Source organism: Salmo salar, chromosome ssa09 (genome assembly GCF_905237065.1).
Source record: "Salmo salar chromosome ssa09, Ssal_v3.1, whole genome shotgun sequence".
NCBI lineage: Eukaryota > Metazoa > Chordata > Actinopteri > Salmoniformes > Salmonidae > Salmo > Salmo salar.
In genome coordinates this window covers 129,492,938-129,637,116 of record NC_059450.1, presented here as the reverse complement: position 1 = coordinate 129,637,116, position 144,179 = coordinate 129,492,938, and the positions used below count along the sequence as shown (strand labels likewise).

Genomic DNA, 144,179 nt, shown 5'->3' with positions numbered 1-144,179 from the left:
ACTACTGTTTTTTATTGTAATTTGTTTTGCATTGTTAAGAGCAAGTAACATAAGTATTTCGCTGCACCAGCTATAACAGCTGCTAAACTGTTTATGCAAGCAATAAACTTTAATTCGATTTTTCAGTAGATATACCAACATAAGTCTGAGAGTACTACAACTGGAGTGTCAGTGTGAGCACTATATATTCCTGTAGTTCTGTATGGTCCAAACATTTGTCCACTGCCCTGCATGTCCCTGTGTGATGCTCACAGACACAGAGAAGAGACAGTGAAAGAGAGAGCGAAAACTGGGAAGGGCTCAGACACATGTCACTTTGGATAAGCATCTGCTAAATGGCATATATTATTATTATTTAGGCTGATGGTTAGACAGACACAGCCAAGCTGAGCGACTCTGTCTGTAACTGCTGCTCTACCTTATTCCCCTCCACTCAGACCTGGTCCAGATATTAATTGAGGAGAATCAACAATGAAACAGGTCATATCACTCACTGACCCCTCCTTCACCCACTAATGACAGTGGTCCTCACATAACATAACAGACCGCACCCAGCAAGCAGCCTAGCAGCAAGGCCAAAGATCCATTTAACACTCACTGTCTGGCATTGTTCCCAGATAGAGGCTAGCAAATATCCACATTTTTAATGCACTGCCATCAGTATCAGAAAAGCTCACTGGACTTAATGTGACAGTAAAGTTATGAATAGATTTTGACCAAGCTATTCTCCAAGGTGATTAGTCAAAGATAATCAATATGAGGAACAATAGTGAAGCATCATGCTGTATTTCCTACTTGCAGAGTCAACAACACAAAGTCAAGAGCCAGAGAGGGGTTGATACACAAAAACAGAGTTTGACACCTACAGTCCATAGTCGCTGACTTCGTTTCTGATGTCAAATGGTCAAATGTGTACAATGATGTAGAGACAAGTCAGCCCTCCTGCATATTGGGACAAAGATACTGTATACCAGAGCAGTGCCTTTCACACTAATATTAACAACAGTAAATTATGTTTATTTATATAAATTATCAAGAGACGGACAGACATTTTCAAGGTATTTATTATAATTACTATATTCACTGCCAGTAGGGTGTCCAATCATTAACGCATCTTTTGACCAATGTTAATTGTGTAGATACTACTCTAAGAAAATCTCTGTGTCACAACGTCCACAGAAGGTGGCGCCACTCCTCGGTCGGGCGGCGCTCGGCGGTCGTCGTCGCCGGCCTACTAGCTGCCACCGATCCATGTTTCATGTGTTTGTTAGTTATGTCTGTTTTGTGCCCACCTGTTTCGTGTTTGTAATTAGTGGGAGGGTATTTAGTTTGTCAGTTTCTTGTTTGGGGTTGTGCGGGATTGTTTCGTGTCTGCTGTTGTAGGTTGGGGCATTTATTCCTGTCATTTTTATATCTTAACGTTTAGGCGTTAGGGTTGCTGGGCTGCGTCCCGAATGATTTTAGAAGACTATGTTAGTCTTCCTTTATTGGCATTTCCCCTGCCTTTTTGGCTTGATATTTTGGACTGTTATTCTGCAATTACAGCGTCCAAAATATCTCAGTTGACTGCAGTTACTGCACTTCTGTCAGGACAACATTCGGGTGACTAAATTGATGGAGGCCAGAGAAAAAAGTGTGCAAAAATCTGGAAAATAGAATTGCGTCAGCTATGCTGGATGCTGTGCGAGAATTAAGGATAAACTGACAGAATCACTGTTGAACTCGTCATCTTTCTTCTCGAATCTGGAGGACATCAAACAATATAGAGGTAAGATAGATATACATTTTGAGACATGGCTTAGTTTTTTCATATTATTTCATACTAATGCAAAATTCGTGTTCTTTTTCGATTATTTCTCACAAAAACAAGCATATTTATGTGAAATGTCAACGGAGCACTGAGCGTACCGCAAGCTTTTTATTTTCAAATCGTTACATTTAATTTAGCTTGTGTCATGCTAATTTAGCTTTTTGCGACCCGCGAAAATGTTTTGCTGATGACCACCACAATATGTAAAATCCTTAAGTTATTGCAAGAAAGCGCCACCACTCATGTCAACAGAGCTCGGTGCTTATTATCAGATGTATTAGGTTACTAAATCCAACTTTTTTTATATAATGTTAAAGATATGTTAGAGAAAGACCCCACTGAACGATTGAGAATATGAAGAGTCATATGTCTTGGTAAAATCTATTTTATAACATAAGGAAGTGAAATGTCATCAACCAAATGCGTTTTCACCCACTCGGCAGACTGTAAGTGAATTAATTATAAGCTTAGCACAGCGATTGATGACCTGCTGTCTCAATGGTGTTTTGAGAGGAAGTCTGATGTATTTAGGTACAGTCAGTATTAGGCAACCTATCATTGACATCCTCTAGTGGTAGAGCCATATATACTACATGACCAAAAGTAGGTGGACAGCAGCTAGTCAAACATCTCATTCCAAAATCATGGGCATTATTATGGAGTTGGTCCCTCTTTGCTGCTATAACAGCCTCCACTCTTCTGGGAAGACTTTCCACTAGATGTTGGAACATTGATGCGGGTACTTCCTTCCATTCAGTAATAAAAGCATCAGTGAGGTCAAGCCCTGATGTTGGGCGGTTAGGCCTGGCTCGCAGTCGGCATTCCAATTTATCCCAAAGGTATTCGATGGGGTTGAGGTCAGGGCTCTGTGCAGGCCAGTCAAGTTCTTCCATAACGATCTCGACAAACCATTTCTGTATGGACCTTGCTTTGAGCACGGGGGCATTGTCATGCTGAAACATTAAAGGTCCTTCCCCAAACTGTTGCCACAAAGTTCGAAGCACAGAATCGTCTAAAATGTCATTGAAGGCTGTAGAGTTAAGATGTCCCTTTACCGAAACTAAGGGGCCTAGCCTGAACCATGAAAAACAGCCCCAGACCACCAAACTTTACAGTTGGCACTATGCATTGGGGAATGTAGCATTTTCCTGGCATCTGCCAAACCCAGATTAGTCCATCAGAATGCCAGATGGTGAAGCGTGATTCATCACTCCAGAGAATGTTTTAACACTGCTCCAGAGTCCAATGGTGGTGAGCTTTACACCACTCCAGCCGACGCTTGGCATTGCGCATGGTGATCTTAGGCCTGTGTGCAGCTGTTCGGCCATGGAAACCCATTTCATGAAACTCCCGACAAACAGTTCTTGAACTGGCGCTGCTTCCAGAGGCAGTTTGGAACTCGGTAGTGAGTGTTGCAACCAACGACAGACGATTTTTACGCGCCATGCGCTTTAGGACTTGGCGGTCCCGTTCTGTGAGCTTCTGTGCCTTCCACTTTGCGGCTGAGCCGTTGCTGCTCCTAGACGTTTCCACTTCACAATAACAGCACTTACAGTTGAACGGGACATCTCTAGCAGGGTAGAAATTTGACGAACGGACCTGTTGGAAAGGTGTCATTCTATGACGGTGCCACATTGAAAGTCACTGAGCTCTTCAGTAAGGCCATTCTACTGCCAATGTTTGTCTATGGCGATTGCATGGCTGTGTACTCGATTTTATACACCTGTCAGCAACGAGTGTGGCTGTGTAACATCTGTCGTCGGAAGAAGACCAAGGTGCAGCGGAGTTAGTGTTCATAATTTCATTCAGAAAGAACACTATATAACTACAAAACAAGAAACAACCGACAGCTAAACAGTACTGACAGCTAACACACTGAACAGAAACAGAAACAATTACACACAAAACCCCAACGGAAAAACATACACTTATGTGTGACTCCCAATCAACAGCAACGAACATCAGCTGTGCCTGATTTGGGAGCCACACACGGCCCAAAACAAAGAAATACAAACACATAGACACAGAACATAGAACGCCCACCCAATGTAACACCCTGGCCTAACCAAAATAAAGAACAAAAAACCCCTCTCTATGGCCAGGGCGTTACAGGCTGAAATAGTAGAATCCACTAATTTGAAAGGGAGTCCACATACTTTTGTATATTTAGTCTAGAAATGCCATTCTACACTGAACAAAAACATAAACACAACATGTTAAGTGTTGATCCCATGTTTCTTGAGTAAAAACATAATAATAATGAAACGCACAAAAAGCTTATTTCTCTCAAATTTTGTGCACAAATAGGTTTACATCCCTGTTAGTGAGTATTTCTCCTTTGCAAAGATAATCCAATCACCTGACAGGTGTGCCATATCAAGAAGCTGATTAAACAACATGACCTTGTGCAGGGGACAATAAAAGGTCACTCTAAAATGTGAAGTTTTGTCATGTGGGCAAGCGGTTTGCTGATGTCAACATTGTGAACAGACTGCCCCGTAGTGGCGGTGGGGTTATGGTATGGGCAGGCATACGCTACGGACAACGAACACAATTGCATTTTATCGATGGCAATTTGAATGCACAGATAGACGTGACAAGATCCTGAGGCCCAATATCGTGCCGTTCATCCACCGCCATCACGTCATGTTTCAGCATGATAATGCACAGCAAGGATCTGTACACAATTCCTGGAAGCTGAAAATGTCTCAGTTCTTTCATGGCCTGTGTACTCATCAGACATGTCACCCATTAAACACATTTGGGATGCTCTGGATCGATGTGTACGACAGCGTGTTACCAGGGGCGGAAATCCCGGGGGGGACACGACCCACCCATCCTGGGAAAAATATGATTTGTCCCCCCCAATATATCACTGAAACATAACTATGTAATTTAAATAATATTAATAATACTTAATGAAAGCAATTGTGCTGATTATAGACACTTAATAGCGCGTTTTTAAATTTCAAAAGATTGCGACCCCCCCACCCTTTGCCTCACAATGGTTTGATCCACTGCCAGTTCCTTTGTTGGCAAGGTAACAGGTCGTGTCTACTGTCTGAAAGGCACTCAATGAACGTAACTGACGTGAGGTTAATCCAGTCAATCGCGCACACACACTAGCTGAATATGCAGAGCTAGCGCGCAAATATTAACTATTAAGCTAGCCAGTACCTATTCCATTTATGTGGCCTCGTCAAAGATGGAATCTTTGCTATCGTCAATTTATTCCAAGAATCAGCATGCAGATGATGTAAATTAGTGCTTCAAAGTCCCTGTGATAAGGTTAGCGATAAACTGAAGTCCAAACTGAACAGAACTACACTCTCTTCTACCATTGTCTTAAATATATTTAATGGTCTCGTTGCAAAAGCTAAATTGTCGCAAGTGAACTTTTATTAATTTATTTTATTTCACCTTTATTTAACCCGGGTAGCAAAGATTATAGCAAACACCACTGAAACGGAATTGGTGCTCGCTAGCTTTGCAAATTCAGCTATTGTTGGAAGCCAGCCAATATGAAACAAACTATTAAAATTACAAAAGGTTGCAGCATATGTTGTGTAAATGGTGAACTCATACAGCTGTCAACTGTTGTCATTTTAATCCGTTTCACATTTGCTAGCTACCTTTTAGATCGAAGCCCAAATAGAATGATAAAAGATAAGATGATAGAAGCCCATCTCCTACTGTAAATAACCTACACACTGTGTGTGTGTGTGTAGCCAGCCAGCCAGGTAGAAAAATGGCAGAAAAATAAAAGACGGACATCAGAGTATTTTTCAGTACACCAAAATGCAAAGTAAGAACCCTCGTAGCCTAATATCTCAAAGACTAGTTGATAAAATGTTCATAAGAAAGAAATGAAATTCTAATGGAAATGTTTCACAATGATGTCATTAGGCAGAGCAGGCAACAGATGGCACACAGACAGCAGAGTTGGGGACAGATATGCAGGGACAGACTGGCAGAGACGGAGTCTCAGGTAAGTTTGTTGAGTCTTTGTTTGGCAACATTATGAAAGGTTCTCAATTTTTTTGACTTGTAAAATAGGAACATAATTGGAAAATGCCATGGATATCCCCACTCTCAACTTAAACTGGTGACTGAACCAAGATTTGGTATTGCTGTTGTGATTAGTTGTGTAGTTTTGGGTACCGGTAGTTATGAGTACGGCAAACACCTTATTTCTTTGGTTCCTCAATATACATTTACCATATTACAATGTAGGCTGTGTTACAGCACTACTTTTGGTGTCCCCCTCAGGAATTGCTCTTGAGAAAATTTCATGTAATTGTCCCCTCCAAAGTTGATATCAGATTTTCGCCCCTGCGTGTTACAGTTCCCGCCAGTATCCAGAATATTTGCACAGCCATTGAAGAGGAGTGGTACAACATTCCACAGGCCACAATCAACAGCCTGATCAACTCTATGCGAAGGAGATGTGTCGCGCTGCATGAGGAAAATCATGGTCACACCAGATACTGACTGGTTTTATGATCCACACCCCTACCGTTTTTTAAGGTCACTGTGACCAACAGATAAATATCTGTATTCCCAGTTGTGATATCCATAGATTAGTGCCTAATTTATTTATTTACATTGATGGTTTTCCTTATATGAACTGTAACTCAGTAAAATCTTTGAAATTGTTGTATGTTTATATTTTTGTTCAGTGTAATTATATAGGTAGAACCAGAGCCATATATTTGGAGAGTTAGGCAAACTTTTAGAAGTATTAATATCGTTCTAATTCTAGACATTCAGTTACAAAGCATTGTTTAAATATTCCGCATGTAATGTTAATAGGGAGCTAACATGGCTACCATAGAATGTTGTAGTGTCATGTAAATGCATCATAATGCTAATGCTCATTCTTCACATTCAGTTTTATAGTCTTTTTTTTATATTCCCGGGTAATGTTAATACTGATGGAGAGCTAACTTGTCTGCTATAGAATGTTTAAATAAATGCATCCTAATGCAGAAACCGCATTTTCTGAACTCTCTAAATAGACTGGCTCTGGGTAGAACCAGTCATACTGTAAAGAGTTGGGCCAATGGGTTCTCTCTTTGAACTCTGAACCCCCCCGAGAGCACCACTTTCTCCTGCATAGCCGTTGCTAAGTGATAATTGACGCTTCCGCATTGTGCTGTTTATATGTAATTTGTTGACACCACAACACAGTACAGACTTGGATACACATTATCCCGAATGCTAATAAATAAAAAGGTCTGTTAATTTTGCTCTGTTTTGCTTGTTTACAGTGGATAATTTCATACGGAATTGTTGGAGGCTCTCTCGTATTTTTAAAGGCAGCCGTTCTAAAACCTGGCTGAACTCTCTATATACAGTGCATTTTGTTATGTTACAGCCTTATTCTAAAATTGATTAAATCATTTTTTCCCCTCATTGCTTCTGAAGCTAAGCAGGGTTGGTCCTGGTCAGTCCCTGGATGGGAGACCAGATGCTGCTGGAAGTGGTGTTGGAGAGCCAGTAGGAGGTACTCTTTCCTCTGGTCTAAACAATATCCCAATGCCCAAGGGCACCCTACGGCACCCTACACTGCCCTGTGTAGGGTGCCGTCTTTCGGATGGGATGTTAAACGGGTGTCCTGACTCGCTGAGGTCATTAAAGATCCCATTGCACTTATCATAAGAGTAGGGGTGTTAACCCTGGTGTCCAAGCTAAATTCCCAATCTGGCCCTCATACCATCACGGCCATCTAATCATCCCCAGTTTACAATTGGCTCATTCATCCCCCTCTCCCATGAAACTATTCCCCAGGTCGTTGCTGTTAATGAGAATGTGTTCTCAGTCAACTTACCTGGTAAAATAAAAAAAACTACACACAATTCTCCACATTTACAAGTGAAACAGGTTTTTTGAAATACGTTATTTATATATAAATATTCAGACCCTTTGCTATGAGACTCAAAATTGTTTCCAGTGATCATCCTTGAGATTTCTACAACTTGACTGGAGTATAACTGTGGTAAATTCAATTGATTGGACATGATTTGGAAAGGCACACACCTGTTTATATAAGGTCCCACAGACAGTGCATGTCAGAGCAAAAACCAAGCCATGAGGTTGAAGGAATTGTTCGTAGAGCTCTGAGACATGATTGTGTCGAGGCACAGACCTGGAGAAGGGTACCAAAAAATGTCTGCAGCATTGAAGGTCCCCAGTAACACAGTGGCCTCCATCATTCTTAAATGGGAGAAATTTAGAACCACCAAGACTCTTCCTAGAGTTATTGTGTTATTACATACAGCCGGAGATAACTTTGGGATATCAGAGCGACGGTATCTCACCAGCATTACGACCGGGAATACAACTAATCTGAATTGGATCCTTTGTTCATACCTCCAGGGCAATTGAACTGATTCCAGAGGCTGATCCAAAACACCGCCGGCGGAGAAGAGGTATTCGGAGTGGACTTCTGGTTCGACTCAGGAGGCGCGTACACCATCCACCGCTTCTGAGTATATAATTCGCTAATCTTCAGTTTCTGGATAATAAGGTTGATGAGCTCAGGGCGAGAATCTCCTTCCAGAGAGACATCAGGGATTGTAACATACTCTGTTTCACGGAAACATGGCTCTCTCGTGATATACTGTCTTTGTCCATACAGCCAGCTGGGTCATCAGTATATCGCGCCGACAGGAATAAAGAACTCTCTGGGAAGAATAAAGGCGGGCGTGTATGTTTAATGATTAACCACTCATGGTGTGGTTGTGATAACATACAGAAACTCAAGTCCTATTGTTCACTCGACCTAGAATACCTCAAAATCAAATGCCGACCGTATTACCTCCCAAGAGAATTCTCTTCGGTTATAGTCACAGCCGTGTATATTCTCCCTCAAGCCAATACCACGACTGCCCTCAAAAATCTTCACTGTACTTTATGCAAACTGGAAACCACATATGCTACCGAATTTCTACCAACACATTGACTATAGCACTCGCTCTGAGAAAACATTCGACCTCTGCTACTTTTCGAACTGCCTACAAAGCCCTCCCCCGCCCTCCCTTCAGCAAATCTGATCACAACTCCATTTTGCTCCTCCCTTCCTATAGACAAAAACTCAAACAGGAAGTACCAGTGCTAAGGACTATTCAATGCTGGTCTGACAATCAGAATGCTTCAAGATTGTTTTGATCACACGGACTGGGATATGTTACGGGTAGCCTCTAAGAATAACACCGACGAATACACGGATACGGTGACTGAGTTATTCAGGAAGTGTATAGGACATGTTGTATGCACTGTGACTATTGAAACCTACCCTAAACAGAAACTGTGGATAGATGGCAGCATTCGCGCAAAACTGAACCACCACATTTAACCATGGCAAGGTGACTGGGAATATGGCTGAATACAAACAGTGTAATTATTCTCTCTGTAAGGCAATCAAACAGGCAAAAAGTCAGTTTAGAGACAAAGTGGCGTCGCAATTCAACGACTCAGACACGTGACGTATGTGGCAGGGTCAACAGACAATCACAGACTATAAAGAGAAAACCAGCCACGTCCTGGACACCGACGTCTTGCTTCCAGACAAGCTAAACACCTTATTTTTCCGCTTTGAGGATAACACAGTGTCACCGACGCTGCCCACTACCAAGGACTGTGGGCTCTCCTTCTTCGTGGCCAACGTGAGTTAGACATTTAAGCATATTAACCCTCGCAAGGCTGCCGGCCCAAACGGCATCCCTGGCCACGTCCTCAGAGCATGCACAGACCAGCTGGCTGGAGTGTTACGGACATACACTACCGTTCAAAAGTTTGGAGTCACTTAGAAATGTCCTTGTTTTTGAAAGAAAAGTATATTTTCGTCCATTAAAATAACATCAAATTGATCAGAAATACAGTGTAGACATTGTTAATGTTGTAAATGACTATTGTAGCTGGAAATGGCTGATTTCTAATGGAATATCTACATAGGTGTACAGAGGCCCATTATCAACCATCACTCCTGTGTTCCAATGGCACGTTGTGTTAGCTAATCCAAGTTTATCATTCTAAACGGCTAATTGATCATTAGAAAACCCTTTTGCAATTATTATAGCACAGCTGAAAACTGTTGATTAAAGAAGTAATAAAACTGGCCTTCTTTAGACTAGTTGAGTATCTGGAGCATCAGCATTTGTGGGTTCGATTACAGGCACAAAATGGTCAGAAACAAAGACCTTTCTTCTGAAACTCGTCATTCTATTCTTGCTCTGAGAAATGAAGGCTATTCCATGCAAGAAAATGCCAAGAAACTGAAGATCTCGTACAATGCTGTGTACTACTTATTTGTTTTAAACGAGCAAATTTAGAGGGACATTTTTTGTCACATCATGCCCGCTTTGACGAAACATATCCGCCACAAAGCAACCTCAGAAACAACGTTTTCCAACTCAAAGGACAGCTCAAAGGACAACAACAAATGATTGACAGATCTAGCACTGTTGCAGAGAAAACGACAGAGGCAATATACAAGATTGCTTGGATACTCGCGAGAAACAAGAAGGCCTTCACAGACGCGGAGATTGTCAAAGAAGGTTTTTTGGCCTCAGCCAAAATATTGTATGCTGATTTCACAAACAAGGAAGCTAAATAGCAACTGCAACTCTCAGACTCGACCATAACAAGATGCATAGAAGACATCGGTAAGCAACTGATTACTGACATATCCTTTGCGCCGTGTTTTAGTGTTGTGCTTGATGAAAGCACTGATGTAAGTGACATTGCCCAATTATGTGTTTGGGTCCGCTTCCCTCAAAACGACTCGTTCAGAAAGGAACTTTTATGTTTACTGCCCCTTCAAGGACAAACAGGAGGAGAGAATATTTTGAAAGCCCTGAATAATAATATTGACTGGTCAAATCTGGCATCTGTGTGCACTGACAGCGCCCTAAACAAGCGAGGGAAGAAGGGACTCATATGCCTTATGAGAAAGAGAGAGGATTTTCCTGAATTTGAAACGTTTAATTGTATCATTCATCAGCAAGCACTTGTGGATAAACTCAAAGACTGTGACTTACACAATGTGATGCAGCAAGTTGTGCGCGTGGTGAACATTATTATTACGAGGGCACTGAATCACCGACAATTCCGTGAATTGCTGGAGGTATACCAGACAGAATACAGCGACTTGATATTTCACAATGAGGTGAGATGACTGTCTCGTGGCAGAGTTTTGGAAACATTTCTCTCTCTCCTCCCTCAAATTTGTGAATTTGTTGCAAGCAAGGGGAGAGAGGAGCCAGAGCTGAATGATCCACAGTGGATATTAAAGCTGGCTTTTTTAACTGACGTCACCTGCCACCTGAACACAGTGAATCTCCACCTCCAAGGGAAAGCTAAAACTCCAGGCAAAATCTGTGTGTGGTCACAGCATTTCAAAATAAAATCACCACACTGTTCATACCTGACAGACAGTTTGTTCATTTCCCAAAAGTCAGAGCAGTCACCACATCCAACCCAGACATACTGCAACATTTTAGCTATGATGCATTTGTGCGTGTGATGGAAGAGTTGAAGTTGGAGTTTGAGTCAAGATTCAGATACAGTGGCTTGCGAAAGTATTCACTCCCCTTGGCATTTTTCCTATTTTGTTGCCTTACAACCTGAAATAAAAATGGATTTTTGGGGGGGTTTGTATCATTTGATTTTACACAACATGCCTACCACTTTGAAGATGCAAAATATTTTTTATTGTGAAACAAATAACAAATAAGACAAAAGAAACTGAAAACTTGAGCGTGCATGACTATTCACCCCCCCAAAGTCAATACTTTGTAGAGCCACCTTTTGCAGCAATTACAGCTGCAAGTCTCTTGGGGTATGTCTCTATAAGCTTGGCACATCTAGTCGCTGGGATTTTTGCCCATTCTTCAAGGCAAAACTGCTCCAACTTCTTCAAGTTGGATGGGTTCTGCTGGTGTACAGCAATCTAAGTCATACCACAGATTCTCAATTGGACTGAGGTCTGGGCTTTGACTAGGCCATTTCAAAACATTTAAATGTTTCCCCTTAAACCACTTGAGTGTTGCTTTAGCAGTATGCTTAGGGTCATTGTCCTGCTGGAAGGAGAACCACCGTCCCAGTCTCAAATCTCTGGAAGACTGAAACAGTTTTCCCTCAAGAATTTCCCTGCATTTAGCGCCATCCATCATTCCTTTAATTCTGACCAGTTTTCCAGTCCCTGCTGATGAAAAACATGGATGGTGTTCTCAGGGTGATGAGAGGTGTTGGGTTTGCGCCAGACATACCGTTTTCCTTGATGGCCAAAAAGCTAATCTGACCAGAGTACCTTCTTCCATATGTTTGGGGAGTCTACCACGTGCCTTTTGGCGAACACCAAACATGTTTGCTTATTTTTTTCTTTAAGCAATGGCTTTTTTCTGGCCACTCTTCCGTAAAGTCCAGCTCTGTGGCGAGTACGGCTTAAAGTGGTCCTATGGACAGATAGCGGAGATCTCCGCTGTGGAGCTTTGCAGCTCCTTTAGGGTTATCTTTGGTCTCTTTGTTGCCTCTCTGATTAATGTCCTCGTTGCCTGCTCCGCGAGTTTTGGTGGGCGGCCCTCTCTTGGCAGGTTTGTTGTGATGCCATATTCTTTCAATTCTTTAATAATGGATTTAAATGGTGCTCCGTGGGATGTTCAAAGTTTCAGATATTTTTTAATAACCCAACCCTGATCTGTACTTCTCCACAACATTGTCCCTGACCTGTTTGGAGAGCTCCTTGGTCTTCATGGTGCTTATTGCTTGGTGGTAGCCCTTGCTTAGTGGTGTTGCAGACTCTGGGGACTTTCAGAACAGCTGTGTATATATACTGAGATCATGTGATACTTAGATTGCACACAGGTGGACTTTATTTAACTAAATATGTGACTTCTGAAGGTAATTGGTTGCACCAGATCTAATTTAGGGGCTTCATAGCAAAGGGGTGAATATATATGCACACACCACACACCACAATGTAATTTTTTTAAACAAGTTATTTTTTTCATTTCACTTCACCAATTTGGACTATTTTGTGTATGTCTATTACATGAAATCCAAATAAAAATCCATTTAAATTACAGGTTGTAATGCAACAAAATAGGAAAAAAGCCAAGGGGGATGAATACTTTTGCAAGGCACTGTATCATGGAGTAAAATGAGTTTTTCAACTTCATTGAGAACCCCTTTCATGTGCCAGTGTCATCTCTGACCCCAGTCATCACAGCCCTCCGCCTGGCCGTGCTGGAATAAAGAGTAAGATAGCGGAGCTGCAGGCAAATGACACATTGCAAGGTGAACTAAGATCAGGTGTTACACATTTCTGGAGCCTTGTGTCAGACACAGAGTATCCACTTCTGAAGCAGTGTGTGCAAAAGGTGACATCATTTTTTGTCAGCACCTATTCATGTGAAGCAACATCTTCAACAATGAACATTGTGAAACAAAAACAGAGAAACAGGCTGACCAATGCACACCTGGATTGCCTCACAAGGATAGCAACAACAGACTACACATTTAGAATGAATTCAGTCAAGGAGCAGAAGGGACATTTTCGCTCATCCAACTACTGAGGTAACCCTTAATATGGGTCTTATACATGTGATGTAGCCTATTTGATGTGTATATTTGTGATGTGCTGTACATTAAATCAATTGCATGTGCTCTACTGCTCAGAATTTTCTCTCAATTTATAATTGATAATATTGAAAGAAAAAGTACAACAAATTAAAGATATGTGCGGCCCTCTGAATGATTGTGTCAACCCAAAGTGGCCCCCTTACAAAAAATTGTGAGTAACACTGCCCTAGACCCACTTAAATTTGCTTACCAACCCAATAGATCCACAGACAACGCAATTGCCATCGCACTGCACACTGCACACTGCCCTATCCCATCTGGATAAGAGGAATACCTATGTAAGAATGCTGTTCATTGACTGCTGCTCCAGTTTCAACTGTTCTGCCTGCTGCTATGGAACCATGACCTGTTCACCGGACGTGCTAACTTGTCCCGGATCTGCTGTTTTCGACTCTCTCTCTACCGCACCGCTGTCTCTAACTCTGAATGCTCGGCTATGAAAAGCCAACTGACATTTACAACCACTGTGATTATTATTACTATTTGACCCTGCTGGTCATCTATGAATGTTTGAATATCTTGGCCATGTACTGTTATAATCTCAACCCGGCACAGCCAGAAGAGCCTGGTTCCTCTCTAGGTTTCTTCCTCGGTTCCTGCCTTTCTATGGAGTTTTTCCTAGCCACTGTGCTTCTACATCTGCATTGCTTGCTGTTTGGGGTTTTAGGCTGGGTTTCTGTATAGCACTTTGTGACATCGGCTGATGTAAAAAGGGCTTTATTAAATGCATTTGATTGATTGATCGCTCAGCATTCAACACCATATTACCCTCCAAGCTCATCATTAAGCTCGGGGACCTGGGTCTGAACCCCGCCCTGTGCAACTGGGTCCTGACGGGCCGTCCCCATGTGGTGAAGGTAGGAAACAACACCTCCACTTCGCTGATCGTAAACACTGAGGCCCCACAAGAATGCGTGCTCAACGCCCTCCTGTACCCCTTGTTCACCAATGACTGCGTGGCACGCACGCCTCCAATTCAATCATCAAGTTTGCAGATGACACAACAGTAGTAGGCATGATTACCAACAATGATAAGACGGCGTTCAGAGAGGAGGTGAGGGCCCTGGGAGTGTGGTGCCAGGGAAATAACCAATCAATCAATGTCGACAAAACAAAGGAGCTGATTGTCGACTTCAGGAAACAGCAGAGGAAGCACACCCCTATCCACATCGATGGGACCACAGTGGAGCAGGTGGAAAGCTTCAAGTTCCTATGCATACACATCACTGACGATCTGAAATGGTCCACCCACACAGACAGTGAGGTGAAGAAGGAGCAACAGTGCCTCTTCAACCTCAGGAGGCGGAAGAAATTTGTCTTCACCTAAAACCCTCACAAACCTTTACAGCACAATTGAGAGCATCCTATCCGGCTGTATCACCGCCTGGTACGGCAACTGCACCGCCCACAACCGCAGGGCTCTCCAGAGGGTGGTGCGGTCTGCCCAACGCATCATCGGGGGAAAACTACCTGCCCTCTAGAACACCTACAGCACCCGATGTCACAGGAAGGCCGAAAAGATCATCAAGGACAACCAAGAGACAGAAAAACAGCTTCTATCTCAAGGCCATCAAACTGTTAAATAGCCATCACTAGGCGGCTTCCACCCGGTTAAGTAACCCTGCACCTTAGAGGCTGCTGCCAGATATACATACACTTGAAATCACTGGCCACTTTAATGATGTTGACATATTTTCGCTTTACTCATCTCATATGTATATACTGTATTCTATTCTACTGTATTTAGTCTATGCCACTCCGACATTGCTCATCCTAATATTTATATATTCCTTAATTCCATTCTTTTACTTTTAGGGTGTATGTATATTGTTGTGAATTGTTAGATATTACTGCACTGTTGGGAGCTAGAAACACAAGCATTTTGCTACACCCGAATAACATCTGCTAAACATGTGTATGTGACAAATAAAATTGAGTGAAACTGAGTGATCGGGGAAAAGGGCCTTGGTCAGGGAGGTAACCAAGAACCCAATGGTCACTGAAAGAGCTCCAGAGTTCCTCTGTGGAGATAGGAGAACCTTCCAGATGGACAACCATCTCTGCAGCACTTCAACAATCATGGCTTTATGGTAGAGTAGCCAGACGGAAGCCACTCCTCAGTAAAAGGCACATGACATCCTACTTGGAGTTTGCCAAAAGGCACCTAAAGGACTCTCAGACCATGAGAAACAACATTCTCTGGTCTGATGATACCAAGATTGAACTCTTTGGCCTGAATGCAAAGCGCCACATCTAGAAGAAACCTGGCACCATCCCTACGATGAAGCATGGTGGTGGCAGCATCATGCTGTAGGGATGTTTTTCAGCGGAGCAAAGTACAGAAAGATCCTTGATGAAAACCTGCTCCAGAGTGCTCAGGACCTCAGACTGTGGCGAAGGTTCACCTTCCAACAGGAAAATGACCTTAAGCACACAGCAAATACAAAGCAGGAGTGACTTCAGGACAGGTCTCTGAATGTCCTTGAGTGGCCCAGCCAGAGCCTGGACTGGAACCCAATCGAACATCTCTGGAGAGACCTGAAAATAGCTGTGCAGCGACGCTCCCCATCCAACCTGACAGAGCTTGAGAGGATCAGCAGGAAGAATTGGAGAAACTCTCCTGATACAGGTGTGCCAAACTTGTAGCATCATACCCAAGAAGACTCAAGGCTGTAATCCCTGCCAAAGGTGCTTCAACAAAGTATTGAGTAAAGGGTCTGAATACTTATGTGAATGTGATTTTTCAGTTATTTCTTTGTTAAAATCTGTTTTTACTGTCATTATGGGGTATTGTGTGTAGATTGAAGAGGGAAAAAACAATTTAATTCATTTTAGAATAAGTCTGTAACGTAACATAATCTTTAAAATGTCAAGGGGTCTGAATACTTTCTGAATGCACTGTATATGGCTCTGGATAGAACCAGCTAATTCCAAATTACTCAGCTTCTAAATCTAACGTGTGACATCCTGACCCAAAACATCCTGCTCACTCACAGCCAGCCAATGTACCTGAAAGTGTTTGTCTTTTTTCTCCACCCAGCTCACAAAATGGGTGATGAATTTTAATGAGTAGCAATGACTGCATTGTGTTGAGACCAATTAAAAACTCTCCTTAGCATTCTGGAACTTCTTCAGCTCAGTGTTCTATATTCCATATGTATAGTTCCCTCTGGGTCAATGTTCTGAAATTAATGTTCCGGTATTTAAGTGAATGTAGACTGTAGCATTGTGGTAAATTGCCAGATTCATTTTTTATATGTCCGTCTAGGGCCCTGAGGGAACTCAAACTTAATATGGAGCAAAACTCAAGACACATCTCTTGCCAATGAGGAAGCAAACAGTCATGAATTAAAAAGATCTCTCCTGGACTAAATACTCATATAGGTGTCATGATTATATTTAGGAGAAGTAGAGGAGTCAGGCGCAGGACACAGGGATCAATGTAAACAAACGTGTATACTTAAATAATCAATAAGTCTTCTCCGAGGACAATACATATCGCGGAGAAAACACCTCCGTTCACACACAACAGGAAACAATTACCGACAAGACAAACAGGAAATGCAAAGGTTTAAATAATGACCATAATTAGGGAAAATCAAAACAGGTGTACACAATAAAGACAAAACCAAACGAACAGTGAAACATCGATCGGTGGCAACTAGTAAGCCGGTGACGTCGACCGCCGAACGCCGCCCGAACAAGGAGAGGGGTCGACTTCGGCGGGAGTCGTGACAGTACCCCCCCTGACGCGCGGCTCCAGCAGCGCGCCGACACCGGCCTCGGGGACGACCCGGAGGACGGGGAGCAGGGCGATCCGGACGGAAGCGGTGAAAATCCTGGATTAATGATGGATCCAGGATGTCTTCCGCCGGTACCCAGCTTCGCTCCTCCGGGCCATACCCCTCCCACTCCACGAGGTACTGAAGGCCCCCCGCCCGACGTCTGGAGTCCATAATGGCTCGTACGGTATATGCCGGGGCCCCCTCGATGTCCAGAGGGGGCGGAGGAACCTCCCGTACCTCCGACTGCTGGAGCGGACCAGTCACCACCGGCCTGAGGAGAGACACATGGAACGAGGGGTTAATATGATAATCAGGGGGAAGTTGTAACCTATAACAAACCTCGTTCAATCTCCTCAGGACTTTAAATGGCCCCACAAACCGCGGACCCAGCTTCCGGCAGGGCAGGTGAAGGGGCAGGTTTCGGTCGAGAGCCAGACCCGATCCCCCGGTGCATAAACCGGGGCCTCACTGCGGTGGCTGTCGGCACTCGCCTTTTGGCGCCTGATGGCTCGTTGAAGACGTACATGGGCAGCGTTCCATGTCTCCTCCGAGTGCCGAAACCATTCATCCACCGCAGGAGCCTCGATCTGGCTCTGATGCCATGGTGCCAGGACCGGCTGATACCCTAGCACACACTGAAACGGGGTAAGGTTAGTGGAAGAGTGTCGTAGGGAATTTTGGGCCATCTCCGCCCAAGGGATAAATGATGCCCACTCTCCCGGCCGGTCCTGGCAATAGGACCGTAGAAACCTACCCACCTCTTGGTTGACTCTTTCCACCTGCCCGTTACTCTCGGGGTGGAACCCTGAGGTAAGACTGACCGAGACCCCCAGGCGTTCCATAAACGCCCTCCAGACTCTAGACGTAAATTGGGGACCCCGATCAGAGACTATATCCTCAGGCACCCCGTAGTGCCGGAATACATGGGTGAATAGGGCCTCCGCAGTCTGTAGGGCCGTAGGGAGACCGGGCAAAGGAAGGAGACGGCAGGACTTAGAAAACCGATCCACAACGACCAGGATCGTGGTGTTACCCCGTGAGGGGGGAAGATCCGTCACGAAATCCACCGATAGGTGTGACCATGGTCGTTGCGGAACGGGAAGGGGTTGTAATTTCCCTCTGGGCAGATGTCTAGGTGCCTTGCACTGTGCGCATACTGAACAGGAGGAGACATAAACCCTCACATCCTTGGCTAACGTGGGCCACCAGTACTTCCCTGTAAGGCAGCGCACCGTCCGACCTATACCAGGATGACCAGAGGAGGGTGATGTGTGGGCCCAACAGATCAAACGATCGCGAACATCAAACGGCACGTACACGCGCCCAACGGGACACTGGGAGGGAGTGGGTTCTGCACGTGACGCCCGTTCGATGTCCGCGTCCACCTTCCATACCACCGGTGCCACCAGGCATGAGGCTGGAATTATGGGAGTGGGCTCTGTGGACCGCTCCTCTGTATCATACAGCCGGGACAGTGCGTCTGCCTTGACGTTCTGGGAACCTGGTTTGTAGGAAAGAGTGAAAACAAAGCGTGTGAAAAACATAGCCCACCTAGCCTGGCGAGGGTTCAGTCTCCTCGCTGCCCGAATATACTCCAGATTTCGGTGGTCAGTCCAAATGAGGAAAGGGTGTCTAGCCCCCTCAAGCCAATGTCTCCACGCTTTCAGAGCCCCGACAACAGCTAACAACTCCCTATCCCCCACGTCATAGTTTCGCTCCGCCGGGCTGAGCTTCTTCGAAAAGAAAGCACAAGGGCGGAGTTTTGGTGGGTTACCCGAGCGCTGAGACAGCACAGCCCCTATTCCAGCCTCGGATGCATCCACCTCAACTATGAACGCTAAGGAGGGATCAGGATGCGCCAGCACTGGAGCCGTGGTAAACAGAGCCTTCAGGTTACCAAAAGCTCTGTCCGCCTCAGCCGACCACCGCAACCGCACCGGTCCCCCCTTCAGTAAGGAGGTAATGGGAGCCGCCACCTGGCCAAAGCCCCGGATAAACCTCCGGTAGTAGTTGGCAAACCCTAAAAACCGCTGCACCTCCTTTACCGTGGTTGGAGTCGGCCAATTACGCACGGCTGAAATGCGGTCAGTCTCCATCTCTACCCCTGACGCAGACAAACGGTACCCAAGGAAGGAGACTGACTGTTGAAAGAACAGACATTTCTCCGCCTTGACGTAAAGGTCATGCTCCAACAGTCGACCAAGCACTGTACGCACAAGGGACACATGCTCAGCGCGGGTGGTGGAGTATATGAGAATATCATCTATATACACCACTACACCCCGCCCGTGCAGGTCCCTGAAGATCTCATCCACAAATGATTGGAAGACGGATGGAGCATTCATTAACCCATACGGCATGACGAGGTACTCATAGTGCCCAGATGTAGTGCTAAATGCCATCTTCCACTCATCCCCTCCCCTGATACGCACCAGGTTGTACGCGCTCCTGAGGTCCAATTTTGTGAAGAAGCGCGCCCCGAGCAATGACTCTGTCATACTGGCGATCAGAGGTAGCGGGTAACTGTATTTCACAGTAATCTGGTTCAAACCTCGATAGTCAATGCACGGGCGTAAACCTCCATCCTTCTTCTTCACAAAAAAGAAGCTCGAGGAGACAGGTGAAATGGAGGGCCGAATGTATCCCTGTCCCAGAGATTCAGCGACATATGTTTCCATAGCCGCCGTCTCCTCCTGTGACAGAGGGTACACGTGACTCCTGGGAAGTGCAGCAACCTCCAGGATATTTATCGCACAATCCCCCCAGTCGATGGGGTGGTAATTGAGTCGCCTTCCTTTTACAGAAGGCGATTGCCAAATCGGCATATTCGGGAGGAATGTGCAAGGTGGAAACCTGGTTTGGACTTTCCACCGTAGTGGCACCTAAGGAAACACCTAAACACCTCCCTGAACACTGACAGGACCATCCCTTGAGAACCCTCTGTTGCCACGAAATAATAGGATCATGAGAAGCCAACCAGGGAAGCCCCAACACAACGGGAAACGCAGGAGCGTCAATCAGAAAGAGACTAATACTCTCTTCATGACTCTCCTGCGTCACCATAGCAATGGGAACTGTGACCTCCCTAATTAGCCCAGACCCCAAAGGACGACTATCTAGGGCATGTATAGGGAAGGGAACATCAACGGGAACAATAGGAATCCCTAATCTATTGGCCAAAGACCGATCTATAAAGTTCCCAGCTGCGCCTGAATCTACTAGCGCCTTATGCTGGGAATGCGGGGAAAACCCCGAAAATCTTATAGATAACCACAGGTGAGCAACAGGGGGGTCTGGGTGAGTCGTGTGCCTACTCACCTGAGATGAACCACCAGTGTTCCGCCTACCACCTTGATTACCTGGAAAACCTCCCCAGCACCGACCAGCAGTGTGTCCTCTGCGGTCACCTCTGGTGCATGGAACGGTTTCCCCTCCGGTCTCCCTAGTACCAGCCCCGCCCAACTCCATCGGTGTTGGGTCTAAGGGACTGGAGGATGGAACCAACGGACCCCGATCTGGACGTCCGCGGGAGACCAGCAGGTTATCCAGCTGGATAGATAAGTCCATCAGCTGGTCCAGGTGGACGGTGGTGTCCCTGCAGGCTAGCTCCCTACGAACGTCCTCTCGCAAACCACACCTGTAGTCATCGATCAGGGCCCGCTCATTCCATCCTGCACCAGCCGCCAGAGTTCTAAAATCCAGGGCAAACTCCCGAGCGCTCCTCATCTCCTGCTTTAAATGGAACAAGCGCTCTCCCGCCGCTTTTCCGTCTGGTGGATGATCAAATACTGCCCGAAAGCGGCGGGAGAAGTCCTCGTAGTTATTCCGAGTCGGGTCTTCCACCTCCCAGATGGCGTTGGCCCACTCTAGGGCTTTACCAGTCAAACAGGAGATGAGGGCGCTCACTCTCTCGCGTCCCGAGGGCGGCGGCTGGACAGCCGCCAGGTAGAGCTCCAGCTGGAGTAGGAACCCCTGACACCCGGCAGCTGCTCCGTCATACGCTCCCGGGAGCGAGAGCCGAATCCCACCGGATCCAGACGGCGGCTGGATAGGATCCAGAGGTGTGCCGGGCGGTGGTGTGGCTGGGTCAACGGGACATCCTCTCTTCTCCACTCTCTCCATGGTCCGTAGCACGCAATCCATGGCAGTCATAAGATCCTGGATCATACTCGCCTGCTGCTGAACGCCCTCCTCTATCTGAATAGACGAACTGGCTGCTCCTGCTGACTCCATTGTGGTCGGTAATTCTGTCATGATTATATTTAGGAGAAGTAGAGGAGTCAGGCGCAGGACACAGGGATCAATGTAAACAAACGTGTTTACTTAAATAATCAATAAGTCTTCTCCGAGGACAATACATATCGCGGAGAAAACACCTCCGTTCACACACAACAGGAAACAATTACCGACAAGACAAACAGGAAATGCAAAGATTTAAATAATGAACATAATTAGGGAAAATCAAAACAGGTGTACACAATAAAGACAAAACCAAACGAACAGTGAAACATCGATCGGTGGCAACTAGTAAGCCGGTGACGTCGACCGCCGAACGCCGCCCGAACAAGGAGAGGGGTCGACTTCGGCGGGAGTCGTGACAATAGGTCTTAATTATTGGTACAAAACAAACTCTTCTCTTTGAATGTGGATGAACATTGACAAGCAAAGGTTGTAAGAAAGAAAAAAAATATTATTCAGAACTCTGCTGTCTATTGTAATCTCTCCCATACGCTCTACATTCCTCCTCACATATCTCCCTAGATACACTGAATAGATTGATGCAGGCTCTCAATATGTCTGAACACATTGCACTCGTTTTCATGTATCTTTCTCCTCAAATCCATCACTGACACCTAGAGACGTCATACATTCAACTGAACACATTGTGTACAAAGAGAATCTCAAGTCATGGCCTTTACTGCCCTTCAGCCATCCTGAGATGCTGAAAACACACAACTTTATTTCACACAGAGTCTTGAGCAAACACATACACACACACACACACACACACACACACACACACACACACACACACACCTTTCCCCTGCAGGCAAACACAAAGACTGACAGTTGGGACAGAAGTGCTCCTTCCTGGTTATCGAGGTCAGGATGGGGTCAGAGCTGGGAGGTGACACTGAGGGAAAGTGACATCACAGAGACCAGAACAGAGCAGAAAACTGCTTGACTGCCGGCTGTCCCAAACAGAGATGACAATGACATTGCTGTCCTTTCCTTCGCTATCCAACAACATCAGTCTGGAGCAGGGGAGATATCAATCCCATGGTGCCTAAACAAGGATGCCACGAAACTTTCTGGCACTCTAAACCACTGCTGTGCTGACTTTATGTTTAGTACTGTAGTAAAGATACTTTGCAATACATACACACACATCCTTATCATTAGCGGCAAAGAACTGTTAAATGTGTTCATTCTGTATGCACTGCACAATGTGCTAAACACACCAGTATCAGTTCCTGATGGCCGAAATGCCTCAACGCCTTTATTCTATACAGCATGCAGATTTCACCTCATAATCACACAATACAAAAACACCTTCTTAAAAACATTTTGCACCACATTGTACATTATTTTGTGTACATAAATAATTATCTCTAGTCAACTTTGAGGAATCCAACCTCGCTAAATAACATTGAAAACGTTCCCATTCTGGTTCAGATGTAAAGGACATGCCAATGAAATGGGCAGGTAGGTTGAGGAGATGGATACTTGTAGCTCTTACTTTTTCTCTCCATCCCTTCTTTCTCCACCAGTGAGTGTGACTAAAATGAGATGAGGAGTAAATGTCTCCTCTCCCTCTTCTCATCCTGAGTCACTCGTCCCCAGAAGTCTGGGGAGTGGGCGTCCACAGCTCACTTTTACGCAAGTCCCCACTTCGCCTGCCCAGGCTAGTGTCTACCAAACCATGTGCCGCTCGCTCTGCTTTTCCTTCAAGGAAGCCACGTTTACTCCACAGTCACATGTTCAGCTTATGTGTTAGCTGCTAAAGCAAGGCAGGGAGGCTTCACACCACTCACTCTGGTGTCCCCATGGAGCCTGAGTTCACAGAAGCCAAATAGAGCATGTGCTTGTCGGCAAATCAGAGGATGGGAGGCCTTTGACTGCGTTGTGCTACAATACTATGTCAAAAACAGCCAGGAGAAGTTGTAAAGCAGCTTTAAAACAAATAAAACATAATGGCTTATGAAGCAATGGTATGAGGTTAGAAAATTCTATGGTTACCCTTCAGCCTCACAGGTACAGTACCATGAACTATGTTTAAACTGAAACCATGGCTATGTTCCAATCAAGTGTCCATACTAGCAAACCTCGTATAACACATGCCCATTACATTGCATAATTCTAAGTAGTATGCTAGTGTAAAACCCAGAGTGTGGTTTGTGTCTGACTGGTCTTGGCTTTCTTGATGCCATTCATGTTTCCTAGATCCTCCACATCGATGACCGAGCCTGGGTCTTTCTCCTCTGACCCAGTTGTCTCCTCACCACTACTGGACTCTACCAGCACCTCCTGCAGAGAGAGGGAGAGGGGAGAGGGAAATAGAAGGAGAAAGAGGAGGAGGGGAGGCTGCAGGTGAGAGGGAGAGGAGTAGATAGTGAAAGGTGATGGCACAAAGAGAGAGATGGACAGAATAAGAAAGGTAGGCGAGAACAGAGAGAGTAAGTGGGAGAAAAATAGGGAGAGATCACTCACTCCTTGTACACGAGAGACCTGCATCACTTACTTCAAGCATCTCCTAAAGAGGTTGAACGTCCTTCAGGTTTATGAAGGCATAAATCCACAACTAATCTTAAATACATCCATGATTAAACACATCCAGGACCCAATATGGGATACATTTGATTAAAAGTCATTATATTTTGTTGGAGCTGCTTGATTAAATAAAGATAAGCATATGCATGAAGTTCCTCGGGGTACGTGGATGATTAAAATGATGTTGCCAACCACATGTTCATCGGCGTTGGCAAGATTAAATAAAGCCTAACTGGATGCACGGTAGATAAATCATAATGATTAGCCTTCACACTAGTTTATTTCTACACTCTCACCCCTGATGCATAGATTGCTGGAGACAGCAGGAGGAGAAAGTAGCGCAGCGAACTCACATTATCATGACAATATGAGAAAGAGGGTATGTGCATGCATGTGTTTTCAGTATAGCAGTAGTGTCAAGGAATCCCCTCCAGATAAAAGTGTAATAAGAAATACCCTATTGTGGACAGAATAAACCTACATTGAGCTACGTGAACCATGAATCAGCTCTATGAGATAGCATTAGTAATGGGAGGTGTGCATGTTAAGAGTAGTTAAGTTCAGTGTTTCCTCAGAGCTGAGCTGTTCTGGATATGCCTGGTCATCCGCAGTATTCTTCTGTGGTTTCTTCCTGTTCCTGGTCTTACAGGAGCCGCCCATCTTACAGTTTCCACTACAGGTCTTCTTCTGTCCTGCAACCAGGGCCTGCAGGCTGTTCAAGAACTTGGTCTTCCAGACCAGGAAGTCAGCCTGCACGCTGCCATTATGGGTCTTCACAACTTTGCAGTTGCCATCTCCTCTGGACAGAAAACAGATGCCGCTCAGCATCCACAGCCACTTGTCCACATTCCTACTCAACAAAACGAGAGGGAAGTCTAGAGAAAGTGGATGGTTAGCTATTGGACAGGAGATAACAGTCATAGTGGTAATGATAATCAACTGAATGAGCTTAGTATTCTAGTGTGTACAAAAAGAGGAATGTAATAATGTGCAAAAATATCCATAAAAGTATCAGACAAGCAAAGAAGCGGATTGCATTTCATAAGTGTAAGTAGCAGCACCACACATAGTGGAAACATATCGATAGGAGACATTTTTTGTCAGATCTCTTACCGTATTGTAGTGGCTGGCATACACAGAGTTGCCCAGGCCAAACATTGCACATCTCAGTCCTTTCAGGTTAGTTTTTCCATATCTGAAGTCAGTGGATGCCTCCTCCAGCCACTTACAGACAATTCAGCAATCTCTGTGGGCTGTCCGTCAGTGTACGTAGCCAATAGGAACACACAGACCGACTTGTTGGAGCACTGGAGAAAAAGATGTGCCACTTTCCACATTTTTTGATGACAAGGTAAACAAATGCTGAATATGTAGCATAGACATATAGAATAAGGATAAAGGATATCTCTGGTATATACTGTATTTCCAGTGAGAGACAGAAATGACCTCCATTTCCTTATAAAGTCAATACATTTGCGCAGAGCCAAATTAAGTGCACTTCATAGGAAACAGGATGCAGCTATGGACAACCTACTGCATTGCATGCAACCAGAGTGAAAGTAGGAATCAATAAAAGATCAGCTGCATTGGGAGCACTATGATAAAGTATGAGGACAACATTTTGAATGCAGAACAAATCTCCAATGCAAAGCAACATTGTAAATTATTTAAGCCCTACAGGGTAGCCAGGGTACGGTGCCCTTAGCCCCATGGATTCCTACGGTAAAGAGCTGCCGCAGCAATCTATGCTGCTCAAGGGAGAAAGCATCATGACTGATCACTGGGTAGAGAGAGTCAATGCACTGAGCATCTGTAACTAGATCTCTGGGCCGCCGGCCGGGCCGAGCACCCGTGGTCATTTCTCTTTGGAGAGAGGGATTTTTATCTCCAAACTGTAAAGTATCCCTGTTGAATAAATGGCAATTTCCTATCAGGCTGCTGCATCAGGTGACCAATCCACTCAGATGGAGTGGATTATTGTCCAACAAAATGGAATATTGATGAAAATAATAAATTTTTCCTGGTAGAACAGGATTTATTTAACATTTGCCAGCCATTGGTTTGTTGAAAAAAAAAAGTTATAATAAAAAAAGTGACAAACTTGGGGTTGGAAGATTATGCCAGTGAAAGCTTTAAGACTGTATAGTTTTGCTATTTCATCTGTTTTTCTGTCAGCGAATACAAGTCGAATTCCCTAGAAGCTATGATAGTAGCACTTCATTACTGCACAAAATCAAGTGGTGCATTCGGAAAGTATTCAGACCCCTTGACTTTTTCCACATTTTCTTACGTTACACGGCCTTATTCTAAGATTGATTAAATAGCTTTTTTCCCCCTCATGAATCTACACACAATACCCCATAATAACAAAAAAAAATGTAATATCACATTTCAATAAGTATTCAGACGCTTTACTCAGCACTTTGTTGAAGCACCTTTGGCAGCGATTACAGCATTGAGTCGTCTTGGGTATAAAGCTACAAGCTTGGCACACCTGTATTTGGGGACTTTCTCCCATTCTTCTCTGCAGATCCTCTCAGGTTGGATAGGGAGCGTTGCTGCACAGCTATTTTCAGGTCTCTCCAGAGATGTTCGATTGGGTTCAAGTCTGGGCTCTGGTTGGACATTCAGAGACTTGTTCGGAAGCTACTCCTGCATTGGTTGTGTGCTTAGGGTTGTTGTCCTGTTGGAAGGTGAACCTTAGCCCCAGTCCGAGGTCCTAAGCACTCTGGAGCAGGTTTTTATCAAGGATCTCTCTCTACTTTGCTCTGTTCATCTTTGCCTTGATCCTGACTAGTCTCTCAGTCCCTGCTGCTGAAAAACATCCACACAGCAGGGCGGTGCCACCACCAGGCTTCACCGTAGGGATGGTGCCAGGATTCCTCCAGACGTGATGCTTGGCATTCAGGCCAAAGAGTTCAATCTTGGTTCCATCAGACCAGAGAATTTTGTTTCTCATGGTCTGAGAGTCTTTAGGTGCCTTTCGGCAAACTCCAAGCGGGCTGTCATGTGCCTTTTACTGGGAAATGGCTTCCATCTGGCTACTCTACCATAAAGGCCAGATTGGTGATGCTGCAGAAATGGTTGTCCTTCTGGAAGTTTCTCCCATCTCCACAGAGGAAGTCTGGAGCTCTGTCAGAGTGACCATCGGGTTCTTGGTCACCTCCCTGACCAAGGGACTTCTCCCACCGGTTGCTCAGTTTGGCCAGGTGGTCAGCTATAGGAAGAGTCTTGGTGGTTCCAAACTTCTTCCATTTAAGAATGATGGAGGCCACTGTGTTCTTGGGGATCTTCAATGCTGCAGAAATGTTTTGCTACCCTTCTCTAGATCTGTGCCTCGACACAATCCTGTCTCTGAGCTCTGTGGACAATGCTTTCGACCTCATGGCTTAGTTTTTGCTCTGACATGTACTGTCAACTGTGGGATCGTATATAGACAGGATTGTGTGCCTTTCCAAATCATGTCCAATCAATTGAATTTACTACAGGTGGACTCCAATCAAGTTGTAGAAACATCTCAAGGATGATCAATGGAAGCAGGATGCACCTGAGCTCAATTTCAAATCATGGCAAAGGGTCTGAATACTTATGTAAATAAGGTATTTCTGTTTTTGAAGTTTAATAAATGTCCAAACATTTCTAAAAACCTGTTTTCACTTTGTCATTATGTGGTATTGTGTGTAGATTTCTGAGGATTTTTTATTTGATTTAATCAATTTTAGAATAAGGCTGTAACGTAACAAACTGCAGAAAAAATTAAGGGGTCTGAATACTTTCTGAAGGCACTGTATGTGAATGATAACTTGTTACCATACTATTAAATGTTATAGTTACTCACAAATTTAAACAGGACTGCCCAGATAGATACCAATTAAGGTAAGCATAATTATAGAATCATTTTCTTCCAGGTTAAAGGAAACATCATATACCTGATAAGCTAGTCTGTCATCTGGGTCAATGGTGAAAAGTATTTGTGTAAAAATACTTTAAAGTACTACTTAAGTCGTTGTTTTGGGGTATCAGTACTCTACTATTTATATTTTTTATAACTTTTACTTTTACTTCACTACATTCCTAAAGAAAATAATGTACTTTTTACTACATACATTTTTCCTGACACCCAAAAGTACTCATTACATTTTCACAGGAAAATGGGCCAAAATGGTCCAATTCAGTCACTTATCAAGAGAACATCCCTGGTCATCTCTGATCTGGCAGACTCACTCAACACAAATGCTTTGTTTGTAAATTATGTCTGAGTGTTGGACTGTGCCCCTGGCTATCTGTAAATAAAAAATAAGCAATTGTGCCATCTGGTTTGCTTAATATAAGCAATTTGAAATTATTTTTACTTTTGAGTATATTTTAGCAATTTCATTTACTTTTGATACTTAAGTACATGTAAAACCAAATACTTTTAGACTTTTTCTCAAGTGGTATTTTACTGTTTGACTTTCACTTTTACTTGAGTCATTTTCTATTAAGGTATCTTCACTTTTACTCAAGTATGACAATTGAGTATTTTGTCCACCACTGATCTGGGTCATAATCTTTCATGTCGATCACTTCAGCTGGAAAGCCCAAAGCCTTCACCTCCTCTTCTAGCTCTGTAGCAAAGCCTTGGGACTAATTCATTATCAATTAAAGTTAATTCCTGTGTGAAATTCTGCTCATAAAAACCTAGCCCATTCATGTAGTAACACTAGCAACTATCACTCCATTCACGAACCTATAGTGCCTTCAGAAAATATTCACACCCCTTGACTTTGTCCACATTTTTTTCTGTTACAGGCGGAATTTAAAATTGATTAAATGTAGTTTTTTTTTGTCACTGGCCTACACACAATACTCCATAATGTCAAAATGGAATTATGATTTTCATTTATTTTTTACAAATTAATAAAAAGCTGAAATGCTTTGAGTCAGTACTTATTCAACCCGTGTTATGGACAGCAGTGGAGAAGGTGGAAAGTTTCAAGTTCCTCGGCGTAAAAAACATCACGAACAAACTGAAATGGTGTGGTGAAGAACAGTGAGGCTTCTGCCTACATACAGACTTGAAATCATTGGCCACTTTAATAAATGGATCACTAGTTTGAGGGGAAAATTACATATTTACCTGATTTATTTAATATTAATAGTTAACAATTAATATTTAACTAATAGTAAGACATTTCTGTCCTACTAGTGTCTGTGTTTTTATGGTCTCCACTCTAGTTCCCTTCAGCTAATCTGGCGTATGGTCACCAGAGATGGCTTGAGCTGACAAATGAGTTAAAGACTGCATTACATAGACAATAATGTGTTTTACTAGTGATAGCTTAGGAGTAGAACAATCCCTCATTGTCTCAAAATCATCCTTGCTTCTGGGAAACTAAGCCAGGGTGGGGTTAAGACTAGAGGTCGACCGATTATGATTTTTCAGTGCCGATACCGATTAATCGGCCGATTTTTTTTTATTTTTTATTTTTATTTGTAATAATGACAATTACAACAATACTGAATGAACACTTATTTTAACTTTATATAATACATCAATAAAATCAATTTAGCCTCAAATAAATAATGAAACATGTTCAATTTGGTTTAAATAATGCATAAACAAAGTGTTAGAGAAGAAAGTAAAAGTGCAATACGTGCCATGTAAAAAAGCTAACGTTTAAGTTCCTTGCTCAGAACATGAGAACATATGAAAGCTGGTGGTTCCTTTTAACATGAGTCTTCAATATTCCCAAGTAAGAAGTTTTAGGTTGTAGTTATTATAGGAATTATAGGACTATTTCTCTCTATACGATTTGTATTTCATATACCTTTGACTATTGGATGTTCTAATAGGCACTTTAGTATTGCCAGTGTAACAGTATAGCTTCCGTCCTTCACCTCGCTCCTACCTGGGCTCGAACCAGGAACACATCGACAACAGCCACCCTTGAAGCAGCGTTACCCATGTAGAGGAAGGGGAAAAACTACTCCAAGTCTCAGAGCGAGTGACGTTTGAAACCCTATTAGCGCGCACCTGGCTAACTAGCTAGCCATTTCACATCAGTTACACCAGCCTAATCTTGGGAGTTGACAGGCTTGAAGTCATAAACAGCGCAATGCATTGCGAAGGGCTGCTGGCAAATGCACGAAAGTGCTGTTTTAATGAACGCTTACGAGCCTGCTGGTGCCTACCATCGCTCAGTCAGACTGCTCTATCAAATCATAGACTTAATTATAACATAACACACAGAAATACGAGCCTTAGGTCATTAATATGGTTGAATCCGGAAACTATAATCTCAAAAACAAAACGTTTTTCCTGTCAGTGAAATACGGAACCGTTCCGTATTTTATCTAACGGGTGGCATCCCTAAGTCTAAATATTGCTGTTACATTGCACAACCTTCAATGTCATGTCATCGTTACGTAAAATTCTGGCAAATTAGTTCGCAACGAGCCAGGCGGCCCAAACTGTTGCATATACCCTGACTCTGCGTGCAATGAACGCAAGAGAAGTGACACAATTTCACCTGGTTAATATTGCCTGCTAACCTGGATTTCTTTTAGCAAAATATGCAGGTTTAAAAATATATACTTCTGCGTATTGATTTTAAGAAAGGCATTGATGTTTATGGTTAGGTACGTGCAACGATTGTGCTTTTTTTCACAAATGCGCTTTTGTTAAATCATCCCCCGTTTGGCGAAGTCGGCTGTCTTTGTTAGGAAGAAATAGTCTTCACAGTTCGCAACGAGCCAGGTGGCCCAAACTGCTGCATATACCCTGCGTCTGTTTGCAAGGGAAGTGACACATTTTCCCTAGTTAAAAGAAATTCATGTTAGCAGGCAATATTAACTAAATATGCAGGTTTAAAAATATATACTTGTGTATTGATTTTAAGAAAGGCATTGATGTTTATGGTTGGAGCAACGTGTACCTAAGCATTGTCATTAGCATTGGAGCGGCTGGGTGTGAACTTGGCTAAGTAGTTGAAGTAGCTCCATTTCTTTTATGGCTGAGATCTTCTGTGGATCTGGCTTGATTCCATTCGCTGTGAGAAGATGTGCGAAGTAGCTGACCTCTGTAGCGCTGACTGTGCTCTTCTCGGGATTGAGCCAGGCTCCTCTCTCGCAGGGCCTTTGCAGCACTGCACGAAGGTTTCTGTCATGTTCCTCTTTGGTTCGACTACTCAGTGTTTCCAGGTCTGCACGGTTCTTTGGTGGCTCCATTTCTTTTATGGCTGAGATCTTCTGTGGATCTGGCTTGATTCCATTCGCTGTGAGAAGATGTGCGAAGTAGCTGACCTCTGTAGCGCTGACTGTGCTCTTCTCGGGATTGAGCCAGGCTCCTCTCTCGCAGGGCATTTGCAGCACTGCACGAAGGTTTCTGTCATGTTCCTCTTTGGTTCGACCATAGACAAGGATGCTGTCCACAATTGCCACAACTCCGTCGAGGACTTCGTACACATCGTCGATCTTTCGCTGAAACTCGTCTTGGGCTGAGATAATCCCAAAAGGCAGGCGACGGAACCTGTAGCATCCAAATGTTGTTTTGGACGTAGTGAGCTTATGATGACTCTTCTGTGAGCTTGATAGCCCAGTAGCCTGATCTGGCGTCCATGACACTGAAGTAGCGTGCTCCCGCTAGCTTGTGTGTGATGCCAAGGGTAGTGGGGGCATTTGATAGCCTTGTTCAAATCTCTTTGGCCGAGACATACTCTGAGCTTGCCTGTGCGTGGTTTCTCCACCACCACTAACGAGTTTACCCAATCTGTCGGTTCTGTAACCTTGGTGACTATGTCAGATTGCTCCATGCTCTCCAACTCTTTCTTCAGACGGGCGAGGAGAGCAAGGGGAATCTTTCTCGGTGGGTGGACCACAGGGGTTGCGTCTGGGTCAAGGTGAATGGTACATTCTCCTGGGAATAGTCCTAGTCCTGTAAAAACATCAGCAAACTCCTCCATTACATTTTCTGTCTCCACTGGTGCAGTCACTGATAAAACTAACTTGATGAGGTCCATGTCTAAACATGCTTTAAAACCTAGCACTGCAGGTGCGCAAGTGTCAACAATGAAAAAGTCGAACATCATGTCACACTCCTTGTATTTGAAGTTGAAAGTGCATGTGCCTTTAACTGGGATCTGTTTACCACCATAATCAGTCAGTCTGCGCGTGGTGGGCTGTAGCTCACACTCAGATGTCAAGCTGCGGTACTTATTCAGAGGAATAATGTTTACTTGTGCACCAGTGTCTAGTTTGAACTTTATCTCTGCGCCTTATGTTCCTATCTCAATGTCAGAAAAGGCTTGCCCTGTCTTTGATATTTGATTTTCTGTGTCACTGAATCAATAAATAGTTCAACAGCATTTGACTCTTTGATTGACATTTCATCTTCACTCACTGAGTGTACTGTTTTTCCACGGTAAGCTCTGCAAAGTTTTGCAAAGTGATTCCATTTTCCAGATTTAGTACACGGTTTGCCTTTAAATGGGCAATTTACCTGTTCGCCATGCACTTTGTATCCACAATAACCACGTTTTGGGGCGTTTTGAGTCTGTGTCGCTCTGTTTTGGAGTTATGTCTGTCTCCATTCTGAAGCGAGCTCTCTGGGCACCGGAGGTGTGCTTTGATGTCTGCCTGACTGCATGCACTGCTTGTTCACGTGATGCGCTCATGCTGCTGCACGAAATGGTTTTCATCTGAACCTGTGCTAGCTCATGAGATATGGCTATGTCGATAGCTTTGTCCAGCGTTAGCTCAGACCCAACATTCAAAAGTTTCTCTCTCACTCGCCGTGAGTGTATTCCAAATACAATACAGTCCCTCGCCATCTCATCCTTGTTTGCATAATCACACTCCTTCACAAGTAGACACAGCTCAGTCACAAACTGTTCAAATGATTTGTTTGCTCCCTGTACTTTCTCATGGAATTTGTACCTAGCGAAAATCGTATTGGTCTTCGGCACAACATATGCTTCAAAAAGATTGTAGTATGTTTTCAGTACCTTTGATTCAGCCTCGGTAAGTGTCCATGTGTTGTAAATGTCTCTCCCTTTTTCACCGTCCAGAGGAGCAGGTAGCTTTTCCTCTTCTCCTCTTTCCTTCAGAGAACCCGTGAACATTATCTCCACATGCTGTTTGAACTTATGCCATGCGTCAGGTAAGTTTGTAGACTCTGTCGTGTCTTTGGCATCATTAAACTGAAGATGAATCTTTCTAAAAAATTCTCTGTAATCATTATTACGTGATTAAACTACTTAATCATGTAACTGTAATTAACTATCAAGTCGGGCACCAAGGAAAATATTCAGATTGCAAAGTTATAATTTTACTAATATAACTTTCAGATATTTTAATATCTGATCACTTAGTCTTCTGATTAATGAATTATTCTTTACCTAACGTTAGTCTCATTCCAAACGTCGTAAATTGTTGGTTATCTGCACAAAACCAGTCTTCTCTATGAGTCATCCATACATCAATTGTCTTAAAATCATTTATTTACTAACTAAGTACACACAGAAATGCATAACAAACAGTAGATATGGTTACAAAGAAATGATAGGGGAATGTAGCCTAGTGGGCTAAACTGGCATGGCGGCTTGTTAGACAGAGGGACTGATAAGGGCGCGAAAGATAAGAGACACTACAAAGTTGATAATTATAACAATTGAAATGCTAATCCTTTGCACATGAACGCTCCCTCATTCGGGAATAATTGCAATCAATATATATATATTTACACTCAGTGTGTCGTCAGGATCTCTGTTGAAAAGTTTGTTTCTGTTGGAGAGTTTGTCTGCCCTCTCTCTCTCTCTCTCTCTCTCTCTCTCTCTCTCTCTCTCTGCCATGGTTAGAATGGATAGTTCAGAGAGACATTCATTCATGTCGTTATAGGATAGATGTTTCGGCGGTTGTTGGTCTTCGCAATACCGAATTCCTAGCTGCAGGCTAGTAATTAATATCAAAGACTTGTTCTTATTCTGTCGGTATCGATAGTCTAAGAGTTTAACCACGTGGGATGGTTAAAAGATTCAGCAATCTACTCAAGCCTTTATTTCCCTCTGTGATAGAGGTACTGGTCTCGTCTCAACCCTTAGCCCTCTTGTAATTGAGGTAAGCTCGGTCTGAAGAGGGAAAACCAAGGTGGGGGTTTTATTCGGAAAATAGAAAAGGGCTAACCCCTGACGCCAGATCATAACTGATTTAGTTAAACTCCAAAGGGAATTGGAGTTTCCTTCATTAAACAGTCTAAAATCACATTACATAATTTCACAAATTGTTTCATCTTTACTCATTCATTTTATACAACCATTAGATGTAAGCCTCATATTGGAGACACTTGAATAAACATGGTTATTGTCACGTCCTGACCAGTAATAGGGGTTATTTGTTATTATAGTTTGGTCAGGACGTGGCAGGGGATGTTTGTTTCATGTTGTTTGGGCTATGTATTTAGGTAGAGGAGTGTTTGGTTTATGTGGTTCGGGGTATTTAGTCTATGTTCTATGTTAGTTTTTCTATGTTCTATCTAGTCTATTGTAGTTCTATGTTTAGTTTATTGGGGTTGGACCTTCAATTGGAGGCAGCTGGTTATCGTTGCCTCTGATTGAAGGTCCTATAATTAGGAGTTTGTTTGTCATGGGATTTTGAGGGAGATTGTTCTTGTTTAGCTGTTTGCCTGACGAGACTGTCAAGTTAGTTTTGTTTTGTATACGGTTATGTGTTTTCCTTCACCAAATAAAAAAGAAGATGAGTGTACATTTTCCCGCTGCGTCTTGGTCTCTACCCTACGACACCCGTGACAGAATCTCCCACCAACCACGGACCAAGCAGCGGAGAAGGGAGCAGCAACAGTGCCCAGTAGAATCATGGACATGGGAGGAAATTCTGGACGGGGCTGGACCTTGGCACCAGGCTGGGGAATATCGTCGCCCACTGGAGGAGATAGAGGCAGCCAAGGCGGAGCGGCGCTGGTATGAAGCCTTGTACGTGCCGAAAGGGAAGCACGAGAGGCACACCCAATACTTTTTTTTGGGGGGGCACACGGGTAGTTTGGCGAGGCCAGGATTGAGCCGCAAGCCAACTCCCCGTGCTTATTATGGGAAGCAACTGGAGGGGAGAGCGCCGGAGTATGCGGAAGTGCATGCAATCTCGCCTATGCGCACGCACAGTCCGGTGCGAGCGATCCCAGCCCCTCGCAAGTGTCGTGCTGGAGTAGGCATCCAGCCTGGAAGGAGGATGCCTGCACAACGCATCTGGCCACCAGTGTGCCTCCTAGGCCCAGGCTACCCTATGCCTGCTCTACGCACGGCAACCATCAGGCCTCTGCACAGCCCAGTTCGCCCTGTACCAGCACTCCGCTTGTGCAGGGCTGCTATTTCCATCCAGCCAGGACGGGTTGTGCAAGAGGTGCGCTCCAGACCTCCAGTGCTTACCCATGTCCCGGTGAATCCAGTTCCTGCTTCTCGTGCTGACCCTGAGGTGTGTAGTCTGGCGTCTCCTAAACCAGCACCACGCACCAGGCTTCCAGTGCGTCAACCCAGCCCCAGTCCAGACTGTCCGGCAACAGTACCTCGTCCAGAGTGTCCGGCAACAGTACCTCGTCCAGAGTGTCCGGCAACAGTACCTCGTCCAGAGTGTCCAGCAACAGTACCACATCCAGAGTGTCCGGCAACAGTACCTCGTCCAGAGTATCCGGTAACAGTGTCTAGTCCGGAACCGAGTGAGACGGCCTACTGTCCGGAACCGAGTGAGATGGCCTACTGTCCGGAACCGAGTGAGACGGCCTACTGTCCGGAACCGAGTGAGTCGGCCTACAGTCCGGCACCGAGTGAGTCGGCCTACAGTCCGGCACCGAGTGAGTCGGCCTACAGTCCGGCACCGAGTGAGTCGGCCTACAGTCCGGCACCGAGTGAGTCTGCCTACAGTCCGGCACTGAGTGAGTCTGCCTACAGTCCGGCACCGAGTGAGTCTGCCTACAGTCTGGAACCGAGTGAGTCTGCCTGAGGTCCGGAGCTCCCAGGGTCGGCCTACAGTCCAGAGCTCCCAGAGGACAGTCCAGAGTCGTCAGTGACAGTATGCAGTGGTCAGGTAGGGGATTAACCTCTATGGGCTAGGTGTAATCCCGTGGCGCGATATTCAAATACCTCAAAAATGCAAAAACTTCAATTTTTCTAACATATGACTATTTTACACCATTTTAACCTCTTACATCTAGACGTTCCGCTAGCGGAACACCTGCTCCAATATCCAATGATGGGCGTGGCGCAAAATACAAACACCTCTAAAATCCGAAAACTTCCATTTTTCAAACATATGACTATTTTACAGCATTTTAACCTGTTATGGCTAGGGGGCAGTATTTTCACGGCTGGATAAAAAACGTACCCGATTTAATCTGGTTACCACTCCTACCCAGTAACTAGAATATGCATGTACTTATTACATATGGATAGAAAACACCCTAAAGTTTCTAAAACTGTTTGAATGGTGTCTGTGAGTATAACAGAACTCATTTGGCAGGCAAAAACCTGACAAGGTTTCAGGCAGGAAGTGGCCTGTCTGACAAGGTGTCGTTCTTCTTGTCTCTGTTTATTGAAGAGTGATGATCTTAGCTGTCCCGTGACACTTCCTACGGCTGCCATAGGGTCTCAGAAGGCGGTAAAAAGCTGAATCGTGGCTTTGCAGGCTCTGGCTGAAAAAAAGTAGCGCGTTTGGGTAGTGGCTGGTTACAGTACTGTGAGACTCAGGCTCGTGCCCACGTCGACCGAAAGCTTTGTTTACTTTCCTCTGTTTAGCTAAAAGGAGATTCCCGGTCGGAATATTATCGCTTTTTTACGAGAAAAATGGCATAAAAATGGATTTTAAACAGCGGTTGACATGCTTCGAAGTACGGTAATGGAATATTTAGATTTTTTTTGTCACGAATTGCGCCATGCGCGCGACCCTGATTTACCATTTCAGATAGTGTCTGGGACGCACGAACAAAACGCCGCTATATGGATATAACGATGGATTATTTTGGACCAAACCAACATTTGTTATTGAAGTAGTAGTCCTGGGAGTGCATTCTGACGAAGACAACAAAAGGTAATCAAACTTTTATAATAGTAAACCTGATATTGGTGAGTGCTAAACTTGCCGGGTGTCTAAATAGCTAGCCCGTGATGCCTGGGCTATGTACTTAGAATATTGCAAAATGTGCTTTCACCAAAAAGCTATTTTAAAATCGGACATATCGAGTGCATAGAGGAGTTCTGTATCTATAATTCTTTAAATAATTGTTATGCTTTTTGTGAACGTTTATCGTGAGTAATTTAGTATATTCTTAGTGAATTCGCCGGAAGTTTGTGGAGAGTCTTATCTTTAAAATGCTGTGAAATAGTCATATGTTTGAAAAATTGAAGTTTTTGTATTTTTGAGGAATTTGTAATTCGCGCCACGCCTATCATTGGATATTGGAGCAGGTGTTCCGCTAGCGGAACGTCTAGATGTAAGAGGTTAACCTGTTTAGGATAGGGGGCAGTATTGACACAGCTGGATAAAAAACATACCCGATTTAATCTGGTTACCACTCCTACCCAGTAACTAGAATATGCATATACTTATTACATATGGATAGAAAACACCCTAAATTTTCTAAAACTGTTTGAATGGTGTCTGTGAGTATAACAGAACTCAAATGGCAGGTCAAAACCTGAGAGATTCCTTTACAGGAAGTGGCCTGTCTGACCATTTCTTGAACTTGTTTTCCATCTCTATCAATGACTAAGTATCTCTGCTCTAACGTGACACTTCCCACGTCTTCCATAGGCTCTCAGAGCCCGGGAAAAAACAGAATGTCGTCATTCCAGCCCCAGGCTGAAACACATTATCGCCTTTCTCAAGTGGCCGATCAAGGGACACTGGCTTATGCGCGTGACCCCGACCGCCCCCGCCTTTGGGATTTTTTCCTCTGTTTGCCGAAAAGGAGATTCCCTGTCGGAATATTATCGCTTTTCTACGAGAAAAATGTCGTAAAAATTGATTTTAAACAGCGGTTGACATGCTTCGAAGTACGGTAATGGAATACTTAGAATTTGATTGTCACGAATTGCGCCATGCGCGCGACACTTCTTTACTATTTCGGATAGTGTCTGGAACGCATACGAACAAAACGCCGCTATTCGGATATAACGATGGATTATTTTGGACCAAACCAACATTTGTTATTGAAGTAGCAGTCCTGGGTGTGTATTCTGATGAAGACAACAAAAGGTAATCAAACTTTTATAATAGTAAATATGATTATGGTGAGTGCTAAACTTGCCGGGTGTCTAAATAAGCGAGCCCGTGATGCCTGGGCTATGTACTTAGAATATTGCAAAATGTGCTTTCACCAAAAAGCTATTTTAAAATCGGACATATCGAGTGCATAGAGGAGGTCTGTATCTATAATTCTTAAAATAATTGTTATGCTTTTTGTGAACGTTTATCGTGAGTAATTTAGTAAAATGTTAGCGAATTCCCCGGAAGTTTGCGGGGGTATGCTAGTTCTGAACGTCACATGCTAATGTAAAAAGCTGGTTTTTGATATAAATATGAACTTGATTGAACAAAACATGCATGTATTGTATAACATAATGTCCTAGGGTTGTCATCTGATGAAGATCATCAAAGGTGAGTGCTGCATTTAGCTGTCTTCTGGGTTTTGGTGACATTATATGCTGGCTTGAAAAATGGGTGTCTGATTATTTCTGGCTTGGTACTCTGCTGACATAATCTAATGTTTTGCTTTCGTTGTAAAGTCTTTTTGAAATCGGACAGTGTGGTTAGATTAACGAGAGTCTTGTCTTTAAATGGCTGTAAAATAGTCATATGTTTGAGAAATTGAAGTGATAGGATTTTTAAGGTTTTGAAAATCGCGCCACAGGATAGCAGTGGCTGTTACGTAGGTGGGACGAATTCGTCCCGCCTAGCCTAGAGAGGCTAAAGACAAGACTCTCGTTAATCTAACCACACTGTCCGATTTCAAAAAAGGCTTTACAGCGAAAGCAAAACATTAGATTATGTCAGCAGAGTACCCAGCCAGAAATAATCAGACACCCATTTTTCAAGCTAGCATATAATGTCACAAAATACAAAACCACAGCTAAATGCAGCACTAACCTTTGATGATCTTCATCAGATGACAACCCTAGAACATTATGTTATACAATGCATGCATGTTTTGTTCAATCAAGTTCATATTTATATCAAAACCCAGCTTTTTGACATTAGCATGTGACGTTCAGAACTAGCATACCCCCACAAACATCCGGTGAATTTACTAAATTACTCACGATAAACGTTCACAAAAAACATAACAATTATTTTAAGAATTATAGATACAGAACTCCTCTATGCACTCGATATGTCCGATTTTAAAATAGCTTTTCGGTGAAAGCACATTTTGCAATATTCTCAGTAGATAGCCCAGCCATCACGGTTAGCCATTTAGACACCGACCAAGTTTAGCCCTGACCAAACTCCGATTTACTATTACAAAAGTTTGATTACCTTTGGTGATCTTCGTCAGAATGCACTCCCAGGACTGCTACTTCAATAACAAATGTTGGTTTGGTTCAAAATAATCCATAGTTATGTTCAAACAGCGGTGTTTTGTTCGTGCGTTCAAGACACTATCCGAAGTGTAAATAAGGGTCACGAGCATGGCGCATTTCGTGACAAAAGATTTCTAAATATTCCATTACCGTACTTCGAAGCATGTCAACCGCTGTTTAAAATCAATTTTTATGCCATTTTTCTCGTAAAAAAGCGATAATAATCCGACCGGGAATCTACGTTTAGGTAAACAGACGAAAGAAAACAAAGCATGGGGTCAACGCGGGCACGAGCATGAGTCTCACAGTACTGTAACCAGCCACTACCCAAACGCGCTACTTTTTTTCAGCCAGAGCCTGCAAAGCCACGATTCAGCTTTTTGCCGCCTTCTGAGAGCCCATGGGAGCCGTAGGAAGTGTCACGTCACAGCAGAGATCCTCTGTAATGGATAGAGATAATCAAGAAGGGCAAGAAATTGTCAGACAAGGCACTTCCTGCATGGAATCTTCTCAGGTTTTGGCCTGCCAAATGAGTTCTGTTATACTCACAGACACCATTCAAACAGTTTTAGAAACTTTGGAGTGTTTTCTATCCAAAGCTAATAATTATATGCATATTCTAGTTTCTGGGCAGGAGTAATAATCAGATTAAATCGGGTAGGTTTTTTATCCGGCTGTGAAAATACTGCCCCCTAGCCATAACAGGTTAAAGACAAGACTCTCGTTAATCTAACCACACTGTCCGATTTCAAAAAGGCTTTACAACGAAAGCAAAACATTAGATTATGTCATCAGAGTACCCAGCCAGAAATAATCAGACACCCATTTTTCAAGCTAGCATATAATGTCACAAAAAACAAAACCACAGCTAAATGCAGCACTAACCTTTGATGATCTTCATCAGATGACAACCCTAGGACATTATGTTATACAATGCATGCATGTTTTGTTCAATCAAGTTCATATTTATATCAAAACCCAGCTTTTTGACATTAGCATGTGACGTTCAGAACTAGCATACCCCCCACAAACATCCGGTGAATTTACTAAATTACTCACGATAAACGTTCACAAAAAACACAACAATTATTTTAAGAATTATAGATACAGAACTCCTCTATGCACTCGATATGTCCGATTTTAAAATAGCTTTTCGGTGAAAGCACATTTTGCAATATTCTAAGTAGATAGCCCGGCATCACAGGGCTAGCTATTTAGACACCCAGCAAGTTTAGCACTCACCAAAGTCAGATTTACTATAAGAAAAATGTTATTACCTTTGGTGTTCTTCGTCAGAATGCACTCCCAGGACTTCTACTTCAATAACAAATGTTGGTTTGGTCCCAAATAATCCATTGTTATATCCAAATAGCGGCGTTTTCTTCGTGCGTTCAAGACACTATCCGAAAGGGTAAATAAGGGTGACGAGCATGGCGCATTTCGTGACAAAACATTTCTAAATATTCCATTACTGTACTTGGGAGCATGTCAACCGCTGTTTAAAATCAATTTTTATGCCATTTTTCTCGTAAAAAAGCGATAATATTCCGACCGGGAAATCGTTTTTTATTACAAAGAGAGTGAAAGTAAAAGCATGCTATCCCCTCATGCACGAGCCTCAGTCTAATGGCCCTCTGATAGAGCACTTGCCAAACGCGCTAATGTGTTTCAGCCTGGGGATGGAATTACATCGTTCAGCTTTTTCCCGCCTTCTGAGAGCCCATGGGAGCCGTAGGAAGTGTCACGTCATGCCAGAGATCGCCTGTATTTGTTAGAGATGATCAAGGAGGGCAAGAAATGGTCAGACAGGCCACTTCCTGTAAGGAATCTTCTCAGGTTTTGGCCTGCCAAATGAGTTCTGTTATACTCACAGACACCATTCAAACAGTTTTAGAAACTTTAGGGTGTTTTCTATCCAAAGCCAATAATTATATGCATATTCTAGTTACTGGGCAGGAGTAGTAACCAGATTAAATCGGGTACGTTTTTTATCCGGCCGTGCAAATACTGCCCCCTAGCCCCAACAGGTTAAGGCCTGAGCCTAAGCCACCTCCACTGTAGGAGGTTTGGGGAGGGGGGGTGTAGCACAGGAGCCGTCGGTGACGGCAGCCACCCTCCCTTCCCTCCCTTTAGTTTTGGGATTTATTTGTGTGAGGTGCATCCGGGGTCTGCACCTTTGGGGGGGGTACTGTCACGTCCTGACCAGTAATAGGGGTTATTTGTTATTATAGTTTGGTCAGGACGTCGCAGGGGGTGTTTGTTTCATGTGGTTTGGGCTATGTATTTAGGTAGAAGAGTGTTTGGTTTATGTGGTTCGGGGTATTTAGTCTATGTTAGTTTTTCTATGTTCTATCTAGTCTATTGTAGTTCTATGTTTAGTTTATTGGGGTTGGACCTTCAATTGGAGGCAGCTGGTTATCGTTGCCTCTGATTGAAGGTCCTATAATTAGGAGTTTGTTTGTCATGGGATTTTGTGGGAGATTGTTCTTGTTTAGCTGTTTGCCTGACGAGACTGTCAAGTTCGTTTTGTTTTGTATACGGTTATGTGTTTTCCTTCTTCACCAAATAAAAAAGAAGATGAGTGTACATTTTCCCGCTGCGTCTTGGTCTCTACCCTACGACACCCGTGACAGTTATGGTAATGTGGCTGTATTGTCTCTCATGAGTTTCACAGAATTTTACCAAACGGACCAGTTCGTAGCTGGATTCTTCACCGATCTTTTATACATTCTCCAGAAAATGAATATTGTTCGGACCTCAAGTTCTGTGAGGTGGAAGAAATTCCTTTGTTCTCTCTATGAAAACTCACTCTCTCTCTATACTCTGGCCATGAGGAGAGATTATCCTCCAGGAATTTACGACCTCTCTGACCACAGCAGCTTGAGTGTAGGAGAGAGAGAGGGGGATGGTGCAGAGGTAGGGGGATGGTGCTCGCTGTGTCCAAAGAGGGCAACGTCATGACAACTCCCAGTCCATTCGAAGTGAAGGAACGCCAACAAAATCCATCTTTTAGTCCTTTTACCCTGACACCATGTCTTGTTTTACACGCTTTGTACAAAATAATAAAATGCAGTACGACAGGATATTTCTTACCTACAAGGACAGCAGCCTCAGTGAAGGCATGGACATGCAAGTGCACACTGTGTACAGCAATTTACCAGTTAGTGACACAAAACTGAAGGAGATCCGAGCAGAAACAGAAAAGGACTCATCACTCACACAGCTGAGGAAATTCATACAGGATGGATGGCCTGAGGAGAGGAGAAAATGCCATCCGAGTGTTTCAGAGTTCTGGAACCATCGGGATGAATGGAATCATTTTCAAAGGAGAGAAAATCATCATTCCTATCAGTCTCAGAGAAGAGATTTTGACAAAGATCCATGCTGGACACATGGGCTTGGAAAAGTGAAAACAGAGAACACAGGACATTTTGTTTTGTGCAAACAAGTAGAGGACATTGTTGGTAAATGTGCCACCTGTCTTGAACGACGCCCCTTAAACAACAAAGAGCCAATGTTACCTCACTGTATCCCAGACCGACCCTGGCAGGTTGTGGCAACCGATCTGTTCACCTGGAACAACGAGAACATCATCGTAAAAGTGGACTACTACAGCAGATACTTTGAACTCGACAAGCTTCACAGCACCACATCTGCAGCTGTGATACACAAGCAGAAAGCAATCTTTGCCAGGCATGGCATTGTAGAGACTTTAATATCTGACAATGGCCCCTGTTACAAATCAAATGAGTTTGAATCCTTCACAAAGGCATGGGAGTTCACACATGTCACCACAAGCCCACATTACCCTCAAAGTAATGGCCTTGCTGAAAAATCTGTGCAGATTGCTAAATCACTCATGGACAAAGCAAAAGCAGACAAGAGAGACCCCTACCTCAGTCTCCTTGAATTCCGCAACACTCCAGTTGACAACTTCAAATCACCAGCCCAGCTGTTGATGAGCCACAAACTTCGCTCAATCGTTCCCAGCACCAACCAGCATCTGCAACTGGAAGTCGTCAACTACAAGGAAATGCATGAAAAACGTGCACAGAGACAACAACAACAAAAGCAATACTACGACATGTCAGCTAGACCACTGCCACCACTGAATGACGGAGAGTCAGTTAGAATCCAGGAGCATAGCCACTGAAAACCAGCAGTTGTCATCCAGCCAGCTGACACTGAACGTTCATATCACCTCCGCACAGCAGAAGGAGCGGTGTACCGTCACAATGGTCGTCACCTACTGAACACAAAAGAACAATACACTGACGAGATGAACTGTTCCCCTGAAAGAGAACGTGATGGACTAAACACACACACAGCACAACATACACCATACTTACCTGCAACACCACAAGGACTGTTGACTGACACAGAAGCATGCTCAGCATCATATCACACAAGGTCAGGAAGAGAGGTCAAGCCCTGAGCTGTCCTAGACCTGTGAAATGTCAAAGGGTGTAGGCGGATCGCTGCCCTAAAAGAGTTCCAGACTGTAAACTTGTTATAGAAAATTTGACTTGAAATGCTTTGGTATTGTATTTGTTTGAAATGTTGAGATGTCATTGCTACAGTGAAAGCTGAGTTGCTGAGAATCGTTTGTTCTAAAATGCTGACACTTCACATAAAAGTATACTGCTCAAAAAAATAAAGGGAACACTTAACTTCTCTAGGGCCAGTGGGACGATTTCGTCCCACCTACGTAACAGCCAGTGGAATCCCGTGGCGCGTTATTCAAATACCTTAGAAATGCTATTACTTCAATTTCTCAAACATATGACTATTTTACACCATTTTAAAGACAAGACTCTCGTTAATCTAACCACACTGTCCGATTTCAAAAAGGCTTTACAACGAAAGCAAAACATTAGATTATGTCAGCAGAGTACCCAGCCAAAAATAATCAGACACCCATTTTTCAAGCTAGCATATAATGTCACATAAACCCAAACCACAGCTAAATGCAGCACTAACCTTTGATGATCTTCATCAGATGACACACCTAGGACATTAATTTATACAATACATGCATGTTTTGTTCAATCAAGTTCATATTTATATCAAAAACCAGCTTTTTACATTAGCATGTGACGTTCAGAACTAGCATACCCCCCGCAAACTTCCGGTTAATTTTCTAAATTACTCACGATAAACGTTCACAAAAAACATAACAATTATTTTAAGAATTATAGATACAGAACTCCTCTATGCACTCGATATGTCCGATTTTAAAATCGCTTTTCGGTGAAAGCACATTTTGCAATATTCTGAGTAGATAGCCCGGCATCACAGGGCTAGCTATTTAGACACCCACCAAGTTTAGCACTCACCAAAATCAGATTTACTATAACAAAAATGTTATTACCTTTGCTGTTCTTCGTCAGAATGCACTCCCAGGACTTCTACTTCAATAACAAATGTTGGTTTGGTTCAAAATAATCCATAGTTATATCAAAATAGCGGCGTTTTGTTCGTGCGTTCAAGACACTATCCGAAGTGTAAATAAGGGTCACGCGCACGACGCATTTCGTGACAAAACAATTCTAAATATTCCATTACCGTACTTCGAAGCATGTCAACCGCTGTTTAAAATCAATTTTTATGCCATTTTTCTCTTAAAAAAGCGATAATATTCCGACCGGGAAAGCGTGTTTACGTTCAAAGAGAGAGAAAATAAAAGCATGGGATCCCCTCGTTCACGAGCCTGAGTCTCATAGTACTCTGACCGGCCACTATCCAAATGCGCTAATGTTTTTCAGCCAGGGGCTGCCTCGATATCATTTAGCTTTTTCCCGGGTTCTGAGAGCCTATGGGAGCCGTAGGAAGTGTCACGTTACAGCAAAGATCCTCAGTTTTCAATAAACAGAGCCAAGAAGAACAAGAACTTGTCAGAGAGGGCACTTCCTGTAAGGAATCTTCTCAGGTTTTTGCCTGCCATATGAGTTCTGTTATACTCACAGACACCATTCAAACAGTTTTAGAAACTTTAGGGTGTTTTCTATCCAAAGCCAATAATTATATGCATATTCTAGTTACTGGGCAGGAGTAGTAACCAGATTAAATCGGGTACGTTTTTTATCCGGCCGTGTCAATACTGCCCACTAGCCCTAACAGGTTAAACAACACATCTTAGATCTGAATGAAAGAAATAATCTTATTAAATTCTTTTTTCTATACATAGTTGAATGTGCTGACAACAAAATCGCACAAAAATATTCAATGGAAATCCAATTTATCAACCCATGGAGGTCTGGATTTGGAGTCACACTCAAAATTAACCACGCTACAGGCTCATCCAACTTTGATGTAATGTCCTTAAAACAAGTCAAAATGAGGATCAGTAGTGTGTGTGGCCTCCACGTGCCTACAACGCCTGGGCATGCTCCTGATGAGGTGGCAGATGGTCTCCTGAGGGATCTCCTCCCAGACCTGGACTAAAGCATCCGCCAACTCCTGGACAGTCTGTGGTGCAACGTGGCGTTGGTGGATGGAGCGAGACATGATGTCCCAGATGTGCTCAATTGGATTCAGGTCTGGGGAACGGGTGGGCAAGTCCATAGCATCAATGCCTTCCTCTTGCAGGAACTGCTGACACACTCCAGCCACATGAGGTCTAGCATTGTCTTGCATTAGGAGGAACCCAGGGCCAACCGCACCAGCATATGGTCTCACAAGGGGTCTGAGGATCTCATCTCGGTACCTAATGGCAGTCAGGCTACCTCTGGAGAGCACATGGAGGGATGTGCGGCCCCCCAAAGAAATGCCACCCCACACCATGACTGACCTACCGCCAAACCGGTCATGCTGGAGGATGTTGCAGGCAGCAGAACGTTCTGCTGTAAGCACAACCCCCACCTGTGGACGTCGGGCCCTCATACCACCCTCGTGGAGTCTGTTTCTGACCGTTTGAGCAGACACATGCACATTTGTGGCCTGCTGGAGGTCATTTTGCAGGGCTCTGGCAGTGCTCCTCCTGCTCCTCCTTGCACAAAAGCGGAGGTAGCGGTCCTGCTGCTGGGTTGTTGCCCTCCTACGGCCTCCTCCACGTCTCCTGATGTACTGGCCTGTCTCCTGGTAGCGCCTCCATGCTCTGGACACTACGCTGACAGACACAGCAAATCCTGGATGAGCTGCACTACCTGAGCCACTTGTGTGGGTTGTAGACTCCGTCTCATGCTACCACTAGAGTGAAAGCACCGCCAGCATTCAAAAGTGACCAAAACATCAGCCAGGAAGCATAGGAACTGAGAAGTGGTCTGTGGTCTCCACCTGCAGAACCACTCCTTTATTGGGGGTGTCTTGCTAATTGCCTATAATTTCCACCTGTTGTCTATTCCATTTGCACAACAGCATGTGAAATGTATTGTCAATCAGTGTTGCTTCCTAAGTGGACAGTTTGATTTCACAGAAGTGTGATTGACTTGGAGTTACATTGTGTTGTTTAAGTGTTCCCTTTATTTTTTTGAGCAGTGTATATCGGACCAAATTATGAAAGACAAGAATTGTACTTTTGAATTCCGTAAAGTCAGTGTGGACTTTCTTATTCTTGTCTATCAACAATGACTAGCCACCGGGGTCTGACAATCTGGATGGAAAATTACTAAGGATAATAGCAGACGATATTGCCACTCCTATTTGCCACATCTTCAATTTAAGCCTACTAGAGAGCGTGCGCCCTCAGGTCTGGAGGGAAGCAAAAATCATTCCGCTACTCAAGAATAGTAAAGCCCCCTTTACTGGCTCAAATAGCTGACCAATCAGCCTCTTATCAACCCTTAGTAAACTTCTGGAAAGAATTGTGTTTGACCAGATACAATGCTATTTCACAGTAAACAAATTGACAACCGAATTTCAGCATGCTTATAGGTAAGGGAAGACCCCCATGAAATGGACAAAAATGAATTGGAACATATTGGCACCGCACGAATCATGCACCCTAATGCCAATACCACCCAATTTGGTCCACATTCATCCAAATCATATTACAAATTTCATGTGGCAAATGCCAAGTGTCACACCCCAAAAATCCTATAGATGGCGAGCGCGCTCCGTGGATTTTCTTATTGCAAATGTAACAAGTCAACCCCCAAGAGTAAAATTTTTTAAAAATTCAAAAAGAATTGAAAACTTATCACCCCCTTAAAAATGTGCTTTCTGGACCGTTTTTCGAAATTCTTTCGATTTTTTTTTTGTTGTCAATTACACATGTATAAGAGCTGTATGAACATACTTTTGACATATTTTATTGACATAATTTTGGGGTTTTTTTTGCTTGTGCATAAGGCATATGTTTTGTGCATTTGGAATATGATTTCATAGGAAGTCAAAAGTGACTTTTTTTTCTCTTTTTTGCCAAATGCCATTAGAAATGTCCAAATGAAATGTCCAATTCTTTTTTTTGTCAATTATACATGTATGAAAATATTGAATGTGACAAATCACAGCAAATATCCAATAGATGGCGAGCGCTCTCCACAGTGAATTTTCTTATTGCAAATGTAACACAAGTCAAGACCCAAGAGTCAAATTTTGAAAAAATTAAAACATTTTAGAAAACGTATCACCCACTTAAAAAAGTTTTTTGAAATTCTTTCATTTTTTTGTCAATTATAAATGTCTAAGGGCTGAATGAACATACTTTTGACATATTTTATTGACATAATTTTTCAGGTTGTTTTTGCTTGTACATAAAGGCATATGTTTTGTCCATTTGCAATTTCATAGGAAGTCAAAAGTGACAACCTTTTATTTTTTTTTGCCAAATGCCATAAGAAATGTCCAAATGAAATGTCCAATTATTTTTTCGTAAATTATACATGTATGAATGTATTGAATGTGCCAAATCAGGATGTTTGTCCATTTGCAATGTACGATCATAGGAAGTCAGTTTCCAAACCCAAAAGTCAGTGAACCGTGTCCAAATGGCATTTATACTGCCCAAATGATATATAGCCCTATGTTAAGCCATGAATCAACCTAGATGGTCTATTTGTCATGTATGATGAGGGAGAAGTGAGACTCTGTTGTTTTTTAATAATTTTTTGGAAAAACGTCCAAAATGACCATTACCATCACGAATTTGACATGCTCAAAAATACTGCAGAAATGCAAAATTGACTGGCCCGATTAACTCAGGATGGCCGGGCAGTGACTGTGGTTGTCTCCATCGCTCATTGTGGTGTTTTCATCATGTCCATTTGGTGATGTTTTTCACTATTGAATCATATTGCAAATGTACAATATGTTGCAATTTGTTGCAATATTTTTCAATGGGCATTTACCATCACAAATTTGACATGCTCAAAAATACTGCAGAAATACATAATTGACTGGCCCGATGAACTCGGGATGGCCGGGCAGTGACTCTGGTTCCTCTCCATCGCTCATCACCCAGCAAGTCAGCAAGTCATTCTGACACCAAACTGATACCATCTGACACCAAATCCACTTTTTCCAACTCGTTTAGAAGCCAACTATCACATATATCAGAGCAGGCCCATAATTCACAGCGCCTTCAGTTTAAACCATAAAAAAACATAAAACACGTAGTTACGTTCTAGCTGCGGGTCCAGCTCTGACATTATGTGTAGGCCTATGTGAGGCGTCCCTGAATCCCAAGTTTTGGCTCGATAGGTCATTCGGTGCCCGAGCAACGACCTTAATTGGTGCTGAAAATAAATGTTTTTCCGGGCGTTGCTACGGGGTCCTTGAATGAGCTATCAGACAGAAACGTTGGAGTCCATCTCTATGGGCCGAGGCGGTATCAATGCACCTAGTCTTGCAACTCTGGGACATTTCTAAATGTCGCCATTTTCGTGATAGTCAAAATGAATTGAACGTATTGCAAATGTACGAGGCTGTTTCTCGGTCTGAGAACCTTCTAGAGCCACATAACTCACCGTGCACTATCGACTTGAGCTCTAGAACATGTTTCTAAAGTTTCAGAGCTCTAGGTCTGACGTTCTTGAATCGTTCGAACGAAGGTAACTATTGCAGGCACTGTATGTCTCTAAGCCCCACACTGTGTCACTAGCTGTGTGTGTGTGTTATTTTTTGTTGCAAATCTGATGGAATAAATGACTGATTTACAGTTCATGAGGGTTACCTAGTCACACATATGAAGTTTTGAAATTATCTGACATTTTTAACACTTCAAAACAGCTACTGTGACCCCAATTTAAGGCACTTCCGGTTGGCACAGAAAGCTTAGAATCGACACACGTTGTCATTGGGGTAGGCTTTCACAGAATCTTGAGTTTTAAGTCTTTACCTTAGGAATTGACTGACTTACACATGGCTGAATTGAGTGATTTTCACAATCAGTAGGTTAGTTATATTAAAACACCTTTAGGGTGTTTTTAACAACTTCTGGTTGCTCCAGGAAGCTTAGAATCGACACAGGTAGACCTCACAGTAGCCTGGTGGATTGTTATAGAAGACAGGTTCATAAGCCATTCATAACCCACATAGGCTTCAGGTTGAATTAAGGGGAATAGGCAATGTATTCCCATGGGGAGAGAAGTCATTGCAAACTGTGAGATTTAAACACCTTCTTTTAACTGTTAAGGGTTAATGCCACACGGTCAAGGTTAGGCTTGCACAGATCAGGAGGACCTCAGGAACGTTCCTGAGGTCGAAATGTGCTTCTAACCCTAACGGTTCTCTTGCTGTCACCCAAAAGCACTTGAAATTTAGGGCCAGGCTTCATTTTGGGCCTACTTTTTCTCACGGTCGCTGCGCTTCCGGGGGGGGGCATCTCTCACGGTCAAGCGGGCATCTCGTTGAACTCGGCACAGCCTAGAGATAATGCCATTGCAGGCTCTGTGTGTCTTCAAGCACCGCACTGTGTCACTCCATCCTTGCTGTGTGTGTGTGTGTGTGTGTGTGTGTGTGTGTGTGTGTGTGTGTGTGTGTGTGTGTGTGTGTGTGTGTGTGTGTGTAGAGAGAGAGAGAGAGAGAGCTTTTCTTTGACATCTGTTTGGAGAAATGACTGATTTACAGTTCATGAGGGTTGCCTAATCACACATATGAAGTTGTGGAAAGATCTGACCTTTTTAACCCTTCGAAACAGCCCCTATGACACCATTTTAACCTGTTGGGTCTAGGGGCAGTATTTTCACGTCCGGATAAAAAATGTACCCAATTTAAACTGGTTACTACTCTTACCCAGAAACGAGAATATGCATATAATTAGTAGATTTGGATAGAAAACACTCTAAAGTTTCTAAAACTGTTTGAATGGTGTCTGTGAGTATAACAGAACTCATATGGCAGGCCAAAACCTGAGAAGATTCCATGCAGGAAGTGCCCTGTCTGACAATTTGTTGTCCTTCTAGGGCATCTCTATCAAAAATACAGCATCTCTGCTGTAACGTGACATTTTCTAAGGCTTCCATTGGCTCTAAGAAGGTGCCAGAAAGTGGAATGAGAGCTCTGCAGTCTCTGGGCGAAAAACAGCAGGAGTGTTTGTGAGTGGTCAGGCAGGGAACACTGACACTGGAGCGCGCGTGCACGAGACGAATCCATTTTTTTCTTTCTCTCTTTGAACAAATACAACGTCGCCCAGTTGGAATATTATCGCTATTTTATGAGAAAAATTGCATAAAAATTGATTTTAAACAGCGTTTGACATGCTTCGAAATACGGTAATGGAATATTTTGAATTTTTTTGTCACGAAATGCGCCCGCGCGTCACCCTTCGGATAGTGACCTGAACGCACAAACAAAACGGAGCTATTTCAATATAACTATGGATTATTTAGAACCAAAACAACATTTGTTGTTGAAGTAGAAGTCCTGGGAGTGCATTCTGACGAAGAACAGCAAAGGTAATCCAATTTTTCGAATAGTAAACCTGAGTTTGGTGAGGGCCAAACTTGGTGGATGTCAAATTAGCTAGCCGTGATGGCCGGGCTATCTACTCAGAATACTGCAAAATGTGCTTTCGCCGAAAATATATTTTAAAATCGGACACTGCGAATGCATAAAGGAGTTCTGTATCTATAATTCTTAAAATAATTGTTATGTATTTTGTGAACGTTAATCGTGAGTAATTTAGTAAATTCAAAACATGCATGTATTGTATAACATAATGTCCTAGGAGTGTCATCTGATGAAGATCATCAAAGGTTAGTGCTGTATTTAGCTGTGGTTTTGGTTTTTATGACATATACGCATGCTTTGAAAATGGCTGTGTGATTATTTTTGGCAGGGTACTCTCCTGACATAATCTAATGTTTTGCTTTCGCTGTAAAGCCTTTTTGAAATCGGACAGTGTGGTTAGATTAACGAGAGTCTTGTCTTTAAAATGCTGTAAAATAGTCATATGTTTGAGAAATTGAAGTTATGAGGTATTTGTATTTCGGGCCACACGATTCCACTGGCTGATGCAAACGTCCCACCTTGCCCAGGGAGGTTAAGGCACACAGGAAGCTGAAAGTGAATACATATCCTTCTTGGGTTTGGCTCTTATAGAATATTGAGTTTTAAGTCTTTATGTTAAGAACTGACTAACCTCTCTAGGGGAGGTGGGACGAAATCGTCCCACACTATTCAACAGCCAGTGACAAATCAGAGCGCCAAATTTAAAACCACAAAATGTCATAATTCAAAGTTCTCAAACATAAGACTATTTTACACCATTTTATAGATACACTTGTCCTGAATCGAACCACGTTGTCCGATTTCAAAAAGGCTTTACAGCGAAAGCAAAACATTAGATTATGTTAGGAGAGTACATAGACACAAAAAACCACACAGCCATTTCCAAGCAACTAGCATGCATCACAAATACCCAAAACACAGCTAAATGCAGCACTAACCTTTGATGATCTTCATCAGATGACACTCCTAGAACATCATGTTACACAATACATGCATTTTTTTGTTCGATCAAGTTCATATTTATATCCAAAAACAGCATTTTACAATGGCTCGTGACGTTCAGAAAATATTTTGCCTCCAAAACTGCCGGTGAAACAGCACACCGATTTACAAAAATACTATTCATAAACCTTGATAAAATATGAAATAGTTATTCAAAGAATTATAGATAAACATCTCCTGAATCCAACCACGTTGTCCGATTTCAAGATAACTTTATGTGGAAAGCACACTTTGCAATAATCTGAGTACTGCGCTCAGAAAAAGACATCAAGCAATACAGATAGCCGCCATTTTTGAGTCATCTAAAAGCATAAATAAAACTGGAAATATTCGCTTACCTTTAATAATCTTCATCAGAAGGCACTTCCAGGAATCCCAGGTCCACAATAAATGTTGTTTTGTTCGATAAACTCCATAATTTATGTCCAAGTAGCTCCTTGTTGTTCGCGCGTTCAGTTCACCTACTCCAAATGCGAGGAAAATGTCACGATGAAAAGTAAAAAAAAAATATCTATTTACGTTCGTTCAAACATGTCAAACGTTGTAAAGCATCAATTTTTAGGGCCTTTAGAACGTGAAGATTCAGTAATATTCCAACCGGACGAAACCAGTGTCTTGAAAAACGCTTTGGAACGTGGAGCTACCTCTCGCGTGAATGCGCGTCTCATTCCCCGGGGTCACCAACTTCTCAGCCTTCTCATTCGGTCTCTGTTCATCATAGACGACTCAAACAACTCTCTAAAGACTGTTGACATCTAGTGGAAGCCTTAGGAAGTGAACCCTAACTCACTGTCTGTTAGAAAGGCAAGGACTTGAAAGGACTACAAGCACCAGAATTCTCACTTCCCGGTTAGGTTTTTCTCAGGGTTTTGCCTGCCATATGAGTTCTGTTATACTCACAGACATCATTCAAACAGTTTTATAAACTTCAGAGTGTTTTCTATCCAAATCTACTAATAATATGCATATTCTAGTTCCTGGGCCCGAGTAGTAGGCCGTTTAATTTGGGTACTTTTTCATCCGGCTGTGAAAATACTGCCCCCTACCCTAGAGAGGTTAAGTACAGAGGGTTGAACGAGTGTTTTGTTGTTTCAGAAAATCACAGAAAATCACAGAAATCTCACGGAGCTCCGAAACCCGCCTTAACGGATTCATCTGAACACACTGCAATTGGATCTGTAACTTTTTTTTAGAAAAAAAACTAAATTTTTTGAATATCCTAATTTGACATTGTTCGATTTCTCTTAAATGACGATAGATAAATGTCTGGTTCTTTTTTTCCTGAAACCGTAGGCTCATGTACTTTGACATGAATCGGTCAAATTAGCGCTCTATTTTAATTTTTTACTTTTAATCCCAGAAAAAAGGCCTTAACTCAAAAAGCATTGAGGCCTCGACTCCATCTTGTTCACGGCCAACTGCCCATTATGCCAAATCAATGCTCACCAAGTTTCGTCTTCGAAGTCTTTTCCGTTTAGGAGAAAAGGCCACGTCGTGATTGGTGATGTTTGTTACATTTGCAATATGATTCCATTCACCCTCTTGTGGTATAATCTGGGACAGGTGAGAAATGACCAAAATTTGAAAATTGTATAAAACGGAAACCGAATGTCCGAGAGACTCCGTTTGATGACTTCCCGGAAGATCCGGCCCTGGTGCACGGCCCGACGCCGTCCGCGAGTTTTACAAACGTTCGCGGACCTCTAGTAAGGGACCGCACATTTGCAATATGGACTTTCTCACTATTCATACAGCAAATGCCGAAATGTTCCCTTCATGTATGGAAGGACACTCAACAAGCGCAGCACTTACACAAATGACTGATGATTGGCTGAGAGAAATTGATGATAAAATGATTGTGGGGGCTGTCTTGTTAGACTTCAGTGCAGCTTTTGACATTATCGATCATAGTCTGCTGCTGGAAAAACTTGTGTTATGGCTTTACACCCCCTGCTATAATGTGGATAAATAGATACTTGTCTAACAGAACACAGAGGTTGTTCTTTAATGGAAGCCTCTCAAATATAATGCAGTTAGAATCAGGAATTCCCAAAGGTAGCTGTTTAGGCCCCTTGCTTTTTTTCAATTTTACTAAAGACATCCCACTGACTTTGAGTAAAGCCAGAGTGTCTATGTATGCGTATGACACAACACTATACACGTCAGAAACTACAATGACTGAAATGACTGCAACACTCAACAAAGAGCTGCAGTTAGTTTCAGAGTGGGTGGCAAGGAATAAGTTAGCCCTAAATATTTCTAAAACTAAAAGCATTGTATTTGGAACAAAACTCTCACTAACCCCTAAACCTCAACTAAATCTTGTACTAAATAATGTGGAAATTGAGCAAGTTGAGATGACTAAACTGCTTGGAGTAACCTTAGATTGTAAACTGTCATGGTCAAAACATATTGATGCAGTAGTAGCTAAGATGGGGAGAAGTATGTCTATAATAAAGCGATGCTCTGCCTTCTTAACAACACTATCAACAAGGCAGGTCCTACAGGCCCTAGTTTTGTCGCACCTTGACATACTGTTCAGTCGTGTGGTCAGGTGCCACAAAAAAAGGACTTAGTGTAACGCTTTCGTTTGGAGAAGTAGTGGAGTCAGGCGCAGGACACAGGGATGAGTGCAAACTAAACGTGTTTACTCAAAAACCACAATAAAACTTCTCCCACAGCAAAATAACAGGGTTGGGAGAAAAACCTCCAACAACCACAAAACATGAACAATCACGGACAAGACAAACAGGGAAGCCAGAGGGGTAAATAATGAACATAACCAGGGAATCATAAACAGGTGTGTATAATTAAGACAAAACAAAACGAACAGGGAAACATAGATCGGTGGTGACTAGTAAGCCGGTGACGTCGATCGCCGAACGCCGCTCGAACAAGGAGAGGGGCCGACTTCGGCGGAAGTCGTGACACTTAGGAAAATTGCAATTCGCTCAGATCAGGGCAGCATGGCTGGCCCTTGGATGTACACAGAGAGCTAATATTAATAATATGCGTGTCAATCTCTCCTGGCTGAAAGTGGAGGAGAGATTGACTTCATCACTACTTTTATTTATGAGAGGTATTGACATGTTGAATGCACCGAGCTGTCTGTCTAAGCTACTGGCACACAGCTCGGACACCCATGCATACCTCACAAGACAAGAGGTCTCTTCACAGTCCCCAAGTCCAGAACAGACTATGGGAGGCACACAGTACCACATAGAGCCATGACTACATGGAACTCTATTCCACATCAAGTAACTGACGCAAGCAGTAAAATTAGATTTAAAAAAAAACAACTGAAAAACACCTTATGGAACAGCAGGGACTGTGAAGCAAAACAAACATTGGCACAGACACATGCATACACACACACACACACATAACATGCGCACTATACATACACATGGATTTAGTTCTGTAGATATGTGGTAGTGGTGGAGTAGGGGCCTGAGGGCACACAGTGTGTTGTGAAATCTGTGAATGTATTGTAATGTTTTTAAAATTGTATAAACTGCCTTAAATTTGCTGGACCCCAGGAAGAGTAGCTGCTGCTTTGGCAGCAGCTAATGGGGATCCTTAATAAATACAATACAACAGTATCCTGAATCATTGTCTGTTATGTTGATTCAGTTGGTGCAGTATGCAGTATAAATGGTTACTTATCTTGAGTTCAAACTACAGAGCATGTATTCAAAAGAAACGCTTAGAATATGTAAAACATTGTTCTTCATGTTTTAAAAGAAGGGGGATGTAATATTCATATGTGTAAACATACCGAATTGTAATTGGATGCATTTTACCACATATCATACTGCGCTATGATTGGTTAAGACCACCCAGGTGGTGAGGTCATGGTCAGTTGATCATGGTATGAGACACGTGAACATGCCAGTTATAGCTAGCTAATAAAGAGCTACGTTACGAAATATTTGGTATTTGGTATTTTATTAGGATCCCCATTAGCTGTTGCAAAAGCAGCAGCTACTCTTCCTGGGGTCCACACAAAACATGAAACACAAATACAGAATGACATAATACAGAACATCATTAAACAAGAACAGCTCAAGGACAGAACTACACACATTTTTAAAAAGGCACACATAGCCTACATACCAATGCATACACACAAACTATCTAGGTCAAATAGGGGAAAGGCGTTGTGCCGCGAGGTGTTGCTTTATCTGTTTTTTTTTAAACTAGGTTTGCTGTAAAACTAGGTTTTATTTGAGCAATATGAGATGGAAGGAAGTTCCATGCAATTAGGGCTCTATATAATACTGTACGTTTTCTTGAATTCTTTCTGGATTTGGGGACTAAATATCCTGTCGTACTACATTTAATTATTTTGTACAAAGCGTGCAAAACAAGACAAGGATAAACCATGCTTATTATTGAGCAGCTGGACCCGCCTGTGATCTGAGAGGTAGCGGGAACAGGAGGATACCAGATCTCGGACATAGTACTGAGGAGAGTAGGCTGGGACAATCAATAAGTGTTGAAATTATAAAGAAAAAAGAAAAATAATTTTAAAAAAAAGAATAGGCCCTGTTGAGGGTACGCTCAGAGCGAGGTCTTCCTTAAGAGGGCCACCGCTGAGGTAACTAGCAGGACTGAGATGAGTTGATAAGAGTGTTCTTAAGTGAGGTATCCTTGGGCTTAATTGTTCATTGCCATTTGCAGGCAACCAAAAGTCCAATCCGTGGTACTGACTTGATCACAGTAGGAATATTGTGAGGTTAATGTAGAGTAAAGGACTAGAGCGCGAGTAATCTTGTGAGAACTCGGTGTGATGAAACTCATTGAATGAGGGACTATAGTGCAGGTGACGCCTTGCGAGGGCATCTGATTTGAAGTTCAAATTGTAACGTGTATGTAATTGATCAAATGTTTTGTTAAATGAGGTAAACAGGTATGCCCTGGGTTACTATTGTTAGGTGTTATTGTAAGTGTTTTGTTATTCCTGATACCTAGAAAATACGAGTTAAGATTTACATTTTTGGGACTGTGTTACGTAATTAGATAGCAAACATGGGAACTCTGTAGGTAGTTTTGCACATTTGGATAGACATAAAATAATCTATACCATAGTAATCACAGTAGGCCATATCCCAGTGTGGATACAACACCCGGTTGTGGGACCACTAATTAGGCAATATTTTGATAATGGTATGGGTTTCCCTGCTCATATAGACAGGGTTTTGAAATCGAAAAACAGCGTTAACCAGTTTTCCTTGTCTGTCTCATTCCCCTCTGTTTGTGTTTTCTGTGAGTGTGATACGAGAGTGTGTGAGGGAAGTATGTTTTAGGAACAGTACTGTGTGAATGTGAATGAGAGTTTTGTGAGTCTAGAAAAGTGTTAATCTTACATTTGGATAATAAGATATGTAGAGTTATTGTCACGAGCGGAATGAACAGTTTAAGGAGTGAGTCAAACGCAGGAGACTGAGGTCCGTTGGAACAATCTTAATTTAATAAATCCACGGGTAAGTTTCACATACGGCTGGGAGCATAACAGTCAGAAAAATTGACAAAAAAGAAGCTCCGTTCAAAAGGCAGATGGGGCGCAGCCCGGCAACCCTAATGCCTAGATAATAAAAGTAACACCACACGTAACAACGAACAATCCCGCACAAAATCCTAGCTAAACACAGACAGACTAAATAACCCCCCCACTAATGACAAAACACAAAACAGGTGCAAACAAAAACCAGACATAACTAATAGACACTGAAACACAGATCGGTGGCAGCTAGTAGGCCGGCGACGACGACCGCCGAGCGCCGCTCGACCGAGGAGAGGCGCCCCCTTCTGTGGATGTTGTGACAGTTAACTTTGACTTCCGTACAACACTGCCCATCATAGAATATTACGGACTGGTGTTATTAAGTGCTAGATGTTATTCTCTAATTTTGGAATATTAGAGAATTGTTGAGAATTATTCCCATAGGGCAGCGTCCGAGAAACGAATGTTTTTGGGTTCCACTGGGAGTGTGAAGAGTTGTTGGAAACGCACATGGAGTGATTCATTAATGTGAGTACCTAAGATTTCCTACATTATCTATTGATTCTGTGAAGACATGGAGAGAAAAAAAGAGAAATTGTATGTATGTGTATAATCGATTACTTGAGATTTGATAAAGTAATACTGGGAATATGAGATGCAACTTAAACAACCCATACATAGGCGTACGGAGGGTTTTTTTATGGATAATTAGTTAGAGTTAAGGTTAAAGCATTATATGACTGTCTACAGGATCTGGGAGATAGTCTCAGAAAAAGTTTGGCATATATTAAAACCGCGAGGAGAGAGGACCGGAAATAAATTCAGAGGTTCACTATAGCAAAGCCACAAAGACACTAATAGAAGCGCACAAGCATTCTACCAATTCAGCTTGAATATGAAGAAAAAAATTGCTCATCGAAATAGAAAACTCAGGGATGCAATTGTGACTTGGCACAATGATATAAAAGAAGAATTAGCTCAATACACTAGCGTATTGATGTTAGTGTTCTATCAGCGTAATCGCACTGACCATACTATTGTGGTCATTTGAGTATGTAGTATGCTCTAGTTTGTGTCTGGAAGTAGCGTTAGCTAGCAAATTAGCCAACTCTAGCCAGTTAGCTTGGGTGTGAGGCAAGAAAAGTAGTATATTTTATGAATCATAGAGTTTGGATCAACCCTGCTCCTTAACAGATTTTGGGGTTGAATAATCCTTGTGAGAATCAAGGACAGTGGACTACGTACCATATTAAAATTGACAGTACATATGGGCGAGAGCACGGATTATGTTTACAAATTGTCAAACTTTGTTTCACGCCACATTTAAACAATTGCTAAAAGGTGTAGATTTTGGGGTTCTGTGTTGATACAATACGTAGTGAATTTGTTATTAGCGTAAAAAGACGAAACTCATATACCAAACATAGCCACATTAGTAAACTAAGTGGTAGAGCAGGGTCATGTGGTATATGGTAAAGTGCAACCGGCGAAACAAGAGAGAACATATTTTGGGTTTCGAGAACAATGCGACTCAGGAAAACCCTAGCAGTTTTAAACTTGTGGGACTTTATTTAGTTTTGTTCTAAAATAGATTTATTGAAATGACGAAAGGGAGAAAGAGATGACAGAGTAATTAAAGTGGCCTCCCTGTGAATAGAAGTTATGTTTGTTTTGACTATAATTATTTTATTTTTTAATTGTTCACCTGGTAACATAACATTAGACGGAAAGACAGAGGGAAGAGATGTAGACCAGTGAAGGTAACAATGGAGAGTTGGGAGTGAATTGTTAGACTCTGTGAAGAGAAACATTAAGCGCACATAAACGTTGGGGTAAATTAAAACAAACAATTAATGATGAGGGAGTACAATGGACTTATTATTATCATGTTTTTTTGTGGTTAAAACCTTTGGGTTGCTGATTATGATATTAGTATAGTGAAATTTGGCAGTTTTATAGGTATAAAGGTATCCGGATTCCGTGGTAAAGAGGACTTACTAAATTAAATAAGGCCTGGCCATTTTAGTTTTTTACCAAATGGTTTCACACACACACACACACACACACACACACACACACACACACACACACACACACACACACACACACACACACACACACCTTACTGGTTATGAATATGGGTTAGTGCCTAGGTATCTTAAGTTTTAATTGAACATGTGAATTATTTTGATAAAAAATGTACTGAAGAAACTTAGTGTAACCCTGGGATACAAAATGTATAATGTTTTACTGTTTTTTAATTAGTTAGTCTAATATAGAAAGTAACACTTATTTGGAAGGGTTTGAATGACCTCTGTCCTGACTTTCTAGTGGGGTTTGATCGCCCTCACTGGAATGCCGAGAGACATTGGATGATGATTTAAAGGTCATATTTAATACTGATTTGATGGTCATTTATAATACTGATAATTACGGAGAGCTTTTATAACTAATTGGACCTCGAGAAGGATAGACCTGTCTCTAGTCTATTTTTACTATGAAGTTATGGGTACAAATGTTTTTTGTTGTTGGAGTTATTAAGGATAGAAATTAGAATGTTTATTTGTAGTATTGCTGTTTCTACACATTAGTCATGATGTGAATCATGTGTCAAAATGGGGGAATTACCAGCCTTTGAGGGTTTTGGATTGAAGTTTACACACCTTGAGTGATATATAGAAATGTATTGAGTGATGTATGAAGGAATGTATTGTTGCGTTGTTTGTTCTGTTTTGTTTTGATGCATCTCAAAGGATTGGGCCTGCTGGATGATCGGGATAATTTCCAGATCCTATGACTCTGCATTGAGGTTGACGGTGTGATAAGGGAGTACAACCTAATTAGAATAATTTTTTCAACAGAATGTGATCTTATTCTTTTCTTTGACATGTGTTTTAGAGATTTGCATTAAGAATATTGGTAGTGGTAATAATTACATACAGTAGATCATTTGTTTGGACTTCTTTAAAATGCTTTTCTGAATCAGAAATGAACTGAACTGTTGTTCTGATCTGTCATCATTCTCGAGGTTACTACAGACGGTGTCTTGATGCATAAGCAGGGACAATTTGACCAAACGGTGTGGACCTCAAAACCTCCTCTAACCGGCTGAAGAAATGGCATTCACTACGGCCCTGTCCTGCACCACTTTTATCGGGAGACCTGAGTCCGAGCCAGCAACTGGTGTACAGCATCCAGTTGAATTCATCAACTGCCTTTTCTCTCAGGATTGCAAAAGAAGTCCACGCGGAGTGAGCATGGAGAGAGAGATCCGTTCCAAAACATTTCTCATATCGCTGGTATACTGGTATGCAAATGGTCAAGACATAATGAGTTGTGGTGGGGTTCAGGTAAGACATTGAAATTGGTACATTGACATGGATCATCTATTTTGAACTGTGAAGCTATCTGAAGAAAAATGAAGAAATGCCAGAAGATTGAGTGCCGGAGAAGGGAGGGGGTTGGTCAACTGTGCCCGTAATTGATTTAGACTTGTCTGAAATGGTCATTTGGGGTATCTGGTTGATGGGGGAGGTCTACACTGCTAAATTTATAATGATTTAGGCTTAAGAATATATTGGGATACTGATCTGTAATAATAACCCTGATGGGTTAGTTAATTGGGTTAATTATGATATTAATATATTGTATGTTAATATAAATGTACATTCTGCCAGTACTAATGTGTTAAATTGAGGGTTTTCATTTTGGGTGATAAAACCAATGTGAATCACTGAGCAATTTCATTCTAAATTTTGATTGGATAATTAATTGGGTTTTGATTATGATTTGGGAACTGAATGATTTCCCTGACCTATTCCTGACTACATCTCTGATGAGGACCCCAATCCTGAGCATATGGACCAATAAGGAGCTCATGTTACTACTGGGTGTACAAAGTGTCCAGAGAGGGGTGTCTGTCACTGGTGTAGGAAGGGTTTGTTCTAAATGGGTTGGACATTTTCGTCATGCTTACCCCTACCTTTGTGCGTGGTGCCAGCATGATGACTGTCCTATCTGTAGAAATGAAGCTCGTGTGTGATGTTAACCTGTTAGGGCTAGGGGGCAGTATTGACACGGCTGGATAAAAAACATACCCGATTTAATCTGGTTACCAACACCCTAAATTTTCTAAAACTGTTTGAATGGTGTCTGTGAGTATAACAGAACTCAAATGGCAGGTCAAAACCTGAGAGATTCCTTTACAGGAAGTGGCCTGTCTGACCATTTCTTGAACTTCTTTTCCATCTCTATCATTTACTAAGGATCTCTGCTCTAACGTGACACTTCCCACGTCGTCCATAGGCGCTCAGAGCCCGGGAAAAAACAGAATGTCGTCATTCCAGCCCCAGGCTGAAACACATTATCGCCTTTCTCAAGTGGCCGATCAAGGGATACTGGGCTTATGCTCGTGACCCCGACCGCCCCCGCCTTTGGGATTTTTTCCTCTGTTTGCCGAAAAGGAGATTCCCTGTCGGAATATTATCGCTTTTCTACGAGAAAAATGTTGTAAAAATAGATTTTAAACAGCGGTTGACATGCGTCGAAGTACGGTAATGGAATATTTAGAATTTTATTGTCACGAATTGCGCCATGCGCGCGACACTTCTTTACTATTTCGGATAGTGTCTGGAACGCATACGAACAAAACGCCGCTATTCGGATATAACGATGGATTATTTTGGACCAAACCAACATTTGTTATTGAAGTAGCAGTCCTGGGTGTGCATTCTGACGAAGACAACAAAAGGTAATGAAACTTTTATAATAGTAAATATGATTATGGTGAGTGCTAAACTTGCCGGGTGTCTAAATAGCGAGCCCGTGATGCCTGGGCTATGTACTTAGAATATTGCAAAATGTGCTTTCACCAAAAAGCTATTTTAAAATCGGACATATCGAGTGCATAGAGGAGGTCTGTATCTATAATTCTTAAAATAATTGTTATGCTTTTTGTGAACGTTTATCGTGAGTAATTTAGTAAAATGTTAGCGAATTCCCCGGAAGTTTGCTAGTTCTGAACGTCACATGCTAATGTAAAAAGCTGGTTTTTGATATAAATATGAACTTGATTGAACAAAACATGCATGTATTGTATAACATAATGTCCTAGGGTTGTCATCTGATGAAGATCATCAAAGGTGAGTGCTGCATTTAGCTGTCTTCTGGGTTTTGGTGACATTATATGCTGGCTTGAAAAATGGGTGTCTGATTATTTCTGGCTTGGTACTCTGCTGACATAATCTAATGTTTTGCTTTCGTTGTAAAGCCTTTTTGAAATCGGACAGTGTGGTTAGATTAACGAGAGTCGTGTCTTTAAATGGCTGTAAAATAGTCATATGTTTCAGAAATTGAAGTAATAGGATTTTTAAGGTTTTGAAAATCGCGCCACAGGCTGGCAGTGGCTGTTACGTAGGTGGGACGCAAGCGTCCCACCTAGCCCATAGAGGTTAATTTTCAGGGTTTTATTATGTTACAAATTGACAGTGTTTTGATAAAGAAGGTATTAAGCTCAGCAACCCAGATGACGGTTGTTTACCATGGATGAAATGTCAGGCACCAGAGGGATGTATTTTGTTATTTTAAATGTATACTTAACAAACTTGAATTTTTCTAGAAGAATTTCTTGAGTGGGGAATGTGAGGGAAACATTTTATTTACCTGATTTATTTAATATTAATTGTTAACAATTAATATTTAACTAATATTAAGACATTTCTGTCCTACTAGTGTCTGTGTTTTTATGGTCTCCACTCTAGTTCCCTGCAGCTAATCTGGGCGTATGTTCACCAGAGACGGCTTGAGTTGACAAATGAGTTAAAGACTGCTGTCATGACGTTGGCCTGTGGGTAAGGTATATGACCCCCCATAAATACCTTTCTCCCTTCCCTCTCTCTCTGACTCTACTGAAGGACTCTTGAGTAGCCTTTGTTAAACATAGAGATTCTGGGAACATCAAACAAGTGGGGGGAAAGGAACCATATTTCGGTAATAGAACCAGTTGAAAATATGCATTGATACTAAATGATGTCAGTTCGGTTGTCATCTGAGACATTATGACTGATGACAGGATGACATAAACTGTATCTGGGAAAGTCTACACATTCTAGTTATGAGATTCACATGGAATTGTTGTGCAAATTAAATGTTTGAATATGAAACTATTTGTGATAAGATTAAATGTAATTTTAGCTTCCAAATGAGAGAACTGGGTTTTCATACGGTTAGAGCCCTGCTCAATCAGTGGCCCGCCCCTGTGAAGAGACATGGGTTATAAACTATGAAACACACCCTTCTCTCCCTCCACTATATAAGCCCTTGACGAAAATGTAACCCCCTGTTCCGAGGACGATAGGACGACGGTCCATACGTTAAAAGGGACTAACATGTCAACTACAGAACTAAGCCAACCTCAGCTTGAGCTTTGGTTGTGAATGGTATGAACTTTGAACTCTTATTCACTAAAGAAGTGAGACATCCTAGCCGTTGAGTTAGCAACAGCAGCTGTAAACGTGGGCTAGGAAAGGACGGACGACATACCCAGTCTAACACACAACGAAGATACTACAACATATCCAATTTACCACCAGAGACATTCTTCCGAGGACAGGAAGATCTCTGTTGGCCAACACGGCCAGCATCTACGACCAACCTACCGAAGCACAGCTCAGAGTAAATATTTATTGCATTTTCCTTTTCCAAATGGGCGGTAATTTAGAATGCATAAGATACTGTATTTACGATAGCACAGCTTCTCCCTTTGTTCCTCAGTCTTCCCGCTCTTTCATTCAAGACCAACCCCCTTTCTTTGTTTAACAAGCCATCAAACAAGTTCTGTCCACCAGGGATGTTTTCTGTATGACATAATTTGCATTCAGTGTATATGTAATTCTGTGTGATTAGTTAGGTATTTAGTAAATAAATAATTAAACCCAATTTTGTATTGCTGATTCAACTTGTTAGCCAGGGTGTGTGAAGAAAACCAAGAATTTACAACTTTCAGATGAGACTGAAATAAGGTGACGATTAATATTGACTGCTATTGATGTAAAATATTACTAGGTCTTTCAGAGTTTATTCGGAAGATAACAGCTCTATAAACACTCTTTCGTGGTGCCCCGACTTTCTAGTTAATTACATTTACATGATTAGCTCAATCAGGTAATATTATTTACAGAGAAAGGATTTTATAGAATAGCATGTCATATCACTTAATCCAGCATAGCCAAAGACACGACACTGCATTACATAGACAAGAATGTGTTTTACTAGGGATAGCTTAGGAGTAGAACAATCCGTCGTTGTCTCAAAATCATCCTTACATCTGGGAAACTAAGCCAGGGTGGGGTTAAGACAACAACCCACGTGCAGATAATGACAGTGTCATGTTCGTGTATGTAGGTGGCAGGGAAGTCAGGCGCAGGAGAAACCAAGTTGGATAATATGGAGTATTTAATTAAAAAAACTACTCCAAAACCAAAGTACAAAATAAATGGGTAAAGTATACCCGTCGCACACCGATACACAAACCCACGTAACATAACATCACAAACAATCACCGACAAGGACATGAGGGGAAACAGAGGGTTAAATACACAACATGATTAATTGGATTGGAAACAGGTGTGTAGGAAGACAAGACAAAACCAATGGAAAATGAAAAACTGATCGATGATGGCTAGAAGACCGATGACGTCGACCGCCGAGCACCACCCGAGCAAGGAGGGGCGTCCTCCGGGTTGACACCGGCCTCGGGGACGACCCGGAGGACGAGGTGCAGGGCGATCCGGATGGAGACGATGGAACTCTCGAGGCAGGGAAGGATCTAACACATCCTCCACCGGTACCCAGCATCTCTCCTCCGGACCGTACCCCTCCCAGTCCACGAGGTACTGAAGACCCCTCGCCCGACGCCTCGAATCCAGTATGGAACGAACGGAGTACGCCAGGGCCCCATTGATGTCCAGAGGGGGCGGAGGAACTTCCCGCACCTCAGACTTCTGGAGCGGGCCAGCCACCACCGGCCTGAGGAGAGACACATAGAACGAGGGGTTAATACGGTAATCGGGGGGAGCTGTAACCTGTAACTCACCTCGTTCAGTCTCCTCAGGACTTTAAATGGCCCCACAAACTGCGGACCCAGCTTCCGGCAGGGCAGACGGAGGGGCAGGTTTCAGGTCGAGAGCCAGACCCGGTCCCCCGGTGCGAACACCGGAACCAGTCGTCCACCGCAGGAGCCTCGGTCTGACTCTGATGCCAAGGAGCCAGAACCGGCTGATACCCCAGTACGCACTGGAAGAGGGAGAGGTTAGTGGAGGAGTGGCGGAGCGAGTTCTGGGCCATCTCTGCCCAGGGCACAAACGCTGCCCACTCCCCCAGCCGGTCCAGGCAATGAGACCTCAGAAACCTACCCACATCCTGGTTAACTCTCTCCACTTGCCCGTTACTCTCGGGGTGAAAACCTGAGGCAAGGCTGATCGAGACCCCCAGACGTTCCATGAATGCCCTCCAGACCCTCGAAGTGAACTGGGGACCCCGATCAGACACTATGTCCTCAGGCACCCCGTAGTACCGGAAGACGTGTGTAAACAAGGCCTCCGCAGTCTGTACATTTTAGACATTTTAGTCATTTAGCAGACGCTCTTATCCAGAGCGACTTACATTAGCGAATGCATACATTTCATACAATTTCATACATTTTTTTTTTTTCCTGCGCTGGCCCCCCGTGGGAATCGAACCCACAACCCTGGTGTTGCAAACACCATGCTCTACCAACTGAGCTACAGGGAAGGACTGTAGTGCCGTAGGGCGACCGGGCAGCAGGAGGATATGGCAGGACTAAGAAAAACGGTCCACAACGACCAGGATCATGGTGTTACCCTGTGAGGGAGGTAGATCGGTAAGGAAATCCACCTACAGGTGTGACCAAGGCCGTTGTGGGACGGGTAAGGGGTGTAACTTACCTCTGGGCAGGTGCCTAGGAGCCTTACACTGGGCGCACACCGAGCAGGAGGACACATAAACCCTCACGTCCTTAGCCAAAGTGGGCCACCAGTACTTCCCACAGACAGCACATCGTCCGACTGATGCCTGGATGACCAGAGGAGGGTGACGTGTGGGCCCAATAGATCAGCTGGTCACAGACAGCTGACGGAACGTACAGGCGCCCAGCGGGACACTGGAGGGGAGTGGGCTCTGCACGTAGCGCCTGCTCAATGTCCGCGTCCAGCTCCCACACTACCGGCACCACCAGGCAAGAGGCCGGGAGTATGGGGGTGGGACCCATGGGCCGCTCCTCTGTGTCATACAACCGGGACAGTGCGTCTGCCTTAGCGTTCTGGGAACCTGGTCTGTAAGAGAGGGTAAAAACAAAACGGGTGAAAAACATGGCCCACCTTGCCTGGCGAGGGTTCAGTCTCCTCGCTGCCCGGATGTACTACAGATTGCGGTGGTCAGTCCAGATGAGAAAAGGGTGTTTGGCCCCCTCAAGCCAATTTCGCTCCGCCGGGCTGAGCTTCCTTTAGAAGAAGGCACAGGGGCGGAGCTTTGGTGGCGTACCTGAGCGCTGAGAGAGCACGGCTCCTATCCCAGCCTCGGACTCCTTCACCTCAACTATGAACGCCAAAGAGGGATCCGGATGGGCCAGCACGGGAGCCGAGGTAAACAGAGCCCTCAGGTGACCAAAGGCCCTGTCCACCTTAGCCGACCACTGCAAACGTACCGGTCCCCCCTTCAGCAGTGAGGTAATGGGAGCCGCTACCTGACCAAAACTCCGGATAAACCTCCGGTAGTAATTGGCAAACCCTAGAAACCGCTGCACCTCCTTTACCGTGGTGGGAGTCGGCCAATTACGCACGGCTGAGATGCGGTCACTCTCCATCTCCACCCCTGAGGTGGAAATGCGGTACCCTAGGAAGGAGACGGACTGTAGGAAGAACAGGCATTTCTCAGCCTTGGCGTACAGGTCATGCTCCAACATTCGACCAAGCACCTTGCGCACCAGGGACACATGGTTGGCGCATGTAGTGGAGTATATCAGTATATCAGAATGTCATCAGTATACACCACTACATCCTGCCCATGCAGGTCCCTGAAAATCTAATCTACAAAGGCTTGGAAGACTGATGGAGCATTCATCAACCCGTATTGCATGACGAGGTACTCATAATGCCCTGAGGTCGTACTGAACGCCGTCTTCCACTCGTCTCCCTCCCGGATACGCACCAGGTTGTAAGCACTCTGGAGATCAAGTTTGGTGAAGAAGTGCACCCCGTGCATTGACTCAATCGCCGTGGCGATAAGAGGTAGCGGGTAACTGTACCTCACAGTTATCTGATTAAGGCCTCGATAGTCAATACACAGGCGCAGACCTCCCTCCTTCTTCTTCACAAAAAATAAACTTGAGGAGGCGGGTGAAGTGGAGGACCGAATGTACCCCTGACGCAGGGATTCGGAGACATATGTTTCCATAGCCACCGTCTCCGCCTGTGACAGGGGATACACGTGACTCCTGGGAAGTGCGGCGTCTACCAGGAGATTTATTGCACAATCCCCCCGTCGATGGGGAGGTAATTGAGTCGCCTTCTTTTTGGAGAAGGCGAGAGCCAAATCGGCATATTCGGGGGGAATGCGCACGGTGGAGACCTGGTCTGCACTTTCCACAGTAGTAGCACATACGGAAACCCCTAAACACCTCCCCGAGCACTCTCGCAACCACCCCGTGAGAGCCCTCCTTTGCCATGAAACAGTGGGGTCATGACAAGCTAACCAGGGTAGGCCTAGCACCACGGGAAACACAGGAGAGTCAATGAGAAAGAGACTGATTCTCTCCGTGTGACCCCCCTGCGTCACCATGCCCAGAGGAGCGGTGGCCTCCCTAATCAACCCTGACCTTAATGGTCGACTATCTAAGGCGTGAACTGGGAAGGGCATAGCCACAGGAATGATAGTGATCCCTAAACTATGGGCAAATGATCTGTCAGTAAAATTCCCAGACGCGCCTGAATCGACGAGCGCCTTATGGTGGGAATGCGGGGAAAACTCAGGAAATGTAACGAACAAAAACATATGTGCAACAGAGGGCTCTGGGTGAGAATGGTGCCTTCTCACCTGGGGTGACGCCAGAGTGCCCTGCCTGCTGCCTCGACCCCCAGAGGAACCAACCCGGCACCGACCGGCAGTGTGACCTCTGTTGCCATAGATGGTGCACGAGACGGAACCTCCTCCGGTCTCCCTGAGCGCAGCACCTCCCAGCTCCATGGGCATCGGAGCGGTGGTGCTGGGGGATGGAACCGACAGACCCAATCTGGACGTCCGCGGGTAGCCAGCAGGTTATCCAGCCGAATGGACAGGTCCACCACCTGATCGAATGTGAGGGTGGCGTCCCTGCAGGCCAACTCTCGACGGACGTCCTCGCGCAAACTGCAGCGATAGTGGTCGATCAGGGCCCTGTTGTTCCATCCCGCTCTGGCAGCCAGGGTCCGAAATTCCAAAGGGAAATCCTGTGCGCTCTTTGTCCCCTGCCGCAGGTGGAAAAGACTTTCACCCTCCGCTCTACCCTCGGGTGGGTGGTCGAAGACTGCCCGGAAACGGGTGAACTCCTCAAAGTGGTCCAGCACCGCATCTTCTTCCACCTACACGGTGTTGGCCCACTCCAGGGCTTTCCCCGAGAGGCATGAGATAAGGGCGGACACCCTTTCACGGCCCGAAGGAGCCGGGTGGACGGTTGCCAGGTATAACTCCAACTGCAGCAGGAAACCCTGGCAGCGGGCAGCCGTCCCATCGTACTCCCCGGGGAGGGCGAGGCGAATCCCACTGGAACCGGGTGCAGGGGGAGCGAGTAGTGGAGGCCCCTGTTGTGCTGGTGGAGGTGCTGGAGGAACTCTCCGTCTCTCCCAGCGGTCCATAGCTTGGACGACGCGGTCCATGGCGGTGCGGAGATGGTGGGTCATCGCTATGTGTTCCTGGACGCGCTCCTCGACCCCCATACCTGGGGCACCTGCTGACTCCATATTGGGGTGTGGTATTCTGTAAGGGGTGCGTAACTGGTGGCAGCAAAGTCAGACGCAGGAGAGCAGAACTGTGTAAAAACCGGAGCAGTTTAATATATATATACACATATAACCACCGGCATCCAGAATAATAAAGAATGGGTACAAAACCCGTCGCGCACCAGACAACAATGTGCACAAGCACTTACAACAAACAATACCACACAAAGACATGGGGGGAACAGAGGGTTAAATACACAAGACGTAATGAGGGAATGAAAACCAGGTGTGTGGGAAAACAAGACAAAACAAATGGAAAATGAAAAATGGATCGGCGATGGCTAGAAGACCGGTGACGTCAACCGCCCGAACACCGCCCGAACAAGGAGAGGAACCGACTTCGGCAGAAGTCGTGGCAGGCTAAAAAAGAAGGAATATAATATCTATTGTTTACAGGAAACTCATTCAACAATTTCAGATGAAGTTTTGTGGGAAAAGTACTGGGGGGGTGCAAAATGTATTTCTCCCATGGGCAAAGAAATTCAAAAGGGGTGATGGTTTTAATTTACAGTAATTTTGATCCAAATGTGCAAATTGTCCAAACAGATCATCAATGTAGATGGATTATTTTAAATATGTTATTGAACAATAAACAGATATGGTTTATTAACCTATACGGTCCAAATAATGATGATCCAAGCTTCTTTGAAAATATATATAACAATTTATCACCTTCGCCTCTCCCGAGTCCGTACGGGAGTTGCAGCGATGAGACAAGACAGTAACTACTAACAATTGGATACCACGAAATTGGGGAGAAAAATGGGGTGTAAAAAAAAAATATGTATATACTGAAGGTAGAAGCCTAAGTGTTATTGTTTATTAGTTTACTCCAATTGGGGGAAGGGTGGTAGGGTTTGCAGGGAATAATAAAGGTATATTCTAAAATAAACAATCTTTCAGCAATATTAAGTTGCTTTGGGCTGATTTGGGCTGATTTATCCTGCCCGTCTCTGTGTCACCTGTTAAAAGCGCAGCATTTTGATTTCTTTGAACTCGCTCCACCACCTACATTGCAGTTTGGCAGCCTTTAGGTCATTTTGGATACTGATGTTACTAGCTAGTTAGAGACCGATCCTGTCCACCGATATTTGTGTATATACATTTTCCATTTGGGGTCTGCTTGATAAATATTGTTTTTTAATTTTATTTTTTACTCAAATTTTTTTAATGGACATTCTGAACTACTGTGGTTTACGTTGGCCATAATTGGTGATGTTGGTCACAGACGGTCGTCAGTTACATTCACTTTATCTTGGACTCCACATCGAAATTGGAGTCTAATACTATCACTTCTCATCCAACTGTGCTATTGTTTCATTGTTGCACTAGCTGAAGAGTTTAGACCCACGGTTCGTTTGCTTAATTGTACATATCAATTTGTATACTTTTATTGAATTGTTTCCTCCTAAGGACGTTTAACAATTTACCAACACAGGGGCCGATCCTTTTCATAGCCTACTGGTTCATTTCAAGTGTTTCTCATTACTCAGCCCTGTGGCAACACCTAGTGGACTACATTCATTTTATGGTCATTGAAAGGCCACCGATCGCTGTTCACGTCTATCAATAACTGAAGCTGAAGGTTATATCTGTTGTTTAAAGTGGGACCGAAACCCAAATTGTACACTTGCCTACTGACACATTTTATTTTTTAATTTCAAAGGCGTATGTAACTTCTTTCCTAGGTCGGTTTGACCTCACCTGTAGAGTAATTAATGGATGCTGCTCATCTCGTTCATAATGAAGGGTTAGGATTTGTATTTTTCCTTTTTTTCTTTGTTGATGTGTATTGTACTATCATTTTTATTTGTGTGTATGTTTGGAATGTTCGGGATGGTGGGGGGGTTTATGTTCGCATTATCCAAAGATTCGTGTACTCTGCTTTTTTTAGAGGATTTCTTTTTATGCTGGTCGTCTCTCAATCTCTCTTTTCCTCTTTCTTTTTCATTTGACCACCTCTTATGAAGATTATTGTCTAGCTCAACAACAAGTCAGGATGGTATTTTGGGGCTTTCAGTCAGACTGGTGACATGGAACATTCGCGGTTGTGGGGGGCAAATTAAGCACGCCAGAGTATTTTCACATCTGAACAGCCTGAATTTTGATATCGTATTTCTTCAAGAAACGCACCTACGTGTTAATAACCATACTAGAGTGCTACTACATTCATGACCCAAATGGGTTGTGTTGATCTATGGCACTTCCTCCACCCTGTCACAAAAGACTTCTCCTACTTTTCTCATGTTCATCAAGCCTACTCGCGCATAGACAACTTTTTTTAGATAGAGCCCTTCTCCCCTCAGTTAAAACTACAGAATATTCTGTGATAGTGATTTTGGACCATTTCCCCCACAGTCTGGACTTAGCTCTTACTCCGAATGCAAAAAAAATGTTGAGTTGGAGATTGGCCTTATTGTCTAACAAAGAATTCTGTGCCTTTATTTCAACCAACATAGATGTATTCATTCAAACGAATAAAAATAATGACACCCTCTTCTTTGGGAGACTTTCAAAGCTGTATTACAGGGAAAGATCATTTCTTACAATACTCATTATGTCAAACAAAGAAAACTGAAACTTCAGGAACTGGTGGACTCAATTCTGGTAATAGACTGCCAATAGCCAATTGATCTTTCGACCGGGTGTAGTGGGATTATTTATATATTAAGATTTTGAGAAGATTTGGTTTTCGGTCTAATTTCATCTCATGGATATGACTGCCCTATTCTGCTCCTACGGCTAGCGTACACACCAACTCTCAACATTCAAAATACTTCCCCCTCTCCAGAGGGACCCGTCAAGGTTGACCTATGTCCCCGTTCCTTTTTGCTCTTGCGATAGGACCACTTTCCTTGGCCTTAAAATTATCATCATCGTTCACTGGAATCCACCGAGCTGGTGAAGAGCACAAAGTGTCACTGTATGCAGATTATCTACTATTATATATCACTAACCCTGTAAACTCTGTTGCTAACAATGCATATTTTAAACACATTTGGATCATTCTCAGGTTACAAATTGAACATTCAGAAAAGTGAATGTTTTCTGATTAACCCTGCTGCCAAGCAAAAGGTCCCATGGAGCTCTGCCTTTCCATCTGTCACGCTCTGGCTTTTCCTATTTAGGTGTGAATATAACACACTCTCTGGCTACCCTCCATAAAAATAACTTTGCAAGCCTAGTCACACGAGTTAAAGCAGACTTACAACGCTGGGATAGTCTGCCTCTCTCATTAGCTGGCAAAATCCAATCTGTTAAAATTAACATTTTACCTAGGTTTCAATACCTTTTTCAATGTCTTCCGATCTTTCTGCCGAATTTTTTTTTTACCAAGTTGGATAGGCTCATTGATCATTTTATCTAGGCAGGCAAATCACCTAGGATACGTAGAGCAATACTGAGATGGAGGATTGGCACTTCCAAATTTACTGCTTTACTATTGGGCAGCCAAAATTAAAAATATTATGGTCTGGTGTAATGCTCCAGGGACCAACTGGTGCTTATTAGAGGCCACTCCTGCCAATCATCCTCCCTTTCTGCTCTTGCCTGTGCCCCACTGTCCTTGTATCCTTCAAAGTATACTGGAAACCCCATTGTGTGGTCTACTTTGAAGATCTGGAGATAATTTTTATATTTTCTGCCCCTTCCGCACAGAATTCACTACACCAAAGAAAAACTTTGTAAATTCCTATGAGCTTTTGTACCGAATACATTACGTTGTTGCAGGTGTCAAGCTTAGGGGCATGTGGCAGCAGTGTGTAGGAGGGAGGTTTCTAGGTGTGAGAAGTGTGCAGAAGGGCATGAGACAAAGGAATGTGTAGCATTGGGAAAAGTAGTGGTACTGTATGTGTTAATTGTAGGGGTGCCCATGGGGCTGGGGATCAGAAATGTCCAGTGCGAGAGGCAGGTTGAGGTTTTCAGGGTTAGAGTAGTGCAGAAGTTGTCATATGCTGAGGCAGTGAAGGAAGTAGAGGAATATTGGTCAAGGGGGAGAAATCCTGAGAGGAGTGGTGTGAGTAGTAGACATGTACCAGTACAGAGGGATAGGCCAACAAGTGATATGTTTCAGTAAAATTAGATGTTTAGCATTTATAGCAATGGTTATCAACTGTACTGCAGGGAGAAGCTGTGGTGGCAGCTGCAGAGAAGTATTTGAGTGTGCGAGACTTGACATCAGAAGAGTTACAGGGTGTGTTAAGTGGTGATGTCCCATCCTTTCAGGTTGTTGGCATGAGGTAGGACTAAATAGATTTAAATAGTGGAGTAGGGTGGTGTTATTTTTGTATGTTTTTGTGAGGGTAAAGTTAGATGGTAGGGTATTTGTTTGTTTATTTTTCAAGTGAAGTATAAGGGAGTTGTACTTGATTATCCTAAAAAACTGGACTGTTGCTACAGTGTTATAATATACATTTATTATTGAATTAACCAGACAGTTGCTTTGGTTTTTGATGTTGTTACGGCTCTGTGTTACACAAAGTTTAATATTCCATTGAGGTATGTGTGTAAAGCTATTTTGTAGGCAAACTGAATGCGCACAACAGTAAACCGATAATTTTTTTAAAGTACAAAATATAATGAGCAAAAAAATACACCAATCCACTCAACGTTTTAGCAGACGCTTTCATCCAGAGGAAACGTTTTCGTACTGGTCCCTCATGAGAATCGAACCCACAACCCTGGCATTGCAAGCGCCATGCGGTAATGCGTGGCGGTGACGGTACGGATGCAACATTAAACCTCATCGAAGAAGATCAACAAAAAGTCGGAAACTTTTTACCTAGTATGTGTTTCAGTCCGGCGGAATTGTTGTGAAACTCATAGCACACCAACGCCGCAATAATCGTATCGCTTTACTTGCAGATTACCCTGTTTTGTAAAGCAGAAATATGTCTATATTTACACCAACAAACCAGATCCGACTCACAAATGTGGCGGTGGTGAGGATGAAAAAGGGAGGAAAACGATTTGAAATCGCCTGCTACAAAAATAAAGTGATGAGCTGGAGATCTGGAGCGTGAGTGTTTAAGGAATGTGGCTAGCTAGCTATAATGGCTAGCTAGATCTGTTTGATACCCACTGAGGCACATATCAAACACTACGAGTATGTCAGACTAATGGTAGTATGTTTTCATATTTGATGTATTTATAATAATCTCCGAATGTAACTAAATATGTATATAAACAAATGGTGCTGTTTCGGAGGAGCAAGTCATGACCGATCACTGGCCTTGTATCATATTCTTACCAAGTGTCGAGAGGCTGTGGAATAATGAGGATCTGAGGAACAGTCTGTGTCATGTGTTTTGCTTCACTGATTCGTTGGACTTTTGAAGTGCCTACACCTGGCATCTTTTGAATAAAACAAAATGGGACACCCCATCGACCTCCCCCAGAACCAAATCCAGTAACCGGTCAGAGTTCATACAATATTTGGTTTTGGGTATTGAAAGCATTTAGCACAGTGCTTCTATCCTGGTCCTGGGGACCCAAAGGAGTGCACATGCCCTAACACTATTAATCTGATTCCACTAACCAACTCATTGTCACACCTTTGATTAGAAGAATCAGGTGTGTAGTGCTAGGGCAAGAATTAGGAAGAACAGGATTAGGAGACAGTGATAGCAAAACTTAATGTAAACACTTAATACATCTCCATGCCATTTCCATTTGCCAATTACACAGAGAGAAGGACCTGGATGAAGTGTTGCAGACCAGTTCTGTTTTCAATAATGTTTCCAAGGGTCAGGTTGCCAAGAAAGATGATCTGTCAAAAGCCTTTGGAACAGATGACCTGACAGAGATATGCAAACAAGTAAATACATTGACAAATACAAACACCAGTAACTAATATTACACACATTCATTCAACATTATGTATTGCTGTGATATTTGCCTATTCTGTATTTGTCTTTTTCTTTGTCGGTCAGATTTTAGCTAAAGGAGAACTCCAGGTTTCAGATAAGGAGAGGCAGAGCCAGTTAGAGACGAGTTTCAGAGACATTGCAACCATCGTGGCGGAGAAGTGTGTGAACCCAGAGACCAAGCGACCATACACAGTCAACCTCATAGAGAGGGCCATGAAGGATATCCACTACTCTGTCAAGGCCAACAAGAGCACCAAGCAGCAGGTAGGGCTGGGACACAGTGTTGTTGCTGGAGTCTAGACATTTTCCTTATTTTAATATTGGCAAGGAAACATGAATGAACGGCTTTGTTTTTAATGCTCACTCACTGTGCATACTGTGTGTACAAGCAGTGGCAAGATTTAGCCATAAATTATTCCCTTCAAATGTGAAGAGTTTGATCTCTCATATCAAACATGATGAACCTGTATGTTGTTTAGCTTCATAAACCAGAATACTTACATGGATGGCATTTAGTACGTACCAACAAATGACAGTCTTTGTCATGCTAATGCCGATGAATCTAACAGCTGTTTGTTTGTTCCTAGGCTCTGGAGGTGATCAGGCAGCTGAAGGATTCCATAGAGATCCAGAGGGCCCACATGAGGCTGAGGCTGGTCCTGCCGGTCAAGGACGGCAAGAGGCTGAAGGAGAAACTCAAACCCCTCCTCAAGGTGGTGGAAAGTGAAGACTTTGACGACCAGCTAGAGATGGTGAGAGACAGATCCCTCTGGTCTATACTGTCCTAGACCGTGTGTCTCTTAAGCACTGTGTCAATCTCATTCCATGCTGGGCTGAGTGTCTGCGGGTTTTCGCTCTTCCCTTGTACTTGATTGATGAATTGAGGTCACTAATTAGTGAAGAGCTCCCCTCGCCTGGTTGTTTAGGTCTTAATTGAAAGGAAAAAAACATGTAGACACTAGGTCCTCCATGGAATGAGTTTGACACCCCTGCTCTTAACTAAAATTGTTATATTTTATCTAGACATCCAAACGAATATGTAATACACTGTATACGCTATGAGTAGTAAATGGTTCAAGTGATGCAACAACAACCACTCTCTCCCTCCCCCCTCTGTCTATATATATTTCTCTCCCCCTCCCTCCATCCTCCAGGTATGTCTGGTGGACCCGGGCTGCTTCAGGGAGATAGATGAGTTGATCCGCTGTGAGACGAAAGGTAAAGGTTCCCTGGAGGTGCTCAGTCTGAAGGATGTGGAAGAGGGAGACGAGAGGCTGGAATAGCCTTCACACAGAGCACTATAGGACTACATACATACACTATCTTACCACCACCGTTGCCACACAAACTGCAAACCCTTCATTAAAGAGACTGCTATTTCTAATACCAATGGATCCCTTCTTATTTCCAGCCTCTGTTTATTTGAAGATAATTATTTAACTGAACAGAATTTTTTTTTTCCTGCCCTACGTACAACTACTGGATGTATAGTCTCTCGTGACTGCTGATTTGCTTCTGGGTGTCGATTGCTGAATGTATGACCTGTTGCAAGATGCTTTAGCGGGAGGTTGATGGAAACCTGAACTCAAACATTGAGATGCTCTGTATTTCTTTAGTTTACAAAACAAGTTTGAGGCTTGTCAGGTATTGACCAGTTTTTCACTTCATATTATGAGTTTTGGCAAACACTGACAAACCATTTTCAATCATTATATTGACCCATGCAACAGCAAATGCAGCTTGTGCAAGTTAATAAACACGTGATCAGATGGTTAACGTCTACAACATCAGAGGATTGATTACCTAGCAAGCCATCGAGGCAAGGTAAAATATCACAAATGGAGCTAGATAAAGCCAGAAGAATAATATACTTGTTGAACATAGCTATAGCCATCAGTCTTGTGTTTTTTCATGGTCATCACTCACTGCTAAGTTTGTCAAGGCCCTGACGGTGTATAGCTATCTTGCCCGGGCTTTTTGCTGCGATCATGCACGTGCACCACTTGAATGTGATGTTTGCTTATGAACAAAAATGGCTCTATATAATTGAATGAAGTTATTTTTGTGAGTCAACTTCTACTCAAGTAGTTAATATGGTTTTGACCCTGCCTTTCATTTTACCCAGTGTGCCATTTCACCATATTTATGAAGCCATATTTTATTATTAATAGTTAATTTAACCCCTTAATTTATATATTTCTTCATAATGAGTCTTTCCTTATAAACAAGTGCAAATAAAAATGTAATAATTTCATTGTTTTTATTCATTTTTGTATGGTATAGTCTCTCCAAAAACTGAATCAATAGCCCTATGCCAAGTTTATGTAGGTAAAGGGGCAATATCAAGAATTTGTTACTGACATTACTCGAGCAGAAATTGTACAGTGCCTTCAGAAAGTATTCATACCCTTTGACTTATTCCACATTTTGTAGATTGTTTTTCTTACCCATCTACACACATTATCCCATAATGACAAAGTGAAAACATGTTTTTATAAATGTTAGCAAATTTATTGAAAATTAAATACAGAAATATCTCATTTATGTAAGTATTCACACCCCTGAGTCAATACATGTTAGAATCACTTTTGGCAGCGATTACAGCTGTGAGTCTTTCTGGATAAGTCTCTAAGAGCTTAGCACACCTGGATTATACAATATTTGCAAATTTATTATTGAAAAAGTTCTACAAGCTCTGTCAAGTTGGTTGTTAATCATTGCTAGACAGCTATTTTCAAGTCTTGCTATAGATTTTCAAGCTGATTTACAGTACCGGTCAAAGGTTTGGACACACCTACTCATTCAAGAGTTTAATTTGATTTGTGCTATTTTCTACATTGTAGAATAACAGTGAAAACATCAAAATTATGAAATAACACATGGAATCATGTAGTAAGCCAAAAAGTGTTAAATCAAAATATATTTTATATTTGAGATTCTTCAAAGTAGCCACACTTTGACTTGATGACAGCTTTGCACACTCTTGGAATTCTCTCAACCAGCTTCATGAGGACTGCTTTTCCAACAGTCTTGAAGGAGTTCCCACATATGCTGAGCACTTATTGGCTGCTTTTCTTTCACTGCGGTCCAACTCATCCCTAACCATCTCAATTGGGTTGAGGTCGGGTGATTGTGGAGGCCAGGTCATCTGATGCATCACTCCGTCACTCTCCTTCTCGGTCAAATGGCCCTTACACAGCCTGGAGGTGTGCTTTGGGTCATTGTCCTGTTGAGAAACAAATGATAGTCCCACTAAGCGCAAACCAGATGGGATGGTGTATTTCTGCAAAATGCTGTGGTAGCCATGGTAGTTAAGTGTGCCTTGAATTCTAAATAAATCACAGACAGTGTCACCAGCAAAGCACCATCACACCTCCTCCATGCTTCACGATGGGAATCACACATGCGGAGATCATCTGTTCACCTACCCTACGTCTCACAATGACCTAGTGATTGGAACCAAAAATCTCAAATTTGGACTCATCAGACCAAAGGACAGATTTCCACGGGTCTAATGTCCATTGCTCATGTTTCTTGGCCCAAGCAAGTCTCGTCTTCTTATTGGTGTCCTTTAGTGGTGGTTTCTTTGCAGCAATTCGACCATGAAAGCCTGACTCACGCAGTCTCCTCTGAACCGTTGATGTTGAGATGTGTCTGTTACTTGAACTCTGTGAAGTATTTATTTGGGCTGCAATCTGAGGTGCAGTTAATTGCAGATTTCTGAGGCTGGTAACTCTAATGAACTTATCCTCTGCAGCAGATGTAACTCTGGGTCTTCCTTTCCTGTGGCGGTCCTCATGAGAGACAGTTTCATCATAGCACTTGATGGTTTTTGCGACTGCACTTGAAGAAACTTTCATTTACATTTACATTTAAATCATTTAGCAGACGCTCTTATCCAGAGCGACTTACAAATTGGTGCATTCACCTTATAATATCCAGTGGAACAACCACTTTACAATAGTGCATCTAAATCTTTAAGGGGGGGTTAGAAGGATTACTTTATCCTATCCCAGGTATTCCTTAAAGAGGTGGGGTTTCAAGGTGACTCCGGAAGGTGGTGATTGACTCCGCTGTCCTGGCGTCGTGAGGGAGCTTGTTCCACCATTGGGGTGCCAGAGCAGCGAACAGTTTTGACTGGGCTGAGCGGGAACTGTGCTTCCTCAGAGGTAGGGAGGCGAGCAGGCCAGAGGTGGATGAACGCAGTGCCCTTGATTGGGTGTAGGGCCTGATCAGAGCCTGAAGGTACGGAGGTGCCGTTCCCCTCACAGCTCCATAGGCAAGCACCATGGTCTTGTAGCGGATGCGAGCTTCGACTGGAAGCCAGTGGAGAGAGCGGAGGAGCGGGGTGACGTGAGAGAACTTGGGAAGGTTGAACACCAGACGGGCTGCGGCGTTCTGGATGAGTTGTAGGGGTTTAATGGCACAGGCAGGGAGCCCAGCCAACAACGAGTTGCAGTAATCCAGACGGGAGATGACAAGTGCCTGGATTAGGACCTGCGCCGCTTCCTGTGTGAGGCAGGGTCGTACTCTGCGAATGTTGTAGAGCATGAACCTACAGGATCGGGTCACCGCCTTGATGTTAGTGGAGAACGACAGGGTGTTGTCCAGGGTCACGCCGAGGCTCTTAGCACTCTGGGAGGAGGACACAAGGGAGTTGTCAACCGTGATGGCGAGATCATGGAACGGGCAGTCCTTCCCCGGGAGGAAGAGCAGCTCCGTCTTGCCGAGGTTCAGCTTGAGGTGGTGATCCGTCATCCACACTGATATGTCTGCCAGACATGCAGAGATGCGATTCGCCACCTGGTTGTCAGAAGGGGGAAAGGAGAAGATTAATTGTGTGTCATCTGCATAGCAATGATATGAGAGACCATGTGAGGATATGACAGAGCCAAGTGACTTGGTGTATAGCGAGAATAGGAGAGGGCCTAGAACAGAGCCCTGGGGGACACCAGTGGTGAGAGCACGTGGTGCGGAGACAGATTCTCACCACGCCACCTGGTAGGAGCGACCTGTCAGGTAGGACGCAATCCAAGCGTGGGCCGCGCCGGAGATGCCCAGCTCGGAGAGGGTGGAGAGGAGGATCTGATGGTTCACAGTATCAAAGGCAGCAGATAGGTCTAGAAGGATGAGAGCAGAGGAGAGAGAGTTAGCTTTAGCAGTGCGGAGAGCCTCCGTGACACAGAGAAGAGCAGTCTCAGTTGAATGCCCAGTCTTGAAACCTGACTGATTAGGATCAAGAAGGTCATTCTGAGAGAGATAGCAAGAGAGCTGGCCAAGGACGGCACGTTCAAGAGTTTTGGAGAGAAAGGAAAGAAGGGATACTGGTCTGTAGTTGTTGACATCGGAGGGATCGAGTGTAGGTTTTTTCAGAAGGGGTGCAACTCTCGCTCTCTTGAAGACGGAAGGGACGTAGCCAGCGGTCAAGGATGAGTTGATGAGCGAGGTGAGGTAGGGGAGAAGGTCTCCGGAAATGGTCTGGAGAAGAGAGGAGGGGATAGGGTCAAGTGGGCAGGTTGTTGGGCGGCCGGCCGTCACAAGACGCGAGATTTCATCTGGAGAGAGAGGGGAGAAAGAGGTCAAAGCACAGGGTAGGGCAGTGTGAGCAGGACCAGCGGTGTCGTTTGACTTAGCAAACGAGGATCGGATGTCGTCAACCTTCTTTTCAAAATGGTTGACGAAGTCATCCGCTTTCAACGTTCAAGAAACATTCCGGATTGACTGACCTTCATGTCTTAAAGTAATGATAGACTGTCATTTCTCTTTGCTTATTTGAGCTGTTCTTGCCATAACATGAACTTGGTCTTTTGCCAAATAGGGCTATCTTCTGTATACCAACCCTACCTTGTCACAACACAACTGATTGGCTCGAACGCATTAAGAAGGAAAGAAATTCCACAAATTAACCTTTAAAAAGGCACACCTGTTAATTGAAATGCATTCAACCACTCATGAAGCTGGTTGAGAGAATGCCAAGCGTGTGCAAAGCTGTCATCAAGACAGGGGTGGCTACTTTGAAGAATCTCAAATATAAAATATATTTTGATTTGTTTAACACTTTTTTGGTTACTACGTGATTTCATGTGTTATTTCATAGTTTTGATGTCTTTACTATTATTGTACAATGTAGAAAATAAATAAAAACCCTTGAATGAGTAGGTGTGTCCAAACTTTTGACTGGTACTGTAAGTCAAAACTGTAACTAGGCCACTCAGAAACATTCCATATTGTCTTGGTAAACAACTCCAGTGTACAGAATACTTGGTTTGTATTTTAGGTTATTATCCTGCCGAATGGTGAAATTGTCTCCCAGTGTCTGTTGGAAAGCAGACTGAACCAGGTTTTCCTCTAGGATTTTGCCTGTGCTTAGCTCTGTTCCGTTTCTTTTTATCCTAAAAAACTCTAGTCCTTTCCAATGACAAACATACCCATAACATGATGCAGCCACCATCATGCTTGAAAATATTAAGAGTGGTACTCAGTGATGTATTGTGTTGGATTTGCTGTAATTCAGGACAAAAAGTTCATTTCTTTGACACATTTTTTTGCAGTTTTACTTTAGTGCCTTATTGCAATCAGGATGCATGTTTTGGAATATTTTGTATTCTGTACAGGCTTCCTTCTTTTCACTTGGTCATGTAGGTTAGTATTGTGGAGTAACTACAATGTTGTTGATCCATCCTCAGTTCTATCACAGCCATTAAACTCTGTAATTGTTTTAAAGTCACCATTGCCCTCATGGTGAAATCCCTGAGCGGTTTCTTTCCTCTACGGAATCTGAGTTAGGAAGGATGCCTGTATCTTTGTAGTGACTGTGTGTATTGATACACCATCCAAATTGTAATTAATAACTTCACCATTCCCAAAGAGATATTCAGTGTCTGCTTTTTTTTTTACCCATTTACCAATAGGTGACCTTCTTTGCTAGGCATTGGAAAACCTCCCTTGTCTTGGTGGTTGAATCTGTGTTTGAAATTCACTGCTCGACTGAGGGACCTTACAGATATGTGTGGGGTACAGAGATGAGGTAGTTATTCAAAAATCATGTTAAACACTAGTCCATGCAGCTTATGTGACTTGTTAACCAAATGTGTACTTCTGAACGTATTTAGGCTTGCTGGAACACGGGTTGAATACGTATTGACTCAAAACATTTCAGCTTTTCATTTCTTATTAATTTGTAAAAAACAGAATTCCACTTTGACATTATGGGGTATTGTGTGTAGGCCAGTGACACAAAATCTAAATGTAATAATTGTTTAATTCAGGCTGTAACACAACAAAATGGGGAAAAAAGTCAAGGGGTGTGAATACTTTCTGAAGGCAATGTAACACTTAGATGCTTAACCCTTACCACCAATACAAAAATTACGCAACTTGACAACATTTTAGACCCAATTATTACAGTTGAAAGCGCAATTCACTCTCCATGGGTAGTGCTACTCCTTTCCGCCTATTAAAAATTGTTCAACATCTTTCAAAGTGCTTCATTGCAGTAGAATAATTAGTTCTAACATTGTCTATAGTACCTAGAAATCCATTCATAACTAGTACACATGCAATTTAGGTAGAATTTCACAGAAGAATAATTCATAGGTGGAAGGTTCCTCATTCAAGGCCCTCAGAGTGATTGCATCTTCTCATGAAGGCCGTGTTGTTGCCCGAGCATACTGGCTGTGTCTAAAAGCAGTCCTGTGGATAGTATCCAGGGGGTTGGCTGGCTCCTGCTCTGCTCCAGGATAACCTGGAGGGTAACTCCCTCTTTCTGACTCATCCTGCTGCTGGAACATGAGGCATCTAGTACTGAGAAACCCTCCCCCTACTACCGTCAGAGAGAAGGAGATCCATCCTATGTACAGAGCAGCTCCCCAGTCTCTCCTCAGCACCACAGCGCCCTCCAGTGGCTCATTAGTGTGGTGGCAGGTCCAAGCAACAGGGACAAGCAGCAGTATTCCAGACAACACAAACACCACACCAGAGACAACTTTCACCTGATTCCTCTTCGGAAACCACACCTCTCCAATAATACTGATGACCACAGCAAAAGCTCCAGCACCTATAGAAGCCATGATCAAGCTTCTCCATGTTTGGAAGTTTCCAGAGAGGGATAACAAAGACTGGTAGAAGGAGCAGTGGAGGCTACCGTCATGGTTCAGGTCCCAGTGGTCCCATTCCAGCCACACCCCATCCCAGTATGCTGGCAGCGTGGCTGTGGAGTTGTCCAGAGTGCCGCTGACTTTCCACAGGGGCAGGCAGCGGGTGAGGATGGCGCACAGCCAGCCTGTAATGCCCAGGCCCAATGCCGCTAGCTCCAACTGCCGCTTCATGACTGAGCTGAGCTTAGCTCCTCACAGGAAGAGGCCTAACAGCAGGGTTTAACCAGCTGCAGGCACAGCAGGGTGGGGTGTCTGTGTGAATGTGTGCTTGTGTGTGTGTCTAGCCTGTGTGATTTGAAACCACTCCTCCCGAATTCCTGAAAAGGGCGTGGGGCAGCAGTGCAGCTCTACAGCTGGGGAATAAAGGGGATTCCTTCTGTTTACTGTGCCATGGTTTCACAACAATCCCTCTTTTTTAGTTTCACCACAGCCCCTAAAACAAAGATGCCACTGTGTCTTCTGTTGACTTCAGCCTCTGACTTTGTGATCTTGTAGGAAATAAGCATTGTGTGCCTCACCGTGTACAGCATCTAGTCTTTCACACTTAATTCTGAATGTTCAATATTCTCCCTTCTAATCAGGTTTGATACACCTTTTTCCAATAAGATAAATAAAAAAGATGCAACAAAAGTAATTTAGAATCAAAATGTTTATTTCTATTCGGTTCAAATCGCAAATCATTCAAAAAACCTGATTTGCTCCCCTCTAAAATGCTGCATCGATTTTCTTTTAATGCAGATTCTAGTCACAAAATAAAATGTGAAAAACATGTTACAAAAACACATTACAAGTAATAACCACAGTTTAATAGAATGTAAAAAATGAAATGATGTGAATTACAACACAGGGATGTAAAAACAATCAGGTTCATTCAGTGGACGTACTTGTACTGTCAATAACAGTAACCTGTTGATTTTCAGTGATCATATTTAAATAACAGATATTTACTCAACAAACATCTTTCATGGTGATAGTGAACATTTGAATATCTACAATTACCTAAGCCAGACTTATTTTGTAACAATAATTAACTAATATTATCTTATTTTTAATAACTTCCACCAAAGCTTGTATCAAATAGTTCCAGGGCAATTCTAAAGGCATCAAAGTCAGACAATACACTGAACGACCAGACATGTTCAAAATTACAGTGTTCTGATGGAAAAACATGCTGTGACATGTCTTTTCAGAGTGCCAACACCTACCAACATGATTTACCTGAAGTTAACAGGCAAATAAAGCACTCCCCTCTCACACATAGTTCTTTATGGTGTAGCTGCTGTGAGTGTGAGTGGGCATCCTAGCCAGGGTGTACCTATTGCTGGAACCATGCTTGCCCTCTCTCCCCCCTGGAGGACATCTGGTACACAGCACCCCTCCTCCACAGAACAGGAACCCAGAGGTCACCCAGCCCACATAGATGGCCGCCCCCATCTCCTTCAGCACCTCAGGGACCCGCGGGTTATAGAAGTCCCTAATGATAGACTGGGCTGTCCAGGACACAGCCACTATGGTGCTTAACCCAGCCAGGGTGAAGGTGACCCCTGCGGCCTGCACCATGCAGGCTTTGACCCTGGGATGGCTCAGGCAGTTGGTACACCTAGCCCCCAGGAGGAAGACGAGGAACGCCAGGCATCCCAGTACCATGCTGATGACAATGAGGCCCCGGGCCGCCTGGAGGTCAGGGGACAGGTCTAGAAGAGCGTCGTAGATCTTACACTGCATCTGTCCCGTGGTTTCAGACACACAGGTCATCCACAGGCCCTCCCAGAACACCTGCATGACCACCAGGTGGGTGCCGATGAACGCTGTGACCTTCCACATGGGCAGGGCGCAGATCAGGATGGTGCCTGCCAGGCCCACCATGGACAAGGTGATGCCCAGCTCCTCCACAGCCATGGGGGGGGGCTACAGCTTGCACAGAACTGGGGATAAAAGAAAGGGAAAAATATGCTCAACATGGCTGTTTGCTCTTTTATCGCTGTGATTACAACCTAGCAATTACCACACTTTTTTTTTTACAAAGACAACAATGAAAAATGTTTTGGTCATTTAGCAGACGCTCTTATCTAGATCTACTTACACTACTGATTCCATACATTTTCGTACTGCTCTACCATGGGAATCGAACCCAAAACCCTGGCAATACAAGCTGCAATACAAGATACCGCTTGTTCCATAGTCAATAAGTCCATGAATTCCCAATTGTCCATGCTGAAGCACTGCGGTTTATGCACTTTGTCTGTTTGACTGAAAGGAACGCCAATGCAATGATGCATTGTGTGGTTCTAGGTTGTACATTGTCCACCCTACAGTTCTTCCTAACAGGCACACTACAGGACAGAGATGAGTAGGGATGTTGCTGTTTGGGGAGTAGAGGCCAATCAGCTTGTATAAGGCAGAAACCGTTCATTTCACCCCTGTTTGTGGTCTATCACACTTTTAGATCTCACATCAATACCCTTTTAAGAAATTCATTTTAAAATGAATAAACTCTTTAATTGGAATAATACTGTAATGGCTGTCGTCGGAAGGGGTGGACCAAAGCGCAGCGTGGTAAGTGTTCATGATTATTTATTAAACAATGAAACACTAGAACAAAGAAACAAAACAAAAAGCCAAACAGTTCCGTCAGGTAACGAATACAAAACAGAAAACAACTACCCACAAACACAGGTGGGAAAAGGGCTGCCTAAGTATGATTCCCAATCAGAGACAACAATAGACAGCTGCCTCTCATTGGAAACCATACTCAGCCAAAGCAAAGAAATAGAATGCATAGAATGTCCACCCCACATCACACCCTCACCTAACCAAAAATATAAATAAAACGTCTCTCTCTGGTCAGGGCGTGACGGTGCGGACTCCCGGCCCCAAACCTGAACCTATAGGGGAGGGTCCGGGTGGGCATCTACGCTGATCCCTCCGCTTTTGTGTAACCGGACCGTGGATCGTCGCCGGAGGAACCGGACCGTGGATCATCGCCAGAGGCTCCGAACTGGGGACCGTCGCTGGAGGCTCCGGACTGAAAACCGTCGCTGGAGGCTCCGGACTGAAGACAGTCGCTGAAGGCTCCGTGCCATGGATCGTCGCTACAGGCTCCGCGCCATGGATCATCACTGGAGGCTTCGTGCCATGGATCATCACTGGAGGCTCCAGGCCATGGATCATCACTGGAGGCTTCGTGCCATGGATCATCCCTACAGGCTCTGTGCCATGGATCATCCCTACAGGCTCTGTGCCATGGATCATCACTGGAGGCTTCGTGCCATGGATCATCCCTACAGGCTCCGGGCCATGGATCATCACTGGAGGCTTCGTGCCATGGATTATCCCTGGAGGCTCTGGACCATGGATTATCCCTGGAGGCTTTGTGCCATGGATCATCACTACAGGCTCTGGGCCATGGATCATCACTGGAGGCTTCGGACCATGGATCATCACTGGAGGCTTCGTGCCATGGATTATCCCTGGAGGCTCCGGACCATGGATTATCCCTGGAGGCTTTGTGCCATGGATCATCACTACAGGCTCTGGGCCATGGATCATCACTGGAGGCTTCGGACCATGGATCATCACTGGAGGCTTCGGACGTGGAGCCGGAACAGGTCTCACCGAACTGAGGAGACGCACTGGAGACCGGGTGCGCGGAGCTGGCACAGGATATACTGGGCCGTGGAGGTGCACAGGAGGTCTGGAGTGTAGGGCTGGCACAACCCATCCTGGCTGGATGCTCACTTTAGCCCGGCAAGTGCGGGGCGCTGGCACAGGACGAACTGGGCTGTGAAGGCGCACTGGCGACACAGTGCGTAGAGCTGGCGCATGATATCCTGGGCCGAGGAGACACACTGGAGACCAGGAGCGCTGAGCCGGCACAATCCATCCTGGCTGAATGCCCAGCAAATGCAGGGAGCCGGCATCGAGCGCACCGGGCTGTGAATGCGCACCGGTGATACGGTGCGCATCACCGCATAACACGGTGCCCGACTGGTCACATGCTCCCCACGGTAAGCACGAGGAGTTGGCTCAGGTCTCCACCCTGACTCTGCCAATCTCCCCGTGTGGGGGCTGCCTCTCGGGCTTCCGTTGTTGCCGTGACTCCCGGTCTCGTCGCCGTTCCTCTCTCGCTGCCTCCACCTGCTTCCCCGGCAGGCTTTTGTATCTCTCCAATACTTGCTCCCAAGTTCAGTCTATTCTTTCTTCCAACTCCTCCAGAGACCAGGATGCCATCTCCTCCCGGGCACGCTGCTTGATCAAGTTGTGGTGGGTAGTTCTGTACTGGCTGTCGTCGGAAGGGGTGGACCAAAGCGCAGCGTGGTAAGTGTTCATGATTATTTATTAAACAATGAAACACTAGAACAAAGAAACAAAACGAAAAGCCAAACACTTCCGTCAGGTAACAAATACAAAACAGAAAACAACTACCCACAAACACAGGTGGGAAAAAGGCTGCCTAAGTATGATTCCCAATCAGAGACAACGATAGACAGCTGCCTCTGATTGGAAACCATACTCGGCCAAAACAAAGAAATAGAATGCATAGAATGCCCACATCACACCCTGACCTAACCAAAAAGAGAAATAAAACGGCTCTCTCAGGTCAGGGTGTGACAAATACTGTATCTCTGACACTTATAACCTGCCCTGTCTGAATTATGCTTTGGCTTTGCCCGGTTCCATTAGCCAATGTCTTGCCAACTGCAGTAAACAAGGGGTTGTTCCCTATTGGACATGAAGGGAGGGATGGTCCATTGATAGATAACCTTTTATGAAGAATCTTTGCCACTTCACATGAAAACTCCAGTAGTGGATAATCTATTTTACAGTGGAACTTGGGGTACTACCATAATGATTATTGGAGATAGACTTGCTACAATATGTTCTGTTTACAATTTTCTCCTCTAGCCACTCCGTCACCACACATTTAGATATTGTTCTGACATGCTTTGTTTTGCTTCTCACTTCGCTGGTAAAATTACATTGAAAATCTACTAAACCAGAATAGTTTTATTAGTGAATTCCCAGAATTGATTATTCAACAGTGAGCCTGCAACGGACTATACAAGGTCAGTGATTCAGTCAGCACAACATTGAGATGTGATGTATCTCGTTAACTTGACATGAGCTTGACTTTACTAAATAAAGTGATATACAAAACAAATTAAATGTATTAATTTCCATGACTGAGCAGATCTTTCCATCAGTGTTCCTATTAGATAAACATCACAGGATTTTTACAATGGTATTTTCTATTTTTATTTCACCTTTATTTAACCAGGTAGTCCAGTTGAGAACAAGTTCTCATTTACAACTGCGACCTGGCAAAGATAAAGCAAAGCAGTGGGACATAAACAACACAGAGTTACACATGGGATAAACAAGCGTACAGTCAATAACACAATAGAAACATCTATATACAGTGTGTGCAAATGTAGTAAGATTAGAGAGGTAGGGCAATAAATAGTCCATAGTGGCGAAATAATTACAATTTAGCAATTAAACACTGGAGTGATAGATGTGCAGAAGATGAATGTGCAAGTAGAGATACTGGGGTGCAAAGGAGCAAAACAAATAATAACAATATGGGGATGAGGTAGTTGGGTGGGCTATTTACAGATGGGCTATGTACAGGTGCAATGATCGGTAAGCTGCTCTGACAGCTGATGCTTAAAGTTAGTGAGGGAGGTAGGTAGCATTGTTAGGAGCTTTGTCATAGTTTTTGTTATGTGGGTGGCAGACAATTTCTTCATAATAGAACTATGCAGGGAGAGGGCATGAGTATATACCACTAGATAGCAGTAGTGTGTCATCCGTGTATTTGATGGAGGGACATGACTGAGGTGTTGCACTATATTGCAGGTTTCTTTGAATAGAATGAGAACAAGAAGCAGTGAATCAGTCATTCAGATTGAAACAATTATGCTAAAGTTGATACTGAGCGGAATATGAGGATCATTTCATCATTCAATCTTACTGAATATTAATGAACTGTCTTTGTAACACAACTGAATATAACATGACAATCAATGATTTGATATTAAACTTTATCTTAACTCAATAACAAAACACCTAAGGCTAAGATAATTTAATGATGAGACATTTTCTGCTTGAGAACGGCATAACTCGAACCCCCCTCTCTCCCAGATTGACAGATCTGATAGCATGGGAACATGACACTTTTTTCTCACAGCTTAGTGTGAACCGACTCAACTCACTCCAGTCTTTTTATAAACTCAACCATAATTGTTTATTTTATTGATTTAGATGTTAAGAGTGGATTGATTGCCCCTTTACAATAATAACTGTCACAATAAACATACAGTAAACCCAATGTCTGGATTCCTTCAATTGTATATGTTGGTCAAAAAACACATTGAATCAAATCAAACTTTATTTCTCACATGCGCCGAATACAGCTAGTGTAGACTTTTCCGTAAAATGCTTACAAGCCCTTAACCAACAGTGCAGTTCAAGAAAGAGTTAACAAAATAGTTAACAAATAAACTAAAGTAAAAAATAAATAAAAATGAACACAATAAAATAACAATAACGAGGCTATATACAGGGGGTACCGGTACCTAGTCAATGTGCGGAGGTACAGGCTAGTCGATGTAATTTGTACATGGAGGTAGGGGTGAAATGACTATGCATAGATAATAAACAGCAGTGTACAAAACAAATGGGGGGGGGTCAATGTAAATAGTCCAGTGGTCAATTGATTAATTGTTTAGCAGTCTTATGGCTTGGGGGTAGAAGCTGTCTGACTTGGCGCACCGGTACCACTTGCCGTGAGGTAGCAGAGAAAACAGTCTGACTTGGGTGACTGGAGTCTCTGACAGTTTTTTGGGCCTTCCTCTGACACCGCCTAGTATATACAGTGGGGGGAAAAAGTATTTGATCCCCTGCTGATTTTGTACGTTTGCTCACTGACAAAGAAAGGATCAGTCTATAATTTTAATGGAAGGTTTATTTGAACAGTGAGAGACAGAATAACAACAAAAATATCCAGAAAAACGCATGTCAGAAATGTTATAAATTGATTTGCATTTTAATGAGGGAAATAAGTATTTGACCCCCTCTCAATCAGAAAGATTTCTGGCTCCCAGGTGTCTTTTATACAGGTAACGAGCTGAGATTAGGAGCACACTCTTAAAGGGAGTGCTCCTAACCGCAGCTTGTTACCTGTAAAAAAGACACCTGTCCACAGAAACAATCAATCAATCAGATTCCAAACTCTCCACCATGGCCACGACCAAAGAGCTCTCCAAGGATGTCAGGGACAAGATTGTAGACCTACACAAGGCTGGAATGGGCTACAAGACCATCGCCAAGCAGCCTGGTGAGAAGGTGACAACAGTTGGTGCGATTATTTGCAAATGGAAGAAACACGAAAGAACTGTCAATATCCCTCGGCCTGGGGCTCCATGCAAGATCTCACCTCGTGGAGTTGCAATGATCATGAGAACGGTGAGGAATCAGCCCAGAACTACACGGGAGGATCTTGTCAATGATCTCAAGGCAGCTGGGACCATAGTCACCAAGAAAACAATTGGTAACACACTACGCCGTGAAGGACTGAAATCCTGCAGCGCCCGCAAGGTCCCCCTGCTCAAGACTACATATACATGCCCGTCTGAAGTTTGCCAATGAACATCTGAATGACTCAGAGGACAACTGGTGAAAGTGTTGTGGTCAGATGAGACCAAAATGGAGCTCTTTGACATCAACTCAACTCACCGTGTTTGGAGGAGGAGGAATGCTGCCTATGACCCCAAGAACACCATCTCCACCGTCAAACATGGAGGTGGAAACATTATGCTTTGGGGGTGTTTTTCTGCTAAGGGGACAGGACAACTTCACCGCATCAAAGGGACGATGGACGGGGCCATGTACCGTCATATCTTGGGTGAGAACCTCCTTCCCTCAGCCAGGGCATTGAAAATGGGTCGTGGATGGGTATTCCAGCATGACAATGACCCAAAACACACGGCCAAGGCAACAAAGGAGTAGCTCAAGAAGAAGCACATTAAGGTCCTGGAGTGGCCTAGCCAGTCTCCAGACCTTAATCCCATAGAAAATCTGTGGAGGGAGCTGAAGGTTCGAGTTGCCAAACGTCAGCCTCGAAACCTTAATGATTTGGAGAAGATCTGCAAAGAGGAGTGGGACAAAATCCCTCCTGAGATGTACGCAAACCTGGTGGCCAACTACAAGAAACATCTGACCTCTGTGATTGCCAACAAGGGTTTTGCCACCAAGTACTAAGTCATGTTTTGCAGAGCGGTCAAATACTTATTTCCCTCATTAAAATGCAAATCATCTTATAACATTTTTGACATGCATTTTTCTGGATTTTTTGGTTGTTATTCTGTCTCTCACTGTTCAAATAAACCTACTATTAAAATTATAGACTGATCATTTCTTTGTAAGTGGGCAAACGTACAAAATCAGCAGGGGATCAAATACTTTTTTCCCCCACTGTACAGTTGAAGTCGGAAGTTTACATACACTTAGGCTGGAGTCATTAAAACTAGTTTTTCAACCACTCCATGGGTAGGTGGGACGTCACCGTCCCACTCTATTCAACAGCCAGTGGAACAGCGTGGCGCGAAATACAAAAACCTCAAAAAATGCAATAATTTCAATTTTTCAAACATACGACTATTTTACACCATTTTAAAGATAAGACTCTCGTTAATCTAACCACATTGTCCAATTTCAAAAAGGCTTTATAGCGAAAGCAAAACATTAGATTATGTTAGGAGAGTACATAGCCCAAAATAATCACACAACCATTTTCCAAGCAAGCATTTATGTCACAGAAACCCAAAACACAGCTAAATGAAGCACTAACCTTTGATGATCTTCATCAGATGACACTCCTAGGACATTATGTTATACAATACATGCATGTTTTGTTCAATCAAGTTCATATTTATATAAAAAAAACTGCTTTTTACATTGGCATGTGATGTACAGAAAATGTATCCCCACCGAAAACTTCCGGTGAATTTACTAAATTACTCATCATAAACGTTGACAAAATACATAACAATTATTTTAACAATTATAGATACAGAACTCCTTTATGCAATCGCTATGTCAGATTTTAAAATAGCTTTTCGGCGAAAGCACATTTTGCAATATTCTGAGTACATAGCTCAGCCATCACGGCTAGCTATTTTGACACCCGCCAACTTCGGGGCACACTAAACTCAGAATTAGTATTAGAAAAATGGTATTACCTTTGCTGATCTTCGTCAGAATGCACTCCCAGGACTGCTACTTCCACAAGAAATGTTGTTTTTGTTCCAAATAATCCATAGTTATGTCCAAATACCTCAGTTTTGTTTGTGCGTTCAGGTCACTATCCAAAGGGTAACGCGCGAGCGCATTTCGAGACAAAAAAAATCTAAAAGTTCCATTACAATACTTTGAAGCATGTCAAACGCTGTTTAAAATCAATTTTTATGGTATTTTTCTCGTAAAATAGCCATAATATTCCAACCGGACAATAGTGTATTCATTCAAAGAGGAAAAGAAAAAACAGCGTGGTCTCGTGAATGAGCATATCCAATCTCTTAGTCACTAGGCAGACCACTGAGAAACTGAGCTACTATACTCTGCCCAGAGACAGGAGACGCCTCAATCCGCTTTCTGAAGGCTTTAGAGAGCCAATGGAAGCCTTAGAAAGTGCTACGTAACCCCAGAGATAGTGTAGTTTCGATAGAGAATCAAAGGAAGAACTACAAATTCTCAGACAAGCCACTTCCTGCTTGGAATTGTCTCAGGTTTTTGCCTGCCATATGAGTTCTGTTATGCTCACAGACACCATTCAAACCGTTTTAGAAACTTTATAGTGTTTTCTATTAAAATATACTAATACTATGCATATTCTCATTTCTGGGCAAGAGTAGTAACCAGTTTACATCGGGTACGTTTTTTATCCAGCCGTGAAAATACTGCCCCCTAGCCCAGACAGGTTAACAAACTATAGTTTTGACAAGTTGGTTAGGACATCTACTTGTTATGAGAATTCTATTCTCAATGTTCTTAAACTGAACTTCAATTAAACTACTCAGTCTGCAACCCAGAATTTGTAAGATTCTGGTTGAATGAAACAGACGGAGGCCCAGCTTACAATAATCAGAATGTTTATTCACGAGGGCTCCGAATATCATACAATGTACATAGCCTTTTATACCTCACACGTTTGGTTATACCATATGTCATACCCCTTATAAATGCCCCTCCTCTTCTTTAGCACTGTCAAAGCGTATTTACCATTCTTCTCCAACACATATATTGCTTATCATATCCTGCCCCATGTTACATAATCTACTGTAAGCCTAACGGTTTCTCCCCTCCCTGGGTGAGGAAACCTACTTCCTGTTATCAGTTTCTGTAACGGTCGTCGTATGTAGTAGACCAAGATGCAGCGGGTTGAGTGCTCATTTTAACTTTTATTTGAACACTGAAAAAAAACTAAACAAGAAAACGAACGGACGCACAGTATTGCAGGCTAAACACAGCAGTGCAAAAACAACTTCCCACAAAACCCATTACAAAAACACCCCTCTATATAGGACCTTCAATCAGAGGCAACGAAGAACAGCTGCCTCCAATTGAAGGTCAAACCAATAACCCTAAACATAGAACTAGAAAGACTAGACCAGAACATAGACATATACTAACATAGAATATAACCGAAAACCCCGGAAGACTCTAAACAAACACCCCTCTACATAAACACATAGCCCAACAAACCCCGAAACACTCTAAACAAATACCCCCTGCCACGTCCTGACCAAACTATAATAACAAATAACCCCTTTTACTCGTCAGGACGTGACAGTTTCACAGTGGTCACAAGTTGTCTTCCACAAGCTGTCTGTTAACAGTTCCCCTTTTCCTTAAATGACTCCCTTATATTGCTAAATAGCAAAGTCTTAATTTGTTAACTTGTCCTATGCACACACATTAGTGAATTTATCTTATAATCACCCAGTTATACATTTTCAGGGTGGAATCATTTAGTCAAAACCTTAAACATATAAATTCCATTATCACTACTCTAATTTTTCCAACAATTGTTTACAGACAGATTATTTCACTTAAAATTCACTGTATCACAATTCCAGTGGGTCAGAAGATTATATACACTAAATTGACTGTGCCTTTAAACCGCTTGGACAATTCCAGAAAATGATGTCATGGTTTTAGAAGCTTCTGATAGGCTAATTGACATCATTTGAGTCAATTGGAGGTGTACCTGTGGATATATTCAAGGCCTACCTTCAAACTCAGTGCCTCTTTGCATGACATCATGGGAAAATCAAAAGAAATCAGCCAAAACATCAGGAAAAAATTGTAGACCTCCACAAGTTTGGTTCATCCTTGGGAGCAATTTCTAAACCCCTGAAGGTACCACGTTCATCTGTACAAACAATAGTACGCAAGTATAAACACCATGGGACCACACAGCCGTCATACCGCTCAGGAAGGAGACGAGTTCTGTCTCCTAGAGATGAACGTACTTTGGTGCGAAAAGTGCAAATCAATCCCAGAACAACAGCAAAGGACCTTGTGAAGATGCTGGATTAAACAGGTACAAAAGTATATATATCCACAGTAAAACGAGTCCTATATCGACATAACCTGAAAGGCCGCTCAGCAAGGAAGAAACCACTGCTCCAAAATCGCAATTAAAAAAGCCAGACTATGGTTTGCAACTGTACATGGGGACAAAGATCGTACTTTTTGGAGAAATGTCCTCTGGTCTGATGAAACAAAAATATGACTGTTTGGCCATAATGACCATCGTTATGTTTGGAGGGAAAAGGGGGAGGCTTGCAAGCCGAAGAACACCATCCCAACCATGAAGCATGGGGGTGGCAGCATCATATTGTGGAGGTGCTTTGCTGCAGGAGGGACTGGTGAACTTCACAAAATAGATGGCATCATGAGGATGGAAACTTATGTGGATATATTGAAGCAATATCTCAAGACATCAGTCAGGAAGTTAAAGCTTGGTCGCAAATGGGTCTTCCAAAAGGACAATGACCCCAAGTATACTTCCAAAGTTGTGGCAAAATGGCTAAAGGACAACAAAGTCAAGGTATTACAAAGCCCTGACCTCAATCCTATAGAATATTTGTGAGCAGAACTGAAAAAGCATGTGCAAGCAAGGAGGCCTGTCAGGAGGCTCTGTCAGGAGGAATGGGACAAAATTCACCCAACTTATTGTGGGAAGCTTGTGGAAGGCTACCTGATACGTTTGACCCAAGTTAAACAATTTAAAGGCAATGCTACCAAATACTAATTGAAATAAATCATTCTCTCTACTATTATTCTGACATTTCACATTCTTAAAATAAAGTAGTGATCCTAACTGACCTAAGAGAGGGAATTTCTACTAGGATTAAATGTCAGGAATTGTGAAAAACTGAGTTTAAATGTATTCGGCTTGTCACCTAAAACCCTCACAAACTTTTACAGATGCACAATTGAGAGCATTCTGTTCAGCTGTATTACCTCCTGGTACAGAACTGCACTACGCACAACCACAAGGCTCTCCAGAGGGTGGTGCGTCTGCACAATGCATCACCGGGGGCAAACTACATGCACTCCAGGACACCTACAGCACCTGATGTTACAGGAAGGCCAAAAAGATAATCAAGGACAACAACCACCAGAACCACTGCATGTTCACCCCGCTACCATCCAGAAGGTAAGGTCAGTACAGGTGGGTCAAAGCTGGGGCTGAGAGACTGAAAAATAGCTTTTATCTCAAGGCCATCAGACTGTTAAACAGCCATCACTAACACAGAGAAGCTGCTGCCTACATACAGACTTGCAATCATTGGCCACTTTAATAAATGGATCACTAGTCACTTTAATAATGCCACTTTAATAATGTTTACATATCTTGCATTACTCATCTCATATGTATATACTGTATTTTGTACCATCAATTGCATCTTGCCTATGCCGCTCGATCATCGCTCATCCATATATTTATATATTCTTATTCCGTTCCTTTACTTAGATTTGTGTGTATTAGGTAGTTGTTAGATATTACTGCACTGTCGGAACTAGAAGCACAAGCATTTCGCTACACTCGCAATAACATCTGCTAACCATGTGTATGTGACCAATACAATTTGATTTGATTTGGGGACAGCTGAATAACCGTTTTGGAACCCTTTTTTCTAATAGTGTAGTGTTTCCCTGGCTAAGAAAAGTTGTGCATATTTTCCTTCATAGTACACTGTCTGTGCATACAACATCCTTCCACTGGAACCTTTTCCTTCATATTCCACTGTCTGTCCATATACCTTATACCACCAATACCTTTTGAAATGTTCATGCCAACCAGTTTGTCCCATGAACTGTCATGTTAAATGTAGGTCTTTGTTGGGGTGGAAGGGCTTGCCACAGAACCTGCTGCTTTGATGTGACCTGACGACTAAGCCCCCTCACAGAGGGCATCCACCAGGAGCGGGTTGTAGAAGTCCTGGATGAAGATACTAGCCGTCCAGGATACAGGGATGAGACACAGGAACCCACTGATGATGAGCACCCCCCCTGCCCCCACTGTCACCTGTGCCTTGGCTACCTCCTCCACCACAAAGTTGGTGCACTTCCCCCAGCGAACGCCATGAGGAGGCTGGCGATTCCTACCATGATGTCCACCACGACCAGCGCTCTGGCAGCCTGCAAGTCGGAGCTGAGGGCTAGCAGTCATTTACCTTACACTGCATCTGGCCCGTGCTCTGGACCACACAGCTCATCCAGATGCCCTCCCATATGGTTTGCGAGTTGACAATGTTGTTTCCGTTGAAGGCTGTAACCCTCCACATGGGCACGCCGCAGACAATGATCGTCCACACCCAGCCAAGCAAGGCCAGGGCACTGCCCAGCATCTGCATGCCCATGGAACCCATTCTGAATGCAGTGACTCTCTGTCTCGCTCTACTCGTCGACTCACTCTGTGTCTCCAAGTTAATATTGGAAGGTGATCAAGTGTTTATGTACATTTGAAAACGAGAAAGAAGAGTGTTACTGGCTGTTATAAGAAACAGAGATCCAGCCAAAGAATACCAGCCTTACAGGATTCTTTGTTGTCTGTGGACAATAAAGGTGAGTGTTTCATTTTATTCTCCTTTTTGGAGATGGTAGATCGGTTTACAAAAGCTGTTATGGTTCAAACACACGATGAGGAACGAGGATGTAGGTATGTGCCAGAAAACTCACCAGCTTAAAAGCTCAAACTGCAAAATAAACTTTCAATGGGATTTGACATTATCAGCAATAGATGGCAAATAGTGCTGAATTAAGTTTATAGATAGTTGTGGGAGGGCAGAAAATAAAAGAGAGGATTTTTTAACTCATCATACCTTCTTAGTTTACTCATTCTCAACTTAAAAAACAACAGTGATGTGTTTTACTTTGCTGACGCACCTATGCTGTCACGATTGTCGTAAGGAGTGAACCAAAACGCAGCGGGAAAATGTATACTCATCTTCTTTTTTATTTGAAGAAGGAAAAACAAAATAAAACACGTATACAAAACAAACGACTCCAAACAGTCCCGTCAGGTGCAACAAACACTAAACAGGAAACAACTACCCACAAACCCCCATAGAACAAACACCCCTATAAATAGGACCTTCAATCAGAGGCAACGAGAAGCAGCTGCCTCCAATTGAAGGTCAACCCAATAAACACCACATAGAAATAGACCAACTAGAAATAAAATAGAAATACACTAACATTGAACATAACCCAAACAACCCTGAAACACCCTAAACAAACACCCCCTGCCACGCCCTGACCAAACTACAATAACAAACAGCCCCTTTACTGGTCAGGACGTGACATATGCCAAGCTTCACTCTCACTGGCTTAGAGACGTCACCACAGTATCCAGAACATGTAGTATGCCCCAACCGGTTTGGAGACATTCACATTGCATTGGCACACCAATGGACAGAAGAGAGAGAGGGGGGAGAGAACAAGAGATAATCTAATCTGTTTAAAGTCATACAACATATTTCTCCATGTGCACTGTTAACTAAAGCATTATGTAATGTACAGTATGTAGAAAGTGTGTCACTTTCACAAGAAGAAGATGTGCCTAGTATACCAAAACATGTCACAAGGAATTACGATGTAGTTTCAGGGGTGATAAGGTAATACTGTTCTTAATGCTTCACAGTTAAAGAAAGTAGGGACTATTGTCTATTTAACAATGAAAACAAACCAGGTTCTACCAGTTTTTCTAATGTTTGTCTGGCAGACCTAAATTCTACATAGCTGGTTCTGAGAGGAAGCCAGTTTAAATAGCAGAACTGTTTTCTTATCTGACAGGACGTAAGTTGGGTAACTGGTTCATCTGTGCATTCTTGCCCCAACTTAAAGATTTAGAAAACTAAATGGTGTCAATCTGTCACTGCCAGTCTTACAGTAAATGTCTCAGAGGGTATAATGGGGTAAATTTATTTCAAATCCTTAGAAGAAATCAGTGTTCTCAGGATTGTGTGACAGGACTAAATATTTTCCTCACATTCTTACTCGAATCAATGGAATGTAAAGTCCCACTTTCCAAAACCACTTTTGGTGTCATTCAAACAGAAGGCAGTGAGGAAGGATCATCAGAAGGTCGTTTCACCTAAATACTATGCTATTAGACATCTAAGATTTCAGCTGAGAAAAAGGAAATCACAGTAACTTGGAGTCTATTTATTAAAAAAAGACAGTTAAGACCAATGTATAAACTTTGTTGGAAACTTTTTATTAAAAAAATAAAGTTAGCAATTGAATAAGTTCTTTAGACATAATCAATGAACATATATTGTATGTTTGCAAAACATACTGTGATCTACAGTACAAAGTTATGACAAGTGAATCATACATATATACTGTACCTATGGTTTAACTCTCAAATCATATTGCCCATGTTCTTACATGAATATCAATATTATCATTCTGGTACAGTGTCCTTATACAGCAAAAGAGAAGTTAGGGTTATGGGAATGGCTTCAATTCACTTCAGCCATCACCTCATGACTCATGAGATGATCCCTACAGGCAGCATATACAGTAGCACTACTTCTCTTATGGGCAAGAGTTCTGTCTTGTCTTTTTCTTGCAAAGTCCTGAAGTACTCAGTAAATTTGTTTTCATAGATTCATTCTGTTTTGATTTCACATCACTTTCAAAATGTAAAATGCAGAAGAACAAGACTTGAAAATGCCAGTAACTTGCAGGGTATTTTCAATTCACAGAAGATTACCAAAGATAATCAAATAATTTATAGTCTCTCTTTCAACAGTTTCCTGCTCAAACATAAGCTCTGCTGGTAGCTGTGGATCTTGCCTGTGAGTACTTCACTGGGTAGTCGTCACGCTCCTCCTTGGGTGGGCAGGAGCTGCAGAGGAGACCCCCTCCCAGGATCAGGAGCCCTGCGGTGCCCCAGCCGATGTATAGCGAGGCCCCCAGCTCCCTCCTCTGGGCCTCGACCAACAGGGGGTTGTAGAAATCCCTGATGATGGTGTTGGCGGACCAGCAGACAGGGACGAGGATGAGGACGCCAGCCACGATGAAAATGATCCCACTGGCAATGGCTACTTTAGCTTTGGAAGCCTCATCCTCCACGAAGTTGGTGCACTTTCCTCCAGCAATTCCCAGGAGGATGCCGAAGCATGACGCGATGATGGCAATGACGCTCAGAGCTCTGGCAGCTTGCAGGTCCTGGGGTAAGGCCAGAAGGGAGTCGTAGATCTTGCACTGCATCTGTCCCGTGCTCTGGGTTACACAGTTCATCCACAGGCCCTCCCAGATGACCTGAGCAGTCACGATGTTGGCTCCGATGAAGGCTGTGACTTTCCACATAGGCAGGGCACACACAATGATGGTCCCCAGGAACCCGATGATAGCCAGGACGAAGCCCAGCATCTGTCTTCCCATCGACACCATTTTGAAGACTTCTTGTTTTTTGTTGTAAAATCAATGAAGCTTAGGCAGAGGTTGTAGAGGAGAGTCAATGCAGGTCAGCTCAGCTTGGTTGCAATCGCTGTTATCTAATGGCTCAGTCACATCCCCTGAAGTTATATGGATCTCTCTGCTCCTGAAAGGTGGAGTCAACCTCTTTCCCCCTGACCTGAAACCAGTTGACATGGTAATTTTCAAACCGGACCAGATTCTTTCACTTCCCCGGTCGGTATGTGTGGTTGACGACCGGTTTCGATGAGATGTGCAATCAATCTCTTTGGACACGCTAACGAAAACAAGACCTGTGAACAGATAGTAATTTGTCCATTCAAACAATGCCTCTGTAGTGAACGCTGGATAGCTGGGAGGTTAGACCTGTCTGCTCACAGGTTATGGTAGAGACATAAGCTGTCCACAATGCCACCTGAATTAGTCATGGCAGGAAGTTCGACGCTACTAATTTTGTTCCACGCTTTCATGACGACATTGTTTATTGCAACAATTTTTTCCTCTAGTCAAGTTGCTAATACCACCAGAATTGTGATTTGTCATAGCCAGAAGTAAGTTTAGGCCTATATTCACTTTCTGTTTTCTTGGTTTTGATCCTGAACTAATTTCTTTCATGTAATAAACCAATACATTAAATAAACACATTACAGAACATTGCCTTTAAGCCGGTACAGATCTAAGAGACCTTGATTTTAAAGAAAGCTGTTGATAATCTAATTAAACAACCTATTTGAGTTACAGTTTCGAATCTCAAAACTATCCCATTGAGCATGGACATCAATTCAACATCTATTCCACGTTGGTTCAACGGACCTAATTTTATTGAAATTACGTTGTCATGCTCTGACCTAGGAGAGCTGTGTTTTCTCTGTTTAGCTAGGCCAGGGTGTGATAGGTGGGTGGACATTCTATGTTTTGTTATCTATGTTTTGGCCGGGTATGGTTTCCAATCAGAGGCAGGTATCTATGGTTGTCTCTGATTGGAAGCCATACTTAGGCAGCCTGTTTTTCCTTGGTTTTGTGGGTAGTTCTTTTCCATTTTGTTCATGTACCTGACAGAACTGTTGGCTGTCGTTTTTGTTATTTTTGTTTAAGTGTCGTCATTAAAAGAAATATGAGCACTTTACACGCTGCACCTTGGTCCCCTTCATACGACCCTTGCTACAGAACTACCCACCATGACTGGATCAAGCGGCGTGCCCAGGCAGAGATGGACACCTGGTCACACATGGAATGGATGAGGAGGAGAAACTGGACTTGGGGGCAAGTCATTGACAGATATTGGAGCCTCCCGGCGAAGAACGAGAGGCAGCCCCCAAACTTTTTTTTTGGGGGGGGCACACAGGTAGTTTGGCTGGGCCAGGGGTGAGCCCTGAGCCAACTCCCCGTGCTTATTGTGGTGAGCATGTGCCTGCCTCTCGCACTCTCTCTCCAGTGCGCCTCCAGAATCCAGGAAGTCCTGTTCCTGCTTCCCACACTCTCCCTCCAGTTCGCCTCATTAGCCCAGTAAGGCCGGTGCCTGCTTTGAGCACTCGGTCCTCAGTGCGTCTCCCCAGTCCGGTGAGACCGGTTCCAGCTCCCTGTAGGAAGCCTCCAGTGATGATCAATGGTCCGAAGCCTCCAGTGATAATCCATGGCATGAAGCCTCCAGTGATGATCCATGGCCCGGAGCCTGTTGGGATGATCCATGGCACGAAGCCTCCAGTGATGATCCATGGCCCGGAGCCTGTAGTGATGATCCATGGCACGGAGCCTGCAGCGAAGGTCCCCAGTCCGGAACCTACAGAGACGCTCTCCAGTCCAGAGTCTCCAGCGACGCTCCTCAGCCCGGAGCTTCCAGCGACGCTCCTCAGCCCGGGGCTTCCAGCGACGCTCCTCAGCCCGGGAGCCTCCAGCGACGCTCCTCAGCCCGGAGCCTCCAGCGACGCTCCTCAGCCCGGAGCCTCCAGCGACGCTCCTCAGCCCGGAGCCTCCAGCGATCAGCGGGCGGTGTGGGGGCTACGCCCCGAACCAGAGCCGCCGCCAATTATAGATGCCCACCCAGACCCTCCCCAATAGGTTCAGGTTTGCGGCCGGGAGTTCGCACCTTTGGGGGGGGTACTGTCACGCTCTGACCTAGGAGAGCTGTGTTTTCTCTGTTTAGCTAGGCCAGGGTGTGATAGGTGGGTGGGCATTCTATGTTTTGTTTTCTATGTTTTGGCCGGGTATGGTTTCCAATCAGAGGCAGGTGTCTATCGTTGTCTCTGATTGGAAGCCATACTTAGGCAGCCTGTTTTATATGAGCACTTTACACGCTGCGCCTTGGTCCCCTTCATACGACCCTTGTTACATACGTGGAAACATCATAGATTCAACCAGTGTGTGCCCAGTGGGATGTTTGTATATTTGGAGAGAGGAGATACGAGGTAGCTTTTGAGTAACCATGCTATCGCCAAAATAAACAGAAATTACCAGATACGTCATCATTGTCACGTCCTGACCATAGAAAGCTGTTATTTTCTATGGTAGAGTAGGTCAGGCATGACAGGGTTTTTTTCTAGTTTAGATTTTCTATGTTATGTTCTAGTTTTGTATTTCTATGTTGGGCTTTTTTTGGGATGATCTCCAATTAGAGGCAGCTGGTCATCGTTGTCTCTAATTGGAGATCATACTTAAGTAGTTGTTTTTCCCACCTGGGTTTGTGGGAGACTGTTTTTGAGTAAGTGCATTTTGTACTCTTCGTCACTGTCACAGGGGTCGTTGAATGGAGACCAAGGCGCAGCGTGTATAGTGCTCATTCTTAGATTTTTAATGAAAACACTTCAACAACAAAACAATAAAACAACCAACAACTTTCCCGTCAGGTACTCTAGACTAAACGGAAACAACCACCCACAAAACCCCATGAAAAATAGGCTGCCTAAGTATGGCTTCCAATCAGAGACAACGATAGACTGGAAACCATACCTGGCCACAACATAGAAAATGACAACATAGAATGAAACTCTAGACAACCCACATAGAAAACAGAAAACCCAAAACACATAGACGAAACACCCCCCTGTCACGCCCTGACCAATCTACTAAGGAAAAATGACCTCATACCAGGGTCAGGACGTGACAGTCACAGTTTGTTGTTTTGTTCATTTAGTTTTGTATGTATTGTTAGTTTCACAGTTTAATAAAGAAAATGTGGAACGATACACACGCTGCACTTTGGTCCGCTTCTTCATCCTACGACAAACGTGACAATCATGTAACTAAAAGATGTTGATCCCATAAAATCCTTAAGAGTCTATTGACGCACCCCATCAAAATCCATCAGTTTAAGCTAGAGATATCATTTTTTGCATGGGCTGTGTCTCAATCTGCCATATCCACCTATGTCAACCTTCTGCATCTGCGGTGGAAGGTGGCCAAGCTACAGCGGTGTTTGTCAGCCCATGAGACATCCCTAAAATCTGGCTTCTCACGAAAATGTCAGTAGCGTCTGAACGGTTTGGCCTACAAAACTAATATGGAAAGATGAGACTTCTCCGTTTTGCTCTACAACCCCTACAAGCCCCACGGGACTCGTCTGATGTCAGTAACGGTGATGTGCCATTTTCTGTAGAGTCCAAACTGTTTGGGCTACAAACTATGTGTCACGGGGCTCATCTTTTAAGGTAACCCATACAAAAGAATAGAAGAAGTATGGAGGTAGTTTTGTGGAAACAAAAATAAAGGGGTTAAATATGTATATATAAAAATATATATATATATATATATATATATATATATATTTCCTGAGCTTTCTTATATCTTCTAGATATAGCACAGACACTTCAACACTTTATTATTCATGATTTCTTTTTTACTGTCTTTTTTGCCATTTATGAATGTGTTATTCTATGTGCTTCTATGGGCTATAGTAGAAAAGGCCAAATGCAATATTTTTCAAATATATTTTTTTGATACCTGAAGGGGTCCTAAAATTCCAAATCAAATAGCTACATGATCCATGGTATGAACATCTTAAAACAATTTCATACGTTAGCTTAGTACCCACTCCCCCCCCACCCCCCGTCAGTATTGTAAAGTACTTAAGTAAAAAAACAAGATAATTGTTCCGTCTGGTTTGCTTAATATAAGGAACTTGAAATTGTTTATACTTTTACTTTTGATACTTAAGTATATTTGAGAAATTGCATTTACTTTTGATACTTAAGTATATTTCAAACCAAATACTTTGATTTTTACTCAAGTAGTATTTTACTGGGTGACTTTTACTTTTACTTGAGTCATTTTCTATTAAGGTATCATTACCTTTACTCAAGTATGACAATTGGGTACTTTTTCCACCACTGCCCCCAATGGTTTAGACTTTTAGATTCATGATTTAAGGGAGAATTTAATTCAAAATGCAACTTTTAAAACATGAATTGTAAGTAAGAAAATGCATAGGCTTTGATTATTGGTATGATTATTGCTCATATTTCATATACATTTAATATTGCAGCTGTTGTTTCCCAACTTTTCCACAAAGACACATTAAGACTTCACATTATATCATAAAGTGTGTTTATTTTTGGTAAAAATATTTACAGAAAAATGTGTTGTTTTTGTGTACCGATACATCACAAGTCATAGACCAACCAGCTATTTACAAAACAACAGCATCAGTTGCACAATGGGAGAAAAACACAGGCTGCTGCTAAAATGAACATTTACGCTACATCCATTCTCATTATTAAACAATTTCTCATAACGTTTGCATACTAGAAGTCAATACTTCAGGATTTACATTGTGAATACGACCCTGTCCCTGAGTAGGGTCTGCTGGTTGGGGTGTAAACTCTCCCATAGGGCCCTGCCTGGACCATTGGTTGGCCTGGATAGGGGTACATGGGCGCTCCTTGAGGATAGCTTGGGTACCCATACATCTTCTGGGGTGGGCAGGAGGTGCAGAGGATGATCCCCCCCGATGAGGAGCAGCGCTGTGGAGCCCCAGCCGATGTAGATGGAGGCTCCTATCTCCCTCCTCTGGGTCTCAATGGTCAGAGGGTTATTAAAGTCTGAGATAGTGAATGCCGCTGACCAGCAAACGGGGATGAGGACCAGAATAGCACCTATGAGCAGCAGGATGCCTCCAAGGATCGTCACTTTACTCTTGGAGGAATCAGACTTCAGGCAGCTGGTGCACTGGCCCCCGATGAAGGTGACAATCAGGCCAACAAAGTTGAAGATGATGGAGGCGATGACCAAGGCCCTTGCTGCCTCATCACTGAGTCATTTATCTTACACTGCATCTGTCCCGTGCTCTGCATCACGCAGTTCATCCACAGGCCGTCCAACACGATCTGGCCTGTCACAATGTTAGCACCCATGTACGTGGCCACCCTCCACATGGGGATACCCGTGGTCACTGCCACCCCCACGAAGCCGATTAAGCTGAGCAGCTGGCCCAACACCTCCTTGCCAATCCTCCCCATGGCGAGAGGCTGTGTCTGGAGTGGGAGAAAGAGAAGTCTGGCTGCCTAAGTCAGAAACAACTGGAGCCTGCTGAGGAAGACGAATATGCAGGAGGAGTGGTTTCCTGTCACGAGGTGAGTTGTTCTGGACAGACCAGATTCCTCAGACTGTCACGCTGTAGATACTGTGTGACACTCAGACAGAGCTGAAGGAGTGGTGACAATCTTTAACTCAATACTGTCATCTTCAGAAAGCTCTCTTTCATATGCGACAGGTTCAAAACAACCTGGAGTTCAGATGGTCACACTTCTTTCCACCAAATACCATCAATAGACACTGAAACTGGCACTTCCCTGAAGGCATGACCATCTGTCAAAATGCTCAATCCCAAACCTTCATTGTGACTTTGAAAATGTAAATACACGTATAGGCAGGCCTATTTATTTTACAAATAAGAAAATTGGTTTTACTGACACCGTGTATCAACATTGGGAAATACTATACTTCAAAAATGCTAGGATAGGATGTGTTATGATGAAAGTAACATTCCCCTCCCAGTTAGTCAAAGTGTTATTTGTTTCCACAAGTGACTCACTGCAGTCTGATCATGTTGCATTTCATCATCTGCAGGTTACAATAAACTGTCAACAACTTGCAATTTAGGGAAAATGGTATTGGTGACATGTTCAAAACACATAAGAACATGTCTTCATCCCAAAAGCCCTCATCTAATCACAAGAGCCATTTAGATTATTCTTAAGATACATTGAGCACATGGTGTTGGGAAAATGGTTCAAACATGGAGACCCCAAACAACTACAGTGTCATGACGTTGGCCTGTGGGTAAGGCTTATGACCCCCCCCCCCCCCATAAATACCTTTCTCCCTTCCCTCTCTCTCTGACTCTACTGAAGGACTCTTGAATAGCTGTTGTTAAACATAGAGAGTCTGGGAACATCAAACAAGTGGGGGGAAAGGAACCATGTCTCGGTAATAGAACCAGTTGAAAATATGCGTTGGTACTTAATGTATATGATGTCTGTTCGGTGGTCATCTGAGACATTATGACTGATGACAGGACGACATAAACTGTATCTGGGAAAGTCTACACATTCTAGTTATCAGATTCACATGGAATTGTTGTGCAAATTAAATGTTTGAATATGAAACTATTTGTGATAAGATTAAATGTAATTTTAGCTTCCAAATGAGAGAATTGGGTTTTCATACGGTTAGAGCCCTGCTCAATCAGTGGCCCGCCCCTGTGAAGAGACATGGGTTATAAACTATGAAACACACCCTTCTCTCCCTCCACTATATAAGCCCTTGACGAAAATGTAACCCCCTGTTCCGAGGACGATAAGACGATGGTCCATACGTTAAAAGGGACTAACATGTCAACTACAGAACTAAGCCAACCTCAGCGTGAGCTTTGGTTGGGAATGGTATGAAACCTTATATTTATATTGTATTTATTATTATTTTTTAACCCCAGGCCCCGTCCCCACGGGAGGCCTTTTGCCTTTTGGTAGCCCATCATTGTAAATAAGAATTTGTTCTTAACTGACTTGCCTAGTTAAATAAAGGTTAAATAAAAATAAAAATAAAAAATGAACTGAAAAGCAGACAGTGGCGTGTATTCATGGATGCCAAGGGAAGGACAAAAAATGTTACCATTATTTTTTTTAAACATAAAATAATGTATGTTTCCTCTAATTTTCCTTCAATTCGCATGAGGCCGAATGTATCTCACAGGAGTAAGCATCCAAGCGAGTGAAACAGCATCCCTCTGTCTCTCTACGTGTATGCCATCTATCTGATGCCGTCTGGTCCAAACGAGTATGACATTGTTGCTGCCCATAGCACTGAAGGCAAGGGAAGCCAGCGAGCTATCAAATCTCATTAAGAGCACACGCCATTGACAGAAAAACTTGAATTGTTGCATCTCGTTGTGTTGTTGTCCTCCGGTGGCTAGCTAGCCAGCTAGCTGAATTTGGCTCTATCCTAAATTAGCCATGGCTGGAGATAGGGATTTGGTCTTGTGGTTTTACTTAATTCTCCATACTGGCCAATGATTATAATGGCAATTCTGATCTATTATTGTAAAAAGGCAATCAATCCACTCTCGTAGCATCTAAATCAATAAAATAATAAATGATGGTTGACTATATGAAAAGACTGGAGTGAGTTGAGTCGGTTCACACTAAGCTGTGAGAAAGCAGTATTATGTTCCCATGCTATCAGATCTGTCGATCAGGGAGAGAGAGCGGTTCGAGTTATGCCGTTCTCATGCAGAAAATGTTGAAAGATCTTAAAATGACATCCCTTCCTTTAGTTATTTTTGTAATTTGTCTCACCAGTAAATTATCTTAGCCTTAGGTGCTTTGTTATTGTGTTAAGATAAAGTCTAATATCAAATCATTGATTGTCACGTTATATTCAGTAGTTTTACAGAGACAGTTCATTAATATTCAGTAAGATTGAATGACCAAATCATCCTCATATTCCGCCCAGTATCAACTTTAGCATAATTGTTTCACTCTGAATGACTGTTTCACGGTTTGTTCTCTTTCTATTCAAAGAAACCTGCATTATAGTGCAACACCTCAGTCATGTCCCTCCATCAAATACACTGATGACGCACAATTGCTATCTAGTGGTATATACTTATGCCCTCTCCCTGCATAGTTCTATTATGACAAATGAAGAAGAAACTGCCTGCCACCCACATGACAAAAACTATGACAAACCTAACAATGCCACCTAGCATTGTAAACATCCTGTGATATTTATCAAATAGGAACATTGATGGGAAAAGCTACTCAGTCACGGAAATTAATACATTTCATTTGTATCTAAATGTATTTAGTAAAGTCAAGCTCATGTCAAGTTAACGAGATATATCGCATCTCAATGTTGTGACTGAGTTACTGAATCACTGACCTTGTATAGTCTATTGCAGGCTCACGGTTGCATAATCAGTTATTGGAATTCACTAGTAAAACTATTCTGGTTTATAAAATGTTCATTGTATTTTTAGCAGCGAAGTGAGAAGCAAAACAAAGCATGTCAGAACAATATCTAAATGTGTGGTAACTGGGAGTGGCTAGAGGAGAAATGTGTATACAGAACATACTGTAGCAAGTCTATATCCATACAGTGGATTGTATTCACGGATGCCAAGGGAAGACAGGCGTTTAAAAAAAACGAACCAAATCATTTTGTCTGTGTTTCATAATTTTCCTTCAATTCGCAAGCGGCTGAATGTTTCTCACGGGAGAAAGCATCCGAACGAGAGAAACAGTGCCCCTATCGCTCTACGTGTAGGCCATTTATATATCTGATGCTGTCTGGTCTAAACAAGCATGACATTGTTGCTGCCCGTAGAATTGAAGGCAAGCGAAGCCAGCGAGCCCCTATCAAATCCCATTGAGAGCATACGTCATTGACAGAAAAACATGAATTGATGCATCTTGTTGTTTTGTCCTTCGGTGGCTAGCTTGCCAACTAGCTAAAATTGAACCTTTCCTAAATTAGCTATTGATGGAGATAGGGATTTGGACTTGTGGTTTTACTTAATTCTCCATACTGGCCAATGATTATAACGGCGAATGATTATAATTCTGATCCAACCATTAATTCATACATTGTTGTGCCCCTGGCCTGAGATGGAAATGCAATATGTAGCTAGATGTAGAAGGCTAATAATAACTAGCTAACGTTGCCCATGAATGGAAATTAGCAAGCATTTTAGCCAGGTAGCCTAAGATTTTGGCCAGGTAGCCTAATATAACAAAAAATACAAGTGTGTACTGTATGACAGAATCATACATTTTCGTCAACATGAAAGAGATGAGGATGGCATTGGCGTTTCTCTACAAGTAGGGTGAGTCGACATGTTTTCTACCTGAACCCCACAGATAGAAATCAGAACCATGGACAGCCACATCATATTTAGCTTACATTGATTGGACTACATTTTTTTGGCTTCTGTAATAAAGATAATCTAACGTTTTACCTAATGATATATAAGGAGGGCATTTGCACAACATGTTTCACAACAGCACACAACAAAATTCCAGAGACATATTGAGCGACCAACTGATACCAATCACGACCACACCCAGAGACAGATGGCTGACTTAAGCCCTAGCCACACGAACTGACCACTGGTGTAAAGAACAACATTCCATGAATATCGCAAGCACCCAGACACGAATTACCAGAAATACACACACACACACACACACACACACACACACACACTTAGGTGTGTTGGACTCCGAGGACAAAGGACACTGCCAAGGGCCAATGGGAAGTCGACACCACCTGGAGAGTGGACCGTCCCTCCACTCATCGACCAGTCAGGAGAGCGGACCTACTAGACTCAACGTCAACACACTGTTATTTCATTGTATAAATTGGATGTACACTATGTTTCGGGGCTCTCTTCTGCTAGTTCCCTATGAGCTAAACGAAGGAGTCCGTGCACGCTTTGCCAAATATCTTTGTCTCATAATAAACTGCCTTACTATAAACTGAATCCACCCGGTCCAACGTCTTGACTTGGTCTCCTTCTCAAATAACTAATCATCAACACTTCCCCAGTGATTTTACCCACGCACTGGTACTGCAAGCAGACCCGGATGCCAGCGACAATGAAACATCTGCTGTGGCGACTGTGGACTTTGACCGCTCGTCCTCGATGCAATTGGTGCATTTCCCCACAGCCATAGACAGCCGGATGGCGATGAGTGCGGCCATGATGGAGATGACCACCAGGGCACGGGGTGCCTGTAGCTCCTAAGGTAGTGCCAGCATGGAGTCGAAGACTTACACTGCATTTGCCCCGTACTCTCTACCACGCAGTTAACCCAAAGGCCAGCCACATTATATGTGCTGTGACAATGTTGTTGCCAATAAACGTGATCACTTTCCAAAGGGAAGCGCACAGATAATAATGTATCCAAACCATCCGGGTCACGCCGAGGCTAATGCCCAGAATTTGCGAACAAGCTGAAGGCATTGTAGGCTACTTCTAAATGGTGCTACGATGCCAACAGTGATTACCTTTATAAAAGCCTATGCTTGTACCTGTCGACCATGCCATGGCAAAGCGGTTTGTATGCACCTGTGGGGTCTAGATTAACCGCACTTGATAACAATTGTCTGGTGCTGTGCGGATTGGCCCATTGGTGTGATAGACGAATCAGTAGGTCTGACTGAAACCTAATGTAATAGGCCTAACAATGACAGTAGGCTACAGATGTTTTAGAGGCAGCATTTACACAGGCAGCCCATTTCTGATCTTTTTTCACTAATTGGTATTTCGGTCAATCGGATCAGCTCTGACAAGATCTGATGCGAAAAGATCTGATGTGATTGGGCAATTAGTGGAAAAAATATCAGAATTGGGCTGACTGTGTAAATCGCTTACTGTTTTATGGTCAAGTCAACATGCATCTCTGATTGTTATCAAGCATCTCACAAGTCTTTCTAAATAGGTCAAGGTTTACCCACCAAGCAGAGCAGAGCATATGGGGGTGTATGTACTGGTACTGGCTCAAATGTTTTACCACAACAGAGAGATAATGCTCCTCACTAAAACTCCAGTCAAAGTACACATTTGAGGGATTAATTGTTGCACTTTCATAAATAAATGGACAATACGGACTGATTATATTGTACTGTTTATTTACAATGATCATACAATTGTTTTAAATCACAGGAACAAAGTTAAAACAGTGCCAAAATGGAGACATAACTCCATTGATATATTCCTAACCTAATGGATTTAATTTTACATTAATGGATATAAACAGGGTACTTTAGTGGTTGAGAAAACAGGTGTTTAAAAAACAACAATATTACACTTATAAAATAACTCACAACATTATTACTTTTAACTCAACAAACTCATTCAAGTTCTTTGTGATTTCAACACTCACTGTTTTCGCTATAAGAACTGTCAGACAAGTCCTTTGAGCACAGTGTCCTAATTTGAATTGAATTAAGTGGATCTTTGACATTACACTGACATGATCAACATCTCAGACATTATGGCACACATGCAGTTAACAAAAATATATGGAAATGTCTGCTCTACTCAAAATGACAACCAACTAATTACAGCATCATCGCAAAAATGGAAGAGGCAAGTGGAAGGGGGAGAAAGTAAGGAACATGTCTGTCGGCTCTGCATTAAAGACCAAAATTGGTTAAAGAAAATTGTGATGAACAAAAAAGTATACCAGTTTCATTTAAGCTGTGCCATATGGATTGGAAATAAAAGGCACATGGTTTATGAACTGATACACAAAACTATGCTGGATTCAAAACTTCGAGTTTTTCTATTTAAATTATTATACAACATTTTTGCAACCAATAGAATAATATATATATTTGGGATAAAACCATCCCAGCTGTGCAGATTTTGTTTGCGAAGAGACCATTTTTCTTGGTACTGTCCATATGTCGTTTTTGGTCGCAGGTTCAGGAATGGCTGAAGAATTGTAACATTTACCTGGAGCAAACTCTGCAAATAGCACTGCTGGGTGATTTAAAAACAGTCATAGTCAATTGATCAATAATATAATAATACTCTTAGCTTCATGATTATCTTTCATTTACAATATGCAGAGTCTATGAGAATAGAAAGGTTCAGAACATTTGTGAAACACCACAGCACAGTTGAAAAATATATGGCAAATACGAATCAAAACTGGATGGTGTTCAGAGATAGATGGGAGGTGTTGAGTAGAGCTGAAGGATGAGACTAAAAACAAACAAAAGATAACTATTGTAAAATATACTGTGTCTGTGAAATGTATATAGTATGTATAAGGTGGAAGTAGGAGCTTAGGTATTGTTGTCGATTAGTATACTACAATTAGGGGAGGGCTGGTAGGGTTAGTGGAAAATAATAAAGGAAAATATATAAAAATATATGTATATTTTATATACAGTACTAGTCAAAAGTTTGGACACACCTACTCATTCAAGGGTTTTTCTTTATTTTTACTATTTTCTACATTGTAAAATAATAGTGAAGACATCAAACCTATCAAATAACACATATGGAATCATGTAGTAAACCATTCTTTTTTTAAACAAATCAAAATATATTTTATATTTGAGATTCTTCAAAGTAGCCAGCTGCCCTTTGCCTTGATGACAGCTTTGCACACTCTTGGCATTATCTCAACCAGCTTCGTGAGGTAGTCACCTGGAATGCATTTCAGTTAACAGGTGTGCCTTGTTAAAAGTTAATTTGTGGAATTTATTTCCTTCTTAATACGTTTGAGCCAATCAGTTGTGTTGTGACAAGGTATGGGGTGGTATACAGAAGATAGCCCTATTTGGTAAAAGACCAAGTCCATATTATGGCAAGAACAGCTCAAATAAGCAAAGAGAAACGACAGTCCATCATTACTTTAAGACATGAAGGTCAGTCAAAATGGAACATTTCAAGAACATTGAAAGTTTCTTCAAGTGCAATCACAAAAACCATCAAGCGCTGTGATGAAACTGGCTCCCATGGGGACCGCCACAGGATAGGAAGATCCAGAGTTACCTCTGCTACAGAGGATAAGTTCATTAGAATTACTAGTCTCAGAAATTCTGGCCCAAATAAATGCTTCAAAGAAGAGACTTGCTTAGGCCAAGAAAGACGAGCAATGGCCATTTGACTAGTGGAAATCTGTCCTTTGGTCTGATGAGTCCAAATTTGAGATTTTTGGTTCCAACTGTCTTTGTGAGACGCAGAGTAGGTGAACGGATGATCTCCGCATGTGTGGTTCCCACCGTGAAGCATGGAGGAGGAGGTGTGAGGGTGTGGGGGTGCTTTACTGGTGACACTGTTGGTGATTTATTTAGAATTCAAGGTACACTTAACCAGCATGTCTACCACAGCATTCTGCAGCGATACGCCATCCCATCTGGTTTGCGCTTAGTGGTACTATCATTTGTTTTTCAACAGGACAATGACCCAACACACCTCCAGGCTGTGTAAGGTCTATTTGACTGAGAAGGAGAGTGATGGAGTGCTGCATCAGATGACCTGGCCTCCACAATCACCTGACCTCAACCCAATTGAGATGGTTTGGGATGAGTTGGACCGCAGAGTGAAGGAAAAGCAGCCAACAAGTGCTCAGCATATGTGGGAACTCTTTCAAGACTGTTGGAAAAGCATTCCGGGTGAAGCTGGTTGAGAGAATGCCAAAAGTGTGCAAAGCTGTCATCAAGGAATAGGGTGGCTACTTTGATTTGTTTAACACTTCTTTGGTTACTACATGAGTTATTTCATTGTTTTGATATTTAACCCTGGCAAGTCAGTTAAGATCAAATTCTTATTTACAATGAAGGCATAGGAACAGTGGGTTAACGACCTTGTTTCAGGGGCAGAATGACAGATTTTTACCTTGTCAGCTCGGCGATTCAATCTAGCAACCTTTCGATACTGGCCCAACGCTCTAACCACTAGGCTACCTGCCGCCACAAATAGTGACCCAATAGTGATGTCTTCACTTTTATTCTACAATGTGGAAAATAGTCAAAATAAATAAAAATCCTTGAATGAGTAGTGTCCAAACTTTTGACTGGTACTGTATATATTTACATAAAAATATCTGGGGGATCAATTACATTGATGGAAACCACAATCTATCTGCAATATTAAAGCTGATCTGCCCCCTATTATTAATTTTTATATATATATATAAAATTAAATATACACTACCGTTCAAAAGTTTGGGGTCACTTAGAAATGTCCTTGTTTTTGAAAGAAAATCACATTTTTTCTGATCAAATTGATCAGAAATACAGTAACATTGTTAATGTTGTAAATGACTATTGTAGCTGGAAACTGCTGATTTTTTATGGAATATCTACATAGGCTACAGATGCCCATTATCAGCAACCATCACCCCTGGGTTCCAATGGCACGTTGTGTTAGCTAATCCAAGTTTATCATTTTAAAAGGCTAATTGGTGATTACAAAATGCATCAGCATTTGTGGGTTCGATTACAGGCTCAAAATGGCCAGAAACAAATAACTTTCCTCTGAAACTCATCACTCTGTTCTTGTTCTGAGAAATGAAGGCTATTCCATGCAAGAAATTGCCAAGAAAGTGAAGATCTCGTACAACGCTGTGTACTACCCCCTTCACAGAACAGCGCAAACTGGCTCTAACCAGAATAGAAAGAGGAGTGGGAGGCCTAGTTTGAGAAACAGACGCCTCACAAGTCCTCAACTGTCAGCTTCATTAAATAGTACCCACAAAACACCAGTCTCAACGTCAACAGTGAAGAGGCAACTCCGGGATACTGGCCTTCAAGGCAGAGCTGCAAAGAAAAAGCCGTATCTCAGACTGGCCAATAAAAATAAAAGATTAAGATGGGGAAAAAGAACACAGACACTGGACAGAGGAACTCTGCCTAGAAGGTCAGCATCCTGGAATCGCCTCTTCACTGTTGACGTTGAGATCCCTCCTCTGTTGTGCAGTTGGTGCATTTCCCTCCAGTGATCGACAGGCAGATGCCGACGATACTGGTCAGGATGGAGATGATGATCATGGCTCTGGCGGCCTGGAGGTCCTGGGGTAGTGCCAGAATGGAGTCGTAGACCTTACACTGCGTCTGGCCCGTGGTCTGCACCACACAGATCATCCACATTCCCTCCCAGATGGTTTGTGCTGTGACAATGTTGGCTCCGATGAAGGCTGTGACCTTCCACATAGGCAGGGCACACACGATGATGAGCGTCAAACAGCTGATCAACAACATTACTTTTCCCATGATCTGGATCCCCTGGGAAACCATCTTTACTAAATAGTTCCTCACACACACACTGTCAACTGATTGTTCCTGACCTCACACACTCCAACCTGAGTCTCACACACTCCAACCTGAGTCTCACACACACCAACCTGAGTACGGACAGATCCCGAGGAGTCCAGCTATTCCCAAAGAGTTCAAAGATGGTTCACACAAAAGATACCAGTATTTTTAGAGTTGTGTTGTAGAAGGTAGATTTTGTAATGTGTTAAAAACAGAGATATGATGCAGGTATGTGTTACTAGAATTCCCTGCTCTGCTCCCATTTGCTGAGAGATGTTTATACACAAACAGACAGAAGCCCAATAACCTCTAGCAGTGCTGACCTAAGAGAAAAGAGCAGCTTCACGGTCATATAGCCACTTGACGCAGAAACAAAACAGCTATTCCTTCTGACTCACTACTATGTGACTGATATCAAAGAATGACTTGGAAACTGACTATGGAGTTTTAACAAGAAGACTGTGAGAAAGAGTTGGGTTATTAGGAAATGTGTTATTTGGAGGTGTTTAAAACTATCATTTTTTTATGACTGCACACTGATTTACACTTCTATCAGGACACACAATGTTTTCACTGAGACTGCCAAAATACAAAATGAAGTGGGGTGTAGTTAGCAGTGATGGGGACCATGTAACATAATGTTGTTTTTTCTTCTTATGAGGATGTTCTATGTTTCTATTCCTATAGGGGGCATCATTGCACAATGAAGGATTCTCAAGATGCTATGTGAACTTCAAAGGTGTGTCATCCTACTCTGAATTCTAGTGTAGACTAAAGTAACATTCCCATTCCAAAGGCAAAGCATTTCTCAATCTCAGGTCTTATCTAGCCATCAATCAGTTTTTTTCTTCCCATTTTGTTAAATGTACCAATTTTGGTGTGGGTTATCAAACTAGGCTACTGTAGGAAATGTTAGGCCTACATTTCAGCATGGCTAGAGGCTATATATGGTATATATTTAAAAGAGAATGGAGATGTTTACTCTTAAAGTGAAATTGTCTACTAAATAGTAGTCTAATCTATCTACTCTGTGATTTCTCAATGAAATAGTCTGTTTGACGGTTGGTGTGGGGTGTGGCTGAAGAGCTAAGAATAAGCATGACCATGCTGAGGGATAAAGATTCATTAATTTGATATATGATCAAAGCTTGTTGCTCATGTACAGTCAAAGAAAACATGAGACATTGCATTTGAAGTTGAACAAAAATATTTATTTACAGTTTTATCACCATTGAAATTCACATTTTCTGAATCACACACATTTAAAAAATATATTTAGTCAAAATGATGAATGAAATGTACACTTTCAATGCAAACGTTATGGGAAACCCATTCAGATCATTCTGAAATATTTTATACATGTTTTCAAATAATAGCTTTGGCTAGTTCCTATTCCTATATAGCTTTGGCTAGTTCCTGTTCCTATATACCTAGCTATTCATTCTATGTATTGTGAATATACGTCAGAAGGAGTATTAGCTGGCATTGTCCATCCACACCCTTTTCTGGGTGCGTTACATGCCATCATGTCATTTCTTACTTATACAAGTGCCACTGTCTGGAAGTCTGTCTTTAATGAAATACATTGGAATTTTGTCATTTAGCAGTGGAACCAAGCTGTGATATCATACAAACATGATCCAACAATCACAAAATCACAATGTGAGACAGTAAGGATCACACTGCACAGCACCTGTATAAATATACATAGTCTCGCTCTGTCTTTTATAATCTCTCTTGCTTTTCTTTCTCTTCTTTCTCTCTCGGGCGTTTCTCCCACTCCTCAAACATAGTCCCTGGGTGCTGTGGACCTGGCAGCTGAGTACTTAGTGGGGTAATTGTCCTCTTTAGGGGGACAGTTGGCACAGAGGAACCCTCCTCCAATGATCATGAGGGCCGCGGCCCCCCATCCGATGTAGAGCGCAGCCCCCAGCTCCATCTTCTGAGAGCTATTCAGCATGGGGTTGTAAAAGTCCCTGATGATGGTGTTGGCCGACCAGCAGACGGGGATGAGACACAGGACGCCAGCGATGATGAAGACTACACCCGAGCCCACGCCTATTCTGGATTTGGTCCTCTCATCCTCCACGCAGTTGGTGCACTTGCCCCCGGCCACGGAGAGCAGGATGCCCACCAGGCCCATCATGATAGAGATGATGATGAGAGCACGAGCAGCCTGGAGGTCCTGGGGTAGTGCCAGCATGGAGTCATATACCTTACACTGCATCTGACCTGTACTCTGGACCACACAGTTCATCCAGATGCCTTGCCAAGTGGTTTGGGCTGTGATTATGTTCTCGCCGATGAAGGCTGTGACCTTCCATTGAGGAAGAGCACAGACCACAATGGCCCCGATCCAGCCAATGATGCCCAGGGCTGTGCCCAACATCTGAAACCCAGCAGATGCCATCTTTACTTCTTCTTTAAGTCCTGGAGGAGTCGATGAAGGAAATCTGCCGAAAATGAGTGTCTTCTTAGAAATCAGTTGCTTGGTATGTCTTGCTTGAAAAATATCCAAGTGTCAATGTTTAAGCCATACTGGGAGCAGGTGCTTTTATACACCTGACTTGGGAGGGGCTTGGCACACAAACGTTCCAACACACCTTTGACATGACTTGCCGCTTCTCCCTCAGGGCATGTGTCGTAATTCTGTTTTTTGTCTTCTCTTGTCACTTAAATGGTACAAGTGGAACAGTCTCATTGTGACTCACCATTGTTCAAATAGTTTTGGCCAAACTAAAGAGGAACTGTGTGTGCCAACACCCTTAAAATATAAACACAGTATCAGGGTTTCAGTATTCTCTTCTCTCTGTTGCCAGTTTCATGCTGACACTACATTCTGTGGAAAAATCTGTGAATAAGGATTTTCTACTTTTACATCAAAACCAGATATCAAAATTAGACAGGTATAATTATAATCTGACATTTACACAATTATATTGAAATGAGTTCCAACCTCTTTCCTCTTAATATGAACAGAGCCCTTTAATTTCTCAAATGAAAGGGTTGGCTCTATATAGTTTTAGATTATAGAGTTTTAACAAAATGTTATTTTACTTTGGCTATCTATTACTTGACATTCACTCTTCACCTTTGACCCCATGGCTAACCTTTGCAGCTCTGGGACTCCCATCAGATCATATTGACTTGAAACAATGCCAGAATACACCAAGATATTCACTTATTTAGTTATGTGAAAAACCAAAAACCAAAACCCTTGAATACATAGGCCTACTGTAACTTATTATTTTCCTGCTTGACTTTACAATCCCTCACATAGAATATATTAGAAGACTGCAACAACAGTAAATATGTAAGGTGCTCTTTGGTTTCCCGGGCTTGTGACATTGTCAAAAGAATGAAGACATGTTCCCTTTCCAAGAGATAATCTATTTTCCCTTACAGAAACAGTACAACTATTTAAACTAAAGTTTCATTTCATCAGGGGTGTAGGGCTGCAGGAGCACAAGGAAGCAGCGCTCCCTCACTTTTTTCAATTTGAGAATACACGGAGCTGGTAAAGATATTTATTGAAAATTATTAAGTTGAATCAATTACTAGCAAGATCACATAATGATGAATTTGTATTTTAAATAGCATAACCGAATATAATAGCATTGCATTGTAGGCCTATAACACCTCATTTGTAGTGAGATTTTAGGATGGTTAGCTGAAGCTGAATAATCGCATTTCTTTTCTCATGCAGCCAAAACTCAACAGTGGATGCCACTAGGCTGGATTTGCAGTATGCTTTGATTGAAACAAAATGCAAAGGCTAATTGTTTGTTAACACCCTCTGTTCTAATTCACTCACAAAACAGTAATTCAAGAAAATGTAAATGCATATTCCCATGAAACTGATTGAGAGCTTGCAGGTGCAGCTTGTACATTTCACCGGTAAAATGTGAAAAATGATCATTCATGATTGACAGTGATGATGGCCTATTTTGAAATTAGGTAAGCCTAATTTGGCGTTTGAGGGTATAAAAAATAAAACTTTTCTTGAGACAATATGTGTGTGGGCATAGACAGACGTTGCATTTGGAGGATGCATTTTAGCATATTCTATAATAATATTCAATAGGCTACATCTGTCGGTACAAACGTTGATTTAGAAATTATGACGTAATTAAACATTTTGGGGGCGATCCCGCACCAAAAAAATAGCACTACACCACTGCATTTCATTAAAGCTATTTCACAAATTTGAACCTTACAATTGCACATAAATGTACAGTCTGATAAAGACTAACGTATTGAGTCAGTGAACGATTGTCCTGTTACTCTACTCATTCTCAAGAGAGAACTCCCCTCTAGCCATGTCTGTTAAAGTATCAATCAAATCTTTCTTTATGTCACCTGAGCAGTTGATAGATTCACAGCTGACAAGTCATTCAGTTCATCCACCATTTTGTAAAGAGGCAAGAGAGAAAAAGAATACTTGAAAGCTGACCTTGCAAGGTGATGTCAGTCCTTGGGGGTTGGAGGGCTATAGACTGTCGTTCTTCCGTTTGCCTGGAGGACGTGTCTGCTTTGACGGACAAGGAGTTTGACAGGTTAGTTCTGTGGACGGGTCTGTCTTCAACCTGCCACAAATAACACCAAGGTGATCACAATTGTCGGACCGTAAAGAGAATGGGGGAGAAAGAGAGAGAGAGAGAGAGAGAGAGAGAGAGAATACAGATTGTTTCCATATATGAAAGAGGCCACTGTTAGCAAGCTAAAATTACCTTTAGGAACAATGCCTCTATTTTACCCAGGCAGGTAGCACGTTAAAGATACCCTGGCATGGAGCAAAAAAAGTCTCTCACTGTTGCCGCTTGCTATAGACCTCCCTCTGCCCCCAGCTGTGCCCTCGATACCATATGTGAATTGATTGCCCCCCATCTATCTTCTGAGCTCGTGCTACTAGGTGACCTAAACTGGGACATGCTTAACACCCCGGCCATCCTACAATCTAAGCTTGATGCCCTCAATCTCACACAAATGATCAATGAACCTAGCAGGTACAACCCCAAATCCATAAACACGGGCACCCTCATAGATGTCATCCTAACTAACTCGCCCTCCAAATACACCTCTGCTGTTTTCAATCAAGATCTCAGCGATCACTGCCTCTGCCTGCATCCGTAATGGGTCTGCGACCAAACGACCACCCCTCATCACTGTCAAACGCTCCCTAAAACACTTCTGCGAGCAGGCTTCTCTAATCCACCTGGCCAGGGTATCCTGGAATGACATTGACCTCATCCCGTCAGTAGATTATGCCTGGCTATTCTTTAAAAGTGCCTTCCTCACCATCTTAAATAAGCATGCCCCACTCAAAAAAAATTGAACTAGGAATAGATATAGTCCTTGGTTCACTACAGACCTGTCTGCCCTTGCCCAGCACAAAAACATCCTGTGGCATTCTGCATTAGCATTGAATAGCCCCCGTGATATGCAACTTTTCAGGGAAGTTACGAACAAATATACACAGGCAGTTAGAAAAGCTAAGGCTAGCTTTTTCAAACAGAAATTTGCATCCTGTAGTACTAACTCAAAAAAGTTCTGGGACACTGTAAAGTCCATGGAGAATAAGAGCACCTCCTCCCAGCTGCCCACTGCTCTGAGGCTAGGAAACACTGTTACCACCGATAAATCCACGATAATTGAGAATTTCAATAAACATTTCTCTACAGCTGGCCATGCTTTCCACCTGGCTACCCCTACCCCGGTCAACTGCCCGGCACCCTCCACAGCAACCCGCCAAAGCCCCCACCATTTCTCCTTCACCCAAATCCAGATAGCTGATGTCCTGAAAGAGCTTGCAAAATCTGGACCCATACAAATCAGCCGGGCTAGACAATCTGGACCCTCTCTTTCTAAAATTATCTGCCGAAATTGTTGCAAGCCCTATTACTAGCCTGTTCAACCTCTCCTTCGTATCGTCTGAGATTCCCAAAGATTGGAAAGCTGCCACGGTCATCCCCCTCTTCAAAGGGGGTGACACTCTAGACCCAAACTGCTACAGACCTATATCTATCCTACCCTGTCTTTCTAAGGTCTTCGAAAGCCAAGTTAACAAACAGATTACCGACCATTTCGAATCCCACCGTACCTTCTCCGCTATGCAATATGGTTTCAAAGCTGGTCATGGGTGCACCTCAGCCACGCTCAAGGTCCCAAACGACATCATAACCGCCATCGATAGGAGACATTACTGTGTAACCGTATTCATCGACCTGGCCAAGGCATTCGACTCTGTCAATCACCACATTCTTATTGGCAGACACGACAGCCTTGGTTTCTCAAATGATTGCCTCGCTTGGTTTACCAACTACTTCTCTGATAGAGTTCAGTGTGTCAAATCGGAGGGCCTGTTGTCCGGACCTCTGGAAGTCTCTATGGGTGTGCCACAGGGTTTAATTCTCGGGCCGACACTCTTCTCTGTATACATCAATGATGTAGCTCTTGCTGCTGGTGATTCTCTGATCCACCTCTACGCAGACGACACCATTCTGTATACTTCTGGCCCCTCTTTGGACACTGTGTTAACTAACTGATTTAGATGCACTATTGTAAAGTGGTTGTTCCACTGGATATCATAAGGTGAATGCACCAATTTGTAAGTCGCTCTGGATAAGAGCGTCTGCTAAATGACTTAAATGTAAAATGTAAATGTAACCTCCAGACAAGCTTCAATGCTATACAATTCTCCTTCCGTGGCCTCCAACTGCTCTTAAACGCAGGTAAAACTAAATACATGCTATTCAATCGATCACTGCCCGCACCTGCTCGCCCGTCCAGCATCACTACTCTGGACAGCACTGACTTAGAATACGTGGACAACTACAAATACCTGGGTGTCTGGTTAGACTGTAAACTCTCCTTCCAGACTCACATTAACCTCTATGGGCTAGGTGGGACGCTTGCGTAACAGCTACTTTCAGCCTGTGGCACGATTTTCAAAACCTTAAAAATCCTATTACTTCAATTTCTCAAACATATGACTATTTTACAGCTATTTAAAGACAAGACTCTCGTTAATCTAACCACACTGTCCGATTTCAAAAAGGCTTTACAACGAAAGCAAAACATTAGATTATGTCAGCAGAGTACCAAGCCAGAAATAATCAGACACCCATTTTTCAAGCCAGCATATAATGTCACCAAAACCCAGAAGACAGCTAAATGCAGCACTCACCTTTGATGATCTTCATCAGATGACAACCCTAGGACATTATGTTATACAATACATGCATGTTTTGTTCAATCAAGTTCATATTTATATCAAAAAACAGCTTTTTACATTAGCATGTGACGTTCAGAACTAGCATACCCCCCGCAAACTTCCGGGGAATTCGCTAACATTTTACTAAATTACTCACGATAAACGTTCACAAAAAGCATAACAATTATTTTAAGAATTATAGATACAGACCTCCTCTATGCACTCGATATGTCCGATTTTAAAATAGCTTTTTGGTGAAAGCACATTTTGCAATATTCTAAGTACATAGCCCAGGCATCACGGGCTCGCTATTTAGACACCCGGCAAGTTTAGCACTCACCATAATCATATTTACTATTATAAAAGTTTGATTACCTTTTGTTGTCTTCGTCAGAATGCACTCCCAGGACGTCTACTTCAATAACAAATGTTGGTTTGGTCCAAAATAATCCATCGTTATATCCGAATAGCGGCATTTTGTTCGTGCGTTCCAGACACTATCCGAAATGGTAAAGAAGTGTCGCGCGCATGGCGCAATTCGTGACAATAAAATTCTAAATATTCCATTACCGTACTTCGAAGCATGTCAACCGCTGTTTAAAATCAATTTTTACGCCATTTTTCTCGTAGAAAAGCGATAATATTCCCACAGGGAATCTCCTTTTCGGCAAACAGAGGAAAAAATCACAAAGGCGGGGGCGGTCGGGTCACGCGCATAAGCCCAGAGTCCCTTGATCGGCCACTTGAGAAAGGCGATAATGTGTTTCAGCCTGGGGCTGGAATGACGACATTCTGTTTTTTCCCGGGCTCTGAGAGCCTATGGAAGACGTGGGAAGTGTCACGTTAGAGCAGAGATCCTTAGTAAAAGATAGAGATGGAAAAGAAGTTCAAGAAATGGTCAGACAGGCCACTTCCTGTAAAGGAATCTCTCAGGTTTTGACCTGCCATTTGAGTTCTGTTATACTCACAGACACCATTCAAACAGTTTTAGAAACTTTAGGGTGTTTTCTATCCATATGTAATAAGTATATGCATATTCTAGTTACTGGGTAGGAGTGGTAACCAGATTAAATCGGGTATGTTTTTTATCCAGCCGTGTCAATACTGCCCCCTAGCCCTAACAGGTTTTAAGCATCTCCAATCCAAAATTAAATCTAGAATCGCCTTCCTATATCGCAACAAAGCATCCTTCACTCATGCTGCCAAACACACCCTCGTAAAACTGACAATCCTACCGATCCTCGACTTCGGTGATGTCATCTATAAAATAGCCTCCAACACTCTACTCAACAAACTGGATGCAGTCTATCACAGTGCCATCCGTTTTGTCACCAAAGCCCCATACACTACCCACCATTGCGACCTGTACGTTCTCGTTGGTTGGCCCTCGCTTCATACTCGTCGCCAAACCCACTGGCTCCAGGTCATCTACAAGTCTCTGCTAGGTAAAGCCCCGCCTTATCTCAGCTCACTGGTCACCATAGCAGCACCCACTCATAGCACGCGCTCCAGCAGGTATATCTCACTGGTCACCCCCAAAGCCAATTCCTCCTTTGGTCGTCTTTCCTTCCAGTTCTCTGCTGCCAATGACTGGAACGAACTGCAAAAATCTCTGAAGCTGCAGACTCATATCTCCCTCACTAGCTTTAAGCACCAGCTGTCAGAGCAGCTCACAGATCACTGCATCTGTACATAGCCCATCTGTAAACAGCCCATCTATCTACCTACCTCATCCCCATACTGTATTTATTTATTTATTTATCTTGCTCCTTTGCACCCCAGTATCTCTACTTGCACATTCATCTTCTGCACATCTACCATTCCAGTGTTTAATTGCAATATTGTAATTTCTTCGCCACCATGTCCTATTTATTGCCTTAACTTACCTCATTTGCACTCACTGTATATAGACTTTTTGTTTTCTTTTGTTCGACTGTATTATTGACTGTATGTTTTGTTCATTCCATGTGTAACTCTGTGTTGTTGTATGTGTCGAATTGCTACGCTTTATCTTGGCCAGGTCGCAGTTGCAAATGAGAACTTGTTCTCAACTAGCCTACCTGGTTAAATAAAGGTGAAATAAATAAAATAAAAAAATTTATCTCATTGTTGTGGAACTCCTAATAACGAGGCAGCTGAAACCGAATAGTAGTATTTCCAGAGATTTTTATTGTTGTTCTGGGCGTGACAAATGAAAGGCTTGTTGAGACACATGCAGTTAAAATAAAGGGCACACACTACTCCCAGGATCACATGACGTTGGTCACAAAGACACAAAAACAACTACTACTCTTGTCTAAACCAGGGTTGTTCAATGTCGGTCCTGGATGGCCAAAACACTTCTGGTTTTCATCCTCTCCTTCTAATAAGAGACTAGTTAAGACCTGGGACACCAGGTAAGAGCAATTAACTACCAAAACAGAACTATTTCGGCCCTCCAGAACTGGAATTTAACATCCCTGGTCTAACCTGTACCTTTAGTACTTTTCACACCACAGAAAATGCCAAAAAAGGTGCTTGAAATTAAACTCATTTTGGCATGTGAAAATAGTTTTTGAGCTAAATTCCAGTTGATTTTACAGTGATGTCACAGATTAAGTAGAACATTTCCACTGTGAATGAAACAGTTTGGCACTAAAGCTAAGTTATTTCACATTACAGGTAGTTCAATCCACCTGTGAGTAAGTCTTGGGGGCGGGGTAATACATTACAAGTGTCAACAGGAACAGAGGGCAGGCCGGGACCTCATACCTGGGCCTCACACACTCTAACGGATGCTGGCTTTGGATTATAAAAGTACAACCGAGTAAACTGGCTGGGTCACTATGGCTGTGTTTACACAGGCCGCCCAATTCTGATATTTTGTTCCACTAATTGGTATTTTGACCAATCACATCAGATCTTTTCACATCAGATATTTTTCAGAACTGATCTGATTGGTCAAAAGACCAATTATAAAAAGATCAGACTTCGGCTGCTCCTGTGTAAACACAACCTATGTGTAGTGCTCATAGAACTATAACTCCTTGGGTTGGATAGTCAAACATCGTTACTGTACCTTTTTGAATGAGTGATTCAGAGATCAAGGCTTCTTTTATATAATACTAGGTGGTATCACCCAACGACACATTTTATAATTCTTAAAAGTGTGAATTAGCTTATATAGAGGCTCAATAGTACTATTTTCAGATATTGTTGTTGTTGTGGGTGTGAACTAAAATTTAGAAGGCATGTTGTACCCCCCCTGATGCTACTATGGGAGAATTTGTATTTGGTATCAGCATAATGGTTGATGAAACTGGGACGTGTGATTTTCCCCTACAAATACGGATATCTGTGTGTGTATCTGTGTGGGTGGTTGGGCAGGAGTTAGCGGTAGGTTGTTGTGTGTGATCTGTGATGTATTATTCCGTGCCCAAGAGTCATGCTCAAGGGGAGGGAGTCACAGTTTCAGTGGGTTATCCAAGCATGCAACAAAGATCTCACGTTACCTAGCAACCACAGGACATTCAATGACTCATGTGGTTCTGGATTAACAGAGCATAACATGCATCATGACATGTAAATTAAATCAAAGGGGATTCAGGTGTAATAAGAGTTGATATAATACTTTATTTCTTATCATGAGAATCTTTACCATCCTCAGAAGATTTAGGTGACTATCCTCCAGACACAGTCAACTCACAAGTTCCTTTAAACTCACATGCTGAATGTATCCCCCTGTAATTTCATATTTTTTAATAAGGGATCAATTTAGAGGCAGTGATCACTTTTTTCATTTTTTTTAATGCTGAGAGATGTGCCATAGTGTGTTGTGGCATCAGAGACACCAACAGTTACAGCCTGGATTGTGCAATAGGTAGGGAGTGACAGGGAGAGAGAGGAATTCTGCCTCCAGGGATTTTCTGTTATTTATTTTCTGGAACCTTACCTTAACTGTGAATGTACTAGAGTACAGGAATGTCAGAGAAAAACATTTCTCCCAAAGTTCTCTCTCTGTTTACTTTTGGTTACTTATAGTTTTTCATCTATGTTGTTTCATTATTTCAGATACTAGAAGACATTTTTTAGTTTAAAATTGAAGAATTTCCCTTCCTACACTCTTCGGCTGTCCCCATAGGAGAACCCTTTGAAGAACCCTTTCCACAGAGGGTTCTACTTGGAACCCAAAAGAGTTCTACCTGGAACCAAAAAGGATTCTCCTATCGGGACAGCCAAAGAACCCTTTTTTCTCCATCCCTTTTTTATTTTTTACCTTTATTTAACTAGGCAAGTCAGTTAAGAACAAATTCTTATTTTCAATGACAGCCTAGGAACAGTGGGTTAACTGCCTTGTTCAGGGGCAGAACGACAGATTTGTATCTTGTCAGCTCGGGGATTTGAACTTGCAACCTTTTGGTTGCTAGTCCAACGCTCTAGCCACTAGGCTACCCTGCCGCCCCCCTCCCCTTCGTAGTTACCTGTTTCCAGAAGCGAGTCTCTACTTAAGCAATAAGGCCTGAAGAGGTGTGGTACATGGCCAATATACCACGGCTAAGAGCTGTTCTTAAGCACGATGCAACGCGGAGTGCCTGGACACAGCCCTTAGCTGTGGTATATTGGCCATATATCACAAACCCCCTAGGTGCCTTATTGCTATTATAAACTGGTCACCAATGTAATTAGAGCAGTAAAAATAAATGTTTTGTCATACACATGGTATACAGTCTGATATACCACGGCTGTCAGCCAATCAGCATTCAGGGCTCGAACCATCCAGTTTATAATTGTTAGTTATTAATGTAAGGCAGCCTGGTGTGTATAGTTTAGTGTATTTATACATGGGCAGGAGGTAGTGACGAGCTAGCCAGGCACCTGTAACCCTGGAAACTGGTCTAACCTGCTCCCGTTCCCATGGCAGGTGAACAGCTGGGAAAGTGTTTGTGCTTGTTCCCTTTCCAGGGAGAACTCTTACCAAATACCTGCTTCAAACCTGATGACTCCCTAAATTATACCAATAGTAAACATTTAATTTCCACATAAATAAATGTGTTGTTGGTCAGTCGCACCTAAATGGTCAGAAAATAACTTGTATCCTAGAGTACAGTCCTTCATAGTCAACAGTTAACTTCCTCCACCACATGGTGTCTCCTTCAGTTGCAGTCTGTTAGGGTGGGTTGCACCAACATGGATTAACTCCTAAACTGGGTTAAATCAAGGTTTATCTATTAATCTTGTTGCACCAAATGTTTAACCTAGTTTTAAATTAATCCTAGTTAAATTAAATCCTTCCTCTAATCTAAGTTTAGTTTTCATTTTAAACCTAGATTACTTTTAAGTCTGTTGCTCAATTTAAAAAAAAATAAGATACATTTAGATTGGAAATTAATTCTAAACTGCCACTTGAGGTTGCATAACTGATAAAATGGAAGCATATCTATTGCGCAGAGACCAAAATGACAGAGTTCCTCTGAGAATAATTAGAGACAGGTTGAATCCTATTGAGTTTTATGATAGTGATCAGTTTTCAAGGAGATAGCGCTTCTCCAAGGACTCTGTAATGCAACTGGAAAGAAAGGCTGGGCCAACCATTAAGCATGGGCGTGATGGGAACACGGCTGAACCCTAACTACTTCAGCTCCAGATGGTGGATGGCGATCTTATTGGACTCCACAAGTCAACCGTCTGCAGGATTGTAGTCCGGGTCCAGTGCTATTGCCCCTCTGAAGAATCAGTACATAAGGTTCAATCCTACAGAGGAAACAGCAGCTTGATTTTACAGAAGAGCTAGATTTTCCCAGGTGTACTAGGGGCAATAGACTGTACACACATTCCTATTCCCAATCCTGGTGGCCAACCCATGAGAACCTTTACGATGGAGTTGCAGCAGTGCTACATAGTTATTATTTTATAAGGAACATCAACTTTGTGGCCTCATTTGTCAAGTAGGCTAGCTACTTCGTTTCAACTCCCGAAATACCTCATATATTGGTGTAACATGTCACTAATCATAGTTTAAAAACGTTAATCATAGTTTTACTGATCCAGATTTAAAATTAAGTGGTGCAATTCATCTCCGATTAATTCTAAAACTAGATTTACAAAATCTAGATTAGCTCTAATCCTAGATTAATTTAACCATGTTGGTTTAACAAGATTTAATAGATAAACCTTGATTTAACCCAGTTTAGGAGTTAATCCATGTTGGTGCAACCCATCCTAACAGACTGCAACTGAAGGAGACACCATGTGGTGGAGGAATTTAACTGTTGACTATGAAGGACTGTACTCTAGGATACAAGTTAATTTCTGACCATTTAGGTGCGACTGACCAACACATTTATTTATGTGGAAATGAAATGTTTACTATTGGTATAATTTAGGGAGTCATCAGGTTTGAAGCAGGTATTTGGTAAGAGTTCTCACTGGAAAGGGAACAAGCACAAACACTTCCCCAGCTATTCACCTGCCATGGGAACGGGAGCAGGTTAGACCAGTTTCCAGGAGGTGTTCTGTCTGTGGGGAGCCTTCTCTAGGTGTTCCTGGACAAGTTTTTGTTGTATTGTAATATGAGTCTAGGATTATAGCCAGTCTCCCTAACTTTATTTATTTATTTATTTTATTTTATTTATTTCACCTTTATTTAACCAGGTAGGCAAGTTGAGAACAAGTTCTCATTTACAATTGCGACCTGGCCAAGATAAAGCAAAGCAGTTCGACAACATACAAAAACACAGAGTTACACATGGAGTAAAACAACATACAATCAATGATGCAGTAGAAAAAAATAAAAAAAAAATAAGATTATATACAATGTGAGCAAATGATGTGAGATAAGGGAGGTAAAGGCAAAAAAATGCCATGGTGGCAAAGTAAATAAAGTATAGCAAGAAAAACACTGGAATGGTAGATTTGTAGTTTGAAGAAAGTTCAGAGATAAAATATAAATAATATGGTGCAAAGGAGCAAAATAAATAAAATAAATAAATACAGTAGGGGAAGAGGTAGTAGTTTGGGCTAAATTATAGATGGGCTATGTACAGGTGCAGTGATCTGTGAGCTGCTCAGACAACTGGTGCTTAAAGCTAGTGAGGGAGATAAGTGTTTCCAGTTTCAGAGATTTTTGTAGTTCGTTCCAGTCATTGGCAGCAGAGAACTGGAAGGAGAGACGACCAAAGGAGGAGTTGGCTTTAGGGGTGACCAGAGAGATATACCTGCTGGAGCGCGTGCTACAGGTGGGTGCTGCTATGGTGACCAGTGAGCGGAGATAAGGGGGGACTTTACCTAGCAGGGTCTTGTAGATGACCTGGAGCCAATGTGTTTGGCGACGATTATGAACCGAAGGCCAGCCAACGAGAGCGTACAGGTCGCAGTGGTGGGTAGTATATGGGGCTTTGGTGACAAAACGGATGGCACTGTGATAGACTGCATCCAGCTTGTTGAGTAGGGTATTGGAAGCTATTTTGTAAATGACATCGCCGAAGTCGAGGATTGGTAGGATGGTCAGTTTTACGAGGGTATGTTTGGCAGCATGAGTGAAGGATGCTTTGTTGCGAAATAGGAAGCCAATTCGAGATTTCACTTTGGATTGGAGATGATTGATGTGAGTCTGGAAGGAGAGTTTACAGTCTAACCAGACACCTAGGTATTTGTAGTTGTCCACAAATTCTAAGTTAGAACCGTCCAGAGAAGTGATGCTGGACAGGCGGGCAGGTGCAGGCAGCGATCGGTTGAAGAGCATGCATTTAGTTTTACTTGTGTTTAGGAGCAGTTGGAGACCACGGAAGGAGAGTTGAATGGCATTGAAGCTCGTCTGGAGGGTTGTTAACACAGTGTCCAAAGAAGGGCCAGAAGTGTACAGAATGGTGTCGTCTGCGTAGAGGTGGATCAGAGATTCACCAGCAGCAAGAGCGACATCATTTATGTATACAGAGAAAAGAGTTGGCCCAAGAATTGAACCCTGTGGTACCCCCATAGAGACTGCCAGAGGTCCAGACAGTAGGCCCTCCGATTTGACACACTGAACTCTGTCAGAGAAGTAGTTGGTGAACCAGGCGACGCAATCGTTTGAGAAACCAAGGCTACTGAGTCTGCCGATGAGGATGTGGTGATTAACAGAGTCAAAAGCTTTGGCCAGGTCAATGAATACGGCAGCACAGTATTGTTTCTTATCGATGGCGGTTACGATGTCGTTTAGGACCTTGAGCGTGGCTGAGGTGCACCCATGACCAGCTCTGAAACCAGATTGCATAGCGGAGAGGGTGCGGTGGGATTCGAAATGGTCGGTAATCTGTTTGTTAACTTGGCTTTCGAAGACCTTAGAAAGGCAGGGTAGGATGGATATAGGTCTGTAGCAATTTGGGTCAAGAGTGTCACCTCCTTTGAAGAGGGGGATGACAGCAGCTGCTTTCCAATCTATGGGAATCTCAGACGACACGAAAGAGAGGTTGAACAGGCTAGTAATAGGGGTTGCAATAATTTCGGCAGATAATTTTAGAAAGAAAGGGTCCAGATTGTCAAGCCCAGCTGATTTGTAGGGGTCCAGATTTTGCAGCTCTTTCAGAACATCAGCTGAATGGATTTGGGAGAAGGAGAAATGGGGGAGGCTTGGGCGAGTAGCTGTGGGGGGTGCAGTGCTGTTGAATGCAGTAGGGGTAGTTAGGTGGAAAGCATGGCCAGCCGTAGAAAAATGCTTGTTGAAATTCTCAATTATAGTGGGCTTATCGGTGGTGACAGAGTTTCCTATCCTCAGTGCAGTGGGCAGTTGGGAGGAGGTGTTCTTATTCTCCATGGACTTTACAATGTCCCAAAACTTTTTAGAGTTGGAGTTGCACGAAGCGAATTTCTGTTTGAAAAAGCTAGCCTTGGCGTTTCTAACTGCCTGTGTGTATTGGTTTCTAACTTCCCTAAAAAGTTGCATATCGCGGGGGCAGTTTGATGCTAATGCAGAACGCCACAGGATATTTTTGTATTGGTTAAGGGCAGTCAGGTCTGGGGAGAACCAAGGGCTATATCTGTTCCTGGTTCTAAATTTCTTGAAAGGGGCATGCTTATTTAAGATGGAGAGGAAGGCATTTAAAAAAAATAACCAGGCATCCTCTACTGACGGGATGAGGTCAATATCCTTCCAGGATACCAGGGCCAGGTCGATTACAAAGGCTTGCTCGTTGAAATGTTTCAGGGAGCGTTTGACAGTGATGAGTGGAGGTCGTTTGACCGCTGACCCATTACGGTGCAGGCAATGAGGCAGTGATCGCTGAGATCTTGGTTGAAAAGAGCAGAGGTGTATTTAGAGGGCACGTTGGTTAGGATGATATCTATGAGGGTGCCAGTGTTTGCGGCTTTGGGGTTGTACCTGGTGGGTTCATTAATAATTTGTGTGAGATTGAGGGCATCAAGCTTGGATTGTAGGATGGCTGGGGTGTTAAGCATGTCCCAGTTTAGGTCACCTAGTAGCACGAGCTCTGAAGATAGATGGGGGCAATCAGTTCACATATGGTGTCCAGAGCACAACTAGGGGCCGAGGGGGGTCTATAGCAGGCGGCAACGGTGAGAGACTTGTTTTTGGAGAGGTGGATTTTTAAAAGTAGAAGTTCAAATTGTTTGGGTACAGACCTGGATAGCAGGACAGAACTCTGCAGGCTATCTCTGCAGTAGATTGCAACACCGCCCCCTTTGGTCGTTCTATCTTGTCTGAAAACGTTGTAGTTAGGGATGAAGATTTCAGAGTTTTTGGTGGACTTCCTCAGCCAAGATTCAGACACAGCTAGGACATCCGGGTTGGCAGAGTGTGCTAAAGCAGTGAATAAAACAAACTTAGGGAGGAGGCTTCTAATGTTAACATGCATGAAACCAAGGTTATTACGGTTACAGAAGTCATCAAAGAGAGCGCCTGGGGAGTAGGAGTGGAGCCAGGCACTGCAGGGCCTGGATTCACCTCTACATCCCCAGAGGAGCAGAGAAGAATAAGTATGAGGGTACGGCTAAAAGCTATAAGAATTGGTCGTCTGTGACGTCCAGAATAGAGAGAAAAAGGAGCAGGTTTCTGGGGGCGATAAAATAGCTTCAAGGTATAATGTACAGACAAAGGTATGGTGGGATGTGAGTACAGAGGAGGTAAACCTAGTCATTTAGTGATTATGAGAGAGATATTGTCTCTAGAAACATCATTGAAACCAGAAGATGTCATAGCATGTGTGGGTGGAGGAACTGAGAGGTTGGATAAGGTATAATGAGCAGGGCTAGAGGCTCTACAGTGAAATAAGCCAATAAACACTAACCAGAACAGCAATGGAGAAGGCATATTGACATTAAGGAGAGGCATGCTTAGCCGAGAGATCAAAGGGTCCAGTGAGATTCAGACAGCTAGCCGGGCCATAGGTAGCAAGCTGGTGGAAGATGGGAGGGAGGTCTTGTTTTTAGCCACCTCGTGCGTTTCCGTCTGTGGGTTAGTGGGGTTCCGTGTGGAAGGGGGGACCAGTCCAAGTTGGCAAAATAGTTAGTTATAGTGGCCCAAGAAAAGTGTCCGATAGACCTATTCAGATCGCAGCCGAAAAGACAGCTAACGATTAGCGGGCCGCAGATGGGCGATCAGGTTACGTCGCGACGGAGGGGCCAGTTGGATAACTCCCTCGGGCAGATAACGTCGGTGGTCCAGTCGTGAAGACCCGATGGGGCTCCGCATCGGCAGTAAAACGGGTCAGGATAGGTGAGTTGTAGCCCAGGAGACACTTCAGCTGGCTAGCTCAGGAACAGCCCAGGAGTGGCTGACGGAACTCTTCAGCTGGCTAGCTCCGTAATAATGTGTGTTAATTCCGTGACCGACGTTGCCAATAGTCACTCAGGTAGCAGCTAGTTAGCTGCAAGATCCAGGTGTAAATGTCCAGAGCCTGCGGTAGAAATCGGGGAAAGGAGAGAGAATAGGTCCGGTATGCTCTGGTCTGAGTCGCGCTGTACAAAAACTGGCGATAGCTTTTCGAGCTAATGGATAGCTGAGGACAGCTAACCGTGGCTAGCTGAACTTCAACGTTAGCCAGTGAAAATGGCTAACCTCTTGCTAGCTTCTGTTGTGGAATTCAGATGAGGTAAATAATACTTTCTTTTTTAAATTGGTGAGGCGGGTTGCAGGAGAGTGCTTTGAGGTTGAGTTTTTAGAATTAAAAAAAATATATATATATAAAAAGATAAGTGAAGAAAAAATATGTAAATATATATATACACGGGACACGACAAGAGGAGGGTAGAGGACGTCTGAACTGCTACGCCATCTTGGGGAAAAAAAAAAAAAAAAATATATATATAAAAAACAAAAAAAAACGCTAACGCTACCACAGACTGGTACAAGGCTGCTGCCAATTGTTAGGAAAATAGGCATTTTGCAACAACGAAACTATGCATTTTTGATTCATTTTGAGTCACAAAGCTGCTCACACATATTTTGTTTGCGAATTTTATAGTAACTACGGTAACAGGAGCTAATATATACACATAATTATGTTGAACTTAATCGTAGCTTCAGTTTTCATGACAAGGCTTGTGTTATTGATGCTTATCCTCACACAGCACTGAAGTCTTCAGTAAACAGAGATCAATCGTCTCTTTTTACTCCTCAGTTCCCCTTCGTATTAGGAAGTAACCACTGAGATCTTTGAATGTTTAGTTGACACTTTTTAAGTTATTTTTGTAGTTTGCATTTAACACCACATTTAATGAGCTTAATACAATGTGCTGGAGGCAAAACAGCAGTAGGGTCAACCTGAGATCTGGTGTAAACCAGATCCTCTTTGGACCATTTCGACAGACAGACAGACAGACAGACAGACAGACAGACAGACAGACAGACAGACAGACAGACAGACAGACAGACAGACAGACAGACAGACAGACAGACAGACAGACAGACAGACAGCTATTCAGTAAGACACTCACAGGATGATAATGTTCAGTACAGTTTAACTGTACCAGTACTTCACGTTGCTCCCTCTGGCTGCAAAAACATTATACACACCCATAAACAACTCTGGCTGCAATCTCCCCGTTCTGATCTGAAAAGGACATTCTGCATCTCACAAAAAAACAGAGATTTCATAAGGTATTTGGTAATCCAGGGACATTCGGTGATGATTCAGTGATGATAATTTTCTAGCCTTCCAACAACCTGTAGTGGAGATCATCCAAGTGAGATGGTATGTGTTAGGTGTTGATTTCACTATCAGGTGGGCGGTATGAGAAAGCAGTGACCCCTGTTTTGAGCTATGACCCCAATGATGACCCCTGTTAGTGAGACAAGGGCCTATAATGGGCTATAGATCACATAGAGCTGCCCAGCCAACCCAGCCAACCCTACCAGGACAGGACAGTTGTTTGTCTGATAAGTGAAGTCTACAGAGCCACGCTTTATCATTTTATTTACATCCAGAGAACATCCATTACAACTTGAGTGAGCATGCTAACAAATAAGGGCAAACGGTGATAGGGCTACTAGAGTTTTTCCTGTTCAGGTGACATGTTTTTTTATGGTTTAAGACAAACTTTATTGAACAAAACAGGCGGAGAGAGACACATGTTCAGTGCCAGGCCTGTTCTGAATAGAGCAGTTTTTCCCAAGAGGTATAATGTGTCTGTCTAACTGACTGAACAAAGCCTGTCATTTTCTCTCATTTGCAGAGACGGTGATTCAGCGTTTGGTGTTATTTGAATGTAAACTGACTCCACCTTACAGTCTTCTTAGCAGTATAAAGAAAGAAATAATCGGTTTATCCCACTCCTTTTCTCTTTCCCCCTCTCTCCATACTGACTAAAGTATTATCCAGGGCATTCTGAGCCAAGGAGATCTGATATCGTCTTTAGAGGGCTGTGCTCTGAGACACAGAGCACCTTCTATCCAGACCAGACCTGAGAGACCTAGGGATAGGGAGTGACTGCTGCAGCCCAACACCAGCCCAGAGAACCAAGGGACCGAGAGAGACAACAGCCCAGAACCAAGGGACAAGGGGAGACTACGACAGCCCAGAATCAGGGACAGACATTTTTTTTTCAGACCACTGCCCCAGATCAAAGCACCAAGGACAAAGAGAGACAACAGCCACAGACCAGGACCAGAGCACCTAGGGACAGGGAGAGACTAGTTCCAGAGATGGCCTCGGCCGGCCTGGAGATCCTGGGTATGATCCTTTGTGTGTCAGGCTGGCTAGGGGTCATGGTGGCCTGTGGCCTGCCAATGTGGAGAGTAGCCGCCTACATTGGCCAGAACATCGTCATCTCTCAAGTGATCTGGGAGGGCCTGTGGATGAACTGTTCTGTCCAGAGCACGGGCCAGATGCACTGCAAAGTCCACGACTCCATGCTTGGACTCCCTGTGGACCTACAGGCGGCCCGTGCCCTGGTCATTGTCTCTATGGTGCTGTGCATCATGGGCATCGGCCTGTCTGTAGCCGGGGCCAAGTGCACCAACTGCAGCTCAGACACAGGCAGCAAGCCTCGCATGGTGCTGGGGGCCGGGGTGTCCTTCATCGTGGCGGGGCTGTTGCTGCTGACGGCCGTATCGTGGACGGCTAACACCATCGTCTTGGATTTCTATGACCCGATGCTGGAGGAGACGGGGAAGAGGGAGTTTGGGAACTCACTGTATTTTGGATGGGCTGCCTCCTGTCTGCTTCTCCTAGGGGGAGCTCTGCTCTGCTGCTCCTGCCCCCTGAAAGCACCCCAGGGTGTTAGCAGGGCTGGGTCTGGACCCAACAGTGTGGTGAACTACTCTGCGGTCAAATACCCCATGTCTGTCAATGGATATGTGAGGAGGGACTATGTGTGAGAGAGAGTGTGTTCAATGGCTTTTGTATAGAGACAGCCCCTTGAGACTGATGGGACTAAGGGGAAAGCTAGTGTTAGTGAACCCCCTTTCCTGACTGCACACTATAGGGTTAGTGAAGAATAAATGCAGTATGAACGATTGGCGATTAATGCTAGATTGTGTTTTACATATATGATTTCTGTAGAGTTGGAGACATGCATTTATAGACGATTCAAGTAAATGTAGATGGTAGGATTAGAGAAATATCTTATTCATGTTTTGCTGTTCGGAAATAGTTTTTGTACTAAATTTCACATGAATGTTACTCAATGATGACGATGTAGATCATGAAAATTTTTATTTAGTTTAAAAAAAATAAAAATAACATTTCCATTTAACCTTAAGTCATTTTTGCCCACTCAGAATTTTCTTGCACATGACTGCAAATGATGATACAAAATTAAGATAAGTTCACTCTTGATTTCATAATGTGAGGAAATCATGCATTGCGCTAACTAATGTTTGTATACAAGCAACTTCTTTTTCTTTGCTTAATTGGCTTATAGCAGGGCAATTCCCATCTGAAAGTAAGGTCTTATCGCAGAGGATGTCACCACAGGAATGTTATGTGAGTGAGGAGAGGTAGTCTTGCCTACATTTAAGGACAAATCTGGCTTAATCTGGTCAGGCTACCAACAGAACACTGAAACAGGACAGGACAGGACATCCCATCAAAGACACAGGGTCTAAAGAAATAGACCAAAATATTGGGCAGGAATGCCTGCAGGTCCATATCACCCGAAATCTAGAAAACCGAGCACCTCTACCCCGCACAATACGGTTTATGATTTCAATGCAAACGTGAGCAGCAACATTGTCCCTTTTGTTCCATTTGGGAGAGTGAAACTGAGCCCGACAAAAAGCAGCCATTTTGATAAGGAGGGGAAGTAGGTAACCCACACTGTAATCATGGGGTGAACCAATTTCTTTCACAATGCTCCCATTTATTAAAGATAAGACAATGGCTTTATTTACATTGTAGTCTAAGAACAAGATAAGGGAAAATACTTTTAAGACAGTCTTATAGCATAGACTTAAAGTACTTCCTAGGGAAGTTTGAGTGTCGTACAAACAAACATAGCCTCCAATAGCTGTATTGTGACAGTCAATCTGTTCACTTGTGGAGTATAAGTACTCGTCTTTAACCAAGTCAAGTGCCTGTGTGTGGAACTTCCTATGCTGATAGAAACTTGTCTAACTTTGATCCCTAAATCTGTCAGCCAATCAAAAAGACAAAAGATAACGGATTCTCACTTTTTGTCATCAATCTTCAATGGCAGTCAGAAACCAGATATAATTTACTATGAAATTCAGGCTTGTCTGTTTCCTGAATCATGGCAGTGGGAAACAATGAGCACATGCAGATTTGCATTCATTCATTGTGCAACGTCATCTCCAAAAATGATGTTATCTGGTACCAGAGAGAGCATTCATTGGCTCCTGCCCCAAGTCATTTCATTTAGAAAGAAAAGGATCCAAGAAAGAGCCCTGCTGCTGGGGTTGGAAACCAGATTAAACAATATTAAGCAACTTTTTCTATAGGTCAATGGAAGTTTGTTTTAAAATATATTGATTATTAAAACCAATGCAATTCAGCTTATGACTTCATCAGGGTATTTGGGTTGGAAACTAGCCAATAGTGCTTGTATACAATAGGCTACCACAGTTCCTAGGCAGCTCTCTCTCAGGGTTAGCAGTAAGTCACAGAGGTTAATGCTCCATAGAGAGCTAAATATTTGTAAACTGGTAGACACCTGTTGAACGAACACATTAGTTAATGTTATTCCCAATTCCTCCACTTGTAATTATTAACTTGTCTATTCTTAACCTGTTCGTTATCCTTTAACTATTTAGCATCGGTACTTTGGCCATTTATTGACCTTCCCCCTCAGCCCAAACAGCGGGGGAACAACCATGGCCCAACCGTTCAATCATTAATCTGTGCAGCCAAGCCGTTCACATGGGGGTTGTTGAAAAGAAAAAACATTTGAAAACCTCCTTGGCCAATCCCCATGAGACTCTACCTTCTGTTGGTGGAGTGCTATAAAGATAGCTCTGAGAATTCCAAAGCAGAACCCAGACAGTGAAACACTTTTGTGTGTGAAGTTGAGAAAGTTAAGAGAGTGAAGACACATGTAGACTTGCTTACAAAGGACGGTAAAACAACAAAATGGCTGTGTTGGGACTAGAGATCTTGGGGGTGATCCTGGCTGTCCTGGGTTGGATATTGAGCATCGTGTCCTGCGCCCTGCCCATGTGGAGGGTGTCCGCTTTCATCGGGGTCAACATCATCACAGCTCAGACCATCTGGGAGGGCATCTGGATGACCTGTGTGGTGCAGAGCACGGGCCAGATGCAGTGTAAGGTCTACGACTCCATGCTAGCCCTCAGCTCTGACCTGCAGGCAGCCCGAGCCCTCACAATCATCTCTATAGTTGTGGGCATCACGGGGGTGCTGGTGGCCGTGGTGGGGGCTAAGTGTACCAACTGTGTTGAGGACGAGACGGCCAAAGCCCAGGTGATGATCGCAGCGGGGGTGGCCTTCATCGTAGCATCCCTGACCCAGCTGATCCCTGTGTCCTGGTCAGCCAACAGCATCATCATGGATTTCTATAGTCCTATCACTCCTGAGGCTCAGAAAAGGGAGATTGGAGTGGCTCTCTACCTGGGCTGGGCAGCAGCCGCATTTCTCCTCATCGGGGGGTGCATCCTGTGCTGTAGTTGCCCCCCACAGCCTGAGAAGAGGTATGCAGGGCCGCCCTCGCGGATGGTGTACTCCCCAACCAGGTCTGTGGCCCCCAGCAGCTATGACAAAAGAGACTATGTTTGAACTGACCTGGGTATCTGGCAGAAGCTGCTTTCTGCTCACGTTTTTCCCACAGTGGATGAAGGATATCTGATACCAACTTTGAATTCTAGAACATATCAAATGGGGGTGATTTCTACTGAAACTATTTTGTTATATGTTTTGACATGAAGAAAATACAGCTTTTTAGTGGATCATTTTTGATGGTGCTCTGTTGAAGAGGAACAACACCAAACTGGACTTGATGTACTTGTATTTCATACTGTATGCCTATTTAAAACAAACATAGGTGTTGTAAATATTGTTTTGGAATCTTAATATTTGAAAGGAGTTTAATTAAAACCATCGGCATTGTTAGATTTTATATTCTATAGACTGAATTAATAACAGATTATGTTGTGAATATGTTGGATAACAATGTGCCAAATACTGACAGTTTAGCATCTTTCGTTAAGTGTGAAATATAAAGTATTTTGATGTTTAAAGTGTGTCAATTTCACAATAAAAACTGTTTCATAATACTTGCATTTTTTTCTTCAAATATTTTAATACGATGACAGAAAAATACATTGTTGCTATATGTTACTTTATACAGTACATTTCATTAACATTAGTAAGTGCTTTGCTACATGAGAAGTGCCACTAAGTCCTGTGGTACTAGCTATGCAGTTTACAAGAAAAATATGTTTGAATCTGCTGCCAAAAAAAGACGTAGGCTAAGGCTAACTGCCTCTGTGTCATTCATTCTGCCCAGATCAGGATATAACAGGCATTTTTCTTCACTGATCCTTGGGTATCTATGGTAAAGATGTGTTGAGTTGGATTGTCTTTCATAGCTGCTATCTACCTGGCTGACTCTCATATCTGTTGGCCCTTAGATAACAAGAAGCCTTGCTTTGTCAGCCCCCCACTATTCAGCCATTCCAAAATGGCCCCCAGAACAATGGGTCCATTTCATAGCACGAGGGAGGTCAGAGTGAGTTATCAACACTGGGTCATGAAATGTTGGGGGGAAAGACTATTATCCCAGTTTCTGGGGCATAATTAGGAGAGACACTCCAGTTGTAAGGAATTCAAGGGCACTGGAGTCAGTGACAGACAGACATGGCCATTAGACCACATCAAATAGAGTGAACAAGATAGCTTATTGCAAAGGAACTGAGGTCAGGCATTCTTCTTTTACAAGCTGCTTCAAATAATGTTGTGAGAGAGTGATTGCTCTGAGGAGACAAGATTAGGGCTAATCTATTAATGAGTAAAGAGCAATTCCACCACTCTTCAACCTCATTTTCATTATGTCCAGCACATTATGTAAAAACTGTGCATTTATTTCAAAGGTTAAACGGTTCTACCCAATGACATCATCAAAAGTTAAAACATTTTGAAAACAGTGATTTTCAAACACTATGAGATTCGCAGTGATGTGGGGAGCAAGATAATACCCTCCCTCTGGCTAGTAACTCCTTGCAGGTTTTGAAAGTCACTATTGGTTTTCTACTTTTAATCCCACACTGTGATGTCACAGATAAGCATTTTTTTTTTTACCTTCCAGGGCTCCTCCCTTCAGCTGATCTGGGATATAAAGGATACCAGAACATCACACATCAGACACTCACAGGTACTCAGGCTAAATTAAATAAATTGGTGTTATTGTCTCTGGCTCTGTCTGGTCTCTTTCTTTCTCACAGATCCTCTGTCAGATCCTCTCAGGTCTCTCAGGTGTGACGGAACACGGAGCACTGAACGGAACACCGAAGGAGCTCCAGTAACATCAGGATTACCACCATGTCTGCAGGGTTGGAGTTAGTGGGGATCGCTCTATGCGTATTAGGATGGATCATTGCCATCGTGTCCTGCACCCTGCCCATGTGGCGAGTAACGGCCTTCATCGGCAGCAACATTGTCACGGCTCAGATAATCTGGGAGGGTCTGTGGATGACCTGTGTGGTCCAGAGCACAGGCCAGATGCAGTGTAAGGTCTATGACTCCATGCTGGCTCTCTCCCAGGACCTCCAGGCCGCCAGGGCCCTCACGGTCATCTCCATCCTCCTGGCCATCCTGGCCGTGCTCATTGCCATCACCGGCGCCAAGTGCACCAACTGCATCGAGGACGAGGCATCCAAAGCTAAAGTCATGATAATCTCTGGGGTGTTCTTCATCGTGTCAGGAGTCATGCAGCTTATCCCAGTGTCCTGGTCGGCCAACACTATCATCAGGGACTTTTACAACCCGCTGCTGACTGATGCACAGCGCAGAGAGCTAGGGGCAGCGCTCTACATTGGCTGGGGGGCCTCAGCCCTTATGATCCTCGGGGGAAGTCTCCTCTGCTACTCCTGTCCCCCTCGGGAGTACAACCCCTCACAGATGGCATACTCTGCCCCAGGCTCTGCCCCAGGTGGGCCCGGGTTCCAGAGAAAAGACTATGTGTGATGGGATGATGGATGGGACAAGGACTATTTATGTAACAACAAAAACGTTATTCTACACCTGTTTCTAAGGGTGTGTCTAAGAAAGGGCTTCATGAATCCCAAGGAGACTCCGGGATGAAGGGATGTGTTTGTTTCTGCTTTTTTTTACCATTGTTTTGTTGGATTTGTCTATGTGTGTACAGTATTTGTCTCTATAATATCTATTCTGAAAGGAAAGCATAGAAATTCTGGCTGTGTAAGAAAAACATTTGAGAAGGATCATGTTCTTTTCATTTGGGTTTAGTGAGAACAAAGGAAATGAAGAATAAGATCAGTAGTTAGTAAATGTATTAATTATTAAAAAGTTTTAAGCGTTGGATTATTGGTGAGCTATGCATATTCATTGAAACTATAGCAAGCTCATTTAAACACATTCACAAGCCTCATATAATTATTTACATAATGTTTGTACTTTTTTGAATATTCCTCTCTAAGATGTTAGTCATTGAGTCCATTAATCACTAACATTTAATTATTTTCCTAGCTTCAGGCAACTACACTACATCAAATGATATCTTGTAGAATATTCAATCACTATCTTCTCATTGACATTTCTCTATGTTATTGGCTCATATAAATGAGGCATTGCTTAGGCTTCAGAAACTAAGGAACACTAAAAAGACATTTGACTGATGCTTTCACAAAAAGATAGAGGTGGAAAGGTTTTTATTTTACTGCAAGAATGCAAGAATACAGTAGAGTGTACAGAATCAGTATGTTCACATCGTTTTTTAAGGAACTATGTTTCTTTTTTATGTAGGATTTTTTTTTTATGTTGGGAAATGCATTTGGGAGGGCATCTGTGTGATGGTGATGTTCTATCATCAGTGTTAAGGGTGTGACTGTGTGATGTACTCATCTGTTTGGACCTGAGCAAGAGGAGCGGCTGCCTTGGCAGCAGCTACCGTAATTTCCGGACTATAAGCCGCTACTTTTTTCCCAGGCTTTGAACCTCGCGGCTTAAACAATGACGCGGCTAATATATGGATTTTCCCGCTTTCATATATATACAAAAATTTAAAAAACACATTCTGTGACGTGCTCTGTTTTTTGGCGGCATGAAGCTTTCTTTAGACCAATGAAATTGCCGAACGGGTTAAGGTCAAACAACTTTTTTGTTTACTGTTTAGATTAAATCGAGCGCGCTCAAACTTCCCATCATTCTGATTACGGTAGTCATTTTGTCACCCTCATCATGGCAAAGACACGGAGAAATGCATATGATGCAGCTTTCAAGTTGAAGGCGATTGATCTGGCTGTTGGAAAAGGAAATAGAGCTGCTGCACAGGAGCTTGGTCTGGAGCAATGACTTTCTTGGTAGGCTACTGTTTACTGCAAATGTTTAATTTTTTGTTACAAGCCGTGTTTCGTTAAAGCCTATTTATTTTTGTTACAAGCCATGTTTCGTTAAAGCCTATTTATTTTTGTTACAAGCCGTGTTTCGTTAAAGCCTGTGTAAAGTTAATTTGTTTCAATGTACCGGTAGGCACCTGCGGCTTATAGACATGTGCGGCTTATTTATGTTCAAAATAAATTAAAAAATTTAATTCAGTG

The 144,179-nt window shown here is 43.0% G+C and overlaps 7 protein-coding genes, 1 non-coding gene and 2 pseudogenes across 8 annotated transcripts; 3 read left to right on the top strand and 7 right to left on the bottom strand.

Moving 5' to 3' along the window:
- Positions 1-74,610: 74,610 nt before the first annotated feature.
- LOC106612818 (ribosome maturation protein SBDS) lies at positions 74,611-78,140 on the top strand. Its single transcript, XM_014214342.2, has 5 exons — positions 74,611-75,036; positions 75,705-75,834; positions 75,950-76,150; positions 76,474-76,638; positions 77,041-78,140. Exons 1-5 carry the CDS (start codon positions 74,909-74,911, stop codon positions 77,167-77,169), a joined length of 753 nt encoding a protein of 250 aa, XP_014069817.1. The 5' UTR covers positions 74,611-74,908; the 3' UTR covers positions 77,170-78,140.
- Positions 78,141-83,129: 4,989 nt separating this feature from the next.
- LOC106612920 (claudin-4) lies at positions 83,130-84,303 on the bottom strand. The gene has a single exon (XM_014214583.2). It carries the CDS (start codon positions 84,211-84,213, stop codon positions 83,527-83,529), a length of 687 nt encoding a protein of 228 aa, XP_014070058.1. The 5' UTR covers positions 84,214-84,303; the 3' UTR covers positions 83,130-83,526.
- Positions 84,304-84,709: 406 nt separating this feature from the next.
- On the bottom strand, positions 84,710-85,944 carry LOC106597394 (claudin-4-like). Its single transcript, XM_014188587.2, has one exon. The coding sequence runs from the start codon at positions 85,939-85,941 to the stop codon at positions 85,294-85,296; it is 648 nt and encodes a 215-aa protein (XP_014044062.2). The 5' UTR covers positions 85,942-85,944; the 3' UTR covers positions 84,710-85,293.
- Positions 85,945-97,507: 11,563 nt separating this feature from the next.
- Positions 97,508-97,985, bottom strand: LOC106612755 (claudin-4-like; annotated as a pseudogene).
- A 1,829-nt stretch (positions 97,986-99,814) lies between these two features.
- LOC106612819 (claudin-4) lies at positions 99,815-101,196 on the bottom strand. Its single transcript, XM_014214343.2, has one exon. The coding sequence runs from the start codon at positions 101,017-101,019 to the stop codon at positions 100,384-100,386; it is 636 nt and encodes a 211-aa protein (XP_014069818.1). The 5' UTR covers positions 101,020-101,196; the 3' UTR covers positions 99,815-100,383.
- Positions 101,197-105,565: 4,369 nt separating this feature from the next.
- On the bottom strand, positions 105,566-106,681 carry LOC106612820 (claudin-like protein ZF-A89; annotated as a pseudogene).
- A 9,074-nt stretch (positions 106,682-115,755) lies between these two features.
- On the bottom strand, positions 115,756-116,388 carry LOC106612821 (claudin-4-like). The gene has a single exon (XM_014214346.2). It carries the CDS (start codon positions 116,290-116,292, stop codon positions 115,939-115,941), a length of 354 nt encoding a protein of 117 aa, XP_014069821.1. The 5' UTR covers positions 116,293-116,388; the 3' UTR covers positions 115,756-115,938.
- Positions 116,389-117,499: 1,111 nt separating this feature from the next.
- Positions 117,500-118,857, bottom strand: LOC106612824 (claudin-4). Its single transcript, XM_014214349.2, has one exon. The coding sequence runs from the start codon at positions 118,718-118,720 to the stop codon at positions 118,094-118,096; it is 627 nt and encodes a 208-aa protein (XP_014069824.1). The 5' UTR covers positions 118,721-118,857; the 3' UTR covers positions 117,500-118,093.
- A 17,446-nt stretch (positions 118,858-136,303) lies between these two features.
- On the top strand, positions 136,304-140,678 carry LOC106612823 (claudin-3). The gene is made up of 2 exons (XR_006771167.1): positions 136,304-137,113; positions 139,491-140,678. It is a non-coding gene; the product is annotated as a claudin-3 (transcript).
- Positions 140,679-141,903: 1,225 nt separating this feature from the next.
- Positions 141,904-143,724, top strand: LOC106612825 (claudin-3-like). Its single transcript, XM_014214350.2, has one exon. The coding sequence runs from the start codon at positions 141,943-141,945 to the stop codon at positions 142,585-142,587; it is 645 nt and encodes a 214-aa protein (XP_014069825.1). The 5' UTR covers positions 141,904-141,942; the 3' UTR covers positions 142,588-143,724.
- Positions 143,725-144,179: the final 455 nt, after the last annotated feature.

Bases quoted from the DNA above. Each gene is read 5' to 3' on its own strand.
- LOC106612819 (XM_014214343.2), bottom strand. From the start codon at position 101,019: ATGGTGTCGATGGGAAGACAGATGCTGGGCTTCGTCCTGGCTATCATC.
- LOC106597394 (XM_014188587.2), bottom strand. From the start codon at position 85,941: ATGGCTGTGGAGGAGCTGGGCATCACCTTGTCCATGGTGGGCCTGGCA.
- LOC106612825 (XM_014214350.2), top strand. From the start codon at position 141,943: ATGTCTGCAGGGTTGGAGTTAGTGGGGATCGCTCTATGCGTATTAGGA.
- LOC106612824 (XM_014214349.2), bottom strand. From the start codon at position 118,720: ATGGCATCTGCTGGGTTTCAGATGTTGGGCACAGCCCTGGGCATCATT.
- LOC106612818 (XM_014214342.2), top strand. From the start codon at position 74,909: ATGTCTATATTTACACCAACAAACCAGATCCGACTCACAAATGTGGCG. The intron at 75,835-75,949 runs GTAAATACATTG...TTTGTCGGTCAG, and splicing joins TGACAGAGATATGCAAACAA to ATTTTAGCTAAAGGAGAACT. The intron at 76,151-76,473 runs GTAGGGCTGGGA...GTTTGTTCCTAG, and splicing joins ACAAGAGCACCAAGCAGCAG to GCTCTGGAGGTGATCAGGCA.
- LOC106612920 (XM_014214583.2), bottom strand. From the start codon at position 84,213: ATGAAGCGGCAGTTGGAGCTAGCGGCATTGGGCCTGGGCATTACAGGC.
- LOC106612821 (XM_014214346.2), bottom strand. From the start codon at position 116,292: ATGGTTTCCCAGGGGATCCAGATCATGGGAAAAGTAATGTTGTTGATC.